The 144,179-nt window shown below is 40.4% G+C and overlaps 5 protein-coding genes across 5 annotated transcripts in view; all 5 read left to right on the top strand.

Moving 5' to 3' along the window:
* The first annotated feature begins 8,689 nt into the window (after window positions 1-8,689).
* LOC121647182 (transcription factor 7-like 1) lies at window positions 8,690-27,213 on the top strand. The gene is made up of 9 exons (XM_041996394.1): window positions 8,690-8,773; window positions 9,309-9,370; window positions 9,480-9,536; window positions 10,001-10,151; window positions 10,238-10,345; window positions 10,468-10,522; window positions 10,726-10,779; window positions 11,338-11,602; window positions 27,200-27,213. The coding sequence occupies exons 3-7, from the start codon at window positions 9,481-9,483 to the stop codon at window positions 10,776-10,778; spliced, it is 423 nt and encodes a 140-aa protein (XP_041852328.1). The 5' UTR covers window positions 8,690-8,773; window positions 9,309-9,370; window position 9,480; the 3' UTR covers window position 10,779; window positions 11,338-11,602; window positions 27,200-27,213.
* pdrg1 (p53 and DNA-damage regulated 1) lies at window positions 24,720-29,304 on the top strand. Its single transcript, XM_041996398.1, has 5 exons — window positions 24,720-24,834; window positions 26,582-26,657; window positions 26,732-26,806; window positions 26,935-27,015; window positions 28,528-29,304. The coding sequence occupies exons 1-5, from the start codon at window positions 24,751-24,753 to the stop codon at window positions 28,608-28,610; spliced, it is 399 nt and encodes a 132-aa protein (XP_041852332.1). The 5' UTR covers window positions 24,720-24,750; the 3' UTR covers window positions 28,611-29,304.
* A 6,255-nt stretch (window positions 29,305-35,559) lies between these two features.
* Window positions 35,560-94,070, top strand: lrp5 (low density lipoprotein receptor-related protein 5). The gene is made up of 29 exons (XM_041996369.1): window positions 35,560-35,762; window positions 46,090-46,290; window positions 46,412-46,628; window positions 47,216-47,284; window positions 48,760-48,888; window positions 52,378-52,574; window positions 53,550-53,681; window positions 57,723-57,811; window positions 57,922-58,140; window positions 58,219-58,307; window positions 58,394-58,565; window positions 73,350-73,566; window positions 73,643-73,796; window positions 74,713-74,848; window positions 75,147-75,391; window positions 75,476-75,660; window positions 79,778-79,926; window positions 80,067-80,244; window positions 81,035-81,231; window positions 81,314-81,519; window positions 81,629-81,819; window positions 85,415-85,624; window positions 85,723-85,848; window positions 85,937-86,173; window positions 89,358-89,468; window positions 89,549-89,788; window positions 89,872-90,014; window positions 90,105-90,202; window positions 92,028-94,070. The coding sequence occupies exons 1-29, from the start codon at window positions 35,669-35,671 to the stop codon at window positions 92,338-92,340; spliced, it is 4,944 nt and encodes a 1,647-aa protein (XP_041852303.1). The 5' UTR covers window positions 35,560-35,668; the 3' UTR covers window positions 92,341-94,070.
* A 33,666-nt stretch (window positions 94,071-127,736) lies between these two features.
* Window positions 127,737-134,211, top strand: LOC121647178 (G1/S-specific cyclin-D1-like). Its single transcript, XM_041996387.1, has 5 exons — window positions 127,737-128,157; window positions 130,315-130,530; window positions 130,841-131,000; window positions 131,982-132,130; window positions 132,202-134,211. The coding sequence occupies exons 1-5, from the start codon at window positions 127,957-127,959 to the stop codon at window positions 132,355-132,357; spliced, it is 882 nt and encodes a 293-aa protein (XP_041852321.1). The 5' UTR covers window positions 127,737-127,956; the 3' UTR covers window positions 132,358-134,211.
* A 5,916-nt stretch (window positions 134,212-140,127) lies between these two features.
* zgc:158868 (uncharacterized protein LOC791147 homolog) overlaps window positions 140,128-144,179 on the top strand; it is a 12,385-nt gene continuing 8,333 nt past the window's right edge. Inside the window, exons 1-2 of the mRNA XM_041996389.1 lie at window positions 140,128-140,490; window positions 142,020-142,074. Of these exons, the coding sequence (XP_041852323.1) occupies window positions 140,344-140,490; window positions 142,020-142,074 (202 nt within the window). The 5' untranslated portion in view covers window positions 140,128-140,343. The remainder of the gene's footprint in view (window positions 140,491-142,019; window positions 142,075-144,179) is intronic.

Raw genomic sequence — 144,179 nt, forward strand, 5'->3', positions numbered from 1 at the left:
TGGGCCCTTCGCTTGGGCTGCCCTGGGTGGGCCAGTCCCTGGCGGGGCCGGCGGCTGCTGATCTTGGCCCACTGGGGCCTGTGCCCCGGGACTGTGGGGGGCTCTTGCTGGGGCTCTCCTCTGCCGCCCTTCGGGTGGGGCTGGAGTTGTCTTTGTGGTGGGGTGGCATGGGTTGGTGCTCCGGGTCTGCTGCTGAGGGCCCGGCCCAGGCCCTGGTCTGCCTCTGGCCTCCGTGGGGGCGGGGTCGCATTTGCATGATCTCACTCGCCGCTCTTCATCACTGATCATTCCTTGTTTCTCATGCTCTGCATGCTGACACAGTCACTGAGTTGTCTAGTGCAGGGGTTCTCAAACTTTTTGCGGCCAAGGACCCCTTTCAGCTTAGAAAATTTCTCAAGGACCCTCATCATAATCCTGACATCAGTCAAAATATATTTCCTGCCATATGTACCACTAATTAGTCAAAGGAACTATTGCATTTTTAACATTTCAGATTAATTTAACAGAACTACAAATAAATGTGTACAATTAACATTTGAATAGAGTTTTTATTTGAGTTTAAATTTGAACTCACAGCATTTCATTTTTATGTAAAAGATCTTAAAGTTCTTAAAAGAAATTAACAGTAGTAGGACTAGCTACTTCCAAATGGGCCCAGTTCAACAAAAACAGAAAAGTCAGAACATTGTAAAGCTCACAAAAATCATTAAACTTTAAGATTATGGCTCCCTGTACAAATTATTGGGGGGAAAAAACTAAAATGCATTTTGAGTTTATGGCTCATTTTAGAGATTATTGGCAAGAAATATAAGAAAAATAAAGAAAATGAAATAAGCTTTGCCAACAATATTTCCATCAGGTTGTTATCAAAGATCTCTTGCTCATAAATCACCTATCCGTCACCAATAACTCACTTAATGAGAAGGATGAGCCTGTCTTTCACAACACAGTTGATCTATTCTTGGAGCGATAGATGACAAACAAACTCGAAGATCATCCTCCACTTGTAAACGAGCCCTGTATTTATTTTTCATGCCAGTCAGAGTGGAAAATGACGATTCACAGAGGTAAGTGGTTGGAAAGGGGAGCAATATTTGCATGGCCTCAGCAGTGAGTTCGGGATACTCATGACAGAGAGAAGGCCAAAAACTTGCATGACTAACCTGCTGAAATCGGACTCTCTGTGTCCTGTCACTGGACAGCTCCAACAGCTGCTCTTCTGCTTTCCCTGTGAGATGATTTCCAGTTGCAGCAGAAGCAAATGGATCACGCACCCAGTCCCAGGCCTCTGTGTTCACGTCAGAGAAGTATGAGCTGAAGTGCTCATTCAGTGATGCAAGGTGTGAGGCGATGACGTCCTTTACCGTTGCAACTGACAGGTTGTTGGTGTTGAGAAACTCAGTCAGCTGGGAGAACATGTCTGTTATCCCATCCAGTATTCTTCTCCTCCATAAATCTGTTTTCTTCATGAAGGCAGCGATCTTGTCGCTGACTTCTAGGATGGATGTGTGGCCTCCTTGTGTGGAGAGGTTAAGGCTGTTCAATGTATTGAATATGTCTGTAAGATATGCCAACTTGGCCACACTCTCTGGATCCGTAAAAAAATGTGCGATTTCGGGTTTTCCCTCTTTCATGAATTCTGCCATTTCCTTGCGTAGCTCAAACACCCGCTGCAAAACTTTACCCCGAGAGAGCCAACATACCTCAGAGTGATAAAGTAGTGCGTCATGGCCGGCGTCCATATCCCTACAAAGTTGTCCAAACAAACGTGACTGCAGTGCTCTTGACTTGACAAAATTAACCGCAGTCACAGCTGCATTCAAAACAGAGTTAAGATCTGGTCCCATGTCTTTGGACGCGAGTGCAGCATGCAGTGAGTAGTTATGATCCTCGGATTGGCAGATTTGATCCGCGCGGTAACTCCACTCTTGCGGCCGGTCATTGCCGCTGCACCATCTGTACAAACAGCCACACATTTCTCCCAGTAGAGTCCCGCTTCAGTCATAAAAGCATCCAGAAGTTTGAAGATTTCTTCTCCTGTTGTCCTGCCCGGCACCTCTTTGCAAAACAGAAAGTCCTCCAAAATATTTCCTTCCCAGGGGTATCGCACTAAAACAATCAGCTGAGCTGCACTGGAAATGTCTGTTGATTCATCCAACTGAATAGAAAACTGCTCACATGAACGAAGTCTGTCCAGTAACTGGGATTGAATATCAGCAGACATCTCCTCAATCCTCCTCCTAACGGTGTCATTTGAAAGTGGCACAGGTTTAAGTTTGTTAGCCGCTTCTCTTCCAAGCATGACCTCACACATTTCTATCGCTGCTGACAGAATGAGATCTTGGCCTATGGTGTGCGGCTTTTTACTTTTAGCGATCCGCTGAGCCACTAAATAAGAAGCCTTCTGTGCTTTCTCTGATGTAGTGGCCAGGCTCACCATCCGTGTTTTCTGGCGCATGTAATCTTCACCTTTTCGCCAGAAAAAAATCTTTGGTTCTGTCCTTAAACTCCGGGTGCTTTGTCGTCAGGTGCCTCATTAACTTAGCCGGCTTCATGGCTTCATTTGCTAGCGTTTTAAGACATAAGACGCATGTTGGCCTTCCGTCGCTGCTCTCAATAAATCCAAACTCAAGATAGCTATTGTTATATTTTCTTATTTTAGTTGATTTAACTCTTACGGCACAGTTTGATGTAGATGGATTTAAAAACTTATCCATTGTGGCAAGCTAGCTGGAGCGGCGCGGAACTGGGCCAGAGCAGTGTGGCAAGGGTGACAAATCTGTAACCTGTCAGTATGATATTACTTTATTGGTCCAAATCTTGTAAAAGGGGGTGTCATTGGTTCAGTAGAGTCGCCCGTTTAATTGGCATAGTGGTCCCAATATCCTATTCACTTACTCAAAGATAAGCAATGAATTTATTTCTAGGCTATTATTCATTTATTTATTTTTCACGGACCCCTAAGCTTAGGTTCGCGGACCCCCGGGGGTCCGGGGACCCCACTTTGAGAATAGCTGGTCTAGTGGGTCTTTAATATTAAGCGATAATTATTAAAAGGAAAGGAAAAAAAAAAAAAATTGTATTTTTCCTGTGAGTTAGTATCTGGTCGCTGTTATGTCTTTTTGATTTGATTTGGTTATTATTTAAAAACTCTTAATGACTGGCAGCCCTGTTTTTTTTTTTGTTTTTTTTTGTTTTGTTGTTTGTTTTTTTCTCTGTGTGTGTTTCTGCTTTTGTAAAAGTTGTAGGAAGTTTTCTGGTGTGTTCATGTACAGGTCTAACAGTTTGTTGTCTGGTGATGGTGTGGATTGAAGGGACGTTTTCCTTCTGTCTGTGATCTTTTTGTCTCCTTTCTTCTTTCCCTTTTGCTCTTTTTTTGCTATTTTCCATCTTTTTCTGTCCCCTCCGGTCCGGTCCAGCAAGATTACATAGATTCCGTGATTCAAAGTAAATAAATAAATAAATTAATCACATTATCAAGAGGAGCCTTACTCATAGGCCTCCCCTTGGTAGAGCAAATTTGTTCAGCACGATACAGCAACCAGATTATCATTTTGCTGCTATGATGCTGGACAGGACAAGTTAAAAAAAAAAAAAAAAAAAAAAAAATGACTCTATGTGCTTCTGTATTTTCTTCTTTTCTCTGTATCGAGGCCTGTTGGCTGGGTCATGCTTACAAAAGAAAACTGATTCTCATTTTACTGGTAAAACAAAGGTTAAAAAACAAAAAAAAAAAAAACAAGTCAACAGCAGATGGTAGAGACAATTTGGTAAGTTTTCATGGCAAAATGAATTCAATTGTAAATTTTCCTTACAAATATGACATAATTTAAAGGGTAATAATCCACCAAACAGTCATTTCCTTACATGTTCTGCATTTATTCATTTGTCTTTTTTATTAAATCTTTCTTTTTCATTTTCTGAACCACTTAGTCCATTAAGGGTCACGGGTAAGCTGGAGCCTATCCCATCATTAACAGGTGGGAGGAAGGTACACCCTGGACAGGTCACCTGTCCATCGCAGGGCCAACACATAGGTGACAGACAAGGGAGGATTTAGAGTCATCAGTTAACCTAACATGCATGTCGTTGGGAGGAAGCCGGAGTACCCGGAGGGAACCCCACACATACACGGGGAGAACATGCAAGCTCCACACAGAAAGGCCACCGCCCTCAAGGTTTGAACCTCCCCCCCAGCCAGGATTCAAACCAGCGACCTTCTTGCTGTGAGGCTGTGGCGCTAACCACCACACCACCGTGCAGCCCTTTCAAATTTGATTTTATGGTTTTAACATGAGTGTACTGTTGTTTTGAATTTGGACTTTAGCTACATCTACTAAATTTTATATTTTAGAACAATAATTGTAGTTAGTCATATTAAACTAACCATCAGCCAAATTAACATCAACATGTGTTTTTCAGTTATTCAACTTTTTTAATTAACTCAACACTGTTAAATGTAAAAATGTTGCAGCAAAAACTGAATCCAGAGCAGCCCAGAAATCATTTCTTTACTTTCATGAAACACCCTTTTGTCCACATGTGCATAAAAGTAGTGAACGAATAGGCTGACCTGGATTCTATGGTCGCTATGGTTCCTCCTTAGGTGCATCATAATTTAAAAATAAACAAAGTTTTTATGGATAAATATACTTTTTGGAATGTTCTATTTTATCTCAACAAGTCCTCGTTGAAGACAAGTTGTTGCATCTTCTATCAAGTTGAAAAGTAGCGTCAAACATGGAAAATGTAAGATTTGAGTTCATTTAAATTCTCCAGATTATACTTTAAAACTTTTAACACCAACTAATGAGGTAAAATGGTAAATTAAAGAGAATTAAGTTGTGTAGAAGTCTGAATTTAACTCATATAACTCAAATGTGACTTTGACAACTAAAATTTTTAAATTTGGCCTGTTGGTATTAAGTTTTGTACATTTTAAAGAAAAAACTGCTTATAAGTGATTCAGTATAAGAAAACTGTAGTAAGAGTTAAGAAAATGTGACTATTTTCCTTAAGCTTCTTCTGTTTGAAACTGTTTAATGTACAAAACTCAGATTTTGTCTGTAAATGTTAGAAGGGTTTTTAAATATATCTAAAGAAAATGTTTTCCTAAATGTTTCTGCACTTGAAAAAGCTGACATTCGGATAAACCGTTGAAATTCTTCTTCAAGAATGTTGACTCGGAATAGCCGCAGTGTATTGTGGGTCGACCGCCATGTTGGTTGTTTCGTTGTAAACAATTGGGCATCGTTATGGGTCACGTTTGGTTTTTTTATTTTGTTTTAATTTGGGGTTTTTTTTTGCATTCCCTCGCAGTACTTCTGCGTTAGCATTGCGTTCCTTTGGAGTACTTTTGCGTTAGCACACAGTACTTTTGCGTTAGCATTGCGTTCCTTCGGAATACTTTTGCGTTAGCACGCAGTACTTTTGCGTTAGCACGCAATACTTCTGCGTTAGCACGCACTACTTTTGCGTTAGCATTGCGTTCCTTCGGAATACTTTTGCGTTAGCACACAGTACTTTTGCGTTAGCACACAGTACTTTTGCGTTAGCATTGGGTTCCCTCGCAAGAAAGGGATGGTCCGAGAGAGAAGCCGTTTTCTTTAGGTATCTAGTCTGCATCTGTCCCTCAGGATCAAGTCAACATAACACACACACCTGACAGTCATTTTATTTCCATGTTAACAGAGGAAGTGTGTTGTTGTAACTACTGCTTTAACGGATTAATTACAAGTGCAGACAAATAGGTTTGCTGTAATCAGAAATGGTATCAAGCTTTACTGTTTTGGCTGCTTGTGTTTAGACTGTAAAGTGAGATTTATATGATTTATTGGGCCTAAATAAACTTTAATTTCCATTCATTTTCATGGCCGCTACTGCTTATTATTAAGTAGACGTTAGGGTAATTGTGGTTCAGAAATGATAATTTAAACTTTATTTAGACTATTTCATCTGCATTTTGCCTCACGTGACACGTTACAGCACGTGACCGCTGTAACGTGTCGTTCATCAGCTGTTATTCACGCGAAACCTGACGGACCTGACATCCGCTAGATTACCTGCCGCCCGGTGGGCTCGGTGTGAGAGCATAAACTCCTCCTCATCATTGTTGACCGTGTTTTGGGCCCACTTTCTGGGTTTTATTACCCCCTTAATTCATCTTTTGTGTTAGTCTCTTCTCTGGTAGCTATTACGGTTCGCCTCGCAGGTGTAGATAGATAGGTGATAGACGGCACGTTACTGCGGTCAGATGACGCTGCTGCTGTGGAGCGCAGACAAAATAGTTTATATTCAAAGAATGAACATTAAACTATCCCATTTGAGTCAGGAGAGCCAAAAGAGAAGCCAGCAATTATCATTGTATTATAATTATCAGTCTACCGAGCAGTTAAATAGCCCAATTCCCAGTCATGAAAACGAATGTTGCTGCTTTACTGTTTCGGCATTAAAATAAACTTTTAATACTGGATATGGCTCCCTGAGGAAGTGAGGTGGAAGGAGGAAGAAGAATTGTCCGGGAGATGGGAAGTCTGGGCTTCTCTGCTTGAGCTGCCTCCCTCATAACCCCACCTTGGATAAGTGATTGAAGCTGGATAAATATTTCAGTTCATCATATATGTTTGTACATTTTAAATGACTGAATTTGTTAAGCTGGAAGTTTCACGTTAAACAATGACAACAAAAAGTGGCTTTTTAAGGTCATGTTTTTATTAATGAAAAATATTCTGGTTCTAAAACGTGTCTAAATGCTAAACTAAGTACAAAATGTAAAAAAAAAAGTTGAATTTTTTTTACTGCAGATGGACTCATTATCTCATTTTAAGAAAGGCAATTCTTTAAAATGTTGCTCTGACATAAACCTCAACCATTTAAAGGAGATCAGTGAGTAAATAATGAAATGGGTAATATTCCAACAAGTAGAATTCAACACTGGCAGCAGAACTCTGTGTTAAAAGGCTTTTCAAACTTCTTGGATTCACTTAAAAGATCACTTCTTTACTTCAGGACAGCAGGTCTTGTAGGACTAAATCAGATTAGTCACATTCACTGTTCATGTACAGTTTGTCTCTTATGTGTGTGTTTAGTTGCAGAATGTGAATCTGTGTCCTTTTGGGAATGGGAGCGACTGTCCGAGCTGCAGGGAGGTCCAGGTAAGTCACCTGACTCACTTTTAAATTCATCAGGTTCATGTCACAATGTGCCCAGTAATGAGAGAATCAGACATTTCTCTACAATAGATTCCTGAGAAAAACAGGAATGTTTTAGTTGACAGTTTATTGTCCAAGTCTGCTGCACAGCTGAGAATTAAAAGGTTTGATGTGTAAAATCTGATCTGTGGCTTCTTTTCTCTGGTGACGTGGCCACATTGCAGCGTTTGTACATGTTGCTCTGCAGGAATGTAAAAGTATGTAGTTAAGTCGGTCGTTTCCTCTGCTCTGAACTCCTTTTCTGTGGAAGTGACCTTGTCCAGGTGACTGATGTAGTTTTTAAAGAGGTGAATCCTAAAATGCATCAGGTGTGTGATGTGTTTGTGTCTGCAGTCAGTGTGATGAATCTGCAGTGAGAGTGTGTGTGATGTGTTTGTGTCTGCAGTCAGTGTGATGAATCTGCAGTGAGAGTGTGTGTGATGTGTTTGTGTCTGCAGTCAGTGTGATGAATCTGCAGTGAGAGTGTGTGTGATGTGTTTGTGTGCAGTCAGTGTGATGAATCTGCAGTGAGAGTGTTTGTGATGTGTTTGTGTCTGCAGTCAGTGTGATGAATCTGCAGTGAGAGTGTGTGTGATGTGTTTGTGTCTGCAGTCAGTGTGATGAATCTGCAGTGAGAGTGTGTGTGATGTGTTTGTGTCTGCAGTCAGTGTGATGAATCTGCAGTGAGAGTGTGTGTGATGTGTTTGTGTCTGCAGTCAGTGTGATGAATCTGCAGTGAGAGTGTGTGTGATGTGTTTCCTGCTTTAGTTTCTGCTTAATGATTTCTGTGAGACATTAAAGGACCAACTGCAGCAACATGTCATCTTGTGTCACAGGAAATCCTCGAAGCGTATTCGCGGTCTGTCGGGCTCGAGGTGGTGGACACCAGACCTCCTCCATCTCTGCTTCATCCTCCCTCTCCTCCTCTGATCCCTTCTCCTCCTCCTCTTTCTCCTCCTCCTCATCTTTCTCCTCCTATTCCTTCTCCTTCTGTTTCTCCTTTATCTTGCCCTTCTCCTCCTTCTAGTGTTTCTTCTTTTATCTGTTCTCTTCCTCTTTCTCCTTTTCCTGCTTCCCCTTCTCCTCCTCCTCTTTCTCCTCCTCCTCATCTTTCTCCTCCTATTCCTTCTCCTTCTGTTTCTCCTTTATCTTGCCCTTCTCCCCCTTCTAGTGTTTCTTCTTTTATCTGTTCTCTTCCTCTTTCTCCTTTTCCTGCTTCCCCTTCTTCTCCTCCTCTTTCTCCTCCTTCTCTTCTTACTGTTTCTCCTCTTCCTCCTCCTCCTTCTCCCCCTCCTCTTTCTCCTCTTCCTCGTCCTCTGTCTCCCCCTCCTCCTTCTCCTCCTCTTGCTCCTTTTCCTCCTTTATCTTATCCTACTCACTCTTCTACTATTTCCTCTTTTATCTCTCCCCCTCCTCCTCCTCCTCCTTCTTTATTTTACCCTCCTCCTCCTTCTACCATTTCCTCTTTCATCTCCCCTCTTCCTTCTCCTGCTCCACCACCTCCTCCTCCTGGTCTCTCTGCAGTGCTGGGTCCAGCCAACCCTGCTCCCATCATCCTGCAGCCGGCTCACCTGACCGGTCAGGTAGGTGCTGACAGTGAGGAACAGGTGAGAGTGGAGGGAACGGACAGATGTTCATTCTACTTTATCCATAAAGATGCTGATCAATGATGAAGATTTCACAACAATTGGAGCTAAATTGATAAAAATAAATGAATAAATCTGGTTTGTAAGAGCTCAGAGGTCAGGTGTAACAAAGTGTTAAATGTAGCAACAGATCAAATTAAATTCAATAAATCAACTTGAAACTAAAACAATAATTTAAGAAAAAACAAACTTGTAGAGCATCAAGCAATAAACGAATGAAGTCGGAAAAGTGACAAAAATAACACTAAGGTAAAAAAACATGGTTTATTTAAAAAGATGAATAATTTAAACAGTTTTGGTGATAAAGAATCATCTAGTAGCTGGTTAGATGAATCCGATCAAACAGGTGAACATGTCTCCCGTTCCCACTCTTTCCTAAAATGGATGAAAGTGTGTATGTGTGTGTGAGCTGGTGGGTGGACGTCACCACAGCAGCTTGTTTCACATCTGTTCTGTGTGTTTGTGTCTACAGGTGAACTCTCTGCCAGTTCTCTGGCTCGTTAATGGGCAGCTAGTGGTCCCTCCTGGATACCTGTAAGTAAAAGACAAATCCTGATCAATGTTTAACACCAGCAGCTGAGCCTCTGTTTGTATGTCCACACTGTCTTCCTGCTGTTAAATGTGTGTGTGTCTGTCTCTGCAGGATGCCGGTGCACCACCCCCGCCCCGCTGCAACCACCCAGAGCGCCTGCTGCTCACAGTAAGTTTTCAGTGGATGCTTTCACTCCAGATCTTCTTTTCTTCTCTCCTGATCTGTGCCAGTGGACCAGGTTTCTGCTTTGTTGCCTCAATATCTGTGTCCCATGGAAAGTTAGGATTCTTGAGATTGGAATGATGTATACCATTCCAGGCTAAAATCATAACAACAGATTCATTTTATACGTTTATTTTCGACCAGTCACTAATGCAATTTATCTGTGAAGCCATGCTGTTCTCCAGTAGCAAATGATGCTGTAACAAAAGGGGTCCTGTTACATCCACAAGGGTCCAGTAAAAGTAGTCCAGTAAAATAGTTGGTCCACAACAAGTCTTTTATCCATAAAAACTCATTGTAAGCGAAACCTGAAGGATTTTAAGGTGTAAAGTACTTTTTTCCTTACTGTGAGTCACAATGGAAACACGAGTTCTCCTCTGACTGTTTTTTATTCTGTTTTGTGGCTGCAGGAAGAGGAAGCGAGATGACGACAGCGAGCCGCCATACGTGAAGAAGCCACCCAACGCCTTCATGCTCTTTCTGAAGGAGCAGAGGGCGAGTGTGGTGGCTGAGCTTGGCCACACCGGGAGCGCGGCGGTGAACACCATCTTGGGGGAGAGAGTAAGTAAACTTGATCCGCTAAGCATCCTGTGTTGATGCTGGTTTCTGATCTGAGAGGCTGACAGTATTTTGTGGTCTGTCCACAGTGGAAGTCCTTGTCCACCGAGCAGCAGGCCAAGTACTACCAGGAGGCCGACGCAGCGAGGCGCCGCCATGAGCAGCAGCACCCCCAGTGGTCCAGCAGCGACAACTACGTACGTACGCTGTGCTCAGACATGATCACCTCACTGCACTGACGCTGATGAAACGGTGACAGCAAAGAGTTTCTATCAGCTGGTATCAGAGGAAAAATCAAATGTGTCTTTTTCACTTTTAGGGCCAGAAGAGGAAGAGGAGGCGCCAGGGGAGCACAGCTCCTAGCAGCTCTGGAGGTAACACAAGACTTCACAGCATGTGTCCCATAGGTCCAAAGGTCCCACATTGTTAAAACGTTATTGTTGAACAACAGAGACACACGTTGAAGAAATCAGCTGAATAAAACTTTAAGATGAAGATCACAGTCAGGGTTAGAATTAAAATCTTTCTTGAAGTTGTCTCAGAAGGCTGATGGTGCTTTTGTGTATTTGTGTTGCAGCTTCCTCTTCTCAGCCTGAGGGAGGGTCTGCAGCACCTGCCTCTGATGTCTGAGGTAAGCCCCGCCTCCTGGTGGATCCTGCTAGGTCCTCCACTAGTTCACCACCCCGAGCCCAGACAGAGTCCACCCATTCAGCATTATACTGATTTTTTGGCCCTTAAATCCTTAAAGGTAGCCAGTCAGTTAGTTCCTCTGAATGGCAGGAATCTTGGAGTCATTCTTGACCAGGATTAGTCCTTTAGTTCTCACATCAAACACGTCTCTAGAGCAGCTATCTTTCATTTACCATGCCATGCCATTTTTATTTATATAGCACTTTTAAAAACATCTGATTGTTTCTTATTTCCAGTCGTTCCCAAAACACTGACAGACTTGCGGTACAGAAAATGTCTTGAACTAGAATGGGTGGCAGGGCTTTTAGTTTTCATCCCGCTTTCTGTCTGTCTGGGGACGAAATGCTGACACACTTTGTTTTTAAGACAAAACTAAAAGTTGACGTCCTTGATGAAGCTAATGTGTAATTTATTAACTTGATTGTCAATCAAATGATTGATCATAACATTTAAAATTCACTGAAACTGTTTAATCATTGATGTTTCTTCTCTCTTGTAGGCAGACGAGTGGCCGTGGTCCCAGAACGTAGACCAGAAGTTCTGGGACCAACAGACTGAAATCCTCCTCAGAGCCACTTCATCCATTTTTTATTTAAATTTCTGATTAACTTTTGTATATAGTTCTGTTTATAGTTCCGTGTAAATAGTTCCATTTAAGGTTTAATGTTTGTTTTTCTCTTGTTTTTGTTGCTCTACAGTGTTGACCATCCAACTGTAGAACATCCACCTTACAGCTCCACCTGCAGCCAATAACATCGGCTTGTGTCAACATCCACCTCGTCTCCACCTACAGCCAACAACATCGGCTTGTTTTAACATCCACCTCGTCTCCACCTGCAGCCAACAACATCGGCTTGTGTCAACATCCACCTCAAGTCTCCGCCCACAGCCAACAACATCGGCTTGTTTTACCATCCACCTCGTCTCCACCTACAGCCAACAACACCGGCTTGTGTCAACATCCACCTCGTCTCCACCTACAGCCAACAACATCGGCTTGTTTTAACATCCACCTCGTCTCCACCTGCAGCCAACAACATCGGCTTGTTTTAACATCCACCTCGTCTCCACCTACAGCCAACAACATCGGCTTGTGTTAAAATCCACCTGATTTCTCCACCTGCAGCCAACAACATCGGCTTGTTTTAACATCCACCTCGTCTCCACCTGCAGCCAACAACATCGGCTTGTGTCAACATCCACCTCGTCTCCACCTGCAGCCAACAACATCGGCTTGTGTCAACATCCACCTCCTCTCCACCTGCAGCCAACAACATCGGCTTGTTTTAACATCCACCTCGTCTCCACCTGCAGCCTCTACTATCGGCTCTAATGAGGTCTCCATCTCCACCTACAGTGTTTCCTCTCAGCCAGTGAGAAGTCTTTGTCCATCTCCACCTGTGGCTCTACATCCACCCTCAGGTAAAATCCACCGTCTTCCATCTGTCTCTTTACTGTATGTAGTTCATTCTCCACCTCTCTGTGTAGCTTAGATGACGTCATCTTCCATCTACAGCTTATTGACAGCCTGTTTTTCTGCTCTTACAGACTTGAAGAAGAACCAACTCCATCTGCAGGCACCAGCAGCTTCTTCCTCCAACAACAGTACTGTGTAGAAGTCTCGTGCCACTCCTTTCTTTGCTTTTGTCTCCAACGTTGACCTTGTCCTGAACAGTAGTTTCTGTTGCTCAAGACAAGTTCAACTTTTCCTGGAAGCTTTTAAACCTGCAGCTTTTTCTACTTTCCTCCACCATCTGTTCTCCGGGCTTTCTGATGGTCTGAAAGTTTTCTTTTTACATTGGCTGCTTTATAACTTGTTTGTGGACCTGAGTGGTTATGGAGGAATGTGTTTGTTTATATTATTGTTTGTTTGTTCATATCGTTATGTGTGTGTTTGTCTCTTAACGCTGACCTCTGAATCAGCAGCCTCTGTCTGAGGGTGATGTTTGGTTTGAACTAAGCCAGGATGTCGTGTTGGGAGAAGATCCTTCTGAGTTTCTGCTGCCACATATGAAGGACAATATTCTTCCTCCCGTTATTTCTGTCTTCTCCGTTTTGTGTTGTTCCAGTTTTTTAGCTGATTTAATGAAATTCCAGTTTGGATATAAACAGGTTTGAAGTGCTTCCTTAATGTGTTTTTGTTCTTTAAGTTTTTCCTCATAGGAACTTTTTCAGCCACATGGTGTGAGGTTCTGATGACGGACAGCTGGTGTTCCAGTGGGTGGTGTTGGTCAGACAGCGGATACTGGTCTGTGTGGGTTTCTGGTAAATTCCAGTGTTGAGGCTTCCAACCTCCTCAATGTGAACACAGTCCATAAAAGACGACTTTTATGGACGTAGACCAGGATCTGGGTTTTTACTCACACCACCCACTAAAAAGACAAACTGTCCGTTGAGGATGGAGGGAAAACTTAAGGAATAAAAGCACATCAAGTAAGCCATTTAAACCAGTTCATATCCAAATGGAGGTTTCATCAAATCAGCTAAAACTTCTGGTAAAACACAGAGAAGACAGAAAGAACAGGAGGAAGAATATTGTCATTCCACATGTGGCAGGAATGACCCAACATGACTCAGACAGAACAAAAAGCAGCCAAGGTGTTTCAGCAAATCTCTGCTTCTTTTTCTGACCTTTTTCTGCTTCTTTTGGTTTTGTTTGGGGTTTTTTTTTTATCTGGAGTGGCTCCAGACTTTTACACAGTACTGTCCCCCAAGGTAAGAATCCACCTTCCATCCCTGTGATGGACAAACATCATGTTAACTTTTCTTTATTTATCAAATCATTTCTCATCTTCAGTTGTCTCACATGATAAAATTGTATAATTCTTTTCCTTTCCTGGTGCCGGGGTTTCCTGGTGCCTGAGATGTCCTGACTGAAGAAAGCATTGTGTCAAAGACTGAAGTTAAACAGATGAAGTGTTGATATTTAAAGGAGTGAAGTTCTCCAGCTGAATTTAGTTCTTTCTTTTACCACATTGTTTTTCAGGTTTCCACCTGCAGCCCGTTACCATCTCCATCTGTAACCACGGTGATCCATCTGCAGAGGAACCTCTCCACCTTCTGCCATCAACCTCCAGGTAAAATTCTCCTTCAGTCTCCACCTGCACACACCTTCAGATAATAAAAACCTCCATCTCTTCAAGCACTTTCCAACTTACAATGTAAAACACGTCTTCTGCAGATTGAACCTCCACCTCCTGGAAAAAAATCCTTGTCTGTCTTCTAGTTGATGTTGATGTGAAGTTTTTTTTTAAACAGGACTGATCCAGTATTCTCAACCCAAATGAAGCCTTTGTTTTCTGAAACCGTGTCATTCTCTGCTTTTCCTCCAGACCCAGTTGGATTTCAGTGACCCAGATCAAGTGGACTCTGACCAAGAACCATTCATCGTCTGTGCCTCACATTATTCCGGATTCCTTCCTCCACCTCCACACCACCTCATCGTTCCTCTGACTGGGAGTGCTCTTCCACGGGGCCTTTTCTCTGGACTGATTGTTTAATTTGTTTAATTATTTATGTTTTCTTGGGAGGAGGGTGTTACGGCCCCTGCTTGTCGTGGACAGCTGTGGCCGTTTTAATTAGGGGCTGCAGAGCGCTGCCCGGAGTGGCTAAGGCCAGCGTCTTTGTCCCCGCCCCTTTGTGACTGGCATTCCTCTGGACCAGTCAGGCTGCAGCTCATGAGGAAGCTCAGGCTGAAAAGGCTGCAGCGAGGCAGGTCTGGAGGGGGAGAAGCCAGAATGGCTTCGGCCGCTCTCCCCCTCATGTTGTGCACCGGGTGTGTGTGTGTCGCGACTACCTCCCCTTTCCACAATGGGTGCTTTAAGTGTTTAGTTGTGTTAAGTTTACTTTGTGGTGATTGTTTTAGTGCTGGGCTAGGTTAGTGTTTTATTGTGTTGTGACGACGGTCACTTTAGTTTATGGGCCTGCTGCTTTTGTTTGGTTTTAGTTTCCTCACCGAGTTGCGGTCGTGTCTTTGTGTGCACTCGGTGAGTGTTTGGTATAGGTTTTGTTTTGTTTCTTTCTGCAGGTCCGCTAACCCCAGCTTATCTTTATTTTGTTTTACAGGTTGTCCATCACTTCTCACGGAAACTGTAAATAAATGTGCTTTCATTGTAACTTACCACCTGTCCACACCGTATTCTTTGTTACGCCCTTCCATACCCCTGAGTCGGGTCATAACAGAGGGAGGGAGGGAGGGAGGGGAGCGTGTACATTTTTCATTATGAAGTAGGAAATTTGAGTTGTGTGATAGAGTTGTGTGTGTTAGTGTTGTAGAAATGGGTGATAAAAGTTTATATTTCTGCCTACTTGTCACACATGAAACGGGAAGATGTAAATATTGTAAATATTGTAAATAAAAGAACATGTTTGAAATAAATTTTGAAATGTAATGAAATGAAAATAAAACTTTCTGTGACTTTGAATTGTTAAAGCTTTTGTGCTCATTCCACAAGTATCATCAGGAAAGAGAGACCAGAATAACTGAGTTTCATCAGTTTGTGGAATTTTACTGTCTTTAAATCTGTCTTCATTTTTTAATGTGGCTGAAAAATCTAAAAGTTTTCACATTTGGGCTAAAACAAATCTAAAGCAGGAGATTTGCTTCACACCTGCAGAGGGAAATAATCTATTATAGTGTTTCTCTCAAGATTCTATTTTAAAGTTTATTATCAGAATATGGAACTTGTAATTCATTTGTTTACTCCATTTAAGGTAAATGTGTTCTATTAAAGCAAAAAGCAAAACTCAAACCAGAGTTTTGAAAGTACACATTACTCAATACTCATCATAAAAGGTGGAGTTTAAGTAATAAAATACGTCCATATGACCTAATGGGGCTGTCGGTTTTTACAGAGTGGATTTAACAGTCGACTACAAAATGTTTTTATCCAGACTTGAACATGTTGTTCTTCTAGACACTATTTTATCTTTGTTTAAACCTTATTTGTCTGAAAGGTTTTTTTTAATGTCACCATTGTGGAATTCTCTTCTTCAGCCCCCAAATTCCTGTGGTGTACATCCATGGGTCCATTTTGGGTCCCATTGCCTCTGGAATAAGTTTTTAGAAAGTACAACATTTCCTTTCATTGTTACACAGATTACATCCAAATTTGTTTAAATCCTTTTAAATCTGATGTTACTGTCCCATTGCAGCCTGTTTAACTCTTTAAACAAAGTCAAAATCTGGTTAACAGACGACATTTGTAGCCTAAATGGAAACAAAACCAAAGTTGTTGTATTTGGTGATCATTCACCTTAGGATCACCTAACAGACACACTTGGCCCTCTTTCCTCTCAGCATTCTCCAAATGACAGAAATCTTGGAGTGGCTTAAGATAGTGCTTTCAAACTAGAGAAGCAGATGGCTTCAGTAGTGGAGTTTGTACCTTTACGTACGTTAATAGGTATGTTTGTTTCAAACATCACTGTCACACTCTCACACATCCTGAATGTGTGGCTGTTAGGTAACACGTCCACCAGGGGGCAGTGTAGAGTTCAGAGTTCACCTCTAAGTTCCAACATCTGTTTTATACAACAGTAAACATGGTGATGCTGGAGGAGAGGAGATCATGAAAATGTTTACTCTCAGAAACAGACATAAAAAGAGGCAATGCGGCATTCACACCTTCATCACCTGTAGACTGGACTAACTGCACAGAAGGCATGAACTCATCACTCCGGTTTTAACAGGTTTACACTGGCTACCTGTCCATTTTCACACTGATGCTGGGATTTTTCTTTTACTTACTTTTAAAGTTTTAAATGGTGCAACACCCAGTTGTTTATCCAATCTGCTCAGTTTTTATAAACCCAAAAGATCTCTGAGATCATCCAGTCATGTGTTCTTAGTTCAGCTAAGGTCTTGGTTAAAGCAGAGACGGGATCAGGCTTTTGTGGTGATGCAACCCAGACTCAACCCAGAGACAGTAATCCCAATATTCCACCAGCATGCTAAGTGTGCCACTAGAAGAGTGAATATACTGGACAAGGTCTATTCTAACATCAAGAAGGGTTATAGGGCTAAACCACTTCCACACCTGGGCCAGTCTGACCATTTGTCCCTGATTTTAATCCCTGCATATGCCCCCCTCAGGAAAACTGCTCTTACCACCACAAAAACTGAAAACCTGGCCTGATGGGGCCTCTCTACACATACAGGACAGCTTTAGGAGGACCAACAGGAATATTTTTGAACAACCAGATCTCGTGGTGTTCACTCACAGCATTTTATGTTACATAAAATACGGCACTGACACTGTAACGGTAAACAGACGCACCCGGGTCTACCTTAACTGGAAGCCCTGGAAGAATCTGGAGGTCCAGCAGCTGCTGAAGGAAACGAGCACTGACTTTAGGTCTGGTGAGAGAGCTCTCTACAGCACGGCCCAAGCCAGCTTGAAGAGAGGCATCAGGAAGGCCAAGTTGGACTACAAGAGGAGGACTGAGGACCATCTGGACAGCAATGACAGCAGGCAGGTGTAGCAGGGAGTTCAGCAACTCACCGACTACAGGACTAACTGTAGCTGCTAAAGGTGACGTGTTGTTGGCAGAGGAACTGAACCTCTTCTTTGCCCGCTTCGAGGTGATGCTACCAGATGCAGTTGTACACCACCCTGAGGCCCCTCCTTGCCTGAAATCCTCCACCATGGTCCCAATGCCCAAGAAACCCCACATCACCAGTGTCAATGACTACCGGCCAGTCACACTCACCCCAGTAGTGATGAAGTACTTCAAATACCTGGTACGGGGTCATATCACAAATTCGGCAGACTGCTGGTATCCTTCTATCAAGCTCCATTGAGAGCATCTTATTGTATTGTATTTGTGTGTGATAAAGCAGCTGCCAGTAGCTCAGAGGAAAGTGCTCCAGAGGGAAAATAAAATGGCTCAAAAGATCGTGGGCTGCGCTCTCCAAACACTAGAAGAACTATACAGTTCCTGTAGCCTTAAAAGAGCACAGACTGTCATTAAGGACAATTCACACCCTGGACTCTCTATTTGAACTATTGCCATCATGCAGACATTGCAGAACAATAAAAACCAGGCCAAACAGATTCAAAAACAGTTTTTATCCAACTGCATTCATCACACTAAATACTAAAAAACACATATAATATGCAATGTTGTCTAAGGAATGAGTTCAGTATAGGGCTGGGTTTAATAAATTGATAAATCGATTTGATTCAATTAAAATTTAATAAATCCAATATCGATTCATAAAACTTGCAGATCAATTTTTTGTCTTTTTCCCAGTAAGGTTACGTTACTCTCGCGTTACTTACCGAGACTCTGCGAGATCTTAGCAAACACAGCTGTTTTCCTCTGTTGTCTCCGTCCAAAATCATCTTCTCTTGCCGAGATAATGTCAAGTTCAGATGTTTTCATTTGCCAGTGTGGATTACATACACATGTAAAGTATTTTACAGCGTATTACTACTTACATTAGTAGCCAACGCTGACACCGCGGACGCAACAACAACAGGAATTGATGCCACTACGTACATACTTCAAAATAAACCCAATATGGTCATTTTAAGTAATTTTCCTCTACAACAGGCTTATACTATGTTTTTTCTCTTTCTTTTACCAGTAAGTACACTCTGATGCTATTTATCTGATTTACATGACAGCTTGTCATAGCTGCACCTGCTGTCTGTGTCCACGGCAGTGAGCACACACACAGACATGCGCGTGTGCACAAGTGATCCCATTTCCATCAGAGGACAGAGTGCACAGAGTTCACTTTTACTTTAAGTTTGAGTGTCCGCAGGCTTTTATGTTTTTGTTGTGGTGTCTCTTTGTTTTAATCTGTTTTAGTCATTTCGTTGTACACGTTTTGCTTCTAGGTTTAATTTTGTAGGGCCTTTTCTTTTTACACACATCTGTAAAGCACTTTGGACATATTTGTTCTTTAAATTGTGCTATAGAAATAAATTTGACTTTGACAATGACAGCATGAATACAATAAATGTGATTGTGATGGGAATAAATAATCTCCAGTTTCCCAGTGAGTCTGGTGCCGTTTGTTTATTTCACTCCATTATCTGCCATCTGACAACAACAAGATGAGAGAAGACAACAGAAGTCCTCATGACTTACATCCATAAGCAGTCAGCAGATGTTTACTGGCCTTCAGAGGACAAAAGATGTATTTACACACCGGGAACGGGAATATCTGATCTTTTTATTGTGACAAAATCGAAGCATCAGTGGAGATACAGTCATTGACATTCAGGGCAGCAGGAGCTCAGATATTAGAAACACAGAGGGAGGTGAACGGAGAGGAAACGGACACGTTAGGGAGAGGTCAGTTCGTCTGATGTGACAGAGGGAGGCAGGCTGTCCAAGGCTCCCATCTCTGAAACACACAAACACTGTCAACACCATCCAAACATCACACACACACCAACATGCTATCAGCCTCCAGTGCTCATCACCATGGAGATGATTCCTCCACTATATGGAAGTTTATCATTTAAATAATAAATTCCACTCTAATAAACTTAACATAAAGGTAAATCAGTGTATTTAACACACTACAATATTGATGAGTGTTATGAATCTAAAATCTAAGTCAAATATCAGTTGAAACAGAGAGTTGAGATTTCAGTGTTTAAAAGGTTGAAAAAAAGTCCTTAATAAGAAATTTTTATATTGGTTTTTTTAAAAGTGTGTAAAAAGCTAATTTCCTCTTAAGCAAATGTTCATCAGAAACCTACCTTTAAGTTTGAGGTATGACAGGAAGTCGATGACGGTGTGGATGATGTCTGCATCTCCTATTCTCCAGGCTTCTGTGGAAGCAAAGTGAGTCCAGAGACGGGTCAGGATGAGTCCAACAGAGAAATATTCTTTCAGATACTCGTGCAGGGCTCTATGTTTGCTCTTCTAATCACCGGCCAGTGTGGCTAATAGATTCTTAAAGTTAGCGTCAGTCAGAATTTCCATAGGCCAATTATTTGGAGAGAGAAAATAATCCAGATTATCAGTGCAGATGAATGTGTTCAATCATACATGTTTCTTCAAATTGTTTTTATTGATACTTTTTATGAAAATGCTGAACAAAAAGAACAACATCCTCAGCGTTCTCCTTCCCAGCAAGGAACAAAGTAACTTACTAGTTACTAACCAGACTAGTTATTTACACCATCCAACCACCACATTTCTGTTTATCTTCTACACGTCACTTCATTTTAACTTTCTTCCTCATTCAGCTGCACTTTGTGCCGACTGTAGCTTATAAATCACATTTGCTCAGCTGGCAGCTAATGGATGTATGATGCATCGTGGAACAGTGTTAGAAGGAAGTGATTTGCTTCATTCATCAACGTGGTGGAGGTTCAGCTCGTTCCAAAGATTCAGCACCCTTAGAAACATCGACTTGCAAACAATCGATTTAGTTTCACTCTGAGCTTCTATTTTAGCCAAAAATAGAAACTGTGAAGTGTTTTTGTTTTGTTAAGCAAGTTTCTTTTTTTTATAAAAGCCTTTATTTTTAAAAACTAAATACTATTGTTGGGTTGGATTGTTATTAAATTAAACCTTTAAATGAACTGAACACAGAACCACAGCAAACTAATCAAGTCAAGGCCAAAGTCTGACATACTTCAAGTAAAGAGACAGAGACCCTGGTAGGACTGAAATGAGAAGCCCTGCTCTACACTGTCTTTGCAGCGCCTGCCCCCTTCCTTCTTTTACATAATGGTATGATCCAAATCGTCCTACAATGTGATTGGCGGTGTGAAGTTATAAACCCCACCTCTGCCTACTGAACAGTTCTCTTTGACGGGAGTCGGCTCTTCTTGTTCACCTCTAAGATGCATTGTTAAAGAATCAGCTGCCACAGTGGCCGTAAGTTTTTATTTCTACCGGCCAAACTGAAGTTTAATCTGTATTTGGCGTCTTGCCAGGTGTTAATTTAGAGCTTCGCTCAGGTGTATTCATATTAAACATGATCTGAATCTGAAACACAGTAAAGAAAAGTCAGTACGGAGCTGAACGAGGATGTGAAAGAAATCAGCCGTCACACTGAGTCAAGTGGAAAGTGAGAATTGAGACATGATGTGTTCAGTAGATTTGAAACATTTCTTTTTTTTTTAACTTTCTTTTTTTTATTGTTTTTAAGAACAGGTATAAAACTAACATATAATGACAACAACAATAGCAGACAACTAATAAAATTTGCATAAAATATCTGTCTTGTTTTTTCATGTTAGTTTGCAAATTCCCCAAATATATGAAGTTGAAGGAGCAGTTTTTATCCAAACCTACAACTGAACTGATCTCTTTAATCACATTTCCACAAAACAGTGACAACATAGGACAGTCCCAGAAAATATGAAAAAGGATGTATTGCCACACAACCTCTAGCAGTGACTGAGCTCAGGTCTGTTGGTTTGGGACCCTTTAATCTTTGGGGTAATAAAGAATCTCAGGATAATTTTCCATGCAAACTCTCTCCACATACCAGAGCTTGAAGTGGATGACTGTGTTTTACAGATGTTAAGCTAGTCTTCCCAAGTTATCTTTACATTAGCCTCCTTTTCCCATCTATTTTTACCCTTGTGTACCTCTACAAATATTTCGATCATGTGTAGTCTTTTCTCTGTTGTCTCCCTAATATTATTATTGTAATAAGGTCTCAATTGGAGGTATCTGAAAATTTGTGTTTGTGCGTTTTGTTCACTTTGCCTGTCCTTAAGTATTTTTTTCCTCATGTTCAGCAGAACTGTCATCCAGGGAGGGAGTATAGTCAGATAATTATTTAAAAGGTTTATATCTCCTATTAATGAAGGGAGAGGAAACATTTCCAGCATTATGGTAGCAGAATGATAGTCTGGTTGCTGTGTTGTGCTGAACAAATTTGCTCTGCCAGGGGGAGGCTTATGGGTAAGGCTCCTCTTGATAATCTAATTAATTTCTTTATTTATTTACTTTGAATCATGGAATCTATATAATCTTGCTGGAGCTGACCGGAGGGGACAGAAAAAGAAGGAAGACAGCAGAAGAGGCAAAAGGGAAAGAAGAATGAGGAGACAAAAACACCACAGAAAGAGGCAACGACCCTTCAATCCACACCATCACCAGACAACAAACTATTACACCTGTACATGAACACACCAGAAAATTTCCTACAACTTTAACAGAAAAAACAGAGCTGCCAGGGATTAAGAGTTCTTAAATAACAACCAAATCAAGAAGACATGTCACAAAAGTAGCACAACAACGACCAGATACTGACTCAAAGGGGGGGGGGGGGGGCAGAGAAAGTAGCTCTTAGTAAATAAACCCACTGGACACCTCAGTGACTGTCTGCATGCAGAGGATGAGGAAGAGGAGTGATCAGTGATGAAGAGTGGTGAGTGAGATCATGCAAATGCGACCACGCCTCTACGGAGGTCAGAGGCAGACCAGAGCAGCCCAGAGACTCGGGTCATTAGCAGCAGCCCTGGAGCACTAACCCAAGCTACCCCACCCCGAAGACAACCCAGCCCCACCCAGAGGGTGGCAAAGGAGAGCCCCAGCCAGAGTTCCCCGCAGGCTTGGTTTGCCAAGATTGGCAGCCACTGGCCCTGCCAGGGACCGACCATCTGAGTGAAGGGCCCAGGGTCCCAGGAGCCCAGAGGCGGCCCCCCACCCTCCAAAGGCAGAGGGCCCGCACCATGCCTAGGAGGACCAGGCCCCCACAGACAACCACCTGGCATGGGACAGCACACACCATGATGTTCCAGCGGTACACACGACATCGACCCCCACCCTCCACCTACTCCAACCACCACCCATATAACCCCACACAGGGAGAGGAAACTTGATCAGGTTTTGTTCTGTAGACTTCCATTTGGCTTCGTATGTGGGGTCACACCAGCAAATTAAATACCATATTCATGCTGCTCTATAATAATCCTCGAGGCATGGCAGACCCTTCCCCTCTGTCTTTGGGAAGTAATACTTTATCATTGGTCTTTTCCCTCCCCATATAAAGGATGAAATCATTCTGTTCCAAATGTTAAATTGTCTAGGCGGTATCTCCACCAGCGGTGATTGAAAGAGAAAGAGTAACCTAGGCAGTATATTCATCTGTACTGCTTCCATTCTGTTGTACATGCTCATTGGCAACAGTGACCACCTGTTTAGATCTATTTTAATATCGGCTGTGATTAGAGCATAGTTGTCATAAATGAAAGTTAGGTCTTTCGGAATATGGACACCTAGATATTTAATTGTAGTGTTTCTCCACTTAAAGTTACATGGTCTGGAAATAATCTCAGAAGGATAACAGTTATAGACAATGGCCTGTGTTTTGTTTAGTCTGTAGCCAGAATATGAACCAACCTCTTCTAAGATGGACAGAACCCTGGGTAGACTTCTCTCGGGACATGTGAGAGTCATGAGGATATCGTCGGAATATGCACAACATTTGTGCTGAGATTTGGATCATTTCTAAATGAATGATTGAGTATGGCATGGAACATGATATCATTTATAATGCCAGTAAGAGTGTTATTATGATCAGTAGAACAAAAGATGATAAAGGGTTGACATTTCCCCAGTTTACATTATGTGGGAATACTCTGTCTGTTTGTAACAAATGTAAATATCTAGGTCATGTTATTACTGATGATCTGACTGATGATGCGGACATCTATAGACAGTGTCGCCTGATGTATGCACAGGCTAACATGCTCATCCGGAGGTTTGGTCCATGTACAGATGAGGTGAAAAAGACATTGTTTAAAGCTTACTGTACACCTTTATACACTTCACATCTGTGGTCAAATTATAAAAGAGCAAGCATGCGCAAATTGAATGTGGCGTATAATGATTGTCTCAGACTTTTACTGACGAAACCGAGATGGGAGAGTGCAAGTCAGTTGTTTGTGTCATCAGGGCTTAAAACCTTTCGGGCAGTTTTAAGGAATTTGATGTATACATTTATTTGTCGTGTCAATGACTGTTGTAATTCTATCATAATGTGCCTGACTAATATAAGACTCAGTGTTACACGCTACCAGTCTCAGTTATGGAGACACTGGTATAGATGTCTTCTGTAGGGTGTGTGGTGTACATTTATCAAGGCCTGCCCTAAGTAAGTTTTTTTTTTTTGTATTTTTGTTTTGTGTTGTGTGTTGTTTTGGACTACGAGTCTGTAATAAAGTTTGAAGATGATGATGATGATCTAAACAGTAACATGACAGAATATGAACGTATGGAACAATAGGTGTAAAGAAGTTTTTTTTCCAGTTGTATAAACTTTGATTAGAAATGAGAGCAATCTGTGACAACATGTTTTACGTCTCTGCCGTTTTCGCACCATTTAACAGAGTCTCCAACCACAGGCTTTTCCTCATCGCTGTACAGCAGATTGACAATAACGGTGCTGACTCCTACAGCTGTTGGTGTAGGACACATCATGAGGAGAAATGACAGGCAGAAATCCGAGCTTTTCTTTATAATGGGACACAGATAACAGTAAAAGCATAAGTCATTGTAATGCATGAATACCAATTATTACTGCTTTTAATTAATTAAATGAATAAGAAGCACTTTATTTATGTCAGAGGGAAACTAAAATATTGAATTAATTGAGATAAAGTGACAAACAAAATGTTAAATATACCTCATTAGTTGTGACACAATATACAAATAATTGTTAGTATTTTTCACTTCACAGCTGCATATTATTTTTTTAATGTGGGTTTGTTTTGTTTGTACATATTTTGTAAAGAAAGAAAGAAAGAAAGAAAGAAAGAAAGAAAGAAAGAAAGAAAGAAAGAAAGAAAGAAAGAAAGAAAGAAAGAAAGAAAGAAAGAAAGAAAGAAAGAAAGAAAGGATTTAAAATAAAATAAAGGTGGGTCAGTGCGTTTCCGGTCGCCGTTTCTCACCGGACGTATTTTGGCAGCGCCACACCACCAACATGGACGCAGTCCCCCAACGTGTTTTGGAATATTTGACAGAAGTTGAAGAGGCAGCTGAGGATGTTCTCACCACTAAACATCAAGTAACCACAACTGCAGATTTTAGTAGAAACTTGTTAACTTTATACAGAACATTTCCGCTTCTGCTCACTTAAACCTTCCCGGAGAACTAATGCTAACAACAAGCTAACGATGAGTACAAACTAGTTAACCTGCTCTGTTTTCAACAGCATTAAAAAAACTACATCTCAGGCTGATGTTCTATGCTGGCTGATGGATCAGTGACAAATATGACTAACATATCTTTTTCTTTACATCTGAAAAAACGTAACTGTAACAGGAGTTTTGTTGCGAAAAAACGGAACAAAACGTTGCTGACGTTTAACAAATGAACCATTTGACTACTTTATTGTCTCTAGTTTGCGTTAGAAGGTCCATTTGAAATCACGTTTTCGTTTTAATTCAATTAAACCAGGGGTCTGCATCCTGCGGCTCCGGAGCCGCAAGTGACTCTGTGGGCCTTCCACAATGGCTATTAATACATGGCTAAAATATGCCAAATAACTAACTAATGTTTTTAAATATAATAACAAAGGCAATTTTTTTCTTCATTTTTTTCCTGAAATATTTGCATTAAATTTCCACAACATAATGACACTAAAAGTACCAATAATATATTTTTTTAATCAAGTTTTCTGGGCTTTTTTCCCCCTCCATCATTTTCTACAGATATCTACATCCCAAAAGAGAAAGTCTATCTTTCCTGTTTTTGCTAAAGTTTTATGTTATATTTTATTTTTAAAAACAAAAAATAGAAATAAAAATGTGGTTCCTGAAAAATTCCCTATAGTAGATTTTTATCAAATATTATAAGTTGTCTTTTTTCAAAAGGTTCCCTTAGATTTGCGGTTTAAAACGAGTTTTTTTTAGCTGGGCTGAGGGAAAAATGGCTCTTTGGATTGAAAAGGTTGCAGACCCCTGATCTAAACGTTGAATCTAAATATTTATAGTTATTAAAAAAAAAAAAAAAAACATCCATGGACATCCATACTGTCGAGTCTACCTTTGTCAGTACCGGCTGCATGTTATGTAGCTTTAAGTGATTAGTGAGGCAGGCTAATATAACTAAACTCACACAAACATGATGCTAAAAATACTGCTTTTAAAATATCTGATATTTTAGGTGTGGTTGTACCTAGTTTTGGGGTGGATAAAAGGTCACTGTGTCACTGCCAGGACATAATGCTGTTTAAGTGTACAGTTTTTCCTGATGTTAAACATTTTTAAGGAAAAAGCATTTTTGTTAATTTTCTATTAAAATGAGCTAAATAACACAGTATAACACCAAATTAGTCTGACTTCTGTGTTTAATGGTTCTCTGCCAGTTTTTTTTTTTTTTTTTACACTGCAAGTTGCAAAAAAGTCCATTTCAACTGTATTTCCCCATGGGGCCAGTAAATTCCAGTAATTGCAGTACTTTATGAAAATAATTTTGTGGACCTAGTGGCCTTTATTGACCAGGTGCTGACATACAGCCTAAAGCCAGGATTTGAACCTGGGCCGGCTGAGCTGAAGAGTTGTAACCTCATCTAAATTCAAGCGCCTGCTATACAAGTTGAACTAAAGGTGGCCATGTGATAGCAGCACCTGACTGAATCCCAGTGTGTACAGAACAGGCAATCTGTGTGCACGCTAAGAAGTGCCAGTTTAAAGCTGACTTCAGTTTAAACTGTTAACTTAACATTAATTTGTCTTTGGATTAGTTATCAGATGTTGCAACATAACCTGCTGGATACCAGGAAGAACTAATGTGGTGTATGGGTGTTTCAGATCGTGGACCTGGACACAAAGAGAAACAGGAACAGAGAAGCTCTGAATGCCTTGAAACATGACATGTCAGACTCAGGTGAGAGAGAAAGTAAAAGTCAGACTGTTTGGAGATGTTTCTGTGCTGTAAATAATGTTTGCTGTCGCCTGTAGACAAAGTGAAAGTTTGCTTTGGGAACATGTTCATCAAATTTCCCACATCCAAGACAATAGAGATGATTCAGAAAGGTAAACATTTAGAAAGCATTCATTTCTGCTGTGGAGAAATATTTTATTATATATAAATATATATTTTTAAAAAAACTTGTTTAACAACTGATTTTTAATTCTTTTGAACCTTGTTTTCTTTTGTTTAGACCAGGAGCAGCTGGATCAGGAGATAAATGACCTTCACAAAGCGCTGAAAGCAAAAGTTAATCGTCTCAATGAGTTGCAAGGTATGAAGAGCTACTCTTACAAAGTAGTTGACAGGTGGTAGAAAGGATTTATATTTCTGCTATGCAGGGGCGAGTCTAGAAAAGTTTTGATGGGGACCAGGCAGGGCCACTGGCCAGGAAAAGAGGGGTGCAATTTAGGGATGTTCCAAAACCATTTTTTTCTGCCTGATTCCGATACCTGGAGTTTAGGTATCTGCCAATACTGAGTACTAATCCGATACCTATTATTTTATTAAGAGGTCTATTTATAATTTAAACAAATCCTATTTATAGACTTTGTATGATATTGCTGTTACTATCATTCAACGGCCTAGCATAGGTTATCGTATAGAACAAGAAGTGTATGTGTGTGTGTGTGTATATATATATATATATATACTAATAACTAATTTAGTTATTAAATGCATTTGATGCATGCACAGCACAAGCCCAGTACATCATCATCACGTCATTTCTCTGTTATGATGGTGGGACATGGAGGTGTCTTGAGGCAAGATGGAAAATATGAGCCTTCTGACTATGGATGGATTTGAAAATAAAAAGAACATTGTTGTGTCTGCTCCTCTTCTCTGCTTCCTGTTGTTCCGTAAGTGAAGAAAAACTCATAAAACAAACATCAATGGATATAGTTTATCAACAGGTGTTTACTTTGGGTGATACTGCTGTAAGACTCACACTTCAGTATCTTTCATAAAGCCACCAGATGTTGACAAATCAGTTAAACAGCTGAAGTTGATGCTCTGGGTGAGTACTCTGATCTGACAGCAATTCAGAGTACCCACCCTTTCTTAATAGCTACAGGTGGGGAAATTGTAGCCTGACTGTGTTATTTTAATAGTATTTATTATTAATTTGTCTGGCACATGTTGGCAGCACACTGTCACCTTATTTAGCTGAATGTATTTTATAACATGTAAGATTTGTTTCACAATGACAGAACATATTTTAGTGGTTGAGGTTCTTATTAATAACATATCGCTTTCTCTTGTGAATCCTGATCTTTTATTTTTTTGTTTTTATTTTATTTTTTTCATGAAAACAAGCTCTTAGGAGTTTAATATCGAATGTGCCTCTTTATTCATTTTTTTTAAAAATAGCTTTAATATCTAACATGTGGTGTGAAAGGTAATATTTGATTTTGCACGAATGTCTCACATTTCACATCATTTCCTTGATTTTATTTTGTACCGTTGGTGTCGTCGTTTCCGTTTCTCTAGATTTTGTGCGTACGCCAGGGTCAGAGTTGCCCTGGAAACAGGAACATTCTCCTGCCACATTCGGTTTTTATAAATCCCAGAAGTTGACTAAAATGGTGTACGCTGATTTTTGTAGCTATGCCAGCTTTATAAATGAGGCCCCTGGTAATTGTGAAGATATACTTAATTTTTTGTGGGTTGTCATTTCAGACAGGGGGGAGAAATAATAGGCCTTGTTAAGAGATTAAACTCCAAATCGCTACTTCACACGTCATGTTAATGTAACAGACAGTGATCCGTGTCTTTTTATTTGCAGGAAAACCTGAGCTGAGAGGCTACCATCTTTCTCCACTCTCAAGTGGTGAAATTAAAGCTATCAATGGCATTTTGAAGAGGTGATCTGCAAACAACTTCCCACTTCGAAGACAGCAGTTACAGCCACTTCGTCCAATCCACCCAAAAATATATCAAATGGATTGATATGTAAAGGAAAGAAAGAACTGACAGATGTCAAGCAGCTTTAAAAAACAAACATGAACACAGCTGTGTACAGAGCATTACTGATGTTATGTTGGAGGCATCGTATGGATGCTGAGCTCCAAATGTTGGACACACCTCGTCAGTGCTGGTCATCTTCTCACCAAGTTTACTTTTACATTTTGTATTTTAAAGCTGTAAAAAATAAAAAAAAAATTCTGTAAGATATAAAAAATAAAATGTCTGTTGGCAAAACTCAATCCATCATTAACAGAAGTGATAATATGGCTGGTAGCAGGGCTGCTGCTAGCCATGGGTGCTCAGAAGATTTCCATTTTCACCAGTGCAGTTGTCTTTATTTCCAAAGTAAATTCTCACTATTAACCATCGGGTGTCATTTTAATTTACTACCCTCTTAAGACTTTACAGTTTTACTTCCATAAAATTTAAAACAGAAAAAAAGAGGGTTGATTTGAAGTGATAAAGCATGGAAAAGAGAAGAAAAGAACATGGTGGTCCACCAACTCCTGCTGAAGGAGTCCAATACATGAGAGAAGCGAGTGCTTGAAATGTCATTGATGGACGTCTGTGCTACTTTTTAATATGTACAGAATGTGTTAATAAAATTAATACACACAAACACATAAAAATAATCTACTTGAAAGTACAACAAGAGCAAGGAATACATAAGTTCACCAGGGCTTTGGATCAAAATTTAGCTTTACTGATTTTCCACAAGGGGGCAGGCGGTGACCATGGCAACCGTGTTCGGGTCCTTCATCCGTCTCACCAGCTAGGTTTATTGGAGATTCAAAAACAGTACAAGAGATGGCAGTAAAGATACACTTCAAAAATAAAAAAGGACACACACAGACATCAAGAAATAAACCACATTGACAATAATAATAACAAACAAAACATAAATTAGACGTATACTAGATGTTTATGTTAAATTTACATTCTTGTAACGTTTATTCATGGTGATATGTTAAACTGTTAAAAATGAGCAGAAAATAAAAATCATTCGGTCAGTAACTCAGACAAATCAGCCTAAAGACTAGACATAACAAACTATATCAAATATTATTAGCAGTTTCTGTCAGACGAAGCAGAGTTTACAGTAATAAACAGATATCTAACTAATAAGAAAAACAGAATAACTTTGAGATATCCAGATAAGATTTTCACATCAGTAACTGTGGACTACTGTCTAACATCACCAGTCCAGATATCCATGTTGCTCCATGTCATCATGAGGTTACAGATACCAGCTCATTAGGACTTTCCACTGCGGCGAATGGCGGCTAAGGTGGTGCTACAATGACTGTCAGACTCATCTATTTATTCAATTTAATTTAGTTTTCTTTGTAAAGTGCCAAGTCACAAAAAGTCAGGCTCTAGAATGACCTCTGATTACTTGGATCTCTGCATAATGGTAATGAAAAAATATGTACAGAAAGGCAGAAGCAGCACATTCACCTCTAATTTTTCATCCACCGTTGGAGGACTTGATTCAGTCATTGGAGAACAAGTGAAAACTCCTGTTCAAAAAGAAAAACAAATCTTGGCAGCTTTGCATTATTTTCCATTTAATATCAAGTACATCAAGTTTTAGTTAAGCTGAACTGTGCTGTTTCCTTAATTTTATCACAAGAAGAGGATATACTCGTCATAAAATTAGAATATCATGAAAGAGTTTTTATCTTATTTATTTCAGCAATTCCATTCAAAAAGTGAAACTTGTATAATGTAGACATTCATTCCTCACAGACTGGCATATTTCAAATATTTTTTTCTTTTAAATTTTCATGTTTATAACTGACAACTAATGAAAACCCCAAATTGAGTATCTCAGACAATTAGAATATTACTTAACTCAGCTTTTTCATGATATTCTAATTTTAAGACGGGCACCTGTAAGTAGAGGGGAAAGCTGGAGAGACAGATACAAAGAGGCAGCCCTGGTGAGCTGAGGAGCAAAAGTACACCAGGAGACAGGAAAGGAGGACAAGGACAAGAGCTGTTAGAGACCAAGACAGGAGAGTAGGACAGACAAGCCAGAAATCCAGGTGAGGGTTAGTTCACAGTTTTTGTAACATGTTTACTAAGATCAATCAGGTAAAGTGATGTTTTCTGTTGATAAACGGCACAGATATTGAGCTCATCTAACTCAAAATGTCTGAAAACTCTAAGGACTCAGTTTTGACCCACAGATGTAACAGAAAATCTGTCCCTTTTCTGTGTGTAAATCTGGTTAAAAAGTTCAACACGATGTGGTCTTCTCCTGCGAGCATTCAGACATGTGGGAGCCTCACCTGTTCCTCGTTACCCATGAAGAAAGAGAAATTTCTTACACTCAGCTATATTACTTCTAAGCCTTGGACTCGGACAGACGGAGAATGCAGACCAACGCAGAGGCCTTTTTGATATTTGTAGAGAAAAGTGCAGGGATCAAAGCAAAGCTGGCGGCAATGTTGACTGCTGAAAGAAAACCTGGTTCAGGCAGTACTCCAGAAACTAGCTGGGAGCGAAAGAAAGAAAGCAAGAAAGAAAGCAAGAAAGAAAGCAAGAAAGAAAGAAAGAAAGAAAGAAAGAAAGAAAGCAAGAAAGAAAGAAAGAAAGAAAGAAAGAAAGAAAGAAAGAAAGAAAGAAAGAAAGTGAGGGTTTGGTTTCTTTTAGGCAAAAATAATCAATCAGCCACTTTTTCTATGTTGCATTTATTTCTACATTTAGGGATGTTAACACTGAGTTGACTTATTTATTGCTTGTGTCTTATCTCATTTAATTTACTAATGACCAAAACAAAAACTACAACTGAACATCCTTTAGGAATGTTTTCATATGAACATAATAAAGAAACATTTAAAAGGGGGGAAAAAAGGAGTCAGAGTCACACTACGGCAGTTTTTAAATATTATGCATTTAAATGAGGTAAATCCAGTGAAAACACAGCAGAAACCTCTACTAGCAGTGTTACTAAAACCTGTTTACCTGCTCTGTGCTACGTGTGGAGTGGAATAGTTGTGGAGCAGGAGAACATGTGGTTTGAGTTTCCACCGTCTTTAATGTGGAGGCCAATTTGGAGCAGAGAAACAATGCAGTCAGAAAAACAGAGGAGGAGTGACAGGGTTGGCTTAGCTGAAGGTGTGTGTGGGATGTTTTATCTCTGTTCTCAGCATGCAGGCAGCGGTGTGTATGTCCATTTTTAATTTCAAACACATCGTGTTCCTCTAAAACTCAACTTTATTGATGCAGAGACCAAAAACATGTTGATCAGTAAAATTCACTGTAGATGTTTGTTGTTGGAAGATATGCTTGAAAATCAGTTGGTTTGGTACAGATGTGTCAAGTCATGTCATTTACTTGTTCTTCCCCAGAGAATATACACCAATGTGGCCCCTAACGGTCTACGAAGTTCCAATCACCAAAGTCGAGAAACTGGAGACTGCACAAAAGTGAGGCTGGACATCACTGAGTCAAATGATGTGACAATACAAGCAGCTGCCCTCAGACTGGCAACTGACGTCAAATTAGGTGGCTCTAACAGCCAATCAGGTTCTACACAATGACTCATTAATTTGACTCAGGTGTGTTGGTGCAGGGATACATGGAAAACCTGCTGGATTGCGGCCCTCATAGGACCGAATTGAGTAGCCCTGCTCTAGAAAGAACGAGAACTACCATCAATGCCCTCCCTCATATTGTGCATGAACCCCAAAGCATCACTCTCTTTATGAGAGCAGGCGAACATCCAGGCAAGACATTGCCAAAAGCTAAAGTGACCCTCCTTGACCTCGCCTGTGCCTGGGGCAAGGTCGACAAGGTCATCCTTGACCAGAAACATGTCTTTCCAACAGAGATACACACAACTAATCTCAGACCAGACCACATCCTGTGGTCAACTTCTAACAACGCGGCTGGCGTACTAAGGTTTTCCCCGTAGAAGTTGGATGATGAGGGTTTGTTGCCAAGACCACAGCCAGGCTCCTGAAGAGAATGGGGGTCAAAGGACGGGCCCTACAACAAGTAGTGAAGTCACTCTCTGAAGCTGCAGAACGAAGCAGCAACTGCTGTGGCTCAAGAGGAAGGACTCCAGCTGGGCTGCGAGATGACCACTGAGGGTAGAAACAGAGGGGGTCACACCAGGGATGCCAGGTGCTGCCGTTAAGCCTTCTGGAAGTGTCCTGGGCCTATATCAGAAAAACACTGAGGATGGAGGGTGCCAACTTGATGACCCCAATAAAGTTCTTATTCCTCTCCCACCCAAAAACACCAAGAAAGAAGAAATTCAGATTCTTCCAGGGATTGTGCCATCAAATCCTATAAGCTCTATTCTGCTCAACAGATGCCCATCCTTCCTGGTTCTGGTTCTGATGGAGGTTTTCCTTCCTGGTTCTTGTTCTGATGGATGTTTTCCTTCCTGGTTCTTGTTCTGATGGACGTTTTCCTTCCTGGTTCTGGTTCTGATGGACGTTTTCCTTCCTGGTTCTTGTTCTGATGGAGGTTTTCCTTCCTGGTTCTTGTTCTGATGGAGGTTTTCCTTCCTGGTTCTTGTTCTGATGGACGTTTTCCTTCCTGGTTCTTGTTCTGATGGACGTTTTCCTTCCTGGTTCTTGTTCTGATGGACGTTTTCCTTCCTGGTTCTGGTTCTGATGGACGTTTTCCTTCCTGGTTCTTGTTCTGATGGACGTTTTCCTTCCTGGTTCTTGTTCTGATGGAGGTTTTCCTTCCTGGTTCTTGTTCTGATGGATGTTTTCCTTCCTGGTTCTTGTTCTGATGGAGGTTTTCCTTCCTGGTTCTTGTTCTGATGGACGTTTTCCTTCCTGGTTCTGGTTCTGATGGACGTTTTCCTTCCTGGTTCTTGTTCTGATGGATGTTTTCCTTCCTGGTTCTTGTTCTGATGGAGGTTTTCCTTCCTGGTTCTTGTTCTGATGGACGTTTTCCTTCCTGGTTCTGGTTCTGATGGACGTTTTCCTTCCTGGTTCTTGTTCTGATGGATGTTTTCCTTCCTGGTTCTTGTTCTGATGGAGGTTTTCCTTCCTGGTTCTTGTTCTGATGGACGTTTTCCTTCCTGGTTCTGGTTCTGATGGAGGGTGATTGCCTCTTGAACCTTTCTGTGTTACAGCAGACATAGAAGCCTCTGATGAACACACACTTTAGTTTCCTCACTCTGTTATGTAGAAGATATGAAGAACTGTCCATCATGTTCAGTAACTTGTGCAGCATTTTTCTCTGGACAGTCAGCTTAATATCAGTCTGCAGAACAGAACCAGAACTTCTGGATCAGTTTGTTCAGTCTCTTTAAGTCTTTAGTTCTGGGTTTGCTGCCCCAACAGATGCTGCAAAGCACTCTCCACCACAGACTGATAGAAGATCTTTAGAACATCTTGGTGTGGATATTGAAGGATCTAAGCTTCCTCTAGAAGTAGAGTCTGCTGTCCTTTCTTCTAGATGCTTCTGTGGTGCATTTCCAGCCTAGTCTCTTATCAAGCTCAACTTCAAGGTACAGTATCTGTATTCCTCTACCTCTACGTCTTCTCCAAGGATGTAAAGAGTATTTTGTTTACTCCTGTTCCTCCTGAAGTCACTAATCATCTCTTTTCTTTTGTTTTCATGATTAAATGATTGTTTCTGCACTGTCCCACAAACTGACTGACCAGTTCTCTGTACTCAGCTTCTTGTTCATCATACACCCCACACCTGCAGAGTAATCAGAGCATTTCTGCAGATGACAGGACTCGGGGCTCTATTAGAAATCTGAGGTGTACAGTGTGAAGAGAAATGGTGAGAGTACAGTCCCTTGTGGCGCTCCAGTGCTACTGACTAGTATATCAGACAAACAACCTTTCAGTCTCACAAACTATGGTCTGTTTGTTAGGCAATGGTTTAACAGGTTCATTTAACAGTTATTGATGTTTGATCAATATTTCCAGTTTAGATGGATGATCATTGTTTTGATGTATATCGATGTATTGCTACACCCCTAATACAACACACATTTTCAAATGTTATAATACATGAACATCATGAGGCGTGTTGATTTTTATTAATAAACTGAAGAAACAGCTCCTCAAACATTTTATTTTTTTCCACCATTTAGCCCAGCATGAAGACTTAAAAACTGTAAGTTCCTCAGAACATTTAGCCTGGTTTTACCTGCATATTTCCATCAGTCATGTGAGCAGTAAACAGTAGTTTATGGATGCTAGAGATGAATGTAACAGTACAGATGGGCAACATGAAGTTTTACATAAGTTGTTTTCTTTTAACTTTTACACTAAATGGTGTAAATGTTTCCTGCTCTGGAACAGTCCAAGCTGTCTATCAACAGCAACAAAATCTTTGTAATAACAATAACATAATAATAACAATAAATGCAAAATAAAAATACGAAATAACTCAAAATAAATAGTAATAATAATGAAAATAAAATGCTAACAATGACACAAGTAGAACTAAAATAAACAGTAAATAATAATAATAATAATGATACAAACAGAACCAAATACTACCACTACTACTACAAATAATGATGCTTATTTAATTTCATTAATCAGTTTGTGTGTGCTTATGTTTGTGTGTAATATCTGTAGCCAGACCTCGTGGCATCTGGACCACTGCACGCGCTGCCGCCACCGAACTGATTTGGTTCTGAACAGCAGAAACTTCGTAGTTTTCTTAGTCGCCTGCGGTCAAACTAGTGAGAAGAGACGTTACCGCCTCGTGCCGCGTGACGTCGTCAGTCCGCCTCCAACTGCCTGCCCTTTCACTTCGTGCGCGAGCTCGACACTCCAAAGTAGAAAGTAGCGCGAGCGTCATATCAGGGAGAAGAAAAAGGAAGTATCTCGGACAGAGGAGCGGATCAGGAGTGGGTCCAGGCTGCGCGTTGTGCTGTCGGCGGAAAGTCGGGATCCGGACTGGTCCGTGTACATGAACCCGGGGAGAAGTGGACCTGAGCTTCGCCTGAGGAGGAACATGGAATGGGAGTTGTGGATTTGAGGCGCACGGCATTGGAAATGGGAGGTGTGCTCGCGGAGCTGCTGCTGTGGAGTTTTCTGCTGTCGGCGGTTCAGGGTACGTAGACTTTTTGTTCCCAACATGCAACCTGAGGTTCTGGATCAGGACGGAAACCGATGAGGAGGTTGAACTCCCGGGAGCAGCAGGACTGCCCGTCGGGACTTTTTCTCCATCACTCGGTTTAACAGTTTATTTAACGTTAGCGATGACGTGCTGTTTGAAAAGTTGACTTTTCATTTGTCAAGAGTTATCTAGCAGTAGTTTCTCTGACAGTGTTGGAACTTTCCACGGTGTCGGTACCTCAGGGGAGGCTCGGTCCGGTGGTGTTGACTTGTTTCGGGGGAGAGGTGAAGTTTGAAGCCGCCTGACTGTTTTTCTGTCGGGCCTCTGCAGCTTCAGCCATTCCTGTTCGGTGTCGGGTGTCAGACAGGCTTTCTGCTGGAAGGATAAAAAGAAGTGGGTTACTTTTGGTGGAGAGACAAATGAGTTGAATCCAGACAGAGTTTTTCCTCCAAGATCGGAGAGTCTTTCTGCCTTTCTGTCTGGTTTTACAGTTAAATCGTTTCAAGCCGCCCGGAGGAGGCGGAGCTTCGTCTTTCTTCAGATGGACATTTTATCAGGTGTTCCTGATCTCCTCTAATCTGTCTGCACTAAAAACTAAAGACACGTCTTTAATGTAGTAGGGGCTCCTGTGCGAGGCAGCTCCAGGGTTAAACGCCAGTGGTCCAGATACAGACCTGAACCTCAGATCCAGTTTGTTAAACTGGTTAATAGACTGGTTATCAGGATTGAATTCAACACTGATGTTGGCCGCGGTTGTAGATGAATCTATCAGTGTGTTCAGATGTGGAAAATAAACAGTTATAGTGTGTTTCTCTTTGTCTCCATCCAGTCACATCATTTGTGTTTTGGATTTCTTAGAGCTTGTTGTTTATGTGATTTTGGGAATCGGTGACTGTTTCTTCTTGCGAGGACGCTTTCTTTGTGCCAAGAGCTCAGTGTGTCTGACAGGTGCAACACTGCAGGTTTGATTCTGACATTGGTACAGACATAAGTGTCCAAGAGAAATCCCTGGATGACATGTGTTTTGTTGTACTTACTACGAATAAACATTTAGCATGTCATATAATAGGACATCAGAACAAGCACAAGTTTATTATACATTCTCTTCTAGGATTTTCTTTGTCTAAACTGAACCCAGGATTGTCTTGGGTAATGATTTCAGGTTTTTTATGAGTTGAAAATATCTGTTGGCATATTTATTTCATGCCAGTATTGTCTGGACAAGAAAGCATTTTACACTGCGACACAATCATCATCATCACAGATATGTACTTTAATTACACAAGAAATCCACAATTTACATGAATCGAGTTAATGAAACCTTGAAGGAAAATGTGAGTGTTAACAGAATTGTAAAAACAGTAATTAACCATTGTTACACAGTACATCATTACCTAGCTATATAATTGTGAAAAAGACCATTTATGTTTTCACTTGGATTCATTGCATTAAGATGTTTAAGGAAATGTAAGTTTTTACATCTTTATTGTTATAATTTTATTGTAAAAACAAAATTATTATGGTCTTTTTTTGTTGCAGGGATCTGTACCAAATAAAAATGGCTTTTTTAGTCTGTACAATGTCATGTAAAAGTCAGGTAAATGCTTCATTGTGACATATTTTGGTTTCCACTATATTTCAATTGATTAAGTAGCCTAAGTCACAACTGAGCACTAAAGCTCACCTTCATCATCTCCTCCTCCCTCTGAACAACCTTTCATGCTAAGGAAACACGTTTTTTGACTTAGTGACTATTATTATTACCATTAATAATGACTAAACAGCAGGTGGAAAATAATTTTGTTGTGACTTAAACTTTTACGTTGACTAACTAAAATAACTCCTGATGGCCTCCTTTCTTTGTACCTGAAGTTCTGACTGAAGACACAACCACCGTTAGCACTTCTCTGACGCTAGCTAGTGCAACCAGAGGCGCTAGCTTCTGCTTGCAGCCAGTCTCAGCTGTTTGTGCAACAGAAAACGATGGGGTCAACTCAGGAGCTGCTTCTCTGAGGTGTTTCTCTGCTCTGCAGCTTTGGCTCTGGTGGGTTCTCCACATGTCTGCTTCTGGACTTTCTAGTTCTCCATATGTCTGGTTCATTCTCTTTTCCACCTGTCTTGGTTTCTGCCTGTCATCGTGGTCTTTGTCCTCAGGCTGTCCAGGTGACTTTGGACATTTTTGTTGTCTTTTACAATCTCCACCTTAAAACAATGAAATGATTTGTGAACAGAAAGAATAGATATGAACCACTGATGGGTAAAACTTTAAGGATAAACTACTTGAGGTAAAATAAATTTCTCTGACATCATATATGCTCCTTTATGACCTTCAGGGTTATTGATTATTAAGCTCTGTTTCTTTTCTGCTCAACAAACTACTCACTGAATAAAACTGTTTTTAAAGTGCCTCTAATCTGTTGTTGAGCTGATGAAGCTAATGCTCTCAGATCAACATGGACCCTTCCATATGACACACATCATTTAAATATTCTTGTACTTTATCATTAATTAATTACTTAATTGATTAACTTAGTAAAACCAACGGCAGATTTATGTCTTTGATCAGATGGATGTGTGTAGATGGCTGTTGAGGTGACTGGTCAAACACTAAATGATCCTGTCTGAAAAGAATTATTTTAGTTTTAATTCACATTGAGTTGATTTGATAAAAAAGTTGTTTTAAGTTTGAGTTCAGTCCCGACATTCATCTGTAACAACAGATGTTTCACCTCACTCCTCAGAAACACCCAAATATAAAATGTATGAAGTGAAAAGATGAAGAATTTTCATGAAACCAGCTGGAGCTGCTGCACCTAAACTCCCGGTTTCTTCTAGGTTCCCTCACACTGGTCCTGACTGGTTGGCTGTCCTGGTGTGTTTTAGTTTTTATTTCCCAGACAATACTAATACTTCTAACAGTACTTGAAGGAAATCCTCTTAGTGTAGCTCTGAAATGTTTGTAATGCGCATAGAAAATACAAGAAGAAGATGACACAAACAAATTTTAGTTTATTTTTTTTTCTCTCAAAGAACTAGCTATGAAACCATCCAACAACAGTTCTTCTCACTCTCCCCCTTCCATTTTTCCCTTGTCCCGTCCATTCACACATAGCAACTTAGCAATAACCAAAATAAAGAACATTACTCAGATATCAGTGGGGTATCTATTAAATTCTCCTTGACAAAGCAAATCAGTTTGGTGTAACATGACAGTCAGACCATCACTCCACCGTCACAATGCTGGACAGGAAAAGAAAAAGGATGCTGCATCAAGGAATCAGGCCTCAGCAGAAAATCCTCTAGTCGTTCTCAATTTTTTTAATGTCAGGTACCACCTGAAAAAATATCAGGCTGTCCAAGCACCAGCTTTATGAATGCCATTAAAATACAGTAGATGTGAGACTCGCCCCCTCAAACAGTAGAAGAGACCTAAACATCGTAGTTCAACTGAGACCACACGTAACTAAAGCTCTCCAGACCAACACACCCACATGATGAGGTTGGAGGTTGAATACCTCCTGCATGGAAACACTGAACCAGACTCCGAGCTTCATGTTCTTCCGCTGCTGCTTGGACTTCTTGTCCAGGTTGAAGCTCAGTTTCTTACTGTTCTGTCCTGGATGTAGCAGACTAGACTATACTGGTTCTGGATTGTTAAAAATGTAGCCCTCAACTGGTTGTATCAGCCTCAGTGACTCCGCCCACAACCTGTGATGTAGGCGGCTCTTTAAGGCCCCTTTATGCTCCCTTACGTACGTGTGAACCAATATAAAGTTGTTTCCAACCGTCAAGCAACAGATAGCTAAGCTCCGTGAAAATGAACCAAATTACGTGCGTAACCAACACAGAAGACGGACAAAATTTTCCGTCCGTCTTTTCCGAAAAGATGTCAGCCTCATCCTAAAACCCATCAATTCCTGAATTTCCTGACCTGCGTTTAGTTCAGTCCTGTTTTTTTTTTTTTTTTTAACAGTTTTAATTAACGGTTGTTTATTCTGCTGGTAGTTCAGCTTAAAAAACTTCTGGTATTTTTATTAATTCTTTAAAAGAAAAATAAATCAGAACGGATAAACAAGCAGACTGTAGAAAGAAGGCTTCTATCGTCCACAGAACATTATCTGCGTAAAACATTAAGAAGTTTGATGAAAGATTTGAGACTGTAGCTGAAATATGTGATCATCTGAAACAGAACGGAACACTTGGGGAAGGAGTGTCTTTAAATATGAAAGAGAAAAGAAAACAAGCTGGAGGTCTTGGAAGAGGAGGAAGAGATTTGGAAAGCGAGCTGAGGAGGAATGTAAAGAAGAGATTGATATCTTTTCCTGTTTGTGTTGCTCTGGTGTGAGGCTGGAGGAGGGTTGGAGCTGTTTGGATGAAGACAAGGAGAGACTAAGCAAACTAAAGGAGAGAGGGGTAAACCTGGTGGAGGGATGGAGGGAAAAGAGAAGAGTTGGAAAAATATCAGCAGTCAGACTGTAAAACATGAGTGTAGTTTTGATGATTGTGTTAATTATCAAGTTTATCTTCTACGAAGTTAGAGGGCTAAGATATGTTGGGACGGGACTGAATCTGATCTGCTGAACTCTAATTTGATTATCTCCATCTGTGAAAAGGCGGCGTTGCAGAGACCTCAAATCTTTACATGTTTTTTTCTCATTGCTGTTGGACTTCTGTTCAGCTTTAAGGACACTCGCTACTCATTATCCGACTCCACTGTTTATCTGTCACAAAAAAACGACATTCTTATCAGTGTTCAAAGGTCCAGCTTACTTTTTATGGCTATTTTATGGTGTTTTTTTGTATTCAGGTTGTTTAAATCAACCTTTAACCAAAGTTTGGGTCCCCATCCATCACAAATGAACATCTAACCCAAACTTTAATCCTAACGCCAAATCCTTGGAAACATGGATTTGAGGGAAAGTCTGTCTCAACAAGAAAAAACTGGAATATTTCACCAAAACCAGCCACAGTTCTACTTTTTTCTTCTGAGTACAGAAATACAGGAAGTGGACTACAAAGCAAAGTGCATTATGAGTTCCGTGCATGGCATTGTGGGTAAACACAATCAAAACATATGTGCATGTGGGACGGTAGGCGGCTTTGGATGTGAGAAATGGCTCGTTGTGAGATGTGGTCTGATATAAATATGGTCAACCAAAAGCCGCTAGCATCTGATGCGGCTCCATTTTGCTTTTATGTGTTGGAAACAGAAGTTGTCCTGCATTAACCAATAGATGATTGAGTTGTCTTCTTTATTGTGCTTCGTCTGCAGTAATTCTTGCTGCAGCACTACCTGTGGCCGGGAGTGAAACACGTTATTTCTGATTAGTTAAAGTAGTTCAGCTCTAATGTAATCTCGGTCTGGAAGAAGGCTGCACCTCCCAACTGAACCGAGTCTCCAAATTGTACAGAGTTTAGTGGACGATCCTGATGAGAATGTACTGACGAGTGATGGTGTGAATGCACTCTCTATTTAATTTTTTTTAAAATCCATTAGTTTGGAGGGAATAACTCTTCTTCTACCGTACTTTCCCACTGTAACACGGAATGAAAACAAAGCAACGCAAGCAGTAACACACAGATGTTGTTTACTTTGTTTTGTTTCCTGATCTGATGACACGGTTCAGTAGAATAGAATAGAATAGAAAATACTTTATTAATCCCTTTGGAGAGTCCTCAGGGAAATTTGGGAGTCCTACAGTAGGGCTGGGTTAAAAAAATCAATTTACCAATTTTAATTGGTTTAAAAGAAAAAATACAATATGGATTCATAAAACTTGGAGATCAATTTTTTAAAATGTAATTTCCGGTAACATGACCCTACTCTCGCGTGACTTACTGAGGCACGGCGAAATCTTAGCATATACACAGACAACTGTTGCGTCTGTCCAAAGTCAGCTTCTCTTGCCAAGATGATGTCACATTCAGATGTTTTAATTCACCGGTGTGGACAACATTCATCTATAAAGTCTTTTGCAGTGTATTACCGCTCACATTAGCAACAAACGCCGAGACCGCAGGCACTCATATTAGCAGCTAATGCTAACGGGTACGATCATGTTCCACAACAGGAAGTGATGTCAGCATGCACATATGTACTTGGAAATAAATCTAACACGGTCATTTAAATTCACATTTCCTCTAGAACAGGTTTACTTTTCAAGCTTTTATCAAACAGTAAACAGTCTGGTGCTGTTTATCTGGTTTACATGAAGGCACGTCATAGCTGCTCTCTGTGTCCACGGCTGTGAGCACATGCACACACACACACAGGTTTCCATCAGAGGACAGAGTGCACGCTTCAGGAAACACATCAACCAGCTAAAAATCAGCCAAAAATATGAGAGTTTTCTAAATTCTTACAGGCAGGTGAAGATGGAAGCATCCTGCTCCAGTGAGGAGCAGATGGAGTATTTCTCCTGCTCCGGTGTTACGCTGATATTGTCACGGAAACGCGCACAGCTGAACAAGCTGACTCTCCATCACTTAAGGAATCGTATTATTGTTGTGGTCACTGACTCAGCCTTGTCTGATCCATTTTTGTATTTACTGATCATGTCCAAACAAGCTGCTCCTCAGTTAAGAAGAGGTACATTAATCAAAGAACAAGTGTTAAGTTTGTGGAAGCGTAAGCTATGTTACCAACAACCAGTGCAGAGTCAGTTGATGGACTCCTGGATAATTTTAGTCTGAAAGTCTTGAATGTAATGGATGCTGTTGCATCGATAAGCGTCAAGCGCACCTTGAACAAAGAGAAAACACCATGGAGAAACGCCACTGTGGTTACGAGCCTAAAAAGAGAAAGCAGAAAAACTGAGCTGAAATGGTAGAAAAATAAACTTCAAATTCACTATGAGATGTACACACAAACCCTGCGTAACTAGGGCAGAGAGCTGCATTTATCTGAAATGATTAACAAGAACGTCAACAATTCTCTCACTTTGTTTGCTATGATTGAAAAACTTACAAATCCTCCTAAACAGATAAGCTCAGAGCTCCTTTCCACTGAGAAATGCAACCAATTTGCCAACTTTTTTAGCCAAAAAATTCAAACAATTAGGCAAAATATTAATTCCACACAGTCAAACAAGAAAACTAGTCTGAAAACTGGAAATAATTCTCATGTTATGCCGCAATTTAAAATGGTCGATTTAAAAATCCTACAAGAAACAGTTTGTCATTTGAAATCAAAACATGCACTCTGGACATGATACCATCCGACTTTTTAAAAACAGTTTTTACCTCAGTAGAAAGTGATCTCCTACTGATAGTTAACAGCTCACTGGCATCAGGCATCTTTCCCAAGTCACTAAAGATAGCTGCTAGTAAGCCTTCTAAAGAAAAGAACTCTAGACGCCTCTATAATGAACAACTATAGACCGTCTCTAACCTCTCTTTTATTTCCAAGATTACTAAGAAAGTTGTATTTTACCAGCTTCATGACTTTTTAAATGAAAGTGGAAATCTTGATAAATTTCAGTCCGGCGTCCAATCTCATCACAGCCCTGAAACAGATGGATTCTGGTCTACTATCAGTCCTGGTTCTGTTGGATCTCAGTGCTGCGTTTGATACTGTAGATCACAGAATCCTGCTGCACAGGCTGGAAAACTGGGTTGGACTTTCTGGAGCTGTCCTTAACTGGTTCAGGTCCTTCTGGGTCGGTCCTTGGACGTCTTCTGTTCAGCTTGTATCTGCTCCCTTTGGGTCAAATATTACAGAACTATTAGGGCTGGACGGTACGGCCTAAAAATAAAATCTCTGATTTTTTTTTTTATAACCAAATCCTATTTCTGATTTTAATCGATTTTTTTTCTTTTCTTTTACAAAAATTAATAAACTTATTAAAACATTTATTTGTTTATATAGATGAATGCCAGCAAAAATAAAGCATATAATGTTATAGCTTTTCCACCATATAAACGACTTTATGTCTTACATAGAAATATGCGACACAATGCATCCGTGATCTCTTTCCATCTGGATCCTTATCATACAGGATCCACTGCAGAAATAATTCCCCTGATGAAGGTTGTCTCTTAACTAGGGTTTGTGGGTTAAGTTGACTTCTGCATCTCGTAGAGAGCAGCATTTCTCACTGCAGTTATACGCACAGCTAAATCCCAGGCGTGAGTGAAGGACCACTTCACTGAAAATCTGTCGGACAAACCCTATTCTCGTGTTGAGGAAGGGCTAAGTCTGCTGCTAACTAACTATGGAAAAAAATCCAGATTTTCATAAAAATAAATCTCCAGAATTTGATTTATCGATTTTATCGATTAATCGCCCAGCCCTAAGAACTATAGCATTAATTATCAAAGTTATGCTGATGATACCTAACTTTATGTGTCTCTGTCACCAGATGACTGCAGTCCAATAGACTTATTGTGTCAGTGTCTGGAGCAAATAAACACCTGGATGAGGGAGAATTTTACACAATTAAATGAAGACAAAACTGAGATTATTCTGTTTGGTAGCAAAGAGAAGAGGGTCAGCATTGGCAAACACCTGGAGACTCGGGCTCCTTACATCACCGACCAAGTTCGTAACCTTGGAGTGTTGATAGACTCAGACCTGACTTTCAGCAGCCACATCAAAGCTTCACTAAGAAGCTTTTTACCAGCTCAGAAACATCAACAGAATTAAAAGTTTAGTCTCCCAGAAAGACCAAGAGAAACTCATCCATGCATTCATCTCCAGTAGGCTTGATTACTGTACTGGTCTTTAACAGGACTTCCTAAAAAGAGCATTAAACATCTGCAGCTCATCCAGAACGCTGCTGCTAGAGTTTTAACCAGGACTAAGAGATCTGAACACATCACACCAGTTTTAAAATCTTTACACTGGCTTCCAGTTTATACTGGTTTCCAGTCAGTCACAGAATAGATTTAAAACCCTTCTGATTGTTTACAAATCCCAGAATGATTTAGGCCCAGAATCCATCTGTGATATGTTCAGAGAATATAAACCTAGCAGAGCTCTGAGATCCAAAGACTCTGGTCAACTAGTCCAGACCAGAATCCAGACCAGAATCCAGACCAGAGTCCAGACTAAACATGGAGAAGCAGCATTTAGCTGTTATGCTGCAAACAAGTGGAACAAACTGCCCGTGGAGATTAAACTTTCACCAAATGTAGAAATTTTTAAATCCAGGTTAAAAACATTTCTTTTCTCATGTGCCTATTCATGAATTCTGCACAGTAACTTTTAACTTATCTTACATTTAGTCATTTTTATGTAATTTATTATTTTATTGTGATTCATGCTATGTGTTGCTGCCTTTTACTACTTCTTAAAATCTGTAATGCTTTAGTTTTATGTAAAACACATTGAATTGTCCTGTACATGAAATGTGCTGTACAAATAAACTGTCTTGTCTATTACGGGATTCAAATGGATCCAGTATTATTTATAGGTTTCATTAACATCAACATGTTATCTGAGATCTGAACTTTAAGAATGTTTGGTGCGACTCCACTGAATAAAACGGTTTCATCAGGACATTTAAAAAGTTGAACTATTTTTCTGTCCTGTGGGGTTTTTTTTGTTTTCCTTCCATCACAGCATTTCTGGCTGTGAATCTGAAGAAACACTGTATTAATCTGTCATTTCAAAAATGGATGTAGATGTCTCAGATCAGATTATTACAGTAATCTGATTACTCCTGGATAACTGATTTTGATTGTCAAGTAAAGGCACTCAGTGTTCTATAAAAAATGGTTATCTGAGAGGGTCTTTACTGTTCAAGAAAAATAGGTGGTGTTACATACATAGCTGTAAATGAATTTATATTGAATCAAATAAAATTTAATCGAAATCAAACCGAAATAAGCTGTTGGCAATCAAATCGATTTAAGAAATTAGTAACGATACCCAGCCCTACGGTTTAGACACTATCCTTTATGGAAAGTATTGATATCGAGAGATCATTATGATTAATTAATTGTGGTGTTTTTAATACCGCGATTAATGTGAATCAACTAATCATGACATATTGCGTGGTCCATTTTTAATTTATTTATTTATTATTTAGACTTGAGTTAAACAAAAACATAAGCACAGAGAAGCAAACACGGCACACACAGAACCACTTCTGTGTGTATTCAACCCTGGAAAAAAAAAAATCTTAATCTTTTTTCCTTATTCAGCCTGGCAGGCTGTTTTTGTTTGTTCACAGTATTTTCCAGAGGCTATGAGAATCTGTACCTGAGCAGTTTATAAGATTTTAGATTTTAAAAACTTTATGTGCTTGCTTTGGAAAAACAGGATTATCACGTTTTAAAGCTTAATCTGTTTTTATTTATTTATTTATTTTCTCTCCAGGCTCTCCCCTTCTTCTTTTCGCCAACCGGCGGGATGTGCGGTTGGTGGATGCAGACGGCATTCGGGGTGAGTCGGCCATCGTTGTCAGTGAACTGGAAGACGCAGCGGCTGTGGACTTCCTGTACGATGAGGGCCTGATATTTTGGACAGATGTCAGTGAGGAAGCCATAAAACAGACACACTGGAACCAGTCCTCCAACTGTAAGACCACTCGCTGTTTCCTCTGTTTTTACTCACCTCGGTCATACAGAGACGTCATCTCAGACATTGTAAACTGCATGTCTGGGAGGATTTTTTAAAAATTCATCTTTGGTGTTTGCAGCCCTCAAAGAGGCCCTGGGAACGGGCCAGGCTGTGGTCGTGTCCGGGCTGGACAGCCCTGATGGGTTAGCCTGCGACTGGCTGGGTAAAAAGCTTTACTGGACAGACTCGGAGACCAACCGGATCGAAGTGGCCAACCTGGATGGCTCCTCCAGAAAGGTTTTGTTTTGGATGGACTTGGACCAGCCCAGAGCCGTCGCCCTGAATCCCGCTCAGCGGTAACAGCCTGATTCTCTGCGGCTATAGATGAAGGGAAATTTAAAGTCGGGTGTATATCTGCAGGGGCCAGACTTTTTTGGAACTAGGTTGTGGTTTGAGATGTTATTTAAATTCAGAATTTTTTATTTTTTATTTTACCTTTTATTTTAACCCCTTATTTTCACAAATTTGCAACAAACCACTTTTCAGTCTATTAAAAATGTCATTTCTTTTTATCAAATTCACTTATTTTATTTATTTGCTTTTATTTAATCTTATTTATACATATATTATTTATTGTGTTTTAATTGATTTAAGATTTAATTGTAGTTTATTTTATTCCCATTTTTGACTTTTGAATTTTTCATTTTAATTCTAATTTTACTTGAGTCACAGGTACCACCTTACTTCATAGCTTATGTGTTTAGAAATTGTTGCAATTGTAGTGATTCACATTTCATCGATTTAATTCAATACTAACAGAGTCTAGAAATAAAATAATTATAGAACGGACTAACATAAAACACAAAAACTTGCAGAATGTGTTATCTACTTGATGAATTTTTAAGTTTGTGTAGTTCATCTGTTTTCTCTGGTGTCCCTCCAGATACATGTACTGGACAGACTGGGGAGAGGAGCCCAGAATAGAGCGGGCCGGCATGGATGGCAGCAACAGGTACAGAACTGTAGAACCTTTCCACACATTACAGTAAAGATCTGGGTCATGCAGGCCCTTCTGCTCCTTCTGGACCACCGTGTTCCTCTGGTCTGGTTCTCAGTCCGGACTCTTATCATTTGTCGCTCCACAACAGTGGAATGAGCTGCTGAATGCTATCAAAGTGGGGGCCTCCATCTCTTCAGAGAGCCTCCAACACCTACAGGCTGAGTTCATGGTAACTGTGTCTGCCTCCAGAACTGACCTGTGGATTCTGATCCGTTCTAGTTTTATTTGTACTGCAGTTAAGCTGAGGTAAAGTTTTCCTGGGTTCATCCTCAGAACACTTGGACTACTACTACTGCTACTTCTTCTTCTTCTTCTGCTCTTTTTTCTTCTTCTGCTTTTTCTGTTTCTCGGGGGGTGGCCTAATGATTAGAGAGGTGGTCTTTGAACTGGAAGACCTGGGTTCAAGTAACTGGGTGACCTGGGTTTTGTCTTCATTGCCATTGTCTTCGTATTCTTTCACTACTTTTTTGTTGTTCTTATTGTTGCCATCCTCATTGTCTTTCTGTCTTCTTCTCCTTTCTCTAGTCCAGTTTTTCACTGGAATATTATGTCAGACAGAACCATGGATCAGAGATCCAGTTTCCATGTGGTTACAATCTCTGTGCTGCACATGGTTGGCTACAGATAGACTGAGTGGTGAAGATGAAGGTGAAGATTATGGCGCTCAGGCCACAGAGGTTTCTTAGGACTTGGATATACTTCCTGTTAGCAATGCATATACATCTGTATAATTCCTGCAACATGTTCCTAGCGTTTGTTTAGCGCATAGGCTGCTCACATTGACGCGAGGTAACGTGTTGCATGCGTGAGTTACAATATTGACTTGAACGCTAGAGGCACTTATGCAACAAGAGTATGAACATGAGGTCAGAGGTCAACACAATGGCGGATAGTTTTAAAGAGCGCCTCTCGGACCTTGTCCACAACTACCTGCATCTGTATGATTTTCCCTCCCTGTTGCACAAAGATAAACACTTGTACTTTAACAGTTGGCAACAAATTGGCAAACTCTTGTTTACAAAATGACCCAGAAATACAAAATGACTTGCAGATTGGCCTTTTCAGACACCCGAGAGCTGTGTACTGCCCCTAGTGGTGACCTCCAGCATCGAGCCTGTTGGTTGCATCGTGCTGCAGCAAGTATATATACAGACGGTGCAGAACATTTACATGCACATTTGCGTACACAGCGAGTATATCCCAGCTCTTACACGACCAGATGAACCATGAATTACAACTGACTGGTGTTAACTGTCTTTTTCTTTGCTCTTCTTCATCTATTTTTCATTTCCTTTAGCTAGAACACAGTAAACGTTGCTCCAGGTTAAATAGTTAAAAATTAATCTAAAAGTAAGAACATGTTTTAATGTTTTATTAAATAAACTGTTTTAATGTTTTTTTCTTTGGTGTATTTTGTCTGTTAACAGGAAGGTGATTGTGAATGTGGACATTTACTGGCCCAACGGTCTCACCATCGACCTGGTGGAGCAGAAACTGTACTGGGCTGATGCCAAACTTAGCTTCATCCACAGAGCCAACCTGGATGGATCTGCACGGTACGAATGTGGTTCAGAAAGCTAACACAGGTGTGATGATGAAATAATCAGCCAGTAAGGAAGATCTCAGATGTTAGACGGTGTTCTGAGATAATGAAAGGTTTGGAAACTGGCTGATTACCTGACAGGCTGTGTTTGGTGTGACTGTTGTGGTTTAGACTTGTTATGTGTTGAGCAGGTCTGACCTGTAGTCCAGTAGTAGTCCAGTTTCAGTCAGAAGAACTGAAGCAGTGGAGTTCTGTATCACTTAACCTGTTAAACAAGTTTTACCCTTTAAAATCCTTCAATTTTCACCTAAAACAGATTTTATGGATAAAAGACTTGTGTACCAAAAGGAAGGCTCTGACCTCCTGTGTCTCTTCCCCGTCAGAAAAACGCTGACTGGACTGTCTGCTGCTGTGAGAACAACATCTAGACCTTAACAGAGTTTCTGATGAAGCAGCACAGTGTTTCCTCTACCGTTATATTAGCGGGGTGCCCTGCCCTCCCTACTAGACCCACAGCCACACCTACAAGGTCAAGTTAATTCATTTTGATCTGGTTTTCTGCACAGCGCCAAGTCACAGCAGAAGCCATTACAGGTTCCATTTCCTCCAACAGGTTTATACTTTGTTCTTTTAATAAAAACAGAACAGTCTGATGTTATTTATCTGATTTACATGGCAGCAGGTCTCAGCTGCTTTCAGAGTTTCGCTCTAATGCGACCACACACAGACACGTGTGCGTACACACAGGTGAACACACTTCTGCCAGCATCACAGACACAGGCATGTTGGAAAACAAGTCAGCCAGCTGGAAATCACACATAAATATCAAAACTCTACCAGGGAGGCGAAGAAGGACACACTTGTTACAGCGTGGAGCAGCCGAAGTATTTCTCCTACTGCGATGTTAAGCTGAGAATGTTGTGCTCATCTCAGGAATTTGCACAGATGAACCCAAACGTTATTGTAGTGATTTCTGAGTCATATCACGGCTTAAAATTCATATTATTTGTCAGTTTTATTAACGTCAACACATTTTCTGAGATCTGAACTTTAGAGCGACTCAGCTGAATAAAATAGTTTTCATCAGGACATTTTTTCTGTCCTGAGTTTTTTCTTTTTTTATCTCTGCATTTTGGTCATTTATGGAAAATTAGTCCGCGATAAAGTTTGAATTGTGACGTGACAGCGTGTAGCTGTCATGATGTTTGAGTCATGTATGGGAAGATTACCTGTTACAGAGTTCATGAATATAATTCAGCAGTACTGACTTATGACATAAACGTATTAAACCTTTATGTTATTACAACATGGTTTTCATCATGACAAGAAAATGTTAATAAAAATATGTTTGTTTAGGTTTCTCAGAATAAACGTTGCTTGTCAGATAGTTTGATGAGGTATGATGCAGAAATGATCACAGTTTCTCACATAACTATGGTCAGAGTGGTGTGTTTTGGTCTTTGATGATTTTGAATCAGATCAGGACTTTGTTCAATTCAGATTAAGTTGATTCTGAATTCAAATCAGTCTTTGTCTCAAAAATGAAGATGGTGTTATGTGTTACTGGTGTTTCTGTCAGATTCGTCAGTTTGGTTCACAGAGGTGAAGTTCTTTCTCTAAAGTGAAAAGGAAAACATGACTTTTTATGATTACATTTACATGTTGACACCACCTGACTAAATTTCTAACAGAATTTAAATGTGTTTTTTGCAACAACACTGAGGTTTTTGCTGCTAGAAGCTAAATAACTGTAGTTGTTAATTCATTGTTTTCTTTAACAACTGCTTTATGGGCAAAGTTGTGATTATTGATTTGATGAAATAAATCCACTAACTAGAGTACCTTATCAGGATCCAGTATTGAACTCTTACATACCAGAAAATATTTCTGATTTCCACTTCTTTCTAAGCAGAAGAGAGGAGAAAAATATCTGTGCTAAGAGAGCAAAAGAAAAGCAAAGTATTCCAACACAAACAGAGCTGTGGAGATGAAGCCTGGTCCTTACACAGGTTGTAGTTCTGGCCTTCACTTCATCTTTCAGAGTTGTTCCTCTAAATCCCCACAGTTCCTGTTTTTATCCACCCCATAAATCTATCCATCCATTTTCTATACCCACCTTATCCACTCCGCACACGGGGGTGGAGCATATCCCAGATGTTGTCAGGTGAGAGGCGGGCTACATCCTGGACATCCATCACAGAGACAACCACTCCCACCCACTGCCCCGGTCAGAACCACCAGTTAACCAAGTGGTTCCCAAACTTTTTCTGCAGGGCCCCCTTTTCTTTCACAACATCTTCAGGATGAGAAGTCCCCGTTTGGCGTTGTAACTTGTTTAGCTTCGTGCTGTAAGATGCTAAAATTTGGAAATATACAAAACATTGTGGTCTTACTTCACTGTCCACAATAACCAATACACTTCACCATTACCTGATCAAGCCAGAGCCAAGATGTACCTCATCATATTTTCTTGTCCTTTTTTTATTTGCAAATTTGTCCATGTTTTGGTAGCAGTACTCGATTGAATCCAAACCAGTATTTGTTAAAAATGTCTGAAAATGTTGGAATTTGTCCCCATGATGACAAAGCTCAGGTTATGTCTTGTTTCTTGAAGCTGAATTTTTTCAGTTAGTTTATGAGCATCATCCACAGATTTAAGTATCCATCAATTTAAAGCAACCCGACTGTTTATATATTTGGTTTTGTTGTCACCATAAATATTTCCTACTTTTTGCTCCTCTCTGACTTTGTATTGAAAGGTTATTGCTCCACTGTTAGGTATTATTAGAAAAGACTGTGGTGATACTGGATGTAATTATTTTGAGGCGAAGATGGGTCAGAACCTCACGCCATACATCTGCTCTTTAGTTTGGAGCATTTAGCTCTGGTTCTTTGGATTACTGAACGTTGAAGCTTTATGTTAATGTCTTTGGTTGATTTGTAGATTTGTGTTATACCAGCAGTTTTACTCTCAGAATCTGATCCAGAATTTCTCCTAATCTGCACACACACACACACACACACACACACACACACACACACACACACACACACACACACACACACACACACACACACACCCCAACAGACACACACACAAGAAAAGTTGGACTTGACTTTAAAATCTGAAAATGATTACAGTATGTTTTCTTTCTTTTTCTACCTTAAACCCTGCTGACCGAACAGTCTGCTTTTACAGTACTCACACACACACACGTGCGCACGCACCCACACTAAATGATGATTGATGAAACCAGTTTCTGGTGTGTTGATAAAATAAATACAAACCTGCTTTGATCCTGCGTGCGAGACTTTTTAGAAGAGGGCCACTCTCTCACACCTCTCCATGTTCTGTGTTTCTGACTGCAGGGATAAAGTTCATCCTTTCTGAGACGGCTCAGAAATGTGCCATCTTTTCAGAAAACAAAAATTGATTTTCTCTTTCAGAATCCAACAGAAAACTCCCCTCCTGACTTTTTTCTTTTAAAATATCATCTTGCAGTGAAGCGGTGGTGGAGGGAACCCTCACCCATCCCTTTGCTCTGACACTGTCTGAGGACACGTTGTATTGGACTGACTGGCAGACCCGCTCAATCCACGCCTGCAACAAACACAGTGGAGATAAAACCAGACAGATCCTTAGTGGGATCTACTCTCCAATGGACATCCAGGTCCTGGAGCCTTATCGACAGCCTCACAGTAAGTGAAGAGTAAACTAATAATGTCTTTAATCTGTAATGACAGAAGTAGTTCTGTATCCTGCGATATGTGAAAACACAGCTGGTCTGTTGTCTCTAACATGAGAAGCCACATTTCATGAGAAACGGGGCTTCAGAGACCAGACACACACTGATCAGATACGCCTGTTTATGATGGCGTTCAGACACAATAAGAAGTCACCTTTGAATGCTGAATGTGGATATTTAACAGTGTCTCTGATCATCATTTTATCTTTGTGTTGTCAGGCTAATCAGCCTGTTGTGAGACTGATAATCCTGCTGTCCCACTGATTATCGTATTATCAGATGGATCGTCGTGTTGTCTGACTGATCGTCATGTTGTCAGACTGATCCTCATGTTGTCAGACTGATCGTCATGTTGTCAGACTGATCCTCACGTTGTCAGACTGATCCTCATGTTGTCAGACTGATCCTCATGTTGTCAGACTGATCCTCATGTTGTCAGACTGAACCTCATGTTGTCAGACTGATCGTCACGTTGTCAGACTGAACCTCATGTTGTCAGACTGATCCTCATGTTGTCAGACTGATCCTCATGTTGTCAGACTGATCCTCATGTTGTCAGACTGATCGTCATGTTGTCAGACTGATCGTCATGTTGTCAGACTGATCCTCACGTTGTCAGACTGATCCTCATGTTGTCAGACTGATCCTCATGTTGTCAGACTGATCCTCATGTTGTCAGACTGAACCTCATGTTGTCAGACTGATCGTCACGTTGTCAGACTGAACCTCATGTTGTCAGACTGATCGTCACGTTGTCAGACTGAACCTCATGTTGTCAGACTGATCGTCACGTTGTCAGACTGATCCTCATGTTGTCAGACTGATCGTCGTGTTGTCAGACTGATCCTCATGTTGTCAGGTTGATCTGTCCATTACTTGCTTACTTATATTTTGTTTTACGTGATCTTTTTTTTTTGTGTCGTGGCAGTCGAGACGCCTTGCAGTGACAATAATGGAGGCTGCAGTCATCTCTGCCTCCTCTCTCCAGTCCAGCCTTTCTACAGCTGTGCCTGCTCTACAGGAGTCCAGCTTCAACAAGATGGAAAGACATGCAAACCAGGTATATCTGTATCAATATGACACAAAACTAACTAGCCACTGGTGATCTGGTGGAAACAGTTTTTTCCCCACAACCCTTACTTCTTAAAGTACATGATAAAAGGTGGATTTGACTATATTTTGCACCTTCACTTGAATTCATTGTAGTCTATTTATAATCCAATTATAACAAATCAATTATATGATCCACATTAGTCAAATTTATAACTAAAAGCACTCAGAGAGTGCAAACCTCCACAAAGCCGTTATAATTTATTTATTTTGCCAAAGATTATGGACATTATTTTTGAGTTAGGAGCTGTAATTGCAAAATCATCCCTATCTACTCATAGTGAAGAATCCTTTTATTCCAAGATCCATATGGTTATCTGGATTACCCCCCAAATCTAATCACTTCTTCCTTATTTCATTTCTTAAATTTGTTGAAAATTTTATTAAAATCAGTTTATAACCCTTTGAGTTATGTTGCTAACAGAAAGACAAACCAACGCCGATGAATACATGACCTCTGTCTTGGCGATGGTAAAAACTGTGTTCATATAAACCAATTCATAAAAATAATTACCTAGCTACGGAAAGGATAATGAGGATAACGATTGCATCAGATCTTCTCTTTGATTCAATTCTTCATCCTGAACTGTGTGAGGAGACAGTAGAGAGGAAAAACTCCGGAAAACTTCCATCGGAACCAGAACCAGAAAAGACGGCCATCTGCCTGGACCAGTTAGGGTTTGAGAGAACAGGAAAGCGGGGTCAACAAGCATCAGCCAGGGATACCTGCTGAGGAAAAAGAAGAGAAACAAATTAATAAAATGTCAGATATTTATACATGGACAGTAAAGAGAGCATATAGGAGCCCACTGCATCATGTGACGTCCCCCAGCTTTGGCCTATAGCAGCAGAACTAAAACGATAGATGAGGGTCACTAAGCCAGACCTAAATATAAGATTTATCTTAAAACTATATTCATGTGTGTTTATATTTCCAGTCGAGGGATGCTACGTAATACGAATACGTATTTTTGTGACATAGAAACATATCAGACATTGAACATGCTGCACTGAATGTCTCAGCTGAAAAACTCTAACTGACCAGCCGCCATGTTGATTCCCACGATGTCCAAACAAAAGAGCTTTCTTCTGCAGAAACACAACACTGAGTTAAGGTTGGTGTTTCTGTTAGCTTGTGTTATGTGAATATATTAAATTAGCATGAAGCATGCCAACCAATGGCAGAGCTCCTGTTGACAATAAAAACAACAATGCTCTATTGTGTCAGGCTGTAGTTTGTGCGGTTGTGTGTGTCTTTGTGTCTGTGCTTCCAATTTGCTTTGCTTGGCTGGTTAAATTCAAGGGTTTGTTATTGTGCTGGCAGTGTGTGTGTGTCAGTGGTCTTAAAGTGTCTGAAAATGAAGTGAAGCGAGCAGTAGAGTGGGTTCAGTCATTTCAGTAAGGATGGAGCAGCTCTCAGTCAGAGCTTATCCATGCTGAGGATGAAGGGTGTCAGACTTTAAATTATACTGAATCTCTGATGTGTTTGTATGTGAGCTGTTCTCTTTATAGTGTTATATATCATGTAAAAGGTTTTAAAGACTGGATGAAATGTCATGATTATTTCTGCCTCAGTCCTGCAGATATCTGAAACATGAGGCAAAGATGGGAAGGAAGATAAGAGCGCTGGGGAATAGAAGTAGACACTTTGAATTTCTTTCAGTGTGAGCTCTTCGGAGTCAGAGGTGTTACAGACAAAGAAAAACAGTTAATTGTCTCCCATGAGGTGAGCTTGGCTATTCTTGAATCGACCGGTGGAGGACCCTCAGGGCAGCACAGCCCTTTGTTTCCAAATGGGTTGGAATAAGGAGGAGACAAGAAAAGTGTTAACAAAAGAATTTGGCTCAAGCGTCAAATCTTTTTTCACCATAGATAGATTGATGTTGGACTGTGGGTTCTGACTCAGTCCAGTTATTCTTTCCCGTGTCTCGGAGCTGCTGGATAAATTCTTCATGTCTCTACTGAGACACAACATTTTGAGAAATGTACAACACAGTTTTCCAAGTGGGAGGGAGAAAGGAAAGTCTTTTAGATGAGCAGAAGAAAGGCGTATTTAAGTTCTGATTTGCTTTTATTTCAACCCCAACGGTATTTCAGCGGTGTTCGTTCCCTCATATTTTTACTGCAACTTCTAAATAGCGTATTTTCTGTTTTATTTAAATTAATGAAAATTTGTTTCCATTAGACCATCACTTTCATTTGTTCATCTCTTTAGTGAAATCTTTAATTAACTTGTTAACCCCAGAAGATGGTTTTTTTTTTTTTTTTTTTAAAGACAAAACACAGAGAAAATAAGTGCCTAAGATTAAATGAACCAACATGTTAATCTGAAAGGAAAAGTTAGTTATAGAAGCCACAGTATGACACAGATAAACGTGTGTGTGAAGACCTCAAAATTGCCGTTAAGTCATCAAATCTATGTAAATATTTAACTAGATGCTTCAAGGAGAAAAAGGGATGGAAGTCTTAACAGAGCTTTTCAGTCACACCTCCATTCTGTTTCCCCGCCGCTCAGTCATGGACCTCAACACAGCCTCATTTCTGTCTACAACAGACCATGCCGAGACCTCCTCTGCCTCAACCTTTAGCCTATCTGTACCCTGCAGTTAGGTGAAGCAGCAACTGGAGAGACTTAACCAGAGCAAAGTATTATAACAACACAGAGAAGCTCTGTCACACCTTCCTTTGGTTTGGTCTTCACAGTACACTTTACTAAAGTGGACCAAACCACCTGGACAACATCACACAGTTACAACAACTGCCTGCTATAGGCGACATTCCCCGAAACTACCACTAGAAGAAAATCCAGCTTATTGGTTGACCAGGACTGAAAATGGTCCATTCACTGCAGGTAAACAATGGAAAGGAGGGCAGACAAAAGGCATTACTGAGAGAAAAGTTCACCTAAAGACACGAGGGAGACTTCCCAAACACCTGGAAAGGGTCCTCTGATCAGAGGAGACTAAAAGTGAACTTTCTGGACTTCAGGGAACAAACCCGACACCTTTCACCACTCACAGTGAAGCATGGAGGTGGCAGCATCACAATATGGGGCTGTTTCCATCAGCAGGGAAGCTGATCAGAACAAATGATTGATTGAGATAAATCCAGGGAAATTCTGTAGGAAAACCAGAGATTTTTGACTGGGATGGAGGTTCACCTTCCACCAGGACAATGGCCCTCGTCATCCTGATGAGGAAACACTGACTGGTTTAAATGTGCTGGAAGGACCGAGTCAAAGGCCAGATCTCAATCTAACTGAGAATCAGTGGCAGGGCTTAAAGATGGCTGATCAGCAGCAGAACCCATACAAGTTTAAGGAGAAATCTCAGAGGCTGGATAAGCTGAGATCATAGAGACGTTCCCTAAGAGACTGCATCTGGAATTTCTGCAGAAGGTGGAAATTGTTGTTTGCTTCCAAATAAAAAATATTTGGTCTGTTTGAGGTTGTTGGTGTGTTGTATAAATGATAAACTGATTTAACTTATAATAAGTTATGAATTGTTCAGCTTCCAGAGTTTGGAATATGAATTTTCCTGGAACTTTGACCATGTCCAGAAGAAAATAATTATTTCCAGGTGATATTTGATTCCACTGAGCATGTTTTCATGCTGCAGAGGGAGAAATGAGAGTACAGAGAGTTAGTAGAGCAGAGCAGCCAGGAGCTTTTTTATGACTCCTCTGAAAACATGAGTGGCGGATTCTGGAAGATCTCTGAAATATTGATGATTGATTTTGGATCAGAGACAGTCAGGAGGGAATCATTTCTTCATACCTCCTCTAACTTATAGTCTCTCTGAAGCCACAAACAGCTGTCTGTTAATTTGAAGCGATGAAGTCAGAACAAAGAAACCTTTCTCTCTCTGGTTCAGATGTTTTGTCAGAAGGAATTTACACATCATCCATTAAACGTATAGATAAAAACTGTTAATAACTGCTCATAAAAATCAGTTCACGTGATGATTGATAAACTGTGCTGTGGTGCGTTCAGGGGCAGAGCAGGTTCTGTTGCTGGCTCGACGAACGGACCTGAGAAGAATCTCTCTAGATCTGCCGGACTTCACTGATGTAGTGCTACAGGTTAACTCTCTCACACACTCACACACACCCACACACCCACACACACACACTGGGCTGTTGCTGTCTTGTTGTGGTCAGTCTGGTTTTTATCAGCATCTCTGCTCCTGCAGGTTGACAACATTCGCCACGCCATCGCTATTGACTATGACCCGATTGAAGGCTATGTCTACTGGACAGACGATGAGGTTCGGGCCATCCGCCGATCCCACATTGATGGCAGCAACGCCATGATGCTGGTTACCACGGAGATTAACCACCCAGATGGCATTGCTGTTGACTGGGTGGCCAGGAACCTTTACTGGACCGACACCGGCACTGATCGGATCGAGGTACGGATTCCTCTCTGCAGCATTCCAGCATAAACAACACAATCCAGGTTCTGTTGCTGATGTTGTGTGCTTTACCAGGTCACCAGGCTCAACGGAACGTTTCGGAAAATTTTGATTTCGGAGAACCTGGTTGAACCGCGAGCCATCGTTCTGGATCCTGTTAATGGGTAAGAATGTTGGTCCTGTCTTGTTTTAGGGAATGATGCTGATAAATAAAGACTCCTCCATCTCTTGTTGTGCTTCCCTTTCGCAGATACATGTACTGGACTGACTGGGGTGAAAATCCAAAGATCGAGCGAGCCAACCTGGATGGAACAGACCGAGTAATCCTTCTCAACAGTTCCCTCGGCTGGCCCAATGGACTCGCTATCGACTACGCTGCTGGAAAACTGTACTGGGGAGACGCTAAAACGGACAAGATAGAGGTACAGATAACACCACTTATCTCTTTAAGCTGCTTTAAAGGTCCGCTGGGCCGATGGATATCCTTGTAGACTGAGTCAGTTTTTTTTAGTGATCAAACCTGGAGCTCAGATCACTAAGATCAGTGTCTGATTCCAGCTGATGGACAACTGTGGAAATTAAGGCTTCAAGTAGCAGTTCTGTCACCACCGATTCATGCGTTTAGTGCCATCAGTGTTTTATTTGTTGGTGTCATTGGTTCCATAAAGCCAAAGGTGATGCTCAGTTCCTTGTTTTGTCGTAGATGTTGTAGCTGTCTGGATTAAAGGATGAAAAAAGTTTAAACAAATATCAGTAAGTTGTTTGGTTGTTATCTTGGTTTTTTGCAAAGACAAACTCATGAGAAGCTGCAGTGAATAGCGACTGAGATTTAATAGTCAGTGTGGGAAAACCACGAAGCAACATGTGCCATTTTAATTTAAGATTTTTCTCTGTAAGCAACTGGTGACAATTGCTGAGTGGTCTGAATAAGATCCCAGGGGATGAGGGAGGTTACTTGATGGGATGTCTCAGAAATCAGCTTCATTCCAAAACCAGAGGATGCCGACGTCCACATCAGTGAGATGGTCTCGTCCACCAAAAAGGCCAAATAAACAAAGTACTAAATATTTTGTTAAGTGTTGCCGTTGTTCAAACTACTTGTTCAAACTTTTTGTTTTTTTCACATCATTGCATTGATGTGAAAAATGATTATTTTTAAAATTAAATTCTTTAACTAATCCAATTTCTTTAACTTAACTTTTCTTCTCCATCTCTCATTCCTTCTCACTTCTGTTCAGTCTCTTTTAAAGAAGTCGAAATCTTCTTCCTTATCATTCTACTCCTCCTCTCCCTGTGGAAAAAAAGCTACCTGAAGTTTAGAAACAAGTTTTTTATTTTTTTACATACATATTTACATTTTTACAACATATTTTGTTCTATAATGACCCAGTTCTTTTTTAAATGTTGACATACTTATTTTCATTATAACTGAAAAACAGATCAAATGTTTAAAAATGAAATCTGCATAATAATTTATTATTCATTAACAAATCCAATACAGAGCTGAGCCATTTCATTATTTTACTAGAAGCACTCAGAACCTTCACCAGCTGTTGTCATTTTTTTTGCCAATGATTGAGGGCATTTTTTTTAGTTAAGGCTGGCACACATAAGAATTTTCTAAATCTGAAGAGATTTTTTATCTGTTCTAGACCCACACATGAAGATAAAAAAATCTGGGATTTAACAGTGTTGATCAACCTGTGTGTGGTGGCTCCGATAACCTCATCACAGAACAACACACACATAACGATGCTGTCCCGCAACCGATCTACAATCTAGTCCTCCGAGCCGGAATTCTCGTGTGATCAAACATGAGCTAACAAAAACTAAGAAGAAGAAACATAGCAACAGCCAGAAAAAAGAAGAAGAAACACTATGGCAACAACCAGAAAATAAATACATAACGAAGTAATGATGGTGGTCTTGCAACTATTGTTAACAGAAAAATCCAGAACTGAAAAAATAAAAGACAGCATACAGCGTAAACACGGACTTTATCTTCTTCCTTGTTCCCCAGTCATCTCGCTCTCTGATTGGCTACATTCCGTTCCTCGTCACAATCCACACACTCACAATTCAAGAGTCATGGGCTGTCCACACACACGTGAAGATTTTTGGTCGTAAATAAAGAAAATGTTCAGTACTTCCGATTGTCGACCACGACCCGTTTCGAAGCCGATTGTCGGGATGAATTTGCTCTTCCTGAGATATCCTGAACATTTAATCAAAATCCATCCGTAGCTTTTTGGGTTATGTTGCTAACGAACAAACAGACCAATGCCTTGGCAGAGTTAATAAAGTTACTTTTGTTTGGCCTCATTCACCAAATCTTCTTGAGAATTTTTTTAAATCCTTCCTTAAGTTGTTCTTAAGAAATCTCCCCGTCAGATTCTTGAACAAGCTCATGTTGCATCTTTGCTTTCAGACTGATGAAGCCCAATCAAAAGTTTTCCCATTTTTACCTAATTTGCAGGTAAACACCTGAAAAAATCCACAAAAAGTCATGAAACTGAAGGTTTATGTGCAGAAGGAGACAGAGGTAAGACAGAGACAAGAAAAAAATCAGTGGTGTTATTAACCAGGAGGTCAGGGCATATTCTTTATGTCCTTATAAAACTAATATGCTTTCCATAGTAACTCCATGAAATGACCGCAGTATATTGGGGACCAGATTTCAGCAGAACTGGAGGAAAAGACGTTGACACAACACCAGTGTTCTGTCAAGCCGTGCAACCTTATGAAAACATTCTGCTGCAGGCTGATCTGTCTGTCTGTCTGTCTGCCACCCTATCAGAACAAAATACTGCACTAGTTTGTCATACAAATCAGTGCTGAGCCATGAAAAAATATAGTTGTCTAAAGATCATTAATCCACATACATGTGGATTAATGATCTTTACACTAAACAGTTTAATGATTAATTAGCTGAAATGAAAATTTATAGGTACAGTCTTAAGAAAGAAGAAGAAAAAAAGATATACACACACACACACATTTATTTATGTATATATATATATATATATATATATTATTTTTTTCCAGAACTGCCCTCCCCCTCCCACCAACACTTCTTCCTGTCTGAGACGTTGATGCATCTCCATCTCTGCATGTTTTTAAAACGTGTTTCTCCTTCTTAAATGTTTTTTTATTTTAATTTTTCCCATCAACATTTTGGTTTTCATTGCGTTTCCTGGGTTCCATGTTTGTGTTTGCTTGTGTTAACATATTTTCACACAAGCGTAGACGGGAAGAGAGAAGAGAGCAACAAAAAGGTGAATGCCTGAGCTTTCTGGCTGAATGCTCACCAATTGAAAGGCGGTGCTGCTCTGTCTCTCCCCTCCTCCACCCTTCGTCAGGGTGAAAGGACCCACCTCAAAGGGCTTTTTTTTCATGTTTTAGCCTTGTTTTTATCCAGCTGAAAAGAAGCTGCTGCTGGGGGTGAAGACATTTCTATCACACCAAAGTTCTTCTCTCTGGGTGTGTTCAAAGAATTTTCACACCCAGGAAACTAAACACACACCATGAGATTTTTAGACCACGTTTACACCTTAGCTGTGTATTTTAATCAGCAGAAATAGCTGCACAGACTAAAAAAAATCACTTGAATCTGGAAACAACCGACACACAGTTACACCCTGAAATGAACTGAAATTTCCTTTTTTAGGAAAAGAAAACAGCTGAGTGTCGGATATCAGGCAGAGCTGGGTTTGTTAACATCAAGTTTAACTGTTCCACATCATTTCTCTCCTTCAGTTTATTAATAAAGACTAAAGATAACAGCTGCAGACTTTGCCAGAACTTTCCATTTTCTTTGTTCCCGATAGAATTCCATAAAAACCATCAACACAATACTTGGAATTTTTCACTATCCTCTAATTCTTTTTGTGTAGTGTGAATGTGTTTATAGCTGAAAAGTGAACCGTGTTCAACAGTTTCCTCTGAAGGAGAAAAGAGAGAATAATAAAAGATGGAGGGGGAATGCTATAACCTCGTCTGCTTCTCTCATTCCTTCTCTCTGCTACTCAGGGTCTTTTTTTAAAGAAATCTGACTCCTCCTCTTCCTCCTCCTCCTCCTCCTCCTCCTGTGGAAAAAAAGCCATCTGAAGTTACCACACAGGCTCGATTCTCTTAAAGAGAAAGTGTGTGTGTGTGTGTGTGAGTTCTAAGACTGATGTGTTGACCTTTTGTTAGTTCTCACACACTAAACGCCTGCTTTGTTGTGATTATGCAGATTGACTATCCGTAGCAGCGTTCAGTCACACTGTTGAGCCATATGGTAAACGCTTTGTGTTTGTAAAAGATGGAATTTCCCCTGCTGTAGGCCATCCACCTTGTTTCAGGGGGAAGTGTCCTTACTTGTTGTTTCTTTATCCAGAAGGTAAAGAGACTGAACGAGCAGCACCGACAGATCCGATCTAAACCTATCAAGTTCTGTTTACAGCTCAGGATGAAAAATAACAAAAGAAACAAAAATCAAACCACTGGCACCGACTGGCAACTCTTCAAAAAGTTTTTATTAAAAGTTTATTTAAACGTTTGTTTATATAGAAAAACTATACATTTTATTTTGTTTATTTAATTTGAACCCGTTTACCTTTAATTTGCTTTTTTCTCTTCCTTCCTTCCTTTTTTTATCACTTTTTTAATCCCTTCTTTATTTGCTGACTGATGTTTTCAGGAGAATCTTTAATAATAATAAAGAATAATTAGTAGTTTTTTGTGCCTCATGCCTGACTTGAGCTTTGAAATAAGATCTTGTAGGAGCCATAAATTGTTAACCTGTTCACTGTCTTGTATGTTCACGTTCACATACATGATAAATAAATGTCTTTATGATAATCTCATTGAATCAATGCATGTAAGTTTTAGCTGTTAAACTGGAAGTGGATTTGGTTTAGTTACTCAATACAAATTAAACCAAGAGTGGCCCTAATTAAACCAATACAGTGTTAATATTTGATTGGGCCCTGGACCACTTTGTTTTGGAAAAGTTGGGCCCCAAAGTAAAAAAAACCAAAAAAAAAAAACCAAAACGTTAAAGAGGCCCTGGAGTCGAGCCCATCCTAGAGGCAGGATACATCCTGGACACGAGAATTTTAGAAATTCTAATTAAGCTAATGAGGATGTTTTTGGGCTATGGAAGGTCCAGAGATTGAGGAAGTCAGAGTACCTGGAGAGAGTCCACCTGTACCAAGGAGGAACATGCAAAATTCACAGAAAGGGCCCAGGTGATATCTGTTAATACTCAGTCCTTTTTTCTATCTAATCTTTCCGACAGTGTTGTCTGACTTTCAGTCATTATTCCAGCACAGTTTAGATGTGAAGTTCTCTTCAGGTAATAAATCCTTTCTTGATGTTGATCCAGTTTGTGGAGCTGCAGTAGTAGTTGCCTGTTTATCTTAAAGGATAGGCTAAGAAATACAAAGCTCAAAATGATCACAAAGTTGACTCAACATCTCATTCCAACATTTCCAAACTCTTACATCCTGAAGTTGTCTGTATCCCAGAACCTCACAGGACCTGTAATACCCGGTGCTGGTGGAGGCTAGGTGTTTCTAACAAGCTAATGTTAGTAGTGAAAGTGAGTTTTTCAACACATATCAACCTGCCAGTCAGCATTCTGACTTTCTCCTGGCTGGGACTCCATTGTGCCTTCAACTCTGCTTTGTCAAGTTTCCATAAATTCTGCATGCATGCAGCTGTCAGGTTGGAGGAATAAAGGAAACACCTGTTGTTGCTCAGAGTTTCCACAGTATTCTGCCAGCTGTCTGCCCATTCGTCTGCTCTGCTCCCTCCTCCCTCCCTCCTACCCAGACAGTAGCTGCACATCGTGGTTCCTCAGAGAACTCAGCCTCTGGCCCACATCTGTCTGTGTGTTGTAGTTTATCTTACTGTATGTATCCTATTAAAATGGTAATGTTGTCAGCACAAATCCATTATATGATCCACATTAGTCCAGTTTATATCTGTGTTCATATAAACCAATTCATAAAAATAATTACCTAGTTAAGAAAATGAGCGGATAACATCACATCATCCTTTGATTCAGTCCTCCTTCCTGAGCTGCACAGAGAGACAGTGTAGAGAAAACCCTCATTCAGAACCAGAACCAGAACCAGAGAGGAAAATCTCCAGCAGAACCAGAACCAGAACCAGAGAGGAAAATCTCCAGCAGAACCAGAACCAGGAAGGACTGTCATTTGCCTGGACTGGTTGGGGGTGTAGAGGACAGGAAAGACAGGTCAAAAAGGCCCTTATGTGCTCTAGGCTAAGTTCGCATACGTATGTGGAGTCTTTTTGTCCGTCATCTGCGTTTTTTACGTACATATTTCTGTTTTCAGACAGATTGCGGCTGCTTATCCAGATATAGCAAACAGAGCAGTACCACTGGAAACCGTGGGGGCAGTGTTGAGCAGTGTCGCTCATGTGTGACCAGAGAAAGGAACAAAGAAGAAGCTGCAGTGTATTTAATGGCTGCAGAGACCACCACTAAGCTGTCTCTTTTTATGTCTCCTTCTGAGAAAGAACATTGTCATCATCTTCACCGTCACCATGTTTGTTATTGTCAGAAATTGACTTCGAGGTGAACTCTGCACTGGATGTATTTCTCAACAACCAGTATTTGGGAGTATTTGGGCAGGGATGTCTGGCTACATTTGAAAGAAACACACTGATTACATGTGTGTAAGGGGAGCCGATATGAGCCTTAAGCCAGGGGTTATCTGCTGAGAAAGAATAGAAAACACAAATGAATCAATGAACTTTATTGTCATTATACAATTAGAACAAAATTTTAAGCTGGGAACTCATAAAAAAGATGAAGTGTAAATAATTTAGTCAATTTAAATAATAGATAATTTCCTGATTCAGTTTAATTCACAACAGCCTGATTCGATTTTGATTCATTTACAGATATTTATATAAAAACACCAATTTTTCTTGAATATTAAAGACATTTATCTTCCAGGTCCACAGCCAGAAATGCTGTGATTAAATAACATTCAGGACAGGAAAAGTTCAACTTTTTAAAATCTCCTGATAAAGACGGTTTCATTCAGTGGAGTGAAGATGAATGAGAACTCAAAATTGTCCTAAAGTTCAAATCTCAGGTAACGTGTTGAACAAAGAAACAAAGAAAACTGGATCCATTTTATAAGCCGTAATATAACTGAGAAATTCATCAGAAATTCATCAGAAATTCATCAGAAATGACGGTAGATTCCGCTTGTTCAGCTCAGCGTGTTTCCGCGATAGGTACGACCCTGTCGGCAAATCTTAGCCGCTGAGAGCTCGACAAGAGTTGGGAAGTCACTCGAGAACAGGGTCACTGTTGTCACTGGAAAAAGAAACGTATAAAAAAATTGATCTCTGAGTTTCATGAATTGACATCAGATTAATTAAATTTGAATAGATTGATATCGATTAATCAAAATTCTCCAGCAGGCTCCAGGGTACATGTTTAAAGCATTTAATAAACTAAATGTCAAAGAACATTTAAAACAAGTATAAAAACACAATAAAATTTACAAAAAGAAGGAAAAACAAAGAACAACATCATATATTTCTGCAAGGAGAGTAAAGAGAGCAGAGAAGAGCCCAGGGCATCATGGGACGTCACCTTGTGGCAGTAATAACACATGACTGCTTCCACCACTCACATCAGAGCTCTTATATGGGACGTGTCATAGGTGACTGCATTGATTGGACATGTCTGAAGCTCAGGGGTCATAAACTTGTCAATGACACTGTAAATATCAGTTCAACAGAATATTTTTATCCTTTAGTGACCACAGTAACATTCAACATATTACATGAGTTACATGAACTTTGTTAACAGATAAGATGTCATGAAACATGTTCTGAGGAGGAGAACTGTCACATCAACTCATCATACTGGCTTTTAAAGGGATATTATCCTTAATGTTCTTTGGTTGTTTGGTCCCTGCTGCCATGTTGTGGTTAAATCAGAAACAGTCCCATCAACTATCCAAAAATCATCACCCTCCTTTATTTATTTACGATGGATAATTTTAGCATATCAGGGATAAGATCTAGAAATAAAGTAGTTTATCTCCACCGTGGTCAGGCTGGGTCGTGGTTCAGGATGGAGGTGATGAGCGAGGTGAAACAGACGTGTGCTTTTCACGTGTACTCAGAGCTGACTGTCAAAGTTTCCATAAAATTCCCGAGTGTTGCTTGGTTTTGGGGTTCTACTTGAGGCTCAGTGGGATGTTTCTGTTTTCCTCAGGATTTCTTTATGTTTCATTCTGTTTATCAGAGAATATCCATGTGTGAGCGTATGTGAACTGTCCTCCGATGGTCTGACTTCTCCCTGCGTGTCTGATCAGACCTTTGTTGCTTTTCTGTTTGCTTTCATTCTGTCTTTTTGTGTTATTTTCCCCCCACGTCCATCACGAAATGGAGCACTCACTTACAAAATGGAAACAGAAGGGGAGGGGTGCACTCTTGGTACTTAATTCTTCCTGAAAAAGCCAGCTCAGAGAAAGAGTGAGTACGAGAGGAGAGGGAGGAGTAGGGGAGTCTCTCTGCCATCTTTTCACTGGGATGGCCATGTCTAATTTTCTCACATTGATAAATGAATAGTGTTTTTATGGAGGGGTCAGGAACTTCTTTGGATCGGAGGCCCATCAAAGTGAATGTTGTGCTTTTCTGTGTTTGCTCTCTCCTACCCTCAGAATAGATATTTAAATGACTGTTCACAACAGATAGCTGGATACATGGCTGCCTGTCACCAAAAGAAGAAAAAAAACTCATGATTTAGATGTTATCTTAGAAAAAAATTTCTATGAGCATCCAAGTTAACCCTCTAAGCGCTAAAGTTTAGTTTGTAACAAACACCAGGCCATGTCTCCGGAAAAAGACAGTAAATCAGCAGCCGCCATGGTTGTTGGCAGTCGGCCGACAACCAAATAAATCAGATGCTTTTACATGTATGAAGATTGTGGAGTGTTGGGGAGAAATCTGGGTGTGTTAATCTGATTCCTCATAACTGGATAACTGCCATAGTAAGCCGTTTACATCGTCATCAAAATCTGATAAATGAGAGTAATCACATTATTGTAATAATCTGATCTGATGTGTCTACAGGCATTTCTGAAATGGGATCTTTTCTTTAAAAAAAACTTGTCTTTGACATTTTCCAGTCCCTTATCAGATTTCTTTCAGAGTACATATGTATTGACGTAACTTCCTGTTTTTTTTTTTTTTTTTTTTTTAACATCCAGTCTGTTGAACAGGGTCTTAGCATTAGCTGCTAATGCGGGAGCTAAAAAGCTGCTAAACAGCCTCCATGTGAACATCTTACTTTATTTATACTTCAACTTTTGCTGATTCCTTCTTTTTAATGGACGATGTTTAAAAAACACAGTGGCATTGCAGTGTTTTGCACATATGCAGATGTAAAAAATAAATCCTACATATGAATCTACTTACACAAAGACATTGTAGCATTGGGGAGAAATCTGTGTGTTAATGCATTTTCTTATAATTACATAATGGCAGTCATTTAATAAAGCATAATCAGAGTATGCTGTTTACATGACCACCTGAATTATCTGATAACTCCAGAAGTCAGGTAATGATTGGATGTTTGGTGTGCATGTAAATGGACTATGAAGGAAAGGATCTCGGATGTTAAACTATTAGTTGTGAGTTTCTGTCCAAACAATCTACAAGGAGTTCATCTGTATAACACAGAGGGGTTTATATCTCACCATGCTGTGAGATGTAGCAGGCATTATCTGCTGACTGACCGCTAGCCGTCAAACCAAACATCCAAATGCATTCATGGCGCTCTTTGGACATTTCAGTGTCTCCCTCGGTGCCACACTTCCAGCACTTTAACAATTTGTCGGCTGCTCCACCAGAGAAAATAAGATGTTATACTTATTTTACACAAATGTAAGAAATGCATCCAGCTTCTCTGCCGTGCTTTCTGTAGAAAGACCAGTCCATAATCTGGTTCCCTTCCCGTCCACCTACAAAGCCATCATTCAGCAGCAACATCAAGCTCTGAATCTGTCTGTGTGGACATGATCTCTCAGAAACTGTCCAACAGAATTCCTCCTATCTATGACATCTCTGACATCTAACTCTGGAGAATTTCAGACAGCCAGCCTGACACGTGCACTCAGGCAGGCTTTAGATGATTGTAGTCTGTGAAATAAAAGAGTGTGTCTCTTCCACTTCATGCCAGTCCAGTAATAGCCTCAGCAGTGCGGGGGAGGGCTGGACACAACTTCCAATTACAGCCCTGTTAATAATAGCTCTCAGTTACTACATATAGAAACACACACACACACACACCTATTCTGAACAAAGATGACTCTAATCAGTAATAAGGTTTTTTTCTGTAATCTATGTCAGTTTAGAAATTTGTTGCAGTTTTTTTTCTTTTCATCTACGATAAAAAAAACCGTTTTATTATGAAGCACTAATTACAGACATCATCTCTTTTAAAGACACAGTACAATTCAATCCAGCTAAATCAAATTATAATCCAAATTATACCCAATTATCCCATTTGTATTTATATTATGACAGGAAAGATAGGTCATAAAGCAGCATAACTCTAAGCCAGGGATACTTGTTGTAAAAGAAAAGAAACAGTAATTACAACGACAATGTTATATATTTATATATATATGAAGAGTAAAAAGAGCAGCGAGGAGGAGCCTAGTGCATGACGGGACGTCCCCCAGCATCTCCGGCCTTCCAGGAGAACTATAAAAGGATGGATAAAGCTGGATTTATACTTGCTCACTGTCTGCTTGCAGTAGGGCTGGCATAGCTGACGCTGGTGAAATCTTGCACCAGAGCAGTGTTATAGCGTCATGTTGCAGTTTTTCTTCTGCAGTTACTGCACAAATTCAGCCAGAAGCTCCAGAAATCTGGAAACGTGTAATCACAAACATAACAGTAATGTCACCGTGCTTCAAGCAGGGGTGCACGTCTGGTCTGGAAGAGGTTTCTTTCAAGGCTCCACACACAAAGACTATCAAATCAAATCAAATCAAATCAAATTTTATTTATAAAGCGCTTTTCATGCAAAGGCAACACAAAGTGCTTTACATAGTATAAATGAATGCATATTAAAATGAAAAAAAAAAGAAAATCACAGAACAAAAACAATAAGCCCTTTACACACCCAGTTATGTGACAGATTAAACATCCCCCCCCCCCCTCACCCATCCACACACACACACACACACACACACACACACACACACACACACACACACACACACACACACACACACACACACACAAACTCTTAATATCTGTCTTTGGCTTGGCGCTGCTGTGAGGAAACGGCATTTTTGGGGACCCATTTACACCAGGAGCCAGTCAAGCCATGTTTGCAGAGGGCAGACCAAGCAGGCTTGACTCCCAGAGTTTAGGATCCCCATAAAGAGGGCTGGTTCCACTGAGAGGGTCTGATGACTGAAGGTTCTGCCTTCCATTCTACTTTTCAAACCTCTAGAAACCACAAGTAAACCTGCAGTCTGAGAGTGAAGAGATTCTGGAGCTCTGAGATCTTTAAGATCCAGCGGAGCTTGGTAACTAAGAGTTTTATATGTGAGGAGAAGAATTTTAAATTCTTTTCTGGATTTAACAGGGAGCCAATGAAGAGAAGATAAAACAATATCTGATGATAATCCTCATCAGAACGCCGTTGCAGCATTTTAGACGAGCAAACTTCAGCGTTTCTAGAGATGAAATTTGAACAAAGAAGAAAAGAATACTTTCTCTATCAGTCAGCAGAGATGAAATAATTATTTTTGAACAACTCGATTCAACTTTATTCATATAGCACTTTATCAAGCACACAGAAGCAACCCAAAAAGCTTTACAAAAATAAAACGATGTAGGAATGTAATAAAAACAATAAAATTAAAAACAAGTAAAAACTTGTTATATATATATATATATATAGAGAGAGAGAGAGAGAGAGAGAATATTTCCTCTTTTGTCAGAGATAACTTTCTGAAACATTTTGTGTAGTTTCTGGCTCAAACTTGACTCAGTTGTAAGATGTACAAGAGTTTCTGGAATGTTCTGGCCTTTGAAATTTGTTATCAATATCACACTGAGATTAATCGCTGATATTAGCCAGACCATCCCATGACTCTTCATTCCTTCCTTTTTAGGCAAGTCTCTGGTGGGTTTGATTCTGGTCTGTACAACACATGTCAGCTGTTACAGCAGCCAAACATTGACCTTTGATATGTCGGCTCTATAGTCAATCTTCTGTAAAAAAAAAAAAAAAAAAAATCTTGGTGCTATTATTGATAAAGTCTTTAAACTACAGCAGCAGATCAGTTCAGTGGTCCTCAGAAAGTTGAGGATTCACTTGCCAGGATTTTATAAAAGCTCACCCTTTTGTTCATTATGTCCCGGTTAGACGACTGCAGCTCTTCATCACTTGTTGATGAGGAGGACACAACGTGATGCTGCTCTCCTTCACTGGCTTCCTGTTAGTTTCAGAATAATCTTTAAGATTTGGTTTTAATTGTGGCTCCATTGTGCTGTATCTGAGCTGCTTCACCCTCAGCTCTGAGATCTTCAGCCCGGCTGTTTGTGAACATTTCATAGTCCAGACTTAGAAATAGGCACAGTCTTCACATCAGAGCTGCTCAGACTCATGTGGTTAAATCCGAATTTTAGAGCAGTGTCTTTGTGCTGACTTTTAAACACAGTGGAGCTTGACATTTATTTGAGCGTATTCCTCTTTATATACATATACACTACCGTTCAAAAGTTTGGGGTCACTTTGCCATGGGATTTAATAGGAAAGTGACCCCAAACTTTTGAACGGTAGGATATATATATATATATTTTTAATTTGAATCTGTATTTAGATTGTATATTTTGGGAAAGTGGTCTTGTTGTAAATGTGCTTTATAAATAAAGTTGAGCTTGATCTGCAGCCTTGTTGTGGTTCAGTTTCTCCTGTTGCTTCTTCACCTGACTGCGGGAGACAGACAGGCTAGAGGTGGAGTCAGAGGAGATCTCAGTATGTTCTCATGTTAGACTGGTTAAGGTCCATGACTGAGCTGCACTGAGTGGAGGTGTGATGGGAAAGCTGTGGGCTCATGGAGGCTGTCCGGTGAGAGGTTCCTTTTACTTAAAGCTGCTGATCATTTTTATTCCCTCGCATTTTTCTGCTGGTACAGGCTTTGCAAGTTTAACTGTTCAGCTCATTTACTCTCCCCAGACTTAAGTCTTTTTTCTCCTTGAAACCTTTGTTTAAATATTTATGTAGATTTAGTCATTAAAGACAATGTGTAGGTCTTCACACACATTTATCTGTCTGTTGCTGTGGCTTCTATGACTTTTCAGGTGAACATGTTGGTCCATGTAATTTTGGACAGTTTGTTTTTTCTATGAAACAAAAAAGGAAAAAAAAAAAACTACTGAAAAACCTCTTGTTTTTCTTGTTTTCATCTCAACAAAACAAAAAACAAAACCTTATTTGTTTCCAATCTGTGGTCAGAGGAGAAGTTAAAAAATATATTAAGAAGCATCTAGATTTAACTTTGTTGACGTCACATGACTCAGAAGTTTTCTCTGCTCCGTGTTCGCTGTGTAGACTGCACCTGCAAAACTGTGTTGAACTCATCTAATCATCATTATAAATTCATTCAGAATTCATCTTTCCTGACTTTGTGCATTAGGAAGATTAAAAGTGATTTGATGTTTTAGAGATTTTTTTTGTTTCCACCTGTATCTGGAGATACCGAGTAGTTGGATTAATAGTTTATTTGTTGGACAACTATTTTTCTATTTAAGTTGACTGTTTTTATTACTTTATTAGAGAGCAGTCATTTCAATCCAGTTCACAAACATGATTAAAAAGTAAAAGTTGTGGTGTTTCCATATAACATAATTTTTTAGTTTGTGCAATATTGTCCTGCACAAATCATATCAGTTCTTTTTCGACAGAATAAATACAATAAACACCTGTCTCTTATCTCAGAGGTCAAAGTACATTTGTGGAAATTGGAGGACATACACTGCCTGGCCAAAAAAAAAGTTGCCACCTGGATTTAACTAAGCAAAGCAGTACAGGCCTCCTAATTGATCATTACTGGATGTTTATCTTTCAGCTGGTGTAATGGATGCAATGAGTACTTTCTCATTTCTTAAACAACCACGACAAAAGATACATCCCATAGTTGTGGAAAAGATGATAAATCTGTTTCAGAAGGGTCAAATCATTGGCATCAAGCAAAGAAAACATCTAAGGAGATACAGACACCACTAAAACTGTGTTAGGAACTGTCCTAAACATTATTTAAAAACTGGAAGAGTGGAGAACCACTAATCAGTGAGGCTAACTGGAGAAACAGGTTTCAATTTGCTAGAAAGCATAAAAACTGGACTCTGGAGCAATGGAAGGTCACGTGGTCTGATGAGTCCAATTTGACCCTGTTCCAGAGTGATGGGAGTATCAGGATAAGAAGAGAGGAGGATGAAGTGATAAGCCATCATGCCTAGCGCTACTGTACAAGCCTGTGGGGGCAGTCTATGATCTGGAGTTGCTGAAGTTGGTCAGGGCTACATTCAACAACATTATGTGCCCAGTGAATGAGGTCAGCAGATACCTGAATATACTGAATGAGCAGGTTATTCCATCTTCCCTGATGGCACAGCCATATTCCAAGATGACAATGCCAGGATTCATCAGGCTCAGATTGTGAGAGAGTAGTTCAGGGAGCATGAGAGATCATTTTCAAGCATGGATTAACTACCACAGAGTCCAAACCTGAGCCCAATGAAAATCTTTGGGATGTGCTGGAGAAGGCTTTGCACAGTGGTCGGACTCTCCCATCATCAATACAAGATCTTGATGAAAAATTACGGCAACACTAGATGGAAATAAATCTTGTGACATTGCAGAAGCTTCTAGAAACAATGCCAAAAGCTTATCGAATGCTGCTGTAATCAAAGCTAAAGATGTTCCAATGAAATATTACAGTGTGACCTTTTATATTGTGGTGGTGACGTTTCTTTTTTAGCCAGGCAATGTATTTTACATTTCTAAATTACATTTTTTTATCCCTGCAATCTAAATTTGAGTGCATTTTACTTTTACGTTGTGTTTGTTATATCATGATATAAAAACAGAGTTTACAAAGTTCACTTACTTATTGGCTTTCATGCGTTTCTACCTGTCGCAGGTGATCAATGTGGACGGCAGTGGCAGACAGATTCTGCTGGAGGACAAGTTACCTCACATCTTTGGTTTCACTCTGCTGGGCGATTACATTTACTGGACCGACTGGCAGAGACGCAGCATCGAGAGGGTCCACAAAGCTACGGCTGTACGAGAAATAATCATCGATCAGCTGCCCGATTTAATGGGTTTGAAGGCAACTAAAGTGACCGAGACGCATGGTAAGATTTCCTGGGGTTTCTAATGATTTCTAAAGATGAGAAAAGATTAAATAAGGTGAAACTTGGTCTGTGTCAGGTACAAACGGCTGTGCAGGAGATAACGGTGGATGCAGCCATCTGTGCTTCTGGCGTCAGCGGGCGGTCAGTTGTGCCTGTCCCATGGGGATGGAGCTCTTGTCAGACCTCCAGACCTGTGTGGTTCCTGAGGCTTTCCTGCTCTTCACCAACAGGTACACCTGTCTGTCAGCAGCCTTACAAACAGCTTTAACAAAGTGATAGTCTCTTTCCATTTCTGTGCCACTAGTTTACTGTTCACCTTCTAATAATTTCCTAATTTACCTCACCCTGATGAAGACTAAGACACCACAGAACAGTTTCCAACTTTGCCTCAGACCATTTTAAATGAGCTTTGGTCGAGAGAAGAAGGCAGTGCAACTTAAAAAGAAAACGAATGGAAAGTTGATCAATAAAACAATGCAAGGATAAAAAAGCAGCACATTCAGAACAACATAAGATTCAAATAAAATAAACTGTAAAGAAAATTTATCTGTTTAAATAAATAAAATGTTTAAATAAAAAAAAACATATTTATTTAAATCAATGTCTATAAATAAATCTTGTAAGACTTGCCAGTCCACCATGACACACTGTACCTTTAATGCATCTGTAGTTCTTTATGTGTTTGTTTGATTGTAAAAAACTAGTGTTAGAGGCTTCGGTGCTGGATAGTTTAAACCAACACTCAGCTCTGCCTCGTTATAGCTGCCACATGTTCCTGCAGACAGTTCTCTACTTTTTGTTTCTCCATTGTTTTTCCTGTGATTTGTTGCTGCCATCATAGTTGAGATACGCTAACATTTTTCATCAAACTGTAAAATATTTCACTTAATTGTTTATAATCATTTTTATTTTTATTTATGATTCTCTAAGAATAGTCAGCGTTTATAAATAATCAAACACGTAAGAGTATTTCTGTTCTTGGGTCTCTTACTACAGACAACAGAGACAGAGTATTGTCGGCCATCTATAGGTTTGTCTTTGTTTCATGTCCACATTGACTAATCTAAGAACTGAGTTAAAGTCTTGACGTCAGAATTAAAAAACAGGAAATATATGTAAAGATGGTCTGGTCCTTCTCCTCCTCAGGGACAGCATTAGGAGCATATCTCTGGGTACCAACAGCAATGATGTGGCCATCCCTCTGACAGGAGTCAAAGAGGCCTCTGCTCTCGACTTCGATGTCTCTGAGAGGAGAATTTACTGGACCGACATTCAGGCCAAGGTAGGCTGGTTTTTTAATCTGAGTTTAGGTTCTGTCAGACGAACATATTCACTGAATAAAGTTCATGAAATTATTTCATCTTTCCTTAACTTTCTTCATCATCTTAGAAGGGGGTGCCATATGACAAAAATGGCATGAAAATATAAAAAACAAGAAATTTAAAAAAAGGAATAAGACTTTCTATTTCTGGAGTTAAAGCTGATTAAAAGATTTAAAGTAGAAGGAAAGTATAAAATGATATAACCCTGGAGGGTTAAACTGATTTAAGTTAACATATTTGATCCTTGTCCTCTGTCAGACCATCAGCAGGGCGTACATGAACGGAAGCTCTGTGGAATATGTGATCGAGTTCGGACTGGACTACCCAGAAGACATGGCAGTAGACTGGATGGGTCATAACATCTATTGGGCAGATACAGGGACGAACCGCATCGAAGTGGCCCGGTTGGATGGCCAGTACCGGCAAGTTCTGGTCTACAAGGACTTGGATAAACCACGCTCACTGGACAACCCACGGTCACTTGCACTGGACCCGGCAAACGGGTAGGATCAGGAATTCATGCATTTTCACCATGATTTAATGTAAACCTCCACAGGTGAATCAGGTCCTCAGTTTTGTCTCCACAGCTACATGTACTGGACAGAGTGGGGGGGTCGACCACGTATAGCTAGAGCCTACATGGACGGCAGCACCATCACCACTTTGGTGGGCAAAGTGGGCCGGGCCAACGGATTGACCATCGACTATGTAGATCATCGGCTGTACTGGACTGACCTGGACACGTATATGATTGAAAGCACCAACATGCAAGGTATGGCCTCACACAGCAGCAGCTATGCTAGCTACGCCTACATGGACAAATATGTGTGCTATCTGATTAAAATCAGTCTGATCAGAGAGTCCAACTGACATGTTTACATGGACACTGGATGAAGTGATCCAATCAGTTGTTTGTTTAAATGATGGAGATTTAATATGATCTTAAAGCTTTTGACATGCACAATATGTACTAAGAAGAAGATGAAGGAAATGTTCTCCTGGAGGAAAATGAGTCGGATGGAACCGTATCTTATACTGCTGGCCATTTTTGCTCTTTTTAATAAAGTGGCAAAGCTCATTCTTCCAGAGTTTCTGATTATAAATATATTTGGCAAAGTCCAGCGGCCTCAGCTACAAACCTGTTTTTTTTTCTTAGCGAGGTAATTTTGGGATTAAACTGGGGTTTTTCCATCCTATGGCGCTGGTTTACTTTTTACAGGGGTAGATCACAATGGTAACTTGCACTGAACAGCTAAGGCTAGATACACACATAAAGATTATTGGGCTGTTTTTGTCCTGATTTTGCCCTTTCCCGACCAAGGACGGCAAACGCCCAAATAAGATTTTCCTATAAAATTATCATTTGGTCTGAGGTGTGTCACAAGCGAATTTGTCCCTACAATTGGCTCTTAAAACGGGTCGTGGCCGACAATCGGAAATATTGAACATGTTCAATATTTAAGACCAAAAATCACGTGTGTGTAACAAAAAAAAAAAGGTGTGGAACAGAATGTAGCCAATCAGAGAGCAAGATGGCTGGGGAGCAAGGAAGGATATAAAGTCCATGTTCACGCTGTCTCCAGTCTGTAATGTTTTACAGTTGTGGCTTTTTCTGGTAACAATAGTCCCAAGACCACCATCATTACTTCATCAAGTATGTCCTCTTCCATGCTGGGTGTTGTGTTTTCCGGTTGTTGCCATGGGCCTTCTTCATTTTTGTTAGACCACGTTTGATCACGTGAGATTTCCGGCTCAGAGGACTAGATTGTAGATTGGTTGCAGGACAGCATCGTTATGTGTGTGTTCTGTGCTGAGATTATCGGAGCACGCCACACACAGTATGATCAACAGTGCCTGATATTTTATCTTCGTGTGAATTCTCGAACATCAGATTAAAACAATCTTTGTGTGTACCTAGCCCAACCTGCTCCAGAGCAGGCTATGTTCTGGATAAAAGATCAACAAGTATAAAAGCGCAACCTCCTACCATCTGTTTACTTGGAAAATGGCCTGCCCATTCTGTCGCTGTTGCCATGCGGATCTAGAGAGGAACGCTTAGAAGAAAAAGAGTTTTTATGAATAGATGCATCCCTTTGATGAGGAAATAAAGCCTAGTCACTGATCGCGTTCAAGTATGTTTATGTACTTGTTCTTGACTTGTCCCCAGGTTTGTTTAACTCCACTAGGGTTGCATCTGAAATAATGAGGTTAATAAAAATGGTCACACATGGCACAACTGCAGAATTGTGAATAAATGGAATGCACAACTATTTGTGCCGTCAGGGTAAGGAATTAATATTCCAGCACAAACGTGCTCACACAGGGTGCTGAGCCTCAAAATTACCCAATGGAAAATATAAAGGAAAGGAAGGGCCCTGAGGAAGCGGTCTGCCCGAAACGCCTGGACTGTAATAAAGTGAGACTGAATGATCAGAGTGCTCTCCGTTTATATTGTCCCCTGAAATAATATCATTGCTATAATCTCAGAGTCGCAAATTTTCTGCCAGCATTCTTTCCTGGCTGTTGCTGCAGCAACAGTGTTGGTTTTGGCCTGGATCATGTGTTTGAATACTTAATATTTCTGAAGAATAATTGTCTGCTCCTCCATGGTGAAGTGTGCTGCACTGCAGGTTTCCTCCGTGTTTGCGATTGGTTAGACGCTGCAGACCCCACCCCTTTTATGTGCAGGAGATAACAAGCACTGATCAAGGTGGGAAAACCCTGGGTTGATTTACCCAGTTGATAACCAGCTTCATAGTGTCAATTATCAGGACTGTGAATGCCTGGGTAAGTCAATCCAGGTAACAGAGATCCCAGCTAGTACAGGCCTAAGTTCTATTTTACTGCCGCCATTTAATTTTTTTTCTAAAACTTATCACTTAACCTCCACATAGTTCAAGCATACTCAGAAACAACATACACCATAGAAACCATCAGAATGACTGTAAACATGGTTATTTTATCCTGTTGATCTGACTGTGGAAGGGTTTAAACCACCTCTCTGGATCGGATAGAGAATTCCTTCTGATCTAGGCCGATTTAATCAGCTGATGTGTTTACATTTTAATTTTGATTGGACGTTCGATCTGATCAGAAGTGCTCCATATAAAGGCAAGGCAGTTATCTTTACAGCACGTCATGTACAGGACAATTCAAAGTGCTTTACATAAAACAAAAGCATTACAGATTTTAAGAAATAGTAAAAAACACATAGCAAGAATCACAATAAAATAATAAATTACATTAAAATGACTTAATGCTAGATAAGTTAAAAAGTTACCGTGCCGAGTTAATTCATAGGCGCATGAGAAAAGATCTTTATAACCTGGATTTAAAGTGTCTACATTTGGTTTAATCTCCACGGGCGGTTTGTTCCACTTGTTTGCAGCATAACAGCTAAATACTGCTTCTCCATGTTTAGTCTGGACCCTGGTCTGGTCTCTGGTCTGGACCCTGGTCTGGACTAGTTGAGTAGAGTCTTTGGATGGTCTTTGAATGGTTTATATTCTCTGAACATATCACAGATGGATTCTGGGCCTAAATCATTCTGGGATTTGTAAACAATCAGAAAGGTTTTAAATCTATTCTGTGACTGACTGGAAACCAGTATCAACTGGAAACCAGTGTAAAGATGTTATAACTGGTGTGATGTGTTCAGATCTCTTAGTCCTGGTTAAAACTCTAGCAGCAGCGTTTTGGATGAGCTGCAGATGTTTAATGCTCTTTTTAGGAAGTCCTGTTAAAAGACCAGTACAGTAATCCAGTCTACTAGAGATGGATGCAAGTTTCTCTTGGTCTTTCTGGGAGACTAAAATTTAAATTCTGTTGATGTTTCTGAGCTGGTATAAAGCTTCTTAGTGAAGCTTTGATGTGGCTGCTGAAAGTCAGATCTGAGTCTATCAACACTCCCAGGTTACAAACTTGGTCGGTGATTTAAGAGCCCGAGTCTCCAGGTGTTTACCAATGCTGACCCTCTTCTCTTTGGTACCAAACAGAATAATCTCAGTTTTGTCTTCATTTAATTGTAGAAAATTCTCCTTCATCCAGGTGTTTATTTGCTCCAGACACTGACACAGTAAGTCTGTTGGACTGCAGTCATCTGGTGACAAAGCCCCATAAAGTTGTGTATCATCAGCATAACTTTGATAATTAATGCTATAGTTCTGTAATATTTGACCCAAAGGGAGCATATACAAGTTGAACAGAAGAGGTCCAAGGACTGACCCCTGGGGGACTCCACAAGTCATGGCCACTCACTCGGATTCATAGCTGCCGATCGTAACAAAATAACTCCGGTCTTCTAAATAGGACCTGAACCAGTTGAGGACCGCTCCAGAAAGTCCAACCAAGTTTTCCAGCATGTGCAACAGGATTCTGTGATCTACAGTATAGAGGCGTCTAGAGTCCTTTTCTTTAGGAGGCTTACTAGCAGCTATCTGTAGTGAGTTGGGAAAATTGCCTGATGCCAGTGAGCTGTTAACTATCAGTAGGAAATCACTTTCTACTGAGGTAAAAACTGTTTTTAAAAAGTCGGATGGTATCATGTCCAGAGTGCATGTTGTTGATTTCAAATGCCAAATGATTTCTTTTAGGATTTTTAAATCAACCATATTAAATTGCGATATAACATCAGAATTATTTCCAGGTTTTATAGACAGACTAATTTTCTTGTTTGACTGTGTGGAATTAATATTTTGCCTAATTGTTTTAATTTTTGGCTAAAAAAGTTGGCAAATTGGTTTCATTTCTCTGTGGAAAGGAGCTCTGGGCTTATCTGTATGTATAAATGCAGCTACTGTCTCACCTGAGACGTTAAATAAATCTGGTATATCTGTTTATAATTCCCCGCTGGGTTTAGTAAAGTATTATTTCATGTCACATCTTTTCAGGCCTTCAGAGAGAGATCATTGTGGACGACCTCCCTCACCCCTTTGGTCTGACTCAGTACAGGGATTTTATCTACTGGACTGATTTTAACTTGCGCAGTATTGAGCGGGCAGATAAACGTAGTGGACTGAACCGGACCGTGGTGCTCCAGGTAGGAACCAGTTTAAGCTCTGGACCCGGTTGTATCATCATTGTAGGACATGATGTTTAACTTTTACTGTTGTTTTGATGAAATATGGAGATGATCTCGGGAATCAGGCAGTGTGGTAGACTGAAAACTGTAATCCTCAGGGTCAGCTGGAGCTGATGCTGGACATCCTGGTGTTCCACTCCTCACGTCAGGACGGCACCAACGACTGTTCCTATAACAACGGGAACTGTGCCCACCTGTGCCTGGCCACGCCTGCTGGTGCCCAGTGTCGCTGTGCCTCCCACTACACCCTGGACCCTGATGGTAGAAACTGTAGCTGTAAGTATAGAAGATAGCCATGAAGGAAAAGCTGTGGCAACCATCAGTGTTCCACAACATGTTCCCAGTGGTCTGAAATAAGGCAGTAAAATCCGAATCCCAGAAAATCTTGAAAATTTTTCAAAAAACAATTTCACCTTCTTTCTGGTCATGGACATCATCCTCTACCTCCTTTCTTTTCTTGTAACCATCTGCCACTGGAGAGTGCTATCATTTATATCATCATCGGTTTCTTAGGAACCTTAGTTTGTAATTCTGTTGGGTAAATTGTTATCGATAGCTCACCTTTTAGGTGATCTATGGAAGTTTTACAGGTGTTTATATCCAGTAGGTTTACAATCCACCCATGAATTGTAGTGTTTATTCAGAGACTCTATAATGTAAATCCACAATGAGTGATCCATGATAAAACCATTATTTATCACATTTTAAAAAAAGAAAATCACTATCACTACTATGTTGCTAAGAGACCTCTGTTTTGTCCTGGAAATTATGCTAAAGCAACGTCCTGTGAAACCTTTCATTAATCAGGTAGCTTAAATTGACGGTGACTTAGAAAGTTTGATATCTGTCTGAAAGAACAAAAACAATCATCCTCTATGGCTGGAATAAAGCCAAGAAGACGTTTTTGATGGTGCTTAAAAACGAGCTGAGGTGGAGTTGGTTTTTGTGATGATAGTAGGCGACTAGTAGCATAAATAACTGTAGACAGAAAAAACTACTCAGGCAGTTTCAGGAGGTCAGATGGGGTGTTCAGTAAAGTTCACCAACTCCACACATCTGTCTGCAGCACCTTCCAGTTTCCTGCTGTTCAGTCAGAAGACCAGCATCAGCCGGATGGTTTTAGGAGAGCAGAGTCCAGACATCATCCTGCCCATTCACGTCATGAGGAACGTCCGAGCCGTCAGCTACGACCCCCTGGACCGGATGGTCTACTGGCTGGACGGACGACAAAACATCCGACGGGCAAGAGATGATGGATCCATGGTAATCGTCGCTCTGACACACTGCGCTGTAGTATTTACTCAGAGAGCCGTCAGTCACATGACTTTGTTTTGGTTACCTCCAGTCTGCAATGATAGCCAGCAGCACCGCTCAAGCTGTGGACAATCAGCTTCATGACCTAAGCCTGGACCCCTACAGTCGGCACATTTACTGGACCTGTGAGACAACTAACACCATCAACGTCCAGAGGATGGATGGTCACAACGTAGGTGTGGTCATCAAGGACGACACCGACAAGCCAAGGGCCATTGTGGTCAACGCTGAGAAAGGGTGAAGTCATCTGTAGATCTGCTCAGTCAGGAGGATTCATCCACAGCTGAAATGATGAGAAAATGTCCAACACTCAGGTTGTTGTGTTGACATGTGCATGTCTCTGCAGGTACATGTACTTCACCACCATCCAGGAGCGCTCAGCAAAGATCGAAGGAGCCAGTCTGGACGGCACCGAGAGGGAATCTTTGTTCACCACCGGGCTCATCAGACCTGTTGCTCTGGCTCTGGACAACAAGCTGGCAAAACTCTTCTGGGTCGATGCCGACCTCAAACGCATTGAGAGCAGCGACCTGACAGGTGAGTTCACACAAACTGAAGGAATAAACCTGGTTGTCAGGGACCAAACAGTAAAGCAACACGGAAACCGTAATTTCAAAAGCTGGATTTTTATTGACCTAAAAATTCCAAAATGATACGAAATCCAGAAGAATGAATAAACCAGCCGGCCAATAAAAGAGGTCCACTAAATATAACCTTACTCAAAAGTGTAATTTAAACAAATCAAAAACAAATCAAACTGTAACCATTTTAGCTTCTACTCTGAGGCAGGGTCTTTTCGGGTTCCATGGGAACCCACATGACGTAGGTGTTTGGTGATTGGTAGCCATGCCCCTTGCCTGACTTCCGCTTATTCATTTGCGCTTCTTCTGGCCCCGCCATTTTTAAAACTACTGTTTCAGCTACGGACAACAACATTAGCTTCTTAGTGGTGTTGTTTTCTTCTCTCTTTATTTTTTGTGGGTTTTGTTTTGTGGTGCTACAGTAACATGTGACTGTCGCAGACTGTTGCGTCATATCTGTCCCTGACTCATGTGCGAATGCATATTGAAGGAAGGGCAGTTCATTGAACGGAATTCGAGGCAGACTGTTCTTAGAACTGCATTCTTAGAACTTCTCTGTCCGCATGTGGCTATTGAGCGTGAAACATTACCACATTGGTACTTGAGCCATCACACACACACACAAACACACCAGGCTTTGTTGTTTTTTTATTAATTTGATTTCTTTGTTGTGGTGTTCTGTGTTCCCAAGCGTGTTGTGAGGGTCTGCTGGGAACGTCTGGCAGAGTCCCCTGTCAGAAAGAGTTTCAACTCCCATCTCTGGCAGATCTTCAACCATGTCCCGGGTGAGGCGGGGGACATTGAGTCAGAGTGGGCTGTGGTCCGTGCCTCTATTGTCGAGGTGGCCAGCCGCAGCTGTGGCCGTAAGGTCGTCGGTGCCTGTCGTGGCGGTAACCCCCGAACTCGTTGGTGGACACCGGCAGTAAGGGATGCCATCAAGCTGAAGAAGGAGTCCTATCGGGCCTTTTTGGCCTGTGGGACTCTAGAGGCAGCTGATGGGTATCGGCAGGCTAAGTGGAATGCAACCTTGGCGGTCGCTAAGGCAAAAGCTTAGGCATGGGAGGAGTTTGGAGAGGCCATGGAGAATGACTTCCGGACGGCTTTGAGGAGATTCTGGTCCACCATCCGGGGGCTCAGGAGGGGAAAGAAGTGCTCCATCAACACTGTGTACAGTGGGGATGGGGGGCTGCTGACCTCGACTCGGGCGGTAAGGTGGTGAAGGGAATACTTCGAAGACCTTCTCAATCCCACCAACACGTCTTCCGATGAGGAAGCAGAGTCAGGGGTAGCTGGTGCTGGCTCTCCTATCTCTGGGGCTGAGGTCGCTGAGGTGGATAAAAAAGCTCCTCGGTGGCAAGGCCCCGGGGGTGGATGAGGTTCGCCCAGAGTTCCTTAAGGCTCTGGTGCTGTAGGGCTGTCTTGGCTGACAGCTTGCAGCATCGCGTGGACATCGTGGACAGTTCACCTGGACTGGCAGACTGGGGTGGTGGTCCCCCTCTTCAAAAATGGGAACCGGAGGGTCTGCTCCAACTACAGAGGGATCACACTCCTCAGTAAGGTCCCCGGTAAGGTCTATTCAAGGGTGCTGGAGAGGAGGGTCCGTCGGATAGTCGAACCTCTTCAGGGTCTTTGAGGGGGCATGGGAGTTTGCCCAACCAATCTACATGTGCTTTGTGGACTTGGTGAAGGCATTTGACCGTGTCCCCCGGGGACTCTTGTGGGGGGTACTCCAGGAGTATGGAGTGCCGGACCCACTTGTACGAGCTGTCCGGTCCCTGTACGATGGGTGTCAGAGCTTGGTCCGCATTGCTGGCAGTAAATCAGAATCGTTTCCAGTGGACTCTGCCAAGGCTGCCCTTAGTCACCGATTCTGTTCATAACTTTTATGGACAGAATTTCTAGGCGCAGCCGAGGTGTTGAGGGGATCCGGTTCGGTGGCCTCAGGATTGGGTCTCTGCTCTTTGCGGATGATGTGGTTCTGTTGGCTTCATCGGGTAGTGATCTTCAGCTCTCACTGGAGCGATTCGCAGTTGAGTGTGAAGCGGCTGGGATGAGAATCAGCACCTCCAAGTCCGAGACCATGGTCCTCATCCGGAAAAGAGTGGAGTGCTCTCTCAGGGTCTGCAATAGGGTCCTGCCCCAAGTGGAGGAGTTCACGTATCTCGGGGTCTTGTTCACGAGCGAGGGATGGATGGAGCGGGTGATTAACAGGTGGAGCGGTGCGGTGTCTGCAGTGATGCAGACTCTGCATCGGTCTGTTGTGGTGAAGAGGGAGTTGAGCCAAAAGGCAAAGCTCTCGATTTACCGGTCGATCTACGTTCCTACCCTGGTCATGAGCTGTGGGTAGTGACTGAAAGAACAAGACCGCGAATACAAGTGGCCGACATGGGTTTTCTCCGCAGGGTAGCTGGGCTCTCACTTAGAGATAGGGTGAGAAGCTCGATGATCCGGGAGGGGCTCAGAGTAGAGCCGCTACTCTTCCACATCGAGAGGAGCCAGATGAGGTGGCTCGGGCATCTGGTTAGGATGCCACCTGGACGCCTGGTGAGGTGTTCCGGGCAAGTCCCACCGGAAAGAGGCCCCGGGGAAGACCCAGGACACGCTGGATGGACTACATCTCTCAGCTGGCCTGGGAACTCCTCGGGATCCCTCTGGATGAGCTGGTGAATGTGGCTGAGGAGAGAGAAGTCTGGGTTTCCCTGCTTAGGCAGCTGCCCCCACGACCCGACTCCGGATAAGTGGCAGAAAATGGATGGATGGGTGGATGGATGGATGAGTGGGGGGGTGGATGGATGGATGGATGGATGAAGGGTGGGTGGGTGGATGGATGGATGAATGGATGGATGGGTGGGTGGATGGATGGATGGATGGTTCTGTGTTGTTCATTTAAAGATTTGATTAAAATGTTAAACAATAGTAATGATAGCTTTTGTTACAAAATAAATGCATAAAATTAAAACCATACAAATAAGCCTTTTATGAATACACTTAGTAAAATCCATAATTGCTAAATTAGGCTAAATTAGAATCTCAGATGGATCCTAAATGAAAAGCCATTTGGAAGCTGGAAGATCCAAATCTATGAAAAGAGCCGGACCTCCATCACTACGATGAATGAAGCAAATCACCACATTTTCCATCCATGGTGCCGTTTACCAGCTGCTGTCTTAAAGGAAGTGAGATGTGTAGAAGGAAAAACAAAAATCAGGCAATGGCTGGACAGTGTACTTAACTAGCCTGGTTAGTAAGTTACTTACTAACCAGTCCCTTGCTTTAAAGATAATAACGAATGTTGTTGCTCAATATTTTTATGGAAAAAAAAAACAAAAATAAAATAATTATTTAAAAAAACATGCATGATTAAATGCATCCAGTTGCTTTGATAATCTCAATTTGTTGTTTTGGGGAGTGGAAATTCTGATTGTACGGTAAATTCAGGAATCTACTCGCCACATTGGCTGCTCCTGGCACGTTAAAAATGTGTCCTTTTGTCCAGTCGCTGCTTCCTGTGATAAATTCTTCCACATTATTTTGAACTAAATCTATGCCAGGAGCCAATCGGATTGTCCTCCAGGATTCTAACATCCTCCAGCCGCTGGGATTGACAATTCTGGGAGATCATCTGTACTGGATTGACCGGCAGCAGCAGATGATTGAAAGGGTGGACAAATTGACTGGAGATGGACGCACACGCATCCAGGGACGGATTTTCTACCTGACCTCCATCCATGCTGTAGAAGAGATGAATCAGCAGGAGTTTGGTACAGATAACATACTTTATTGATCACCTAGCTGGAACACATGATACTGATCTGGATTTCAACCGTATATCTGCTGTAACCAGTGTTTCTTCTCTCAGCATCCCATCCTTGTTCCCGTGACAACGGCGGCTGTTCCCACATGTGCATCGCTAAAGGTGATGGGACTCCTCGCTGCTCCTGTCCCATGCACCTGGTGTTGCTGCAGGACCTGCTGCACTGTGGAGGTGAACACCAAAACACTCCGAGTCAGAACAGATCCTGCTCTGTGGGCGTTTTTCCTCCTCCTCATGTCACCTTCTGCTTCTCTTTCAGAACCTCCTACCTGCTCCACAGAGCAGTTCACCTGCTCCACTGGAGAAATCGACTGTATTCCTCTGTCCTGGCGATGTGACCACCTCCCTGAATGTGAGGATGGCAGCGATGAAGAAAACTGTCCTGTTTGCTCCTCCTTCCACTTCCAGTGTGATGATGGGAGCTGTATCGATGCTCAGAGGCGCTGTGATGGAGAACTTGACTGTCCTGATAAGTCTGATGAGCAGGACTGTGAAAGTAAGTGAAATACAAAGCTCTGCTGTGTTTGAGGCATGAAAGAAACTTTAAAACCAGCAGCTCAGGATTTGTTCAAGGTCTGTCCAGAGCCCTCATTTACCAACCATTCATTTACAAACTCTCCTAAACTCCATCCTAGGAATGAAATTTATCATGTTGAAGGGAGTTCTGTCATGTTTCTGTCTTTTTAAGAGAGATGTTGTTAAAGAACCAACATTAAACCTTTAAAACAGTGTGGCAGCACACAGACATGGTGTATCTTCAGCAGGGAGACAGAAACCACCTGAACTTCCTCTGTTGGTTTAAACTGTTCTGGAGGGTTGAAGGAGCCTTGATTTGAGTTGGTTTTGTGATTTGATGTAACTTACACACATTCCCAGCATCATTGCAGCTGTGTGCTGTTTGATTTCAGTCTGATGTTGAATTGTTCAAGAGAAATAAATGTATGTTGGAGAAAAGACCACATCTAGCAGGGATGGTTTAATACAGCTGAGTGATGGTCAAAGAATGTCCCACCTGTCTCATGTCGGACACTAAAATCCATCCATCCATCCATTTTCTATACTGCTTATTCCAATTCAGGGTTGCGGGAAAGCTGGAGCTCATCCCAGCAAATAGCCGGCGTGAGGCAGGGTACACCTGGACAGGTCACCAGTCCATCACAGGGCCAACACACAGAGACAAACAACCACGCACACTCACTCCTAGGAAGGATGTAGAATAACCAGTTAACCTAGCATCATGTCGTTGGATGATGTGAGAAAGCCGGAGAACCTGGAGAGAACCCACACATACACTGGGAGAACATGCAAACTCCACACAGAAAGGCCGCTGTTCCATCCTCCCCCCAGCTGTGGCTCGAACCAGCGATCTTCTTGCTGTGAGGTGCTAACCACCACATCACTGTGCAGCCTGGTGGCTAAAATCCCACCTGGATATTCACTGGATACTAGTTAGTATAACTCTGCCACACAGATCCCAGATCATGGCAGAAATCAAGCCAGATTGGTTTCAAGAAGAAGTCACTGTGATCTCACCAATCAGATCAGCTGTCTGATGTGACCTCACAGCACAGCGCAGAGTTTCAAATTTCTTTGATAACATCAGATCAATAGTAATAGGTTCTCACCTCTTTGTTTCAGGTGTCTTTTATAAGGTTTGAAAACAAAGAAGCTACATGTTGATTTTTTCTAAAAGATTCCTAATTGAGTAATTATGTCCATGTAAAAACTGAGATTGCTGTGACATCTGCAGTAATAATCAGTTTCCCTGCTCTAAAACTAGATTCTCTTCCTACTCACATCTGATATTTAAGAACATGAATGTTCTCGTGCACTAAATATGTTCACATCTGTGCATAAGAACAGTTGATAAGTGACGATCCAGGATCTGTGTTAAGAATGAATTGTGGACAAATATAAAAACAACAAAATAACAAAAAAATACCCTTGAAGAAACAAAAAAGGACAAATAATTTTAACATCTACACATGATATAAAACATCAACCCCAGATGATATGAAACGTTTATCTTGTGCTCTGTGAATGAAAGCGGCTGTCATCTATAAATGAACAACGCCACAACTGGTTTTATTTTCAGCTCATCAGAAAATGTTCGTCATTTCTAAACTTTACAAAATTCTGCACAAAAATCACCAAATATCAAATTACCTGCAGCCTCTGAGGCAGACTGAAAGACTTAATTCTGGTTTTATTTATCCATCATGTCTGTCCTGGAAGGAGGACAATACTTAGGTATAAATAGGTTTGATTCAGAAGTCTGTGATGGAGGAAATCATCAGACATACGGTTTAAACAAACTTTTACTTAAATGGTCCAACACTGAGCCAACAGGAAGGAAAAAACTATGAACCTCTGACTTCGAACTTAACAGACTGGTGTGATCATACGAAGCAGAGATAGCCTGAAAAATGAATTCTGAAAACATTCAGATTTAAACCTCTGTTTGCAGCTTCCACAGGTTCATTTACCTGATCCGGACTTTTACAGATGAAATGAACATCAATAAATGGGATTATTGATTTATTTATTTTAAAAGGATCGTTTAGAGCAACTAAAAAAACTTTATTGTAACAACAGACCAGGTGCAAAAACAGGAAGCTCTTTTATTAAAGAAAACCAAAAAGAATCGGAACATTTTTTACCACCACATCGTGGAGCTGAGGACGTGTTGTGAGTTTTGATGGTGGATAGAAATCTCCTGAGGTTCTTCACCGTCTGGACCAAGTTTCAGGTTCCTCTTGGGTTCTTGTAGCTGCTGCAGAAATCGCAGCCCTCAGGAAGACGATCGTTTCACTTTTCATTGATATTAACAAACCTGTTTTCAGGCTCATTTTATTTACATCATCATAGCAGCAGAATGATGGTCTGGCTCATCATGTGGTGCCGAACAAATATGCTTTGCCAAAAAGATCTTTGTGGATTTAAGGCTTTTTAGTTACATGTTAATGTTGGACCAGACAAGACGCAACAAATGAAAAGGAAAGAGAGAAGAAAAAGGAGAGAAAGATACAACAGGCAGAAACAGCAGCAACAACTGTACAACCAAAACAGAAAAAGCAGACCAGCAGCTGCAACACTGGTAAAACAAACTTATTAACATGAGGGAACCATGTTCAACATGTTCAACATGTTCAACATGTTTACCAACAAGCTAGCAAGAAACACCCTCACCATGACAGCTCACAGTCGATACCATAGCTTGGTAAATAGACTATACTTGTATACCCAATCAGTGTGCTTTTAAGCTATGTGACATTCACCCGATCTCACACACACACACACACACACACACACACACACACACACACACACACACACACATCTGTTGTTTGTTATAGCGGTCATCTGTCACACTCATTCATACCCTGACAGACACATCGGTAGGCAGTTCAGACATTGATTCCAGGCTTCCCCTGACTCCATGCCAAAGTGTCCTTGGACAAGACACCGAACCCCACGTTGCCTCCCAGTGTGTCTGTGGGGGAATAAATGTGTATATTCGTTATCGATCAATGAGCTGAAACTATGAACTCCAACCTCAAACTGATCAGATCTTTGTTTTTTCTGGAGGAACTCTGGGATCCAACATGTTACGTTACCATCCTGCAGCAACCTGAGAATGAGCATGAACATGTGATAACCTGACCTCCATCTTCCTGCAGCCATCTGCTCTCCCAGCCAGTTCCGCTGTGGTGACAACCAGTGCATCCTGAAGAAGCAGCAGTGTGACAACTACTCCGACTGCTCCGATGGATCCGACGAGCTGGCATGTGGTACGAACAGTCAGATATTCCTACGACATGAACAGGATTTTACATCAGACCCTGATCTGGTTTTTCTCATCCATGTATAGAGTTTGTTTCTCCTCCGTCGAACTTCATCCCAAACCCCGATCCCAACCCCATCGGGCCCGTCATCGCCATCATCCTGCTGGTGTTTGTGACCGGTGGAGCTTATTTTGTGTGTCAGCGTGTGGTGTGTCGGCGCTACAAGAACCCCAACGGGACGTTTCCTCATGAATACGTCAGCGGGACACCCCACGTTCCCCTTAACTTCATCACTCCCAGCAGCTCTCAGCATGGTACCTTCCAAGGTCTGATCAGACACACAACACCAGCCACGGCAGCTCTCAGCAGTTCTGGTACCAGTAACACCAGTACGTATTCATGTGTGCAGGCATCTCCTGTGGGAAATCCATCATGAGCTCGGTCAGCCTGATGGGCAGCAGCAGCAGTGGGGCTCCTCTCTACGACAGGAACCATGTGACCGGAGCTTCGTCCAGCAGCTCGTCCTCCACCAAAGGGGCTTTCTACCCTCAGGTCCACACACACACACACACACACACACACACACACACACACACAGCTCGATGTTTCCATTTAGATAACACTGATCTGTTGTGTTTCTAGATCCTGAACCCTCCTCCTTCTCCGGCCACTGACCGTTCCCTTTACAACACAGAGATCTTCTACTCGTCCAACAGTCCGTCCACCACCAGATCATACAGGTGATCAGTCTGTCCACGTCCATCCGAGCAGTCAAACCTATGTCCATCTTAAACAAGATGATTTTCCAGATTTTTGTGAATGTGTCTCCAGTTATGCACAGATATCAAGAATGTATCATGTAAGTCGAATGGTGTCGTAGCTGGTTCGACTTATTCCAGGATGTAGAGACGTAGAAAACATGTTGAGATGAAGCAAAAGAAGAACAAAGTTTCTTAAGTTAAACATCCAAGTCCAGATCGTCCCAGACATGCAGCGCAGATCACTAATGTGGTACCAGACAAAGAATAAAAACTTTATTGTTTACACTTTTAATGTTACCAGGGCTTTATTTTTCTGGTTGTTGTCAAGCTCAGTCTATAGCGGTAATACCCTTTAATACGTTTTACCTGTAGCCAGTTTTTCATTGTTAAAAAGAAAAAAACAAAAACAAGCATGTGCACCTGTTAACATGAAGTTTACAGAAAGATATGCAGCATATATGGCGAGGAGCTGGAAGACTACTACGTCTGTGACGTTGCAGCAGATTTTCCAGAGACATCCTGGTGTGATCTTTGTTGTAGTTCATCATGATGTTCGCCTCAGGTTCTGGATCTGATTCTGGATCTGATGTACAACTGGATTGGAGCTCATGTCATGATCAAAAACAGAATTTTATTCTCTTTTGTTTGTTTGTTTTATTTTTACAAGCTGCAGAAAGTCTGTTGTTCTGAAACAAATACAACCTGTTTGGTGAAGAGATAATCTAGAGGTACCTGTGATTAAGAATGAACTGAGTAGATTGATCATGTCAGGTGAGAACCTGAAGCTGCACAGTAAGTCCATTTATGACATTTTTTGTCATCAAACAAAGACTGACTGGAGAAAGAGTAAAATGTTCAGATGAAGGGTACAGATGTTCCTTCTCATTAAGCTTGACTTGTTCTGCAAGTTTAACCCTTAAATCTCGGCTAGATATCTGGCGCCCCGAACACTCTCTCTTAAATCATCCACAGTTTCTCAGGAACGGTAGTGTGTAACTCTGTGGGGTGAATTGTGGTGGGTAGCTGAGCCTTTAGGTGATCTACAGAAGTTTTCCAGACATTTATATCCCGTCCGAGAGGTTTACAAACCAGCCTCAAAATATAATGTTTGTTTAGAGACTCTGTGTTACTAAAAACCTCTATTTTGGTCTGGAATTGGTCGAAATTTCAAACTTTCCACCAATCAGAGAGCTCAAATTGATGATAATGTCCAATCAGGAGCAGCCAAAGATCAACAAGTGAGCAGAAGGTTCTGTGTCTGTCTAAAAAGAAGAAAAATAATGGTCCTCTTTGGCTGGAATAAAGACAAGAAGATGTTTTTGATGCATGACAGGGCCGAAAACCAGCTGAGCTGGAGTTGGTTTTGTAAGGTTGGTAGGTAGGTTGTAGCATAAATAACTGTAAATAGCAAAAAAAAAAAGAAAAAAAAGCCTTGAAGAAAAAGTGTAAAATAATAGTTTCTGTTGTGTGTTTGTTACCGGGCCCAATATCTTTTTCTCCTTAAAGCCAAGACTTAAGAGAATGATGTGCAGATGAGACTGTTGATCTGTTAATTCTGCAAAGTTCTGTTAGAAATAAATTCTGTTTCGTTGCTTCGGTTGGTCTTTATGGTGCTGTATCTGTTGATAAATTCATTTTACATCATTTTATCCTCATGATCTGACAACTGAGGATATTCTGAAAAAATAATGTCTGGATATTGACTGGGATTCAAAGAGTTGAGTTTGGTTTGGAGTTTTAAAGATTAAAGATGGAAGAGATGCAAAACCATCACCTAAGCAACCTCTGTCTCTGTCTCCATCAGGCCGTACCACCCGATCCGTGGCGCCGCCCCACCCACAACACCCTGCAGCACCGACGTCTGTGACAGTGACTACACCCCCCACCCCCCCGCCGGCCTGCCGTCATCGGCGAGCCGCTGGAAGGCCTCAGGCCATGGTAAACACAACAAGTACTACATGGACCTGAACTCAGACTCAGACCCCTACCCTCCACCCCCCACCCCACGCTCTCAGTACATGTCAGCTGAGGAGAGCTGCCCCCCATCCCCCTCCACAGAACGATCCTACTTCCACCTGTCCCCCCCACCCCCTTCTCCCTGCACCGACTCCTCATGACCCCCCAACAAACAATGAGCCCTGTGAGGAAGAAAGTGTTGAAGACTCCTGGCTCCAGTTTTTTTAGGGAAAGACCTCCTCACCTCAGACATGTGCCCCTACATACCACGGTGGTCAATCCATCATTCCAGTTGTCCTCCAGATGTCAGGTCTTCTGATGAGATGTGTCCTGCAGGCTCTGCTCTGCCCAGAGGCTCAGAGAGGAGAAGAACTACAGCTACTCCTCCTTCAGCCTTCATCTTCTTCTCTTGGGTCACTTCTTCCTCCAAGACTGAATTCTGACCCTAAAACCTGGGGAAGCTCCTTCAGCTGAGAACTGATGCCAAACAGTGGAGGAGGGAAAACCTCAAACCGCTGAATCCACAAACCAAGCCATGGACCCTGCCTCTCCGACCCCCTGCTGCTGTCTCCTCTTCTTCCTCCTCTTCCTCCTCCTCAGAGACAGGAAGCAGCAGAAATGTACATAGTGCTGGAATTATTTTCAGATTTCATTCATGATGGATGATCCAGAAAAATGACAGATGAATGAGAGGAAACAAAAGAATGATGGATGGATGGATGCATGGATGGATGGATGGATGGATGGATGGATGCATGGATGGATGGATGGATGCATGCATGGATGGATGGATGGATGGATGGATGAACCTCGTAGATCTTCCTACAAACCAAAACCTGGTGTCCATGTGGACTTGTTGTACAGACAAGTGATGAAGTGACTGAACTGTTAGAGGTGGACTCTCAGTCTGAATCGTCATCACCTCCTCTTTCCACTCTTCGTCCTGTTTACCAAAACTATGTTTGCTGCTATTGTGTACATAATCATCAGAGGCCAAAATGACCACTCTCATTCTCACATTAGATTATGAAGCTATTTTACACCTCCTAACTAATTATTCTTATAGTATCTCGTCGTATTTGTATGTTCTTCGTGTAGATGATCATGTATGTCTGTCTGGTCTGGTTTGAAGGAGTCCTTCTGGGTTTCCAGCTGAGACTTTAATCCAGAGCTGTTTCAGGATCAGCTGAAGGTGTGGGAGACGCTGAGTCTGTAGTATGTTGATCTAACTGTCATGAGAAGGTTTTAGTTGTAGTCTAACAAGCACTTGAGGCCTAAGGTTTGGACCTCTGAGGGGGTAAAACCTGCTGAATACGTCCCCACATCAAACTACCAAAGCCAGATATTTCCCTCACATCACAATGAACTGTTGTCTTGACTTTCCTCTCTCTGTGATGGGTTCTGACCCGTGATGACCATCCTACCTTCAGTTTCACCACCTCAGATCAGAGGTCTGTGAAGTCTGAGGACAGACTAATTCCTGTTTTAATGTTCAGACTGGGACCAGAATCAAAATTGTAATAACACAGTAAATATGAAGAATAGGTTGGAGGGACTCAGAAAACCAAGAGTCCTCCAGAAGAGTCAGAGTCCCCTGACTGAATCCAAAGGATACACCTTGGATCAGGAGGCAAAGCCTGCGGACTGGCCTCGGATCAACATCCCACTTTGGTTCTGGATCAGCTTCGGTTCCAGAGCAGCTTCGGTTCAGCGTTGTGGTTTTCCAAGCAGCACATCAGGAACATGGCGGGCTCTGACCCCTGAGTCAAACCACTATGCCACTAAAAGCCCTTAAAACGCTGTATTTGCTGTCTCAGCTAAGAATGCTTCGTGTAATTTACACTTTTGTATCAAAAGCATTTTTATATAATAAAGGTTTTATTTTAAGGAACGCTGTTTTTTGTGGTGGATTTCATGATTTTTATTTTCATTTATCTATACTGATAGTCCAAGTCTGGGTCAGGAGGGAGGGTCCATTCCAGCAATTGGCAGGCGAGGGGCAGGGTCTACCCTGGACAGGCCGCCAGTCTATCACAGGATTTTTTTTTTTTATTATTCTCAGATCAGAAAATATTCTTCTCAGTATTTTAATTTACAGATCCTGCTTATTAAGGATCTGTAGATCTTGGAGCTGTAGCTTTTATTAGGACTGAGGAGAGCAGAGGCTCACGTTGCTCCTGCAGGCTGGTCTTTATGGTGAGAAAGTGACATCTAGTGGCCAAATCCAGAAACTACAGGTTGTTGGATAAGATTCAATCAAATGACTGTACATGATGATGATGATATAAATTAAACATCATTAGATTGCTCATCCGCACCTCAAAATGAAATGATGTTCTCTTAAAAATGTCCAGTTAAAGGACTCTCCAGCTTCACTCACTGGGACACACTGTGTCTGTGATGAGCATCATTTATTCCCATCAGAATGAAAAGTGAAGACAAATAAAATGTAGACTAATAATCTGATGAATTTAAGGATAAATTTCTTTTATCCATCATTCATCTAACCATGGTTAAATGGGTGAGTTACCAAGTCTGAACCAAGTCAAACCTCTGATAAACAACATGAAATGTACTCACCGTCCACTGCCTGGAGAATTGGTCTCAAGAAACTCCAGGAGCTGGGATGTGATAGTGGTCAGGCTGATCTAAATCTGCTTCCATCTGCATAAAACATGAGACATGTTTTTACTTCTTCTTTTCTTAATCTTTGTGTGACGTTTAAGGTGATGAAACAGTTTTATCTTTGCATATAAGAGATGGAAATCCAGGAACTTTTAATAACCAAAACAACATGAAGTGCAACAAATACATCTCAGAATATAAATAAACTTTTTCTAACTGTGTGAATTAATGTTAGAAGATCTGAAAACCCCAGCAGACCTGTCATGTTTGAGAGTTAGCTGTCTCCATCTTGTGGAAGGGAGACAATACTGCAGTTTCTGCTGTGATTATTAAAGTTTCTGCTGTAATTATTACAGTTTCTGCTGTGATTATTAAAGTTTCTGCTGTAATTATTACAGTTTCTGCTGTAATTATTAAAGTTTCTGCTGTAATTATTACAGTTTCTGCTGTAATTATTAAAGTTTCTGCTGTAATTATTACAGTTTCTGCTGTGATTATTAAAGTTTCTGCTGTAATTATTACAGTTTCTGCTGTAATTATTAAAGTTTCTGCTGTAATTATTACAGTTTCTGCTGTGATTATTAAAGTTTCTGCTGTAATTATTACAGTTTCTGCTGTAATTATTAAAGTTTCTGCTGTAATTATTACAGTTTCTGCTGTGATTATTAAAGTTTCTGCTGTGATTATTAAAGTTTCTGCTGTAATTATTACAGTTTCTGCTGTGATTATTAAAGTTTCTGCTGTGATTATTAAAGTTTCTGCTGTAATTATTACAGTTTCTGCTGTGATTATTAAAGTTTCTGCTGTGATTATTAAAGTTTCTGCTGTAATTATTACAGTTTCTGCTGTAATTATTAAAGTTTCTGCTGTAATTATTACAGTTTCTGCTGTGATTATTAAAGTTTCTGCTGTGATTATTAAAGTTTCTGCTGTAATTACATTCGTTATTGAACTTTCATAGAACTAAGATAATTTTTGACAGATTTTTTTTATTTTTCATTGTCGTGTTGAATGTATTAAAACTGTTCTGTAGATAATCAGCCTGTTTAGGGGGAAAAGCTCAGACTGCTGATCTCTGACACGGCATTGTAGAAAAATAATGATGAAATTATTAAATTTGGTAACAGCAACAGATTACATCAAATCAGTTCAGTCCCCGATCCTGAGCTGAACTAAACTCAGGTTTTCAAATATTTTTTATTTTCATATGTTAAAAACTATTTCATGGACTAACACAGACACCAAACGCTGTAGATTAGAAGTTCCTTTAAACAACACAAACTCAAGAAAAAGTTTTTTTTAAATCTGATTCCTGAAAACTAACTGAAGGTGTTGACTATTTGCAGAAATGTTTGTACTTCTGATTATTGAACCATTTTATTTTTAAACAGATCAAGATTACAGAAGATGAGCTGAACGCTTTTATTTAAATTGTAAATAATGAAATATAATGACAAACTAACAAATTGAAGACAGACCCTTCTCCCTTCTTTGACCTCCTCTTTCCATGTATTCATCTTTCTCTTCTTCACCCCTCCCCTCTCTCCTCTCCATCATGGCTTTTAGCTTGTGTGGGTCCACTGGTGCCTTCCTGGTATCGGTCCTCTGACTAACTGGAAAGATAAATGAAAAGTGTCAGATGAGAATTTAAAACTGGGTCAGTTGTTCCTTTACTTGGTCTTCCTCATGGTGCTCTTTTATTAAAGTGTCACTGTGTTTTCGTTTTTCTTCAGCGCACTTCGGAGGATGTTGTTTTTGTGTTATGGTTTTAAACTGCCACCTCTTCTTAAATTGACATCCCTTAACAATAATATTACTCAAAAGGCTTTTAATACCAAATCTATAGTCTAGGAACAGTTCCAGTTAGCTTACTTACCTGCACTTATGCCTTCAGCAAGCGCTGGACACGCTCTTGATAGGACTGCTGATTTCCCATTAGTTTCACTATGAAGTCTTTATCTGGATGGAAATTGGGTTCAAGCCTAGGTTGAACCTTTGCTGCTGGACCAGGGGGATGCAGAAACACCACTTTCACATCCTGATGTTCAGTATCAACAATAGTCTTGGCTAGCCGCCAATGGTCATCACACATTTCTGCTGGCCAGTCTCCTTTTTTAAGTCTGTTAACAGAGGTTACTGTGCCCTCTGGACTTTTCAGAGGCTCTTCATCTCCCCTTCCATCTTTTTTCCCCATCTCCTTCATCAACATGGCCAGAGGTCTTTTCTTCCTTGCCCTCCTGGTATCACTTTTCTGTTCTTTTCTTTGCTTCTTCTGCATTTTCCATCTATCACATCATTTCCTCTCAGGACCTGTATGTCAGCTGTTCTCTTACCATGGGACGTGGGGAAGAAGTTCCAAGTAGCTCTTTCAAATCCCAGTGTAGGTGGAATAACAGACAAAAGAAAGAAAAAGTACTTGTCCTTGTACGGTCTACTTGCACCATCAGACCAAAAGTGCACAGTGGTAACTTGTGGGTATTTTTTTCTTGATATCTTTAAGGACTGGATTCATGTGCGTCCAGATTGCTGCAGAATCTTTCCTCTTTGACTGAAATTGTGTAAAACCGTTTTTCTACGCTTTATGTAGTACATTCCAGTATGTAGCGGTATCTGGGGAAAATTTTGCACTAAACATACATGTGTTGTGGTTTCATTACTAAGCTTTTGCTCATAGTTTGATGAATTTTGAAAAACTGGCACTTTGTTGGACGAGCTTGATGTGCAGTCCGTCAACTGTCTTCTTCAGCTCTCTCCCACTGCTTCCACTGGACATTAGTTTTGTCTTGCTCTTGGGTAGGAACTGTGCCTTTGTTTAGACGCTGTGAGCAGGTGAGAAGAAGGCAAAATTCACTCGCTGGAGATCAGCAAACTGATGGGATGATCTAAGGACCTCATGTATTAAACATGCATTTGTCTCAGACAAGTCCGATCAGATGGTTTTGGTGCTGTAACATAGAACCGCTTCAAAGCAAAGAATGAAGAATAGCTCAGCTTCACTGTGGGTTTCCTTTGGAGGAAATGAGTGTGGAGGGTCACCGTGGAGTCTGTAAGAATCCTTCTCTGGTGCATTATTTTGTTCCTAGTGATGGTGTTATACAGAGTCTGTTATACCCCGAAGAAATGTTGACTGGAGTGCCATCAGTTCCTGCATGATGAAGGCATCGATGCTGTGGACTGGTCTGCCTGTTCATCTCAGTCCAATCCTGCACCTCTGGGACATCATGTCTCATTCCATCCACTACCTCTATGTCACACCACAGACTAGTCCAGGGGTTGACTGATGCCCTGATCCAGGTCTGGAAGGAGAATATCCATCATCTCATCAGGAGCATTCCCAGACGCTGTACGCATACAGGCACATAGAGGAATACTGACCTTATTCTGATTTGTCTTGAGGGATTTCCAGGGAAGTTGGGTCAGTCTGGCATCTGAACTTTCCACTTTTATTTTATTCTAAATCCAGGCCTCAACGAGTTAATGATTTTGATTTCCATTGATCATTTTCATGTTATTCTGTTCTCAACACGTTCCGCAATATATATTATATTAATATTTCTTTCACTGTGATCCAAGATGTGTTGTTTAAATGTTCCCTTTGTTGGTTTGAGTTGTACTGTATATGTTGTCCTGTTCAACGTGTTGATGCTGTCAGGTCCATGCCTTTTGATTAACATATTGAGTTTTGACTGACATGTTGTTTTGTTGTCTATTCTTTGCTACTGCGATGCACAGATTGAAGTTTCTCTTCACTTTTCTTGGAACACATTTTCCTGCCAGGTGGATCTTTTTAATGCCTCATTGAAGGTTTAGATTCTCTCCGTCTGTTTAAACATGCAGTGGAACCCACCGCAGATGGCAACCTGAAGTAAAATCAACGAGATCAAAAGAAACACACCGATCAGATACGAGCACACACTGTGTGGATGGAAAGATGAAAATGAAAGGAGTAAAACTTGTTAGGTGAAGTGTAAATCTGTGGTCCAGCTGGCAGACAGGTGCTGAGGGCTGAACAGAAACAGGGAAAGGTGGAGACCAGTTCGACTTTATTCTGTGTTCTCAGCACTCTGTAATTACACCAGCTGCTTGTGGCTCATTTTTCACCTTGTTTTATTTCCCCTCTCCTCTGAGGTTCTTCTTATGTTCCTCTCCTTGCTTGCCTTCTTTCTCCTCCCAAAAAGTGTTACACCTGCACACTGACCACGCCTGTTTATCTACAGAAGCTGCATGTTGATTTCAGTGTTTCAGTGCTTAGACAAAGCAGCTGTGTGTATGTTTTAATATTTATTCAGAAAATGAATCCATGTCAAACTGTTGAATCAAACTTATTGATAATCTTATATGCTCTATGGACAGGCCTTAGCATAACATGCATAGCATAGCATAGCATAACATGTTCCTGGTTATTCAGCTTCATGTTTACTGCAGCTGAGGGTGAAATCTAGATGCAGATGTAGAGAGAAAATCCTTTTGTGGTTCCCACAGTTCAGCCTGCTGACCGGGCTGGGAGGCGAACCTGACTGCTGTTCAGCCCATGATGAAGACGTATCATGTTTCCTACAGAACAGAGTCAGTTGGGAAACAATCTGATCGTCATCATTAGAGCTGCTGAAGGTTAATGTGATCAGATCCTTTACAAATAACAAGTTCAAGTTTCCAAATGAAACGTGTCAGTAAGCAGGAGGGTAAAATATTTTTTAACAGCTGAATTTCAGCTCTGTCATGTATCACTGGACGTGCAATCAGGGGCTATTTAAAAGAATAAAAAACAACTTATTAAACTGACTGTAAGTTAGTTTGACCCTCTAGCCTCTGCTGATAACCCTACCAAGAGGTATTCCCATTACCATTGTTGGTATTTGAAACCATTTTGCCTGTGGTAATATCAGTGTAAAAAATACAAGTATTTTACACACGTGTGTATATATAACACTGCTGATGAAGTTTTCTGTATAAGGAAGCAGTTCTTTGGTTTTTGTGAATGTATCATTTTATTTTACAAATCAGGGTGGGGTTTAGTAAGTTTTAGGTAACTCCACTCCTTTTCAAGCATCAATGTATAATTCGTATTTTGTGTAGCCTGATTTAAATCAATGTGGATTTAACTGTAAAGTTACTGATCTGCAACTCCTTCAGTTTTTTTTTACCCCTTGGAAGACTATCTGCTCGAAATAAATGAAAAGAATTAAATAAAATTAAATAAGCTTCTTTGCAAAAATGAGCTATATTGATAAAAAGGAAAAAAAAACAAAACAAAAAACAAAAAAACAAAACAACAATAAACACGTAACTTGAGAAGTTTCAGAGTATAATCCGGTGAAAAAAAACACCAGAACAGTAAAATAATTACATGTGGTAAGATTTCCTGAAATAAGCAAAAAAATATCTAGACTAGGCAAGTGATAAATATTTTAAAACAAGTGGTGAAACATTAATTTCAGGTCCTTTATTATGTGAGAAACAAACAAACAAGTCCTTCTTTCTCACTTTCCCAAGAGAAACTAAACAAAATTATTCAAAAAGTCCATAAATTACAAGGCAAAGCTAATAAATTCACACATAGGTGAATATTTTGTGGTAAACAGCCAGATGTTGAATCTTCTTGTTTAAGAGTAATCTACAGTTTGGCTTATTACCTCATTTTTTTTTTTTTACCTACATCTCCTGGATCCTCATTTTTCAACCTGCTTACACACATTTGTGTATATTTAGTGTGTGATCAGATCCCGCTGCTAAAAAGAACCTGTTATAGTTCTGCTGAGTTCCAAAGTCAAACTAACTGGACAGAAATTGTTCTGGTGAAGCTATCAGCAAGCTTTTGGTCACCAACATGAAGTAGGAGACAGGTCAGACATTTCCAACCATCACTCAACGGTGGATGCTTTCATTTCTCTAGTCCAAAATACAGTATGCCATGTCCCCCTGGAAAGATCAATACCAGCTGGAATTGAAAGAAGAATGATCTGTAACGATGTGTTTGCCAAGGTGCATGTTCCGTCCTCCAGTTACAGATACGTCTCATCTCTGCACTGCAACATGATTCATTATTTTTGTTTTTATGTTATCATTTAAGCTTTATTCCAATTTTAGATTAGTCAAATATATAACAGACAACCTTCAAAAAAAGTTCAACTATATTAAATAAAATAGATCAAATAAAAATAAAATGTTCACATGCATAACCCAGCACACAAGCATAATAATGCAGTGTTCCTCTTCTTGTGTGTTCTTTAGATCTTTTTGCTATAAAGAATTTATTAACAGTTATATAAAAACAACGTAAATACGGGAAAAATTCTGGAAAAAGTAACAAACAGAAAAAAAACTGAAAAAAATACAATTAAATGTTGGATATAATAACAATAACATCGACAAATCATGTTATAAATAACTAAGTGAATTATTTATTATTTCTGACAGAGATCTCTCTGTCATCAAATCATTAACTGCATTTAATCTTTTTATTGTTAGTTGAGAGATTAAATGCAATTATTTATTTATAATCAATAAATGCATTTTTTTTTATGCGAGAGGCTGCCGGTCCGACCTGGCAGACCCAAGTGTGTTGTGAGAGTCTGCTGGGAACATCTGGTGGAGTCCCCTGTCAAAAAGAGTTCCAGCTCCCATCTTCAGCAGAGCTTCAACCATGTCCTGGGTGAGGCAGGGGACACTGAGTCTGCTGGGCTGTGTTCCATGCCTCTATTGTTGAGGCGGCCAGCCGGAGCTGTGGCCATAAGGTCATCGGTGCCTGTCGAGGACGAAGTCCCTGAACTTGTAGGTGGACACCAGCAGTAAGGGATGCCGTCAAGCTGAAGGAGTCCTTTCAGGCTTTTTTGGCCTGTGGGACTCCAGAGGCAGCTAATGGGTATCGGCAGGCTAAGAGGAACGCAGCTTCGAAAGTTGCTAAGGCAAAAACTCTGGAGTTTGAAGAGGCCATGGAAAATGACTTCCAGACGGCTTCGAGGAAATCCTGGTCCACCATCCGGCGACTGAGGAAGGGGAAGCGGTGCTTTATCAACACTGGGGATGGGGGGGCTGCTGACCTTGACTCTGGACGTTGTGGGTCGGTATAGGGAAAACTTCAAAGACTTCTTTAGCCCTCAGACATGTCTTCCGATGAGGAACCTGGGACTCTGGTGTTGGCTCTCCCACCTCTGGGGCTGAGGTCACTGAGGTGGTTAAAAAGCTCCTCAGTGGCAGGGCCCAAGGGGTTGGGTGAGGTCTGCCCAGAGTTCCTTAAGGCTCTGGATGTTGTAGTGCTGTCTTTCTTGACTCTGCAGCATCGCGTTGACATTGGGGACAGTTCCCCTGGACTGGCAGACTGGGGTGATGGTCCCCCTCTTCAAAAGGGGGACTGGAGGGTGTGCTCCAACTACAGGGGGATCACACTACTCAGCCTCCCTCGTAAGGTCTATTCAGACATCCTGGAGAGGAGGGTCTGTTGGATAGTCGAACCTCGGATTGAGGAGGAACAGCGTGGTTTTCGTCCTGGTCATGGAACAGTGGACCAGCTCTACATCCTCTTCAGGGTCTGGGAGTTTGCTCAACCAGTCTACATGTGCTTTGTGGACAGGGAGAAGGCGTTTGACCGTGGTCTCCAGGGGACTCCTGTGGGGTGGTACTCTGGGAGTATGGAGTACCGGTCCCCCTTGTACGAGCTGTCCAGTCCCTGTTGTCAGAGCTTGGTCCGCATTGCCGTCAGTAAATCAGAATCGTTTCCAATGCGGGTTGGACTCTGCCAAGGCTGTCCTTTGTCACCTATCCTGTTCATAACTTTTATGGACAGAATTTCTAGGTGCAGCTGAGGTGTTGAGGGGATCCGGTTTGGTTGCCTCAGGATTGGGTCTCTGCTCTTTGCGGATGATGTGGTTCTGTTGGCTTCATCGGGTCGTGATCTCCAGAGAGAGCATTTCGCAGCTGAGTGTGAAGCTGCTGGGATGAGAATCAGCACCTCCAAATTCGAGACCATGGTCCTCAGCTGGAAAAGGGTGGAGTGCTTTCTTTGGGTCAGGAATGAGGTCCTGCCCCAAGAGGAGGAGTTCACGTATCTTGGGGTTTTGTTCACGAGTGAGGGAAGGATGGAGAGGGAGATCGACAGGTGGATCCGTGCAGCGTTTGCAGTGATGCGGACTCTGCATCGGTCTGTCTTGGTGAAAAAGGAGCTAAGCCAAAATGCAAAGCCCTCGATTTACTGGCCCATCTACATTCCTACCCTCACCTATGGTCATGAGCTGTGGGTAGTGACTGAAAGAACAAGATCGTGAACACAAGTGGCCGAAATGAGTTTTTTCTGCAGGGTGGCCGGGCTCTCCCTTAGAGATAGGGTAATGAGGTGGCTCGAGCATCTGGTCAGGATGCTTCCCTGGTGAGGTATTCCGGGCACGTCGTACCGGGAAAGACCCAGGACACGCTGGATGGACTACATCTCTTGGCTGGCATAGGAATGCCTTGCGATCCCCCCTAGACAAGCTGGAGAATAAGGCCGGGGAGGGGGAAGTTTAGGCTTCCTTGCTCAGGGAGCTGCCCCCGTGACTCGTGGAAGAAAATGGATGGATGGATTATTAGTTAAACATCTTTTTTTTTTTTTTTAATTCAGTGGATTGTATGAAGCTTAATGGGACATTGTGTAACATTTTCTGTTGTTTACTGGCCTAAATCGATGCCTGCATGTATATAAGTGTTATCATTGTTGAGTTATGACCTCCGTTTATGATCTGACATGTTCTCAGAAGTGAAGAATTTTAGATTTGTTAATACATATAATGGGTAAGCCAGGAGGTATGCGCCATGAAGGTCTGCCATCTTGAAACTACAGCTGCCAACAAGGGGAATAATTGCATCAATGCGTTTTCCCTGCGAGCCAGCGTACAATGAATGAGATGTGGAAGGAGAAGATAAATGAGAGAGGCTTTCTACCCCTGCAAGTTGGAAAACCAGAACGAGAAACCATTGTTATTTACAAAAATGAAGGACCATGCATATGCAGCAGCAGCACGGGAGCCATATTACCATTGCCAAGAAAGCGAAAAGGGGACTCAAAAGGCAGCTGACCAGACGAAGAAAAAAAGAGGATCAATATCATGCTAGCCTTCCCCAGGTGGAAGGAGCTCAAGAAGGGGAAAGATTTTAAAAGGGATGCTGAAGTTGCAGCTTTCTCCTTGACAAGTAAGTCAACACTACTGCTTAAATTAGCCTGAAGCTAACTTTGTCATTCGGTTTTGTTAGACAGTGTTGCTCATTACCATGGGCAGCATAACATGTGATACACGATTTCAACATTCAATGGCAGAAAGTCTTACACAATGTCCCTTTAAATAATATTTATTTTCTACTCTTTCACTTCTATAAAACTGCTCCAAAAGTTTTTGTGTAAAAGACATTATATTGTTTCATGTATGAAATGCTGCATATAAATAATTATTAGCATGACTTCAATGACTTAACTAAAAATCATGGTTTGGTAGACTTCAGTCTCTCAGGAAGTTTTTATTTTCTGTCTCATCTACATTACATAAGAAATTTCTATGGGATTTCTATAGAGGCGTTGTGGTTATTGAGGGTGTTTCTGAATGTAAATTACCATAAATGTTCAGGAACATGTGATTTGTAAACACTTCATTCATACTAATGTGTGAAAAATGGACCTGCGCATGTTTCATAATATATTTATATATATATATATATATATATATATATATATATATATATATATATATATATATATATATATATTGTGGGTGGAAATATGGAACAGTCTCTATGGAAAGTTGATAAATGGGGTGGGGGTGGGGGCAACATTCTTCCAAACTGTTTATCTTTGTTCAGCTTTTCATTGGACCAATCATCTCTGTCATTTGTGAGTCATAAGTGAGTCATTTGGAGTTTTAAAATGTTCCAAAAGAATATCAAACATGAAAGGAATTTAACATTATCATGCTGTAAAAAAAGGCAGGTGGAGAACAAGCAGAGAACTAAATCTCTATTGAGATGTAAAACAGGAAAAGATTTCATATTTACATCCCCCAATAATCTGTCCTGGTTTAGTTGAATGGACCAGATGTCCACTGGACAGAGCAGGTGCATCACAACAATCGAGTCTCTCAGCAGCAACACGTGCACTTTTCTTTTTTTCCACATTTTCCACACACTTACCGAGGAGCATGGTCATCACTTTCAGTACGTGGATGGCAGGATGAGACAGCAACGCTGAATAAAAAAAATGTTGTTTCTGAGCTCAGAGGCTGCATCTCTAAAAAGTCGGAACAGGAGCAACAAAAGGCTGGAAAAGTAATTGGCACAAATGAAAAACAACTGGCGGAGCATTTGATAACTGACATGCCTAAAATTAACATGACTGGGTGTAAAAGGAGCATTTCAGAGTAGCAGAGTCTCTCACATGTAAAGATGGACGGAGGTTCACCAATTTGAGACAGACTAGGTCTAAAAATTGTGGAACAATTTCAGAAAAATGTTCATCAACATTAATTGTGAAGATTTTGAAGATACCACCATCTACAGTTTATTAAATCATCAAAAGATTCAGAGACTCAGGAGGAATCTCTGTATGAATGGGGCAAGGCTGAGGGCCAAACTGGATGCTGGTGATCTAAAACTCCAGCAAATGGCCTCGTCACTTCCCAGATGTTTACAAACAGAGGAGGATACTACATAATGATAAATATTCCTCTGGAACTACTTTTTACAGATGTGTTGCTGCCACCAAATTCAAAGTGAGCTCATATTTTCCATGAAGTGGTAAGTTTCAACAGTTTCGACATCTGATATGTTGTTTAATTTTTATTGGGAATAAAATATTAGCTGATGAGGATTGGAAATCATTGCATTTTGTTTTTGTTAACAGCGTACAGCGTCCCAGCTTGTTTTTGGAATTGGGATTGTACACAATGACGATGAGTTATCACTGTGAGAAAATGACAACCCTGGCCTGTATGTTCACCCTAACTCTATTAATTTTGGAATGTTAACAACATGAAATGGCAGTGAAGTTGACTGTGTTTAACTGACACCTGAAAAATGACTTTAGAAAAGAGGGTCCTCAAACTGGAGCCTCTGGTTCTGCAGAAACTGGACCAGAGGTAATTTCTTCCTGCAGAGATGAATTTTAGAAAATAAAGTCTGATGTAGCTGAAGGATCAAGATACTGTATTATATTGAAGTTAATTATTCAGTATTTGCCTTCTGGAGGGGAGAACATGGCTGAGATTCTCTTACAGAACTTTAAATGTCTCATTGTTTAAAATATTTATAAATATATATGTATATATATTTTACTTGTAAAAACATGTTAATAAAAAAATCTTATTTTAGAAAAATTATCCCATCCATTAAATTTTTTTTAAAATTATTTTCCAAAGAATGTAATACGCTGCCTTATAACACACCAGACAGCTCCTTTTTATTTTAGTAAAGTGTTAACTGATGACGAGGATCTTCTTTTGTGATGTAATCCCATTCAGTCCTGTGTGCCTTCTGTTTGTTCCACTAATCCAAGGATATTATATCATACTGTGTACTTACTTGTAAGCATTCAGGACCAGAAGATTTAAAGGCTCTTAGTTGAACTATCTGCTTCACCATTAAAGAGACAAAACAAGCTGAATGTAAAAATGTTTAATTAAAAAAAAAATACAAACACATCCGTCCTTTTAGAAGCAGATCAGCCCAGTCTGCAGAGAATGATAAAGATATTTAAAGTTTTCCTCAGACAAAGCAGCCTATTATGTTTATATATGTTATATATATATATATATATATATATATATATATATATATATATATATATATATATATGTACACACACACACACACACAAAAATAACCCCTTTAAACACTCTCTCTCTCTCTCTCTATCTCTTTCATACCACTTCTAACAGCTTCACCATCTAGAAACAAACATATAAAACGGAGTAAATATCCTGCAGGGCTCTAGCACCATTTCCAACTATTTTAGTTTATCCAGATCAGCTGTTGAAAGGTTTTCCAGGATGGAAAGAAAACTTTTTTTTACCCATGTCCCATGACATTCATCATGTGAAATGTTGGGGCAACTGGTCTGTGGTCATGTGGTTCAGATGGTTGGATGTTCTGCTTGACTTTGTTTGGACCGTATGAAGTGTTTTAAAACGTTTCTTCAACACGCCGAAGTTACATAATCCCATCGTTAGGTCATCCATGCATGTCGAGCTGAAGTTTGAAGGGGTTGGGCTTGTCTATCTGTTACTGCTTTAAAAAGGGTTTTAATCACAATAGAATAAAGGAGATCCAGGGCAGTCGTGAAGTAATGGAGCTCTCTTAGTGTTACTCTAAATCACTTGCACAGCCAGCAGTTATCAATGATTTCAGACAGACTGAAGTTGTTGTTGTGAACCTGAAAAACTCAGTACAATATTGTCCACTCGACCCCTCTTTCCCAGATGTTTTCCTCTAAACACAAGCAGCCAAAACAGTAAAGCAGCAAGATGCTAGATACTTTTTCTGATTGCATTGAACCTCTATGTCTGCACTTGTAATTAATCCATTGAAGCACTACGTTACAACAACATACTTCTTCTGTAAACGTGGACATAATGTCAGGTGTATCTGTGTGTTGCTGAGACTTGATGCTGAGACGGACAGATGCAGACCAGAAACATCTAAAGAAAGTGAGCAAAACGGTTTTAGCAGGGCTGAGTACACTCTTGTAGCTGTGTAGTGTCTGTCAAATCATCCCTTTTTTGCAAGGGAACACAAAAGTTTTGCAAGGTAACATGCAAAAAAATCCCAGTATTCTCTAGGAGGCTCCGTACTATACAAATTAAGCTGAATTGAATTTTTGTTGGATCAAATGTTTCGAAGCAGTGAGTCGATTTTATGACAGTTGTGTCAAAGTGAGTCAGTGTTTCACGAAGCTTCAGTTTCACCATCACTACAGTGCATAGGAGAGATGCAAGATTTTGGCTAAGAATCTATATACTGTATGAGCGAGGGTTTTTAGACGTGAAGATAGTAAGTTTCAGGTGGAACACCATGAAAACAAAGACTAATAGTCTCAAATTCAAACACCAAGCTCTGGCTTAAAGATAGGAATGTACTTCTCTATTTTATCAGCTCACCAGTTGCTCAAACATGTTTCTAATATCCTATTAAATATATTAAAAGTAACACAAGTCATTATTCTCTGGAAAAAAAGGACTTTAAAAGCTTTGTCCAAATAGTATCTTAAATATCAAACTTTGATCCTCAGTGTCAGCGAGCTATCCTCTTTGTGTGTGTGTGTGTGTGTTAACAGATTTGTGTGTGCAGACTTGCATGTTTGGTTGTCAGAGTGATTAGGAGATGGGATGCAGTTCAACAATGCAGAGAATCTAGAAAACCACTGAAGTGGGAGGGTCCATGGGAAGCCTGCTGGGCATACTCCTAACACACACACATTTCACCATTGTTTGGTGAAATCTGTCTGGCTCGTATTGTCATTATGTGCTGGTATTGTTGCCCGTATTGTTTAAGCCAGTCAGAGTTCCTCTGTATGTTGATGGCCATTATGCTTTTGGAGGCCGGGCCATGTCATATTGATCCAAGCGTAGGGGAAACAAAGAGACAGCACAGCTTGGCTTGAACAGCAGACTAATGTGCTGAGAAAAAAGAAAACTGACGTGTATGAAAACTGGAGCTGGATGGTAAAGGCATCATGGGTGAAAAATGACAAAGAAAGGCTGAGCTGAGGAAGACTATGGATAAAAATGTAAATTTTGTTTTTTTACCTAATTACACATTTACTGCATATTTTGTAAAAATGAAATAAAACTTAGGTTCAAATTAATTTTACTTTTTTGTTTTGTTTTGTTTTGTACAAAACTTTAGAACCCAGTCCATACAAAAAATGTAACTGTGTTAATAAACATCTCATTCCTTGGTGACAGAACATCTTTATCTCAAGTAGAAAATTCAGAAAACTCTGCAGCATTTATGTTACTCAGCTGACAGACTTCATCTTGGACAATTAGATCACCGCAAGAAGCATTAAGCTCAGATAATAACACTGTGAATAAACTACAGGAACCCCGGCAACACTGGAACAGTGAAACAGCTGCGATTAGAGAGAGGAATGAGTGGTGTAGACTGACCATCGGTCAGGCTGGTTTAAGTCAGATTTATCTGACAGATTCCAGTTTGTTTAAGTAAATGATCAGTCTTCCTCACACTCTATGGTTCTGGACTTAGACCAAAACTTTTCACATCATACATGCCTCCTTCAGCCCTTTAATGTTTACACTAAGAAAAAGCAATTGAAAATATTTGTTAGCACTTTTCATTTATATGTATCAATATAATAAAAAATAAGAATTTGAAAAATGGTTGAACTAACATTTAATACTATAACAATCATAGTTAAATGTTCAAAGCTCGAAACAGTTATAGGATAACACATACATATTTCATATCAAAACCAAATGGTTGAGATGGCTCAGCTAGATTTATTTCCCCAAAGATTCATTATAGTGACTGAAAAATTTGCTCTACCAAATGGTAGAGCAGAGGATTAAATAATACCCTACCTGAGATACTTCTCCATGAAGTCTGATGATACCAATCACTTGGTCAAATTACAAAGATCTCTGTAAGACATAAAGACCCAGTTGACTGAATTTTCTCCTTCTAAATTCAGACTTAGTCTGTTGTTTTCAAACTAGCTATGAAATCATTCTGTATGGCCTCACATATAAAGCTCTTAGAGACCAAGCTCCAGTGGATTTTAAAGATCTCAAAGTTTCAGATTTTCCTAACAGAGCACTTCACTCTAAGACTGCAGGTTTACTTGTGGTTCTTAGAGGTTCTATAATTAGAATGGGAGGCAGGATCTTCAGTTATTAGATCCCTCTCTGCAGAACCAGGTCTCAGTTTGGGTACATAACGGTGTGCAATTGTTTGATTTTCAAACACAATGTAGGAATCGCTTCTACATGTTCTGCTGCACATGTGCGTGCATCTGCAGCACACATATTAAGATTATTATACAAAGGTTTGTGAGTGTGCCTCTATCACAGTGTAGACTTGATTAGACATATCATCTCCAGATCTTCATCTTGAGAAACAGCCACATGTAGGAAAATAACTATATTTAAATTCCAAAGTAAGGATCATCAATCATAACTGACTGATTTGTCTTTGACTTTGTAGATTGTCACTTCACCTCTATTCAGCTTTATTTAAACAGTAACAATTTGCAGCAAAGTTATTTCAAAGCACTTTTACAGACACAATTCAATTCAAGCCAATTTACTGTAATTAAAATTCAATCCAATTAAAACAAATCCATTCTACGATCCACAATTTATACTAACTGTGGTCAGTCATACCAATTCATAAAATGATTACCTAGCCAAGGAAACCAACCAATTACATTAAAACATCTCTTTGATTCAGTCCTCCATCTTGAACTGCACAAGCAGACAGTAGAGAGGAAAACCTCTAACAGAACCAGGATTGGGCATGTTGGCCATGGGCCAGTTGGGAGCGGAGAGGACAGGAAAGAGGGGTCAACAAGCAGCATGACTATGAGCCAGGGATACCTGCAGAGAAAGAAAAAGACAAAACCCAAATTAATTACAATAATGTCACAAATTTATACATGGCGAGTAAAGAGAACAGAGAGGAGCCCAGTGTATCATGGGATGTCTGCCAGTACCATCCGTCTGTAGCAACCACACATGCTACTATCGCCCGACTACACGTTGAGGAAAGCAGAACATACGTATATGAAATGATGTTTAGTGATATAATTGTGCAAAAATGTTTGATGAGCACATGGATCCAGTTTGAGAAGGACATGGATCCAGTTTGACGAGGACATGGATCCAGTTTGACGAGGACATAGATCCAGTTTGACGAGGACATGGATCCAGTTTGAGAAGGACATGGATCCAGTTTGAGAAGGACATGGATCCAGTTTGACGAGGACATGGATCCGGTTTGAGAAGGACATGGATCCGGTTTGACGAGGACATGGATCCAGTTTGACAATGGATCCAGTTTGACGAGGACATGGATCCAGTTTGACGAGGACATGGATCCAGTTTGACAATGGATCCAGTTTGACGAGGACATGGATCCAGTTTGACGAGGACATGGATCCAGTTTGACGAGGACATGGATCCGGTTTGACGAGGACATGGATCCAGTTTGAGAAGGACATGGATCCAGTTTGACGAGGACATGGATCCAGTTTGACGAGGACATGGATCCAGTTTGAGAAGGACATGGATCCGGTTTGACGAGGACATGGATCCAGTTTGACGAGGACATGGATCCGGTTTGACGAGGACATGGATCCGGTTTGAGAAGGACATGGATCCGGTTTGACGAGGACATGGATCCAGTTTGAGAAGGACATGGATCCAGTTTGACGAGGACATGGATCCAGTTTGACGAGGACATGGATCCAGTTTGACGAGGACATGGATCCAGTTTGACGAGGACATGGATCCAGTTTGACAAGGACATGGATCCAGTTTGATGAGGACATGGATCCAGTTTGACGAGGACATGGATCCAGTTTGACAAGGACATGGATCCAGTTTGATGAGGACATGGATCCAGTTTGATGAGGACATGGATCCAGTTTGATGAGGACATGGATCCAGTGCTGTATCCTTGGTTAAATGACAAAGTGGTACCTGTTGTTTGGATCATTTGTAAACATTTCTCTTCATAAACTCAGGGACAAGTTTTCTCTCTGCGAGTCAAAAATGTCATTTCAGTCTGAAAACATAAACAAGAAGAAGTTAAGCAAAAAATACAAGTAGTGAACAGCACAGATTAAAGAAACTTTAACCTGTAAAGATGTCATATATGTTATACTGTTGAAAGTTTATTTTCCTTTAGCCACATAGAAGCACACCTTGATCAGGCGCTGACACCTGATTGTCATCACCTGGGATACCAGAAGCTGAAAGCAAGAGTCAAGAGCAGAATCAACAGTTTGGTATCCACAGAGAAGATTTATCAAGTTTTCCTGGGCACAACCCACATACTCAACTCTGCCGCTCATCCCACAAATACATTTTCCTTCTTAATGTGGCTTCATTTAAAAGGAAATAAATAGACTTTTCAGCCGTGTCAGATTTGTTAACTAGACGCATTGTTCCAACAAAGAAATAATCCACCAAACACTCATCTAAGTTTATGATCAACTCTTCTTCCTTGCACTGCGCCCCTCAGTTCACCCCCCAACTCTCACCTCTCTCCATCCTCTTGTTTCTTCCCACAGTTTTCTGCCTGTGACCTTTAGTCTGTCTATTGTTCTGTAAGTGGGCCAAGAGGAACCATTCATCTCTTTATTGAACCAGATTTGAGAAAAATCCGGCCATGAGTACAACCAGTTATAGAGTATGTGTGTATAAGAAAAAAAGACATGGACCATATGTTGTTTAAGCTTTATGTGATAAGAACATCCTCAAGCTGTTGAAGGATTAAGGATAAGGAACATATGTATTTGTACTGTTACATAATCATGAATGTAATGACATAACTGCTCAGTAAAAATTTCTCAGATGAAATAGTTTAATGCCACTGATGATATTTCCCCAAAATACTTATAATCCTGAAGAGATACTTTTAATATATATATATATATAGATATATATATATATAGATAGATAGATAGATAGATAGATAGATATATTACAGAAAATAATTATTTTTGTTGTTTTAACCATTCAAAGGCCAGTTTGATGCTCACAAGCATCTCAACCAGCTGCTCACTGGTTGATTTTAGCAGTTCATTTCACCTGGATGTCCAGTATGCAGCTGATTTTAAGAGAGTGAAGAAAAACTGGTTTAATCCAGTAGCTGCTGATTGTGTTGTTTATGGACAGGTGGTGGACCCCTGAGGACCCAGCCCACCACACAGGGTGGGTTAACGGTGACATCCCAGGCTGGTGCTGGCCGTGTTGTACAGGGTCAGAACAGAGTTGGGTTGTCTGTCAGCTTTGGAAACATCTCAGTATATAAATATACACATATGGTTGCCAAAAATGAGGAACAGGAAACTGTGTTGGCATTAGGTGAACAGTACTTTAAACTCACTTTTATCTCACTTTTGGAGTTGACAACCCAGAGCCTGGATGAGGTGCAGTTGTCAGTCTGTTTTCAAGCCTCTTTGCCTGCTAGCGTCTTGGGAGGATCACTAACTCACTTGCAAGAAAAACCCAGCCCAACCATCTCAACCCCTCAGTAGTTTAGATCTTTTATCAAAACAGCTATTAATCCCTCACACTGTAACGTTTATTTCTTACATTTTATCTTATTCTATTTGAGATTTTGAGTCATTAATTTCTTCTTTTTTTTAAGTTAATTTTTAAATGTACTTTTTAATGCTGTAGGCTAATACTTTAATGTATTATGTAAAGCACTTTGGGTTGTCTTGTACATGAAATGTGATCTACATATGAACTTGCTTTGTATATCTACACTTTGGACCAGCACCAACACACTTAATCTTAATACACATTATTTATAGGTCAGTTGTAGTGATGATCAGATGAAACTTCATGAAACGTTGAAGCTTTCCAGGAAATTAGTTCAGAAGAAGTTTTATTTCTCGAGGCTCCATCTATACACAAAGATTCTTGGAGAACAAAATGTCTTAAACAGACAGCTTTGATGTTAACTACGCAATTTGCTTTTATCAGTACAGTGTATTTTCTAAAGAGGATATTATAACTATATTGTATCATATACATGAAATTAGATTAGATTAGATTAGATTAGATTAGATTAGATTAGATAATTTAATCATTACTTTATTCATCCCCAGGGGAAAATTGACATTGCTGGGGTAAATGAATCTGCAACAATCTGCATTTGTGACACAACACTGAACATTTGAGCGATGCCATTTTCATGCCAGCATCTCCATTTATATCTATAATCAATGGCGTCACTCCACTGAAATGACACAAGCCTTGACATGCCTTGACATGCAAGTATTTTGTTGATTACTTGACACATGCTTAAAACCCTTGGCCCAGTACCGCCCATCACTAATCAATCAAGTCAGTCTCTGATTCAGGGTCCTGTCATACAAGAAATTCTATCATTGTCACACACAACCATCTCCAGGGTTTCCAGAGAATGGTCTGAAGAAGAGGAAATATCCAGTGAGCAGCAGTTGTCTGGACCAGAATGTCTTGTTGATGTCCGAGGAAAATGGGCAGAATGGTTGAAAATCATAGAAAGACAACAGGAAGTCAAATAAGAACTTGTTCCATACAGAACAGCATCTCTGAGCACACAACACGACCAACCGTGAAGCAGATGGGCTACAGCAGAAGAAGATCAGAAGAAGAAGATGTCAGCTAAGAACAAGAAACTGAGGCTACAATTCACACACACTCACCAACACTGGACAATAGAAGATGGAGAAACGTTGCTGGTCTGATGAGTCTTTGTTTCAGCTCCACATTGGTAGGGTCAGAATTTGGTGGAAACATCATGAAAACATGGATCCATCCTGCCTTGGATCAACCATATCTCCTTCTCCTTCAGACTGAGTATTATCACTGACCATGTCCATCTCTTTATGACCATAGCATCTTCTAATGGCTACTTCCAGGATGATGCACCATCTCCAACTGCTTTCTGGAACATGACAATGAGTTCACTGGACTCCAACGGCCTCTACAGTCACCAGATCTTCATCCAATAGAGCAGCTTTGGGATGTGGATTCTCATCATATATGTGCTGCAACTGTGTGAAGCTATCATGTCAATATGGAGCAAAACCTCTGAGGAATGTTTCTAACAACCCAGTGACAGCAAGGTGGACCCAATAAAGTGCCCGTTGAATGCATCTTAATGTATAATTACACAAAAGACATTTTTGAGAGTCTAGTTTAAGTCATTGATTAAATGAAATGAAATGAAATATGGTTAATTTATCTCAGAGGGAATTATTATTTTTTTTATGTCACTGATGAAAATATTAGCATCATAAATAGTTGCCCAACATGCTGCTTTGAATCATTTTGTAGTACATGGCCATGGAAAGACAGCACAGCTCCGGCCCTCCCCCACCCATGAAGGAGGCAGCTGAGGGTCACTGTGGGAAGAAGTTCTGGTCCTTTTTCTTTGTTGGTGTCCAGACTTGAGAGCCATGATATCAGGCCATTCAGAGACTTAAAAGATGCCGCCTCACTGGGGAGCCTCAGGGAGCGTCCCTCCTTCCCCGCATACACACAAAGCACACGCACACTTATTGTTGAGCCTACAGCACAATCTGATGTGTGTTTTTCTTCATTTCTTTTTTTCCAGAATCTTTAGTTTCAGTCTGTTGCCATAAATATAACAAACGTGTCTATGAATAAGACAACAAATAACTACAAATATAATAATGGACTAAAGAAGTTATCATGAAAGTTTTTCTTTACCTGATGTGTTTGAAATAGTGCCGACCAGAGAGCAAGTGTAGTGTCATGTATTCATTTGCTCTGTGAAATGGTCAAAGATCAACAGTTCATTAACTGTTCAGATACCACAGATAAAATAAAAATAAACTAAAACTGTTTGGGTCTGGATCCACACGAAGTTCACGCTAAAAGCCTGAATTTTAGATCCAGGCTTCTTGAAGCCTGTTACGTACGCTGGGAGAAGCAAGAACCTTTGTCTCCAGTTCACAAAAACAAAATGACGTAATTGTGTTCTCGCAGACGTGTTTGGGGACATCTTGCAGCTTGTTCTCCAGCAGAACTTTGGGGTTCCGAGAAGTGTTGTGTGATTGGTCGGAGATTTGAGGTGGGTGTGGTTAACGCGGAAAAGAGATCAGCGGAAAGTTGAAGCTTCTGTATTTCATCTGATGTGAGGTTAAACAGATAGCTTTAATTAACAGTTAATCAAGGTGGTGAGAAAGTACAAAAATAAATACAACATGTGGCATACAAAGACATAAACACTGCTGCATGTGCAACCCCGCCCTGCCACACACAAAGTTTCTCGTTAAGTATAAAATCATCCATTATATCCATTAAATGAGCCACATTAGTCCAGTTTAAAATAACTGTGCTAATAAGAAACAATACATAAAAATAATTATCTAGCTAAGGAAACCAATGGATTGCATCAAATCTTCTCTTTGAATCAATCCTCCTGTGCTGCACGAGGAGACAGTGGAGAGGAAAACCTCCATAGGAACCAGAAAGGAAAACCTCTACCAGAAACAGAACCATGAAGGACAGCTATCTGTCTGGACCAGTTGGGTGGAGAAGACAACAAGCAGCACAACTCTGAGCCAAGGATACCTGCTGAGAAAGAAGAGAAACATAAATTAATGACAACAATGTCATGAGGAACCCAGTGCATCATGGGACATCCCCCAGCAGCCTCAGTATACAGCAGCAAAACTAAAGGGATGGATAAGGGTAACCAAGCCAGACCTAATGATGAGATTTATCAAAGAGGAAAGTTTGAAGATTGATCTGAAAGGAGGGTTACTGCTCCCTGAAGCCAAGGTGAAGCCCTGGGAGCTGGTTTCACAGGGAGAGGTCTAATAACTGAAGGTTCTACATCCCGTTCTACTGTTTTAACCTTTAGGAACCACAAGTAAACCTGCAGTCTGAGAGTGAATTTTAAATTCCATTCTGGACTGAACAGGGACCCAATAAGGAGAAGATAAAACTGGAGAAACATGATCTTAGCTGAAAATCCTCTTGAGAACCCTAAACCCTGATGGAGACTTTTTCTGAGTCAGAACAATAATCAGGAATTACAGTAGCCCAATCTGGAAGTAACAAATCCACAGGCTAGTTTTTCTGCATCACTCTGAGACAGGATGTTCCTCATTTTGGGAATATTATGTGGGTGGAAGAGGGTGGCTCTAGAAATATGTTTTATAAGTGAGTCTAAGGGCTAATCCTGGTCCAGAATAACTCCAAGGTTCCCTGCTGTAGTACTGGAAGCTAAGCTAATACCATCCAGTCACCTCCTGTTCAGGGGAACTCGTTTAGAATGGAATCCTTATAATCTCTGATCAGATGTTTTGAAGAATACTTTTTTCTTTTTCTTTCATATAAGAAACCTTTCAAAATCGGATTTCTTCTTTCCTACATGTGCATCAGTGATATATGATAATAATAATAATAATAATAATAATAATAATAATGATAATGTGGAAAAAGAAGTGAATCATATTCCTGGTCCTGAAGCCTTCACAGTACCTGACTAGTGACCACTATGACTAAGAATATCTATCTATCTGGACCATATATCTGCTGTTCTGACCAGAACCTTCATCAGAGGAGACTGTCATCTATTTGAAATTAAACAAAGAAAGAAAAAAGTCTAAACCTAATAAATTCAGGACTTTGAGTTAGTTATAATCAGAATCCTCCAGACCCCCCTGTTCCTGGTGTCCACCCTCTCTTATTAGACACAGATGTTCTTGCAGGAAACAATCCTGCCATCTGATGACATCACTCCTAAATCCATAGATGGAAGTGACCTCAGCTCCTCCTAATAAATCCCACAGAAAGCACTGGTTTGGCCTCAGTCAGGAGCTGAAACTCCACCTACCAGCTGTGAGGTATAATGGTTGATTTATTTCATAAAATGAAACATTCAGACATTTTCAGATAAACCAAATCAAAATAAAAACACATCATTTTGTGTTCAGGATTCTTGAACCTCTTTGTTCTGGTTCATCAGTGTGTTAGTTGAACTTGGAGATTACAGGAAGAATGATTTTTTTTTCTCATATGTACAAACACACACACACACACACATCTTTGGATGAACATCAATCTATAACCTGCAGCTGCTCGTCATCAGATCGTCATAAAGTTGTTAAGTTGTTGTAAATTCCTGTTGACTCAAAAAAAATTAAATAATCAGAAAATGTGGTTTTAGAGTTCATAATTTAAAAAGGATAGTTGACTTGTGAAGGCTGTATTTTTTTTATAAAGGACAATATGCGTTTTTATACACTGTACATGTAAATGCACAGGATTTAGCCAGAGCTGATTTTCATCCCTCGTCCCTTTGTGGCAGAGTCAGCTACAACGTGTCACAGCACAAAGCAGCAACACTATCAAAACAATGTTCTTAAAAACTATAAAAATATATAAAATATAACAGGGCAATTTGTCCTAAGATAAATAAATATGTACACATACAGTACAAACTGTGGGACATGAGGAGAGTCACCATTAATTCATAAATTTTTTTATCGCTCAGTCCAATTCAGGGTTGCACGGAAGCTGGATCCAAAAAATCTTCATTTACTCCTTATGAAGCCCAAACTAGCCTGGGCTTTCTTCACTTTCATGAGTGCCACCAAAAGGGATGAAATGCTCCGTTCTGTGAACCAAAACTATCCTGTGGACAGCTGTTCAGTGTCACCTGTCTGGTCTTGTGGTTTGGTTATCTAAATCAGACTGTGCTGGAAAAATCTTTGTGGGGAGAATCAGAAACGATGCCGAGTCAAACTGTCTTTCACAAGTTTATTACAGCAAAGAGAAATAAAAAAAAAAACATGCAGTGCCAGCATGCAGAGAGCTCTCTCTGCCAAACAAGGAAGTGTCACAAAGTTATATCTATTAATGGCTGCTGCTAGGGGCAACTTAGAGAGAGTTCTTCGTAAAACGGAACTATTTGGAGAGAGTTCTACATAAAACGAAACTAAACTCATCTCGAGACAGCAGATGATCTCTGCCCTTTACTTCACCCTGCTAGTTGACAGAAAAAGGGGAAGCTACAAAGAGAGCTGGCCAGCATCTTTATGTTTCGTTTTTAGTGTGAAAAGACCACATGATATTTTGTAAGTGTAACAGTAATGCTTCATCTTATGACAGCTTTAATAAAGTTTTAGGCCAAGCTCACACAATAATTTCTATCACAAGACCCACTAGTGGAAGTTGCTTCTTCTATCTCTGGATCTGTTTGGTCTCTTTCTCCCGCTTCACCTTTCCTGTCTCTGGATCTCCATGTCCTATCTAATGGGCAGCTTAACATAATTTTAGCTGTTTATATCATTTGAAAATATTGACTGAAACCCAGATGTTTGAGGGCCAGAAATCCTGGTAAATCCTTCAGACTTGCCTCATTAGCAGATGTCTCTGTCCTCTCATTTTAGGGTGGCTCCAGACTCCCTAATAAAAGCCTGACAATACCAAGGGACAGGCCTGGTATTCTAACAACCGTCATTTTTTTTTTTTTTTTTTTAGGAATTGAGAACAGGTTATCGTCATGTTTCAACAGGTAATTCGTTCCAGGTCTGAGAACACAGATGGATTGAAAACACTTTTAAAGTGGAATATGACAGTTGCCACTGGAGGCAGCTCTAAGGAACTTGATTCGGGTTTCTTTTTTCGTAATGTATTCTTGTATTGGGACTAGACTAAACTATGGAGGATCTTAAAACCAAAGTAAAGTCTGCAAGCTGAACTTCTGCAGTGATGGTGGGGGTTTGGCATTCTGTCATGAGCATTTAGGGCTTGTTTGTATACAAACTCAAAGTTGTCTTACATGCTGATGCCAAACTGGTTAAGCAGTACATCATATGTGACAGGATCTTTGCAAAAATATTCTGGCTGAATCTGATGTTGTCTCTAATTTACCTAAAGTTGGAAACATTTCATTTAACTTTGTTCACAGATTTTTTATTTATTTTTTTAACTTTTTCTTTAAAGCAAAATGTCGAGTCAAGTATGACACCTACATATTTATAGATATATTCATGAACAACCTGAGCTTTTGTTCCATTTACCATGACAGCAGGATCCGTATCTTCTGTAATGTTATCCATGGTTTTAGTAAAAAAAAAACAAAACAAAACATGCAAACAGTTTAGGACACATTTAAAAACAGTTGAAGGTTTTGCAGCCAGACTGATACTTTACAGAGGTTACAAACAGAATTTTCCCATTACAGATGTCAGTTCTTGAGTAACTTTTCTTCTTTTGTTTTTGCATGTACATATACTGCATGATGTGTGTACATCTGGCAATTCATGTTAGGTAAACAGCTTTTTGGGAGATGATTTATGTGCATGCTAAATAGTATTTATCCAAGAATTGAGTGCTTTGAATGTTGGACTATGTTTCTTTAGTATTGACTTTTGCGTTTCTCATGAACAAACTTTCTTTTGTGGTTCTGATTCCTTTGATAACCGTGTTTCTCAGTGTAATAAATATTTGTCTATTTTGTGTTGTTTTAGGACCATTCAGGAGGACATGATCACACTGCATCATTAGTTTTAGTTTTATTCATTTATTTCAAAGGGACAGGGCAGGACAAAGAGATAAACATCATATGCCATTACAACTTCGCACAATATACATACTAAGATCAAATTATCAATGACAATTCATAAGACATGGGAAAAACAACACAATAAAACACAATCATGACATAAAACAGTAACATTTACATAAGAGCACAACATCAATGATCACTAATCTGGTTCCTCTTGAGCCATCGTTTCAAATTAATTTTATTTGAAAGTATTGAAAGTGGTAGAGACTCTTATTGCAGCTGGGATATTATTCCAGATTTCTGAACCCTTGACTGATAACACCTGCTGACGAATGTTACTGTTCAGCTTTTCTGTGATCTTACCTTGATTTTCTGGGGGGAGAAATCATCACGGTCATTTTGAAGCGATGCAGCATGAAATGATAATGGTGGTGATTAAAGAGGCCAATTTTTTTTCTTTGAATCTTTTTTTTTTAGCATTTGTAGGTAGACAAAGCTTCAATTAATAAATATTCAACTGATTCGCATGTGAGATTACTTTGGGCTGGTATTTGAAATAGATATTATCAAATACTTTCTAGCTTACAACATTCACTTATCAGCTAACATAAAACAAATAATTTTTTAAATGCATTTATATTTTTTATCACTTATTTGAGGGAGAACAATTATTAAAAAAAAATGCATCACATAAAGCTAAAGTAAAGAGTCAGAATGCTGGATGTCAGCTCATATTGATTTGAAGAATTTAGACTTCAAGCCACGTTTTGCTACTTTTGGTCTATATTATTATTATTATTATTATTATTATTATTATTATTATTACTATTATTATTATTATTATTATCTAAAAGCTCAACCATTTTAATCCCAGCCAACATCCAGAAATGATTTTTTCAGGGCAGCCTCAGTTGTCAGATTATGAAGCTAAAATGATGTAAAATTAATGTATGAATAGGTATATTTGGACCACTGCAATTCCCTATTAATGGGCTGTCCCAAAATAGCCATGAAAAGTCTCCAGCTGATCCAAAACGCTGCAGCAAGGGTTTTGATGAGAACTAGGAGAGATCCTGTTTCACCTGTTTTAGGTTCTCTTCACTGGCTTCCTGTTGAGTTTAAGCTAGAATTTAAAATTCTTCTCTTCACATATAAAACTCTTAGGGACCAAGCTCTATTGTATATCAAAGATCTCATGGTTCCATATATTCCCAACAGAGGACTTCGCTCTCAGACTGCAGGTTTGCTTGTGGGGAAGTCCATGCTCAACACAGAAGACGGATATGCAGGTGGACAGACAGTTTCATCCGTCCCCTGAGTCGGTTATGCATGTAATTTGGTCCGTTTTCAGGGAGATTAACTATCCATTGTTTGACGCTGAAGACGAAGCAATACCACCGGAAATCACGGGGGCAGTGCTGAGCAGAATAGCTGACATGCAACCACCGAAAGAAACAAACCAGAGAAGAGGAGGATCCGGAAGGGACCAAAACCTTTATAGTGATGCATTACCGCTGCCAAACGGTGTCTGAAACTGACGTTGGCTCACGGGAATGAACTCTGAATTTAGCACTGCCCACTAGTGAAAGAACTGACTGAACAACCATGGCAATGCAAAACCAGCATGGAAGTATGAGGACGGCACCGTATGACAATGTTTTATATAAACGCTGCTATTTACGTACATAAGGGAACATATATGGGAGGCAAAGCTTTTGGGTATCAGGCCTCTGACTTATGGAACCAACTTCCAGTTTGGGTTTGGGAGGAAGAGGCCCTCTCTATTTTTAAGATCAGGCTTAAAACCTTCCTTTTTGTTAAATCTTATAGTTAGGGCTGGTTAGCCATCCCTTACTTATGCTGCTATTGGCTTAGACTGCTGAGGGATGTCCCATGATGCACTGGGCTGTTCCTTTTCATCTCTCTGCTCCGTATCTTCTATGTATAATCATATGGACGTATTGGCATCATTAACACATTTCTCCTCTCTCAGCAGGTCTTCCTGGCTAAAAGTTGCTGTGTCCAATGGTCTCTCTTTCCCGTCCTCTCATCCTCAACCAGTCGAGGCAGATGGCTGCCATCCCTGAGCCGGGTTCTGCCAGAGGTTTTACCTTCCTGTTTAAAAGGAGTTTTTCCTTTTCACTGTCACCTGTTGCATGTCCAGGATGGGGATTGGATCAAAGTCAAGATTCTATGCAATCTGTTGGTTTCCCTTAACTAGGCTAATTTTTATTATGAATTGGCTTGAATTGATTTGTATGTAAAGTGCCCTGAGATGACATTGTTGTGAAGTGATGCTATAAAGCTGAAGAGAACATAGAACCATTATTGCCAACCAAAACAACAAAACAGAATTTATTACTAACAGTACTTTGTTCAGAACTTTAACATTAATTATGCAGATGATACACAGCTATATGTGTCACCAGATGACTGCAGCCTAATAGACTTACTGTGTCAGTGTCTAGAGCAAATAAACACCTGGAGGAGAGAAAATTTTCTACAATAAAATGACGACAAAACTGAGAAGCTAGAGTTTAACCAGGACTAAGAGATCTGAACACATCACACCAGTTTTAAAATTTTCACACTGGCTTCTTGTCAATCACAGAATAGATTTTAAAACCACTGACAGTTAGGGTGTGTATATGGTTTGTAAACTGTTATCTTGTTGCGTTCCCCCTGTCAACCATAACCTTATCTGATAGGTGGCGTATCAGCTGGATAGCAATAGATGCCTCAGCTACGTAATAGCATGACGCCATCGCAGTGCAATGCCTTCCTTAAAATACAGTATAACTAAAACACGATTCAGAAACAGAGGAGAATGGCGATCATCAAAAAGTTTGTGTTTGGCAGTGCTTCGTAACGCAATTTTAAATGGAGATTTAAGCAACTAACAGAAAATATGTTGCTTTAAACAAGAAGCCATTCCTGTTTTTATGTCAGGTTCCACGGAAAAGTGACTTTTTTTCAACCAATTAATGGTTTGCAGTGTCAAACCCTACCCTTTTGGGTCAGATCGGTTAGATGGAAGGTTCCCAAAAAAGTAGGACAGGTTGGATCGGATATTAGAGTACACTTCCCAGTTTTTATGTGTGGAAACGCAAAAAAAAAAAAAGCTTCTTGATCATTAGTGGAAACGGTGCTTTAGCAACATAGTAATGCTAGTGAAAGTGAAATAATGGTGTTGTGATGGATCATTCTTTGTGGATTTTCTATATGCAGTCTCTAAATAAACTTTAAGAAACTTTAAATTAAGATTCTTTTTGTACCATAATATGATAGTTGGTGGGTTCTCTTTAATCCACACTTTCAAGTAAGAGGAGCTTCTCAAGATGTATGTATGCAGAAAGCTGTAGTACCTTAGAGAGAAGGCCAACAAGAAAAACACCTGGATCTTTCTTTATCTCAACATAAATCTTACTAATTATTTTGGTGGTGTGTCCAAAATCTAAAGATAAGTCTGCACTCCCAAAAACCATTGAAACAGGTCCCCCTGTCTGATTTATATTTTAAACAGAGGGGAGAAATTCTGCTGTCTGTTTTATACAAATGTAATCGATGAAGTATCTTTGTACTGAGTTTTCCTCAGCCCACTACAGGCAGATGTTGTTATTATCACATCTATTGCCTCTTTCCAGTCATCCTCAACAAATACTGTGCCTGAATCACTTATGGAAGATGTTGGGTAACACATACGTGTCATGGGAAACAGCTGATCATAAAAATCAGAAATAAACATTTTTTAAACTTTAGCAGTTCAGAAGAAATGTTTCCAGTTCATTAAGGGATGGAGCAGTAGTAGGGAGATTTTTAAGGGATGATATAGTGTCTGACTTGTAAAAATAATAGTAATAAATAATAATAAATTTTATTTGGCGCCATTCTACACCTAAGGTCACCGTACACAAAAGGAAAATAAATAAATAAAAATAAATTACATAAGAGTTAAAAATAGTTTAAAAGACACTGAGATAAAAATGACATAAAACAGTCAGTTACAAGATTTATAGGGAGTATGCCAGTTTAAACAGGTGGGTTTTGAGTGCAGATGTGAATGATGGAAGAGAATCGATGTTCCGAATCTCGGATGGGAATGAGTTCCAGAGCTGGGGAGCAAAGCCTCTGCTCCCCATGCTAGAGAGTCGGGCCAGGGGAACAGTAAGGTGAATGGAGGAGGATGATCTAAGAGCACGGGAGGGAGTGGCAATATGGAGGAGATCAGATAGTAAAGGAGGGGCCAGATTGTGAATACCTTTTAAAGTGAGGACCAGCAAAAAAAAAAAAAAAAAAATTAAAAAATAATAAAAAAAAAAAGCCAAAAGAAAAAGGAAAAAAATGTGACTTGTGAATTTCTAACATCTCCTGTAGCTGCTGAAAGGACATGAGGGTGTTGTCTTTAAATAAATGAGTACATGAATATCCTTATTTCGCCATACAGAGCACACAGATGAACCGACACCTGCAGGGAAGTCAGCGTTGTGAATAAAAGGGAACAGTGGAGATTTCCTGTTGTCACTTCCCAGATATTTAGACATGTTGCACCACACTGATGCTGTTGTAGATAGCAGGGTTATGTTTAATTTTACTATTAATTACATAGATTACCTAAAGGTAAGCTATCGATCACAATTTCCACCACACAGTTATACAGTATTTTTCCTGAGAAACTGTTTTTGGTGATATTAGGGATAGCGCTCTGGGGTACCAGAAATCTGGTGGAGTTTTAAGGGTTAAAGCCTGAAACAAGAATCAATGTGCAGAAGTCTTTACTGGCCCATTCAACAACATTTTTTTAAAATAAATAAACAAAAAATTATTTGCATATATTTATATTTATATTTAAGTCAGAATTATTGTAGTTAAAACGATATCCACCAGGGAGCAGAAAATGGGTGTCAGACTGTATAAAACACAGTTTTAAGCGTTTTTTTTTTTTTTTACCAATAATGATAATGATTTGCATAGTGATGCAACAGAACTCAAAAACTGCTTGTATAAAATATGATAGATTATGCGTTGAAGGGTTAAAGACAGGCAAACAAATTACCATTAGTGTGATCAGAATCAGCATTCATAAGAATAATAATTCATAAAAATAAGCCATATAAACAACTTCTTTTTTATTTATAGAAAGTTAATTTCTTTTAGTTTTTTTCTCCTCAGGCTTCTGAACAAAACATTTTTTTAAATAAACCAACATTTGAACCAAAAGTAAAACCTGTTTTTTCTCCTTCATCCTGAAGGTTCAGATCACCCCTCAGAGTTCTCAAACAAGTTTGATTTCAGCTCATGAAAGGTGTGATGATAGAATATTTAGGTTTAAGTTTTAGTCTCCATTTGTGTGTCTTTGATGATCAAGTTGGATAAAATGGTTCTGAGGAAGTGAGTAACTCTTTAAGTCAAGCTAAATACAGGTAGTTGTTTCACTGAATGATAAAACATTACTTTAAACTGCTGCTAAAGCGGGGACATTAAAATTAACATTACACTCACATCTTTGTGCCTTTGTGCTCAGTTTAGTTAAACCGGAATACTGAGCTTATTCAGAAATCTTCACAGCTTCAAGAAATCAGAGGATGATTTCAAAACAACATATAACGTGGATCTTTTCATGGGCTCCTGGTAAAGAATCAAATTCTAACAAATGTTCAGTGTAAACTGATCTTAACCTGGGTAAAACCTCGGTTGCCCAAATACAAGTGAATACAGCATGTAATGTACATCAGCACTGCCATTTTCTAGATCGCAGCATTCTTACAGCATCATCTCATCAACTGGCCAAGTCCGATTTTTTGCCCATATGTGACTCATATCGGATTCTTTGAATGACAGTCTGAATGACACAAATCTGGTTCTTTTTAATCCAAATCAAGCCGATTTCACATGTGGTGCTAAATTGGATACATATCCAATCGGTGTAGAAGTAACCTCAGTATGAACCGTCACGTCACATTTCATCCCACTTTTATGTCATTGAAGTGAGATACTCGATGTCTGCGTCACCGCCGTAGGCGCTGCGTAACTCCCCACGCGCACCTCTTCCAGACCTGAAGGAGACGCGGAGTTACTGCCTGGGGCCGGTTGTTCAAACGTAATCCTAGCGGGTTTCGGCTATTGGATAGGATCAAATCTTGAAAATGGGTTGTTCAAAACGGAAATCCAGATTCCAAAATCCACTTGGATCACGTAATCCAATCCTGATTGTTATCCGGATAAATCCCTCAGTCTGGGTTGTTCAAAACATTTGAGTAGAATCTGGATAACTTTGATCCAATAAAAAAGGATTATCCTGATCCCAACAGAGGGCAGGATTACGAGGTGGATTTCAGAAAGAAACTGCAGTACAACCTAACAGCTGATCAAATAACAGAACTTTTTATTCGGTAAATACGCTTATATTTGTTTTTTACATCTGACTTAACAGTTACAGTTATAAAGAAGTTAACGTGGCGATAGGCTGCCTATAAGCCTTTCACCATAGTAAAATAAAATGGTAAAAAAATAAATAAAAAAGCAAATTTTAAAAAATTTACATTATCATGTCAACACGAAATAAACCCCCAAACAAATCTAATAACAAACACAAATAAAATATTCAATTTTCCTGGTATTCATCACTGCATAATCAGAGGAGAAGCTGTCAAAAAATTACATTTCTAACGACTGCATCCCTCATGTTCCGCCCGTCCCTCATTCTGACAGAATGACAGAAGTTGGTCCGGTACTTCAGCACGGTGCGTCATTAACATGCCACAGAGAGGAGATTCCGCCTGGTTGCCATGTTATGCAGGAAAATACATGCATGTATTATGTAACATGCTCCCGGTGGTTCCACTCGCAAAGCATGCAAACCGTCTCTTCTACCGGCTGTTCTTCACATGGCCAGCTGGAACACTGATCTATATGCTGGAAACCCAGATTACGTGATCCTGAAAAACAGGATTTTGCTTTGAACAACCGGGATAAAAGTAAGCCGGATTACGTGATCCGCCGTCCTGAAAAAATGGATTACGAAATCCGGATAGCTTTTATCCGGATTAAATTTTTTTAACAACCGGCCCCTTGTGATTGGTCAGTTTGGGATTACGAGTATCGAATTATTTTTTGGTTTTTATCCACAAGCTAATAAAGACACCGAACCACTGAACGCTATTGTTTTTTTAAGACAGAAAATACCTACCGAACTGAAGTGAACCATCAAAAGAACTCTGACCTGGTAAGTTTCCCAGCTGATACCAACCCTGCTGCAACCTTCAGATTAGGAGAAAAAACTGCAACACAACACCAAAACGACACGCGCCCCCTACGCTGAGTGCGAGAGCAAACTCACCAGCATCAGCTACGCTGTAACCGCACGCACTAGCATAAATCCAGCTAGTCACACTGAAATCATGTGTACAAACATGCAAAAAAAAAAAAAAAAAAAAAAAAAAAAAAATAGAATATAAAATAAAAAAAAAATCCTGATTTGATTTGCTGTTACACAATTTTGCTTTACACACTATGACATAAAAAAGAATTAATTAATTCATTAATGAATGAATTAATGAATGAATGATTCATTCATTCAATCCACCCCCCGCCCAATCAAAGACTTTCTAGACCCGCCCCTGAGGACCTTCCTGGTTTGTGGAAAGCTGAAGCGGAAGATGTGCGGGTTGGTTTTCCCGACATTCCTCAGTTCGGGAATAAAAGAGCTGAGCAGAGAGGACTTTCTGCAGCAGGAGGGAATCCTGCCTCAGTTCAACTGGCCCCAGCACAGTCTGAATCTGGTATTTTACACTATGTTCATGCGGCAGGGGATTTTCTTCCAGTAAAAACTACAGTTGGAAAATTGGAAGGATTTATCCAGAGCAGATGGAGCAACTCAGAGTTGGAGGTCGTGGACTTTGAACACATCGGCCTCGATGGCAGCTCAGCTGTTGTGCTCTGAGCGGACAGGACCGGTCCGGAGGGCGTACCGGGACACCAACCTGCTGACTGACCGGGTCATGCACGCGCTGCTGCGGGCTGAGGAGAAGAACCTCCCCGCTCCAAACTACTTCAAATGTGTGCAGAGAGAAATCGCTCCTTACATGAGGAGGATGGTGGCGACGTGGATGCTGGAGGTGAGGAAAATCTGAAAGGTTTCCATAAGATGAGAACATGCACGTGACATTATAGTCGCATCCCAGCTGAAGAAGAGAATGAAATACACAGTAAATTCTAATATTAACTTTTATATATTTAATGGATATAACTGAAATTTAATCTACTTGTTATTAACACTCACCTTAAATCAATCAGATCTTCTCTGAAGGACAAATGATTTGATCAATTCTATACAAAGAAGAAGAGAAAATTTGTTCCATTAAACTTTGGACTTTTAGTTAAATAGATTAATAACAGCTAAAATGATCCAGTAGATCTCTAAAGTACTTTTGTGTTTATTTGGTTGGTCAGTAATTCACATGACACAAAAAATGTATAAAGAATAAAAATGAACTAAAGAGGTTAAAAAAAAGTTTCATTCTTATTTTTTTTCTTGGTTCTCACTGTTAAATGTTCCTATGAAGAGCAAAACAAGAGAAAAATGTTTCTTTGCATTTTTTTCTTTTGGATGATAATGATAAGAATAAATGTTTTTATAAAAAAAAGATTGAGATGATAGTTAATAACTTATTAACAATAGTGAAATGGTCATAAGTGGAAACCGACTGAAATAACAAACACTTACTTTTAGCATCATGTACTCAACCCAAGAGAAGATGGTTCAGATGTGTTTATTTAACTTAAATAAAACTCATTGCAGTCAATGAAAATGTTGCTCTATCAAACAGTAAAGTGTGCAGTTAAAAGGGTTAATTAATCAAATTGAGTTGTTTTGGAAAAATAACTTGTCATAAATTCACCTTATGTCTCCTTGATGATCCAAAAGTTCTCAACTAAACAGACTGGAAAACGTTTCCTGGTCTCCACCTCAGATCAGCAATAATCCACCTTTCACCATAGTTTCAGTGTCAACGTGTTCGAGACATAAAAATCCAGTTTAGCTGTTAGAATGATGATGATGATGATGAAAGTGAAGGATTTATAATTAACGTTGGTAGTGTCATGTGACTGCTCTCCTGTTACTGGCCAGCCTTGTGTTTAAAACCAGTCACCCAGGCAGCTGCTGCGGCGTTTCAGAGAGGTTGGTGGTCTGACATTATTTTAGCTAAAACCACGTCCACACCAAGTTCCTGCTGCATTTAAGTCCATCAGTTCATCTCAGTGAGGTGAACCTGAACTCATCATGTGAAGCATCACCTTTAATTTAGATTTGATCACATCAAGTTTCTTCATCACCTCATCATCTCCACAGATCTAATGTCTCTGATGCTGCTTTTATTGACTGAAAATAATCAGTCGATGGCAAATATGAAAAATATCCTCTCCTTTTTGTTTTGTAATTACAGGTGTCATTTAAACTGTTGATGTGGTCTAAAGCATTTCAAATTCCTACAACTAGAAACAGAAATCCACTGAGGATGATGATTTATAGTTTTTTGGGATAATTTGGGAATCTTTGGAGCTCTTTCAGGACTCCATGTTTTTACACGCCCATTTTATCGTTTATATAAATCACAGACATAAAATGATATCAGCATTCTGTCCTGTCTGCCCTTTTTACTGGATCCTCGTGGTGTTTCTGGGGTGATATTTACCTGCGTAACACCTTTATTAAAACATCTGGAAAACTGCTCGGTTCACTTTTTACCTTGCACTGCAGCACAGTTCCTGATCAGGCATTACTTTACTCATTCCTAGATGAACTGGGCTGCTGTCCTCTGGTTAAAAGTCATGTGGTTCTCTTTTAGGAGGAGATTAGCATTTACATTTTCTATTGTGTTTCAGGTGAATTTACTCTGACACAGTAACACATGTCTTGATTTTGACACTTCTGTTGTAATCTCACGTCTCAGATTTCTCTTGAGACTAGGATTATACAAACAGCTCTTGTAGTTGTGAAATATACGTCATTTCAGACAAGAGGCAGAAATGAAAGGCTTCATCAGAAAGTGGTAAAATTTTTCATTGTCAGATGAGTTTTTTATGAACAGAGCTGGCCGTGTTACCCTTTATCCACTTTAATTCATCTTTTTTTCCTCCATATTTAAAGTTGATGAAGTTTAAAAGTTCAGAATCTGTTTTAGTCTCATGTAAAATCTCTGCATGATGACGTAATACAAGGCTTTTCTCTTTTCATCTCTGGCTGAAGGGCAGTGTTTGTCTGATCTCTTCAGGTGTGTGAGGAGCAGAAGTGTGAGGAAGAAGTTTTCCCTCTGGCTATGAATTACATGGATCGCTTCTTGTCAGTGGAGCCCACCAAAAAGAGTCATCTGCAGCTACTGGGAGCGGCCTGCATGTTCCTGGCATCCAAACTGAAGGAGACCATCCCGCTGACTGCTGAGAAACTCTGCATCTATACAGACAACTCTATCACTCCATCCCAGCTGCTGGTAGGTCCTAACACCATGACCACAAACATCTCACCTCCATCTGGGCTTTATTGTTCATGGAAAAGTCCTCAATCAGAACTCAGTCCCAGTTCTAATTGCCCTCCAATATTTACATGTTGTGAGCCATCAGTGGATGCAGCAGAATATTTCTGCTGGTTTTGATCTCCTCTCTGACCTTCCTCAAGCCTCATCTTAAAGCCCTAAATCCTCATAACTGGACTAAAATCCCTGCTGACAGTCTGTGTTGATCCCTGCAGCTGTTTGTCTGAAGCAGACCTGAACCACCGTCTGTCTCCTTCTTGTCTCACAGCAGATGGAGCTGCTGGTTTTGGCCAAGCTGAAGTGGGACCTGGTTTCTCTGACCCCTCTTGACTTTATTGATCACTTCCTGTCTCAGCTGCCCGTCAGGATGGAGAGCAAGGCTGTGCTCAGGAAGCACGCTCAGACCTTTGTTGCACTGTGTGCTACAGGTATGCGTCACATATAAACACATGATGGACTTTCATGGAACATTTTGGTCTTTTCTGGTGATCGAAGTAGCTGATTAGTCGGTAAATGTTCCACCACAGACTGACCTCTGAAACTGGGCTAGAGAATGTCGTTCATCCACAAACTAATATTCAATCTGGTTAAAAATGAAATAATGCTTCTGGATCACAGACAAACCTGCAGCTCAAAGGGAGAAGAGTGAAAGTAGGGTTTGGTGAAACAACGTGACAACAAAGCTTCCTGCTGAGTGTTATTCAGACTAACACCCAGGAAGCTGCGTTGCAAGTGGCAGAGATGCAACTGCAGATGTCACTAGAGATCATCTTACATCTTACTTAGACTAGAAAATGCTCTCCTGCATGTTTGAGAAAACAGTTGACTCCTGAACGTCTCATTTTATTTGCAATTATATAAAAGCAAGATAAATACAGTAACAAAAAATAAGGGAAAGAAAGACTGACATAAAGTAAAATACATCAAATATTAAATAAACGAACAAGAAAAAAAAAAGAAAATAGATAATAAATAATCATATAAAATAATTACATAAATAATAGTGAATAAAATAGATAAATTCATTCAATTAAATAAATAGGATAAATACATAAAAATAGATTAAAAAAGCAAGATTGAAACAAATAAAAAACTAATAGTAAATAAAACATATAAATTGAAAACACAGATTAATACCGGGGAGTGCTGGTCTAGTGGTTACACAGGGAGCCCTTAGTCTTCATGACCCAGGTTAAAGTACCAGGTGTGCCAGTAGAAGTGAGCCACTATGGGCACCCGAGCAGTTTCCTTAACCCCCCAACTACTCCCTGGGTAAATACACTTACAGCAGGTTTACCTACAGGCTGCTTTGTTCCTTTGATGAGGATTATCTGCAGTATCCTGGTTATTAGTTGCTTCTGTGTCTTCAGCTCCCTCAGAGCTCCACGTTAACATGATGACTCTTTCAGATGTTAAATTCATCGCCAGCCCTCCGTCCATGGTGGCAGCAGGCAGCGTGGTGGCAGCAGTGGAGGGCCTACGAGTGAGGATGGTGGGTGACACCGTGACGTCTCAGACGCTGACAGAGCAGCTAGCTCACACCATCAGGAGCGACCCGGTTGGTGGATCAGTTCTGACGTTCCCTGACATCCTCTGGTCCTCAGACTAACTTGAACTCTCCCTCCTCAGGACTGTCTCCGGGCGTGTCGGGAACAAATCGAGTCGCTGTTGGAAACTAGTCTCAGACAGGCTCAGCAGCACTCAGTTACCATGGAAACGAAGAGCCTCGTCGAGAGCCAGGACCACTCAGCGACACCCACAGATGTACAGGACGTAAACATCTGAACTGATGAAGCTGATGGTCCTCTATGACACTGTGGGACTCAACAACCTGCTGTTAAATGGCAGAAGGTCTGAAGGGATCACAACATGTTTTCACAAGTGTTTGGATGGAAAACACATGAATGACTTTAGTTTTCTGTTATTTATAAAGTCAGACAGTCTCAGAGGAGGGTGTGTGTTCATCTCTTCACTGCAGGAGTCCAACATCTACTTCCCAGACAGGTTTCCGGTAACTCACACTAACGAAACTCATCTCACTCTCCTCACTCAGGGTGTCAAACGGACGGAGCCTGGTTCAGAATGACCTGAGCTCATCTCCTGAAGGAAGATCAGAGCTGCTCTAGGTTCTACTTAAGGCTCTAAAGCAGGGGTGTCAAACATACAGCCCAGAGACCAGAATCGGCCCACCAGAGGGTCCAATCTGACCTGCAGGATTAATTCAGTCAATATGAAAATAACATAAAACATTTACTACAATGTGTAAAAATAAAAGCAACTGTAATTCTTAATTTGTCCATGTGAGGTTAGTTTTTTATGTTTAAATATAAAACCTTTCCAAGGCAGGGGAAATTCTGTTACACACTAAAAAAAAAAAAAAAAAAATTATGGGAAAAAATTTCACTTCAGTCAAATGTTTTAATTTAGTGAGAAAGAATTTAGTTAACTGAACCAAATGTAAATATTCGGAGTCATCCTGATGTATTTGGGTTACTACTACATGGTTCCGTCCAACTAGATCTGTAAGGCTGAATATAACATATTAACCTGGATCTGAGCTTCATTAAATAGTTACAGCTACTTTTTAAAATTAATTTTATTACAATAATTAATTGTGGTGATCCAACAAACAAAGTTAAATCTATTTATCATTATTACAATTAAATATGTTTACCTACAGCTGGTATCAAATTTGGAAACAAAGCAAACTGGATCTGACTTAAAAACGGTTAATTCAGTGTTAAACAGCGTAAAACAGACTGAGCATTATGTCTGAAAAAACACTAAACAGCAGTTACAGACTTTGCTTATCTGTCTGAGTTGTCATTGGAGACCAGTGTTAGAACCCTCCATATTTATGAGAATGCATACATAATCATACAAAATATATTAATTTTAGTAAAACTATCTATAGAAAGTCAGGCAGACATCTTGGTGGAACTTTCAACATTTGTTCTTCATTTCTTAATACTGGATTCTGACCTGCTGGTAATAAAAACTCAAGTGTGCAGCATCACACAGATTTAACAATGAACCAACATTATGTGTCTAAATTATGAGCTTTCTGATAAAATACAAATGAATGCTGGTTATAACGTTATGTGCAGAATGTGAGCCTGGAAACTGACTGCAATAAAAAAAAAAAAAAGGTTTGAGGACCAGCATCTAAAAATGGCCGCTGTTTATGAGGGACACGTGTTTGACCACAGAAAGGGAATCTGCTCCCCTCTGTTCTGGAGACGAAAGATGAAGTGATTGCAGACTAAACCCATAAGAACAATGTGTTGAAATAAATTTTTTTGGTCAGTTTTAAGTTGTTGCACGTTAATGATAAAATGACGATTGAAAACTGTGAAACATGATTGCATTTAATAGAATCTACATATTTGATAATGTAATAAAAGCCCAGTGAGTTTTTCTGAGTGAATCATTTTTATCTTTCTTATTTCATAGATCTGACTTGGATTTGTGTTCAGGATTGCTACACACATGTGGAAATGTACATGTATGTACATTTAAAGTGACTTTTAGATCTTAAAATGTTACTCTGATCATAATGTGAAACACTGGATTTTCAGTAATTGTGATGTGATTAAGTGTTTGGTGATTTTGTTGTCTATTGTGATCTGGAAGTTGTAATAAACGTAAAAAAAAACTTGTAACTGATGCAAAACGTTGAAACTGCACTTTTTCTCCAGAACTTTCAGGTTGTTCACGGTTTTTTAAAAGGTGAGTTCATTATGTGAACATCTTAATCTAATCAACATGTAATGTACTTGTACTTCTTTGTACTACAACAAAGGGGAAAATGTAGAGTTTTCCTTATTTCAGCAAATATGTCATTTTATGAACAGGAAAGGGATGAAGAAAGACTACGTGGTTCTGTAGTTAAAAAGGGTGGAACCACTAACTAATGTACAGTTTCCCTCCCTTAGAGATAGGGTGAGAAGCTCTGTCATCCATAGTGGGCTAAGGCTATGTCCACACGGCACTGAAGCTGGTTCAGGTGTGAAAACGGTGGCTAAAACTAGGAGAAAGGCTTCACTGTCCCCACGAATCAGCTGTAGTACATACTACAAGGCTGTGGGGGGGCGCTACGATGGTTAAAGAGTAACACTGCAGGAAGTTCACACTGGAAGAGGAGAAGAGAAGATGGCAGAGGATTCACTGCGAGGCAAAAGAGAAACATTTGTTTGAAGAAGTCGAACTTCTTTGAGCAATGCTGGTCTACAAAGCAAAAACAGTTGAGGAAGGCATGGACTGGGAATCTATTTTTGGTTGTTGTGTTTGGTGTGCGTTCTTCACATTGACGTCATATCCTCCAGGTGTGCGGCTACGCTGAACACAGATGGTAGAGGTTTCAAACCTATCCACCTTGGTACCTGGTTCCAGACATGATCGGTTTCATGGAGGCTAATCCCTGGTTTCGTGGGGATGAAAGGGTGGCTTGTTCGGCTCAGTGGGGACAGACCCTCAGTGTACAGTTGCTGCTCCTTGGGCATCTGGTCAGGACGCCTCCTGGACGGCTTCCTAGTGAGGTGTTCTGGTCATGTCCCTCTGGGAGGAAACCCCAGAAGAAACCCACATGCTTGAGTAATTATATCTCTCGGCTGGACTGGGAACGCCTTGGGATCCCCCCGGATGAGCTGGTGAATGTGGCCGGGGAGAGGGAAGTCTGGACTTGCCTGCTTTTAGGCAGCTGTCCCTGCAACCCGATCCTGGATAAGCAGTAAAATGGATGGATGGATGGATATTCTTTTTTAGATTATTTCGGAATTTTAATGTCATTTGAATTAGAATAAAATGGCTAGGCTACACAAAACTTACACATTTAAAAACACATTTATGTCAACATAAACACATTTACTCCTTTATGGTAAGATTTTTTTGGGCCATTTAGCCTTAATAATTGTCATTATTGTCTATCAAACCATGCAAAACATTTTATAGCAATTATTATAGTTTTTTTTTTTTTTTTTTTATCTACTTCCAGCCTCTCGTACATATGCAGAGTGACGGAGGTCTGAGGATGGACGCCTGTTCTACAGTCCCTGACAAAAGTCTTGTCGCTTATCCATTTTGTAGAAACAAAAGCTTATAACCTGACTTTAAATTCATCGATTGGTTTTAGAAATGTCTCATAAGAAAGCTAAAACCCTCCCAAATTATGCTCAATATACTAAAATAAATTTGCTTCACTGAAGAAAGATTGATCATTTAATGAACACAGAAAGGTCAGATTTTGGCAAGACAAAAGTCTTGTCGCCTTGTCATATGATGCACCCAATCCTAGATTACAGCCTCACCTGTGATCAGTTACTGATCAATCACTTAGTGGGTGTGTATAAAAAGAACCCCAGCACACCAGACCTTCACATCAACTGCAACTTGACCTCTGACAACATGCCTAAGATCCACCCTGAGACCAAAGCGTTAATTATCAAGAGGCTGAAGACCAGATCCACTGCTGAGGTGGCTGACACCTTCAATGTGTCTCAGCGTCAAGTACAAAGAATAAGAAAAAGATATGAAAAGACTGGAGATGTTTTTGACAAGCCCAGGTCCGGCAGACCCCGCAAGACAACTGCTCGGGAGGACCGTTTGTTGCTTCGAAAATCCAAGGCCAGCCCCTTTTCCACTGCAGCAGAGCTCCACCAGGCCTGGTCACCTCAAGTTCCTGTGTCAACCAGAACAGTTTGTAGAATCCTGTCTCGAAATGGCCTCCATGGTCGAATCAGTGCACAGAAACCAGCTCTAAACAAAAGGCAATTAAAAAACCGTGTGGCATTTGCCAAGGCCCACAGCCTGCTAAAAGGATGGACACTGGAAAAGTGGCAGAAGGTGGATTTCTCAGATGAATCCTCGGTTGAATTACATCACAGCCGCCGCAAATTTTGCAGGAGACCTACTGGAGCCCGCATGGATCCAAGATTCACCCAGAAAACAGTTAAGTTTGGTGGCGGAAAAATCATGGTCTGGGGTTACATCCAGTATGGGGGTGTGCGAGACATTTGCAGGGTGGAAGGCAATATCAATAGCCTAAAATATCAAGAAGTATTAGCTACCTCTTACATTCCCAACCATAAACGGGGTCAAATTTTGCAGCAGGATGGTGCTCCATCACATACTTCTATCTCTACATCAAAGTTCCTCAAGGCGAAGAAGATCAAGGTGCTCCAGGACTGGCCAGCCCAGTCACCAGACATGAACATCATTGAGCATGTCTGGGGTAGAATGAAAGAGGAAGCATGGAAGGCAAAACCAAAGAATCTTGATGAACTCTGGGAGGCATGTAAGACTGCTTTTTTGCTATTCCTGATGACTTCATCAACAAATTGTATGAATCATTGTCGAACCGCATGGATGCAGTCCTTCAAGCTCATGGAAGTCATACAAGATACTGAATATGGATCTCACAGCACTACTACTTAATTCACTGATGTTATGCAACATATTTTTGTATTTGAAGTAAATTATTTGTTCAATTTTCTGTAGGCGACAAGACTTTTGTCTTGCCAAAATCTGACCTTTCTGTGTTCATTAAATGATCAATCTTTCTTCAGTGAAGCAAATTTATTTTAGTATATTGAGCATAATTTGGGAGGGTTTTAGCTTTCTTATGAGACATTTCTAAAACCAATCGATGAATTTAAAGTCAGGTTATAAGCTTTTGTTTCTACAAAATGGATAAGCGACAAGACTTTTGTCAGGGACTGTACTGGCAAAGAAAAGAGGAGCTCACTCTAGAAAAAGAATATAATCTAATATGTAATGTAAACCTGTGAAGGGGGTGATACAATATCTTCATCTCAGTGACCAAGTTCCACTGATCTTAACGAGCACTTCACTCTCAGACTGCAGGTTTACTTGTTTTCTGCTGATTTAGAGCTTGTAGAAGTAGAGTGGGAGGCAGAGCGTCAGTTACCAGACCCCTCTCTATGGAACCAGCTCCCAGTCTGGCTTCAGGAAGCAGACACCGCTCTACCTTTGAGATCAGTTTTCAAACTTTCCTTTCTAATAAATCTTATGGTTAGGTCTGGCTTAGTGAACCTTAGCCTACAGCTGTGTGATATATTGAAAATTTGCTTTTGGTTCTACACTATGACAAAAACAGTGATATTGACCAAAAAAAAAACAAACAAAAAAACAAAAAACAAAAACAAAACAAACAAAAAAAAAAAAAAAACAATGAGAAGAAGAGTTTGCTAGTAAAGAAAATGTTGCTGTATAATGCGCTGCTGTTTTGTCACATGTCCGGAATGACACGTCTGGATTCATGAATCTGAAGGCCCAATTAGACCCTTCACTATTGCTGCATAAATTGTTGTGAATTTTTTCATTATATTTAGCGAGTATGCAGACTTTAATTAAAAAAGGCGACTAGTGACAAATCTAGTGACTTTGTCTGGTGTTATTGGAGACTTTTGGAGATGTGAAAACACAGTGCCCCTCCCATCCCATTTGATTTGAACAATGTTAGCTTCATTATTGCTCAGTAGTCGGCAGACACTAACTATCCCGGGTTAAACATCTGTTAAAGCAAGACTCAGACCTGTGTTAATATCTTCAGTTCTGTTTATTTGGTTAATTTCAATATGTTACTCACCAGGAGCAAAAGGAGGAAAAGCGCATCACTTCCTGTATTTATAGGTTTGCCCTGATTATTGACGTCACTGGAAGGGTTCAAGTATGGGGGAAGATTTATTGTTTTGTTACAGGAAATATTTGATTTTTCTATTGTCTAGTTGTGTGTTTGGTACCAGGATTCATTCATTACCAATTGTGTTAGTGCTTATTCAAGTTGGCTGTAAATAAGTAATTTAATGGTATGTTGAATTTATGTAGAAAGGATAGACTCACCTGTTGAGTGGAAGGAGCCTAGGGAAGCCATCTTGTCAGTGGAACTCAAGCTTATATAATGCTGGCCTTTTGTCTGTGTGGAGGCAGCCATGACGTGAAATTTAAGTTTGGTTTGTTAGATTTCTGTTATGTTTAGTTGGTTAGCTGTTTAGTTACATTACTTTTCTTTGTATTTTCCCATATATATTTTTGTTGAAACATGCACCTTGACAAATAAATCCATGCCATTTTGGAAGACCTCTGCCTGCTGCCATCTTTCCGCCACTCTGGTCACATAACCTACAACACGTCCCAAAACAGTCACAGGAGGGTCGGTGTTTTGCCAAAATAAGCACCCTGAAGTAAAAAAACCACCCCCAAAACTTTGTATTCATAATTAAATTCACTGAACATCCAACGATATGAACGGGCTCGTGATCTTCACTACGGAAGCTGAGAGTGGTCGTGCTCGCACGTTTTTTTTAACACCATTTTCTCGTGATAGCAGGATGATTTATGTCATTAGCTTAAGCAAACAAACTTTGTTTGTTTTCCCCAGAATGTAAGAGTGGGCCCCCACATCTCTTCGGCTCTCAGCCTCAGCGCTGCGTGCTGAGGGCTCTGCTCGATGCCCTCTACACACATGACTGCACCCCCACCCACTCCCAGCAATAGTATCATTAGATTTACAGATGACACTACTGTGGTGGGCCTCATCTCTGGGGGCGATGAGTCTGCGTACTGGGAGGAGGTGGAGCAGCTATCTGTGTGGTGCTCTGAAAACAACCTCGTCATGAACACCACCAAGGAGCTGATAATTGATTTCAGGGGGAGGAAACCAGATCTCCAGTCGCTGTCTATAGGGTGGAATGTGTCCAGGTTCCTGGGTGTCCACATACAGGATGACTTGACATGGAGCATCAACACCACTACCATCGTTAAGAAACACAGCAGAGACTGTATACATTGCAAGCATCCTGACGTACTGTATGTGTGTATCTGCAGCTCAGGATGGAGGATTGAATCAAAGAGATTTGATTCAATCAATTGGTTTCCCTAGCTAGGGAGTTATTTTTATGAATTGGTTTAACACAGTTATAAATTGGATTAATGTGGATCATATAATGGATTCATTTTGAGATGACTTTGATGAACTGAATAAAAAAACAACAACAAAATGACAACAACAACAAAAAAAATAATGATTTTTTTTTTTAGTCCTTTTAAACTCCTTCAGTTCTGGTCTGCAGCAGCTGAACCGTTGGACTGAGGACATGAAGCTCTTTCTTCACCTTCCTGGTTTGTACACTGTGTTCAGGACTTGTTTTAATTCAGGATGTTCTCTGCAGACAGGAAGGGCTTCTCTTTATTTACTGACAGTGTGTGGAAACTTCATCTTGTGGTTAACCACACACTTTCCACATATTCTGACTTTCAGATGCAACTTCAAACTTGACCAAACTGAATAAGTATTGTGTTGTGAATCACTACATTTCGACATATATGCATAGTCCAAATGTGAAATTGGTGCTCAGTCAGAAATCAGTTGTTAGTTAATGATTCAGTAGGGAGGGAAAATCTTTATTGACACACAGACCTTTAACCAAGATAAAAAAAAGTCATGTGTTTTATCTGGATCTGCTTGGATAATGGTATTATATCATGAAAATTGAGATGAATATGATACAAATATAAAGTATTAGAGCCTTCACAAACATTAATAAGCAGAATGTGATGAAATCAGTTTGCAGTAGATGCACATTTGTGAATGTTTGGCAGGTGACAGAGTTCACATGTTGACACAGACTGCTGAGAGCGTTATCCTGCCTTCTTTTACACCACACACACCTATAACAAGTGCCTGACGCAGACGTGGCTAATATTACATCAGCAGTGTGTTGAGCAGTGTGAGAGCAGCCTGGAACCGATACCATGTCAGTGAAACTGGAAGGAAACATTTTAGTGACCGGAACCAACAGAGGAATAGGTCTGGAACTGGTCAAACAGCTTGCAGAGAAGACGGGAAAAGAAGCTCATATTTACGCCTGCTGCAGAGACCCCGAAGGAACCAGAGCCGAGGTAAGACGGCCACGCAGATTCTTAACATAGTTTTACACTCACACATGCTCATGTACACTCCTGTAAGGGGCTGACGGTTGCTTAGTCTCTTCATGTGGGTATTTCCACACCAAAACTTTATCTACAGCTCATTCAGCTGCTTTTGTAAAAATAAATCTTTAAGATTTTCACAGAAGCTCTTTATCCTTGTATCTACATAGTAAATCTATGAAAAAACTTTAATAATCTGGTCAAATATGTTTTTGATTTTAGAATATTTTGTGTGTTTTGACTCCATCTTCAATCAATTTTAAATGATTGTATAATTGTAAATATTTCACCTCAGTTTCCCAATCTCTGACATTTTACAAAGTCCTGACTGAGATTTAGTCTGGCTCAAAACAGCCTGTCAAAGTTTCACATGAAGAAAATGGTTTCAATCACTTAAACAAAGTTCTCTGATAGTTTGGCAGGATCACTGATTCACACATCAAGAATGAATTTATCAGCCTGTCATGCTACATGTAGAAACATTTCTACTAGCTAACTGGCATAAACCTGTGAGCGGTTTTCTTCAGAAGGCAGGTAAAGATCTGGAATTTGTCTTTCGGACGGTTGAAACCTGCTCGTGTGCACCTGTGGCTGCATGCTCTCCTGTCATTCATTAACAGGTGGAGGAGTAAGTAAATACTGAGCACATTAAAATGAAAGGATATGTCTGTTTTAATGATTTCATGATCTATATTTACAGATTTTGCACAGATATTAATGACAGTATACCATCATTAAGACTTTCATGTGTTCAGCTCAGCACAGAAGCAGATCAGATTACATTCTCTTATGAATGAAAATGAGACCTTTGTCAGGCTGTGTAGAGGTTTTAGTAGAGACACGTCAAGAGAGGTCTTTAAAATGGACATTTCATTCTGTGTCTCAATGTGGACTCAACTGGGGGATCTCAGGTTTTAGAACCCTAATTCCTCATTTAATTGGCACGTAATCAAACATCTTCAGAGTGTCATCAGAACTTAGATCTTTTATTTTTCTTTCTATGCGTCACTTTATTTAAATTTCTTTAATAAATCAGCTGCACTTTGTTTACTCAGCAGCCGGTAAACGGCACCACACAGCTGATGGATCGAAGACCTGTCACAGAATAGAATTGATTGGAAATGTAGTGATAGCGCCGACATATATTTACTTGTGCATGTGTGTGTGTGTGTGTGTGTGTGTGTGTGCATTATATGTAGATTCTAAAGCTCTCTCATTTTATGGTTTTCCTGTTTCTGTAATTGTGCATCATTTGTTTAAAATGAAACAATGAATCTGTATCACAGTTTAAATGTTCCTACAGTGTCTTTTTAACCTTGTCATGGTTATATAAATGTTTTTAGCGCTGACCTCACAGATACAACACTTATTTTTACACTCAAAGTTTACCACCTAAACTTGGATTGGTGTAAAAATAACAAATGCTGATGTGTTTACATGGTTTGTATCTGACTCTCATGTTTCCTTCATCATGTCTTCCTCCTCTGTGTTCCCATCAGGCACTGAGACAGCTCACCAGTCAATATCCTGGAAAGATCACTTTAATCAAACTAGGTAAACATGGCACACCCATACAGAAACTCTACACTGCTTTGATAACAGCAACATCATCAGTGTACAACTATAAATCTGGTTTCAGAGGATATAGTTGCCAATTCACAATAATTGCAGGGCATAACTCCTGAATGCCTGAATTTATATTTATATAAACAGAACATAAATAGAGGGAAAGACTGGAATAAAAGAAAATGTGATTACATTTTAAACATAAGTCATAAGTAATCAATAGCCGGACAGAAGAGCTGAAATCCTTGATTCAGGATAACACAGTGCAGGTAACATCTCTGAGAGGTGCTCCAGCAGTATGGAATGCCGGGCCCCCTTGTATGAACTGTCTGGTCCCTGTACGACCAGTGCCAGAGCTTGAGCCACATTGCCGATTGCAGATTCGATTCCAGTGAGGGTTGGACTCCGCCAAGACTGCCCTTTGTCACCAATCCTGTTCATAATTTTTATGGTGTTGAGAGGATCCGGTTTGCTGGCCTCAGGATTGGGTCTCTACTCTTTGTGGATGATGTGATTCTGTTGGCTTTATCAGGCCGTGACCTTCAGCTCTCACTGAAGTGATTTACAGCCAAGTGTGAAGCGGTTGGATAAGAATCAGCACCTTCAAATCCGAGATCATGGTCCTCAGCTGGAAAAGGGTGGAGTTCTTTCTCCGGGTCGGGAATGAGGTCCTGCCTCAAGTAGAGGAGTTCAAGTATCTTGGGGTCTTGTTCACGAGTGAGGGAAGGATAAAGCAGGACAGGCGGATCGGTGCGGCATCTGCAGTGATGCGGACTCTACATCGATCTGTCATGGTGAAGAGGGAGCTGAGCCAAAAGGCAAAGCTCTTGATTTACCGGCCCATCTAAGTTCCTACCCTGACCTATGGTCACGAGCTGTGGCTAGTGACTGAAAGAATGAGATTGTCCTCCGCAGGGTGGCCGGGCTCTCCCTTAGAGATAGGGTGAGAAGCTTGGTGATCTGGCAGGTCTGGCTAGAGTAGAGTCACTGCTCCTCCACATCGAGAGGAGCCAGATGAGGTGGCTCGGGCATCTGGTTAGGATGCCTCCTGGTGAGACGGACGGATGGACATCTCCTGAATTCATCCCTTTGAATGATGCAATACTTCAAACCAGAGTGCCCCAGTCTTATTAAATGGCACTGCTTCAGACTAGAGGGAAGACCACAGGGAACCAATAACAATGCTTAAATTTGTCACATGACTCTCAGGCAGTCACACTGAAACCCTTTTTGGTGGACGTTTTATAACAGTTCATTTTGCTTCGCACAAGGCTCTATAAAAAGTCATTTCCTACTGTTTCTGTCTAGAAAAATATATTTACACTACAGTGGAACATTTATTTATAAAAGTTTAATGCAAGTTATTTGCTAATTAAAAATAGTGGAAACTTGTTAAAATACATAAATCCATCTTAACCGTCTGCGTAGCCGGGGTGCACGTCAGGTCTGGAAGAGGTGTGTGTCAAGCCTCTACGGAGCTACATCGAGCCTACAGCGGTTACGCAGATGCCGCGCGACCATAAATCCACATTTATACTTTTACTTATACTTATTCTCAAGTAGCCCTAATGAAATAAACTTCAAGTATACTACTTTTTGCTTAGAGCCACCACAGTCATGTCATCTGCAAACTTGAGGAGAAACCTTTTAAAATATTTCCTTACTTTTACATTTAAACCTGGATGTATTTTAATTTTCTGAAGCAGATGAATATTTAACATTTTTATGAAATAAATGTTGATCAAATCTAAGAAAGAAAAACAAACAAAAAATTTTTCACTTCTGGCACAACGCTGGTGGGGTAACGGACCCCAAAAGCTTCCAAAATTTTTCTTTCTATAAAATTTCTGTAGACTATGTTAATTTAGTTTATTTTAAGACATAAAAATACACATTTTCCTACCTTGCATGTGTGCAACAGAGGGTTAACTGTGTTTTAATCAAGACAGATTTAGAAAACACACTCAGCTAGCTTTACTTTGTAAGGCAAGGCAAGGCAGTTTATTTGTATAGCACATTTCATGTACAGGACAATTCAAAGTGCTTTACATAAAACATATATATTGTATTGCAGCTCCTTTCTAAGACACAGT

This window comes from Melanotaenia boesemani, chromosome 10 (genome assembly GCF_017639745.1).
Source record: "Melanotaenia boesemani isolate fMelBoe1 chromosome 10, fMelBoe1.pri, whole genome shotgun sequence".
NCBI classification, from domain to species: Eukaryota; Metazoa; Chordata; class Actinopteri; order Atheriniformes; family Melanotaeniidae; genus Melanotaenia; species Melanotaenia boesemani.

Coding starts and splice junctions, on each gene's coding strand:
- LOC121647182 (XM_041996394.1), top strand. CDS start 9,481: ATGCCGGTGCACCACCCCCGCCCCGCTGCAACCACCCAGAGCGCCTGC. Junction 10,346..10,467: donor GGTCCAGCAGCGACAACTAC/GTACGTACGCTG, acceptor TTTCACTTTTAG/GGCCAGAAGAGGAAGAGGAG. Junction 10,523..10,725: donor AGCTCCTAGCAGCTCTGGAG/GTAACACAAGAC, acceptor TTTGTGTTGCAG/CTTCCTCTTCTCAGCCTGAG.
- pdrg1 (XM_041996398.1), top strand. CDS start 24,751: ATGGACGCAGTCCCCCAACGTGTTTTGGAATATTTGACAGAAGTTGAA. Junction 26,807..26,934: donor AATAGAGATGATTCAGAAAG/GTAAACATTTAG, acceptor TCTTTTGTTTAG/ACCAGGAGCAGCTGGATCAG. Junction 27,016..28,527: donor TCGTCTCAATGAGTTGCAAG/GTATGAAGAGCT, acceptor TTTTATTTGCAG/GAAAACCTGAGCTGAGAGGC.
- lrp5 (XM_041996369.1), top strand. CDS start 35,669: ATGGGAGTTGTGGATTTGAGGCGCACGGCATTGGAAATGGGAGGTGTG. Junction 80,245..81,034: donor TGATGGTAGAAACTGTAGCT/GTAAGTATAGAA, acceptor ATCTGTCTGCAG/CACCTTCCAGTTTCCTGCTG. Junction 85,849..85,936: donor GGACCTGCTGCACTGTGGAG/GTGAACACCAAA, acceptor CTTCTCTTTCAG/AACCTCCTACCTGCTCCACA.
- LOC121647178 (XM_041996387.1), top strand. CDS start 127,957: ATGGCAGCTCAGCTGTTGTGCTCTGAGCGGACAGGACCGGTCCGGAGG. Junction 128,158..130,314: donor TGGCGACGTGGATGCTGGAG/GTGAGGAAAATC, acceptor TGATCTCTTCAG/GTGTGTGAGGAGCAGAAGTG. Junction 131,001..131,981: donor TGTTGCACTGTGTGCTACAG/GTATGCGTCACA, acceptor TGACTCTTTCAG/ATGTTAAATTCATCGCCAGC.